Below are 144,179 nucleotides of genomic sequence, written 5' to 3'. Positions count from 1 at the left end.
TTCCTTAAAAGACAAATCAGGAGGCAGCTAGGTGGCACAGTGGACAGAGCTCTGGCTTCAGATTCAGGAGGATAGGAGTTTGAATGTGACCTCAGACGCTTGCCACGTGCTAAGTGTGTGACCTTGGACAAGTCATTTAACTCCATTACCTTGAAAAAAACAAGAAAAATTTAATAATAAATAAATAGAAGAGGAAGCAGGACCAACAACAACATAATTCAGGGGAAAAACATACTGGAAATATAAATCAAAGGAAATATAAATACATCTCTTATAATGTTAAATAGAAATGGATTAAACAATGTAATAAAATGAAATAAAATTTAGACTAACAAAACTTTACAATCTGCGGTTTATAAGATACACACTTACAAACAAAGTCATAAGAAGATTAAAAATAAGAGGCTGGAACAAAAAAGCACTATGTATCCAGTGAATCCAAAAAAATGGGAGTTTGATTCATGTTATCAGACAAACGATCATTAGCGATATAAACAGAGAAAAACAAGCAAACTTCATTATAAATAAAGGAGTCATAAACAACAAATCAATATCAACATAAAACTCATCTACCACAAATTTCATAAAGGAAAAATTAATTGGCATGCAAAAAGATATAAAATAGTAACACAATAATAGTAGGAGTTGTTAATGTTCATCTTTCAGAGTTGAATAAATATAACAAATATAAACAAGAAGGAAATATACAATTGAAGAATCTGCTGAGGAAATTAAACTGGAAAAGATTTTTCTATCTTCTAAATTGAACCACTAAAGAATATACATATATCTTCATTCCACATGGAACACACATAGACATCGACTATATGTAAAGATACAGAGATGTTGCAAATAAATGTTTAAAAGTCCTTTTTGGACATAGGTAATACAGGAATTTATTTGTCCAATTATACATATGAGTTACAAAGTCTTTTTTCTTTTTTTTCCCCCAATGGGGGAGGTGAGGTAGGATAGGATGACTAAGGATAGGGTAGTAAAAAATAATGAAAAGAAAAGAGAGTCATTGCTTTTAATTTAGAGAAGAGAACATAAAGGCCAAAAAAGAAACAGATAAGAAAGGCATCTTTGAAGGCTACCAATTGAATTTGTACTAGAAATGCTAACACCTAAAAAGAAGCAAGCTACACATAATGGAGATCTGAAATTTCATGTACAGTCCTCTTATGGTCCACTACACATATCGAAATACCCATTTGATTTGGCATTTGCTAAGAGTAAGAATGAAAATGAAAAAAGATCAAGGGAAGTAATGAAAAAGGTAGCAATGGAGGGGGATTAGCACATTCAAACCTCAAACTCTATTAAAAAGCTGCAATCATTGAAACCATTTTGTATTGGTTAAAAAATAGAAAAAGAGATCAGTGGAGCAGACTAGACAAGGGAGAATCAGAAATAATGGAACTCAATAACCCGGTATTCAATCAACTCCAAACCATAAATTAATTTGGAAAGAACTTCCTGTTTGATAAGAGCTGCTGGGAAAACTGGAAAGCATTCTGATACAAATTATGCTTAGCCCAACAGTTTATATCATATTCTACAATAAATTCTAAATGAATACATGCCCTGAATATTCAAGATAATACTATTAAAAAAAAGTAGAAGCAAACCTTTCCCACCTATAGGAAGAAGATGAATTTTTATCCAAACAAGGGATGAGGCAATTACAAAAGATAAAATAGATCATATTGATTATGTGAAACTGAAGGGCTTTTTACACAAATGAAAAAGCTGCATCTAAGATAAGAAGGGAAGCAATCAACTGGGCAAAAATATTTTTTTGTCAAATATCTCTGATAAGAATTTGGCATGCATGATATAAAAACAACGTACAGAAATACACAAGGCCCCAAATAATTCCCCAATAGATAAATAGTCAAAGAATTCTCAAAAGAAGAATTATAAACTACTAACAACTATATGAAAAAGTGTTCCAAATCACTGTTAAGGGAAATGCAAATCAGAATAACCCTGAGGCTTCACCTTACAGGCAGGAAATTGGCAAGGATGACAAAAGATGGAAATAGTTGATGTCAGAAGGGATGTGGAAAGACAGGCACATTAGTGCACTGTTGGGAGAGTTGTAAATTAGTTCCATTATTACCATTTGGGACATTGATTTGGAATTATGTATGCTGAGAAAGTGACTAAAATATCCACTCTCTTTGACCCAGAGATTTACCTAGTAGGCATATACCCAAAAAGGAAATTGATAAAAAGAAAGATTCCATATATGCCGAAATATTCATAACAATAAGTTTTGTGATAGCAAAGAGTTGGGAACAAACTAGATATTCATCAGTGGGGATAGCTAAAAAAGGATCTGTTATAGTATTGTAATAAAATATTGCTATGCCCTAAGAAACAGTGTACATAAAGAACACAAAGAGGTATGGGGATGCTTACATGAGCTGATGCTAAATGAAATGAGAAAATCCAGAAAAAAATTAATATATACAATGACTACAACAATACAAATATACAAAATGCTAACCATCATGGAAATGATTGTAAATAACAACCACAAAACAATCAAGAATGAATGTTGCAACAAGAATGGCCCCAGAGAAGAAATATGAAAATATACTTCTCTCTCTTTCTCTCTCTCTTTCTCTCTCTCTCTCTCTCTCTCTCTCTCTCTCTCTCTCCTCCATAAAGGGGGGAAGGGTGATTCATAGATGTGAATATTATTGTTTATGATAGCATATTTTTTCAATATTTTCTTAGTTTTCACTGATTTTTCTCACTTTAAAAAATTCTTTGACATAAGGGATGGATCTCTGGTAAGGAGATAGTATACAGAGGGAAATCTAGGCAATGTCAAAACAAAAAATATCAATAGAAATTTATTTTTTAAAAAACAAAGAGAGAGCCGGGGCAGCTAGGTGGCACAATGGACAGAGCACTGGCCCTGGAGTCAGGAGTACCTGAGTTCAAATCCAGCCTCAGACACGTAATAATTACCTAGCTGTGTGGCCTTGGGTAAGTCACTTAACCCTATTGCCTTGCAAAAAAAAAACCTAAGAGATTGAGAGAGAGAGAGAGAGAGAGAGAGAGAGAGAGAGAGAGAGAGAGAGATGTGCTGTCTATGGACTACCAAATGGACTTTCTGGAACATAAAGAGGAAAAAAATATACAATTATTTGATAAGGCCAAAGTCCCAACTCACAATCTGGATAGAAGTTGGAGAAGGAGGGGATGAATGGGGGCCATATAACAGATACTTTGCATTTGAACTGCAGGCATTCGGTTTTCCCTGACTGCTTCCTCACTCTATCAAGTCAGAAAGCATTTATTAAGCACCAGCCATGTACCAGATACTGGGCCAAATGCTAAGCATACAAAGGACAAAAAAACAGATTCTTTTCTCAAGGAATTCAAAATCTAAGGAAGGATATAATGCGAATCACTGGTATAAACACTGACATACACTGGATAAATTGGTGATAATCACAAAAGGAAAGCACTAGTGTTGAGTAAAATCAGGAAAAAGGTGAGGTTTTAGCTGAGACTTGAAGGAAACTAGGAGGGAGACATGAAGAGGCAGAGAATTCCAGGGGACAACTGGTGAAAATGTATAGTTTGAATACGTGGTTTCTTATGAGAGGTCAATCTGACTGCAAAGAAGTCTGTCATTACATCTAGAATGAGTGAACAGGAGCAAGCTGTAAGTAGTCTAGAAGGGTAGAAAGGGACCGGGTTAGGAATGGCATCAATAGAGGGTTTTCTATTTGATCCTGGAGGTAATGGGGAGCCCCTGGAGATTGTTGAAGAGATGAGTACAGTGGTAAGAACTGCCCTTAGTGGAAAGTTGCCAGGCGCAGGAAGTCACTTGAGTCAGGAAAGTCAATCAGAAAGTTATTGCAATAGTTCAAGTGTGAGGAAATGAGGCCTAAATCAGGGTGGTGGAAGTGACAAAAGACAGAAGCTGGTGTATAGGAGAGATATTATGAAGGTAGAATTGGCCAAGTAAAGGACTGGGTTTGAAGCCTCCCTCCAATATTTACCAATTGTGTGACCTTGAGCAAGTGATTTGAGGTTCTTTGGGCCTCAGTTTTTAATGAAATGATACCTTAGATGTGCCTTTCCATCTCCAACTGTATAACTTTATAGTCTTCTGCCTTACAAGGTCTATTTCACAGGATTGTTGGGGGGCTCAAATAAGAAAAGAAATGCCAGGCACTTTATAAAATTTAAACCCCTTTTAACAATGTCAGTCATTGTGATACTAGGGTCAAAGTGAAAAGTCAGCACAGTTAGAGAGTTAAAGACCATGCAAGATAAGGATGAGGCCCTGGGGAGATTGGGGTAATTGGTTTCATGGTGGAGTGAGGCTCTGATAGCTTTGAAGTTAAGACTAACTTGGAGCCTTGTGTGCCAAGGCTCCCTGACCCCCAAGCTGCTAGGCCTTGACTGTCTGCTTCCTCAGTCTTCCCACAAGGGAAACCTGCATTGCCTCCCTGGATTGTCTCTCATATGAATTAGGGGACTATAAACAACGAGCCCTGTCCCAAAGCAGAAAGACCTGTTTCTAGACTGACTCAGGTATAATTATTGGTTATTGTTGAGGTGGCCTTTGAAAGCCTTGCTGATCAGACAGCTAGATGGAACAGTAGATAGAGCACTAGTCCTGGAGTCAGGAGGACCTGAGTTCAAATATGACCTCAGACACTTAATAATTACCTAGCTGTGTGACCTTGGGCAAGTCACTTAACTTCATCTCCTTGCGAAAGAGCAAAATATAATATCCTTGCTGACCTTAGGATTCAGTGAAAAGTAGTCAGACTTGTCCAATAGGCCTATACCTCATATCAAGGCCTTCCCTTTACTGTTGGACCTCCCAGCTCCTGACAATTTGCTTTTGCAATCTGACTCTAGTCTCCTAGGCTCCATTCCAAACATCCTATTTCCCCATTCTATGTATTTGCACTGCCTATGCCTCATACTTGGCATCCACTCCTTACTTCCACCCTTTAGATCCCTTTAAGACTCAATTCAAGGGCCACCTTTTTCAAGAAGCCTTTCCTGATTTTTTTTAGGTTTTTTTGCAAGGCAAATGGGGTTAAGTGGCTTGCCCAAGGCCACACAGCCAGGTAATGTAAGTGTCTGACACTGGATTTGAACTCAGGTACTCCTGACTCCAGGGCTGGTGCTCTAGCCACTGTGCAACCTAGCCACCCCCTGATTTTTCTTAAGTGACCCATACCCACAATCTTATAACTCTGTATATATTAAATAGCCATTGCTCTGAAAACACGTTTCGTCATCTGAAAAATATTGGGGCTAGGAGAGAAAATGTCAATGAATTCTAAGGTCACTTCTAGTTTTACATCTGAGAATTCTATGAGTACATGTCTGTTTCTGGTCTCAGTTTCCCTATATGTAAAAAGTTAGAGTTGGATAAGATGCCCCCAATAAGCCAAAAAGTGCTGGGATCTGTCAAGGCAATAACTGGATTTGTCTTTGGTCCTCTCAGATCTATCCTTGAGTGTGTTCCATGGCTTTGTCAGCCCCTGATCTCAGTCCCCTTGGCCATGCAACTCACCCAGCTCTTTTGGCTTCACTTGCATGACCAGGGTTTGAAGCATCTTCCAAGCAAAGCCATCCTGACGTGGAAACAGATAAATTTCTCCAGCCTCTTCATGCTTTGGTATCTCTTTCTCACTGGGCCCACATAATCAAGGAGATCTGGGTTCAATTCCTATCACTGATACACAGGCTTTGTAACCATGGACAAGTCATTCATCTTTTCAGGTCCCCCAACTCTTCTCTGAAACCTCCAACCATGTCACCTCTGCTCCACAAACTTCAGTGGCTCCTTATTGCCTCTCAAAATACAAACTCCTTTATTAGACACATAAAGGCATTCCCCATCTGGTTCCCATTGATTTTCCTAAGATAATTATACATTACTTCCATTCACACATTCTATGTTTCTGCTAAACTGACATACTTGGTGTTTCCTATAATCAACATTTCCTTCCCCATCTCCATGACTTCGCACAGGCTGGCAAGTCCCCCATGCCCAAAATATTCGCTCTCACCTCCTCCCCTTGAGATTCTCAGGGCTTAGCTACTTCCTCCAAGAGAATTTTCCTCAGCTGTTAATGTTTCCCTCAAATTACTTTTTAATTGTATATTATTTATCTGTGTATATGCTTCCCCCCAAGTAGAAATTTGGCCTTTGTCTCATTGGGCACAGTGCCTAGCCCTAGGAGCTACTTAATTAAAGCCTATTGGGTCAAATTGAGTAAGTTACAGACAAGTTAGCAGTTTTTTTCTTTGGTGGAAGAAATTTGAATACTGAGAATTCCTTATAGTGACAGACTCAGAAGTTCTGGCCAAAAGGAAATCCCTCAAAGCTCAAAACCCTGCAATCCTGGAATCCTCCTTGGTCTTCAACCCTTATCTTTGAGCATCTAGCCAAGTAACCAAACAAAATTTCAAAACTCTCCAATGAACTCACCTGGGAAAGGAGACAACTTCCTAAATGTCCTCTTCGTAGGGACCAGGCCATTTCTACATCTGGTTCACAGGACCAGTCAGTTCATTAGCAGTGAACAGCTTTGATGAAGCACCTGTTCCCCAGTCTAATACACTTCCTTTGAATGGCTTTCTTTAGCCATCCATTCTAGGAGGGCCTATTCCCACCCCAAGGCAGGGAAAACAGCCCCAGTTTTGGTGTTCTCAGTAGGAGTGCCTCTCAAGGTATTAACTAGGAACAGGGACAGGAAAACTGTCTGGAATTATGCTTTTAGTTTTTGCAAGGCAATGGGGTTAAAATGGCTTGCCCAAGGCCACACAGCTAGGTCATTATTAAGTGTTTGAGGGTGGATCTGAACTCAGGTACAACTGACTCTAGGGCAGGTACTCTATCCACTGTGCCACCTAGGCCCCCCCCCTTTTAAGGTTTTTAGAATTGTATTTTTCCATTTCCTTCTAAAATGTTCTTTGTTCTGTAAATCTCTGTAACACATTTAGTCGTGGGTCACATTGTGCCAGACTATTGATGCTCTGGCTAAGAAAATCTTGGTAGTGGAGAATGAAATCTACATTATCAGACCCAGTATTACAAAAATCCTATTTTAGAGTGTCATTAGAAATTAAAACTAAATGACTCCCACCCTCCTTTAAACAAAATGGGGGAAGGGGAGAGGAGAAGAAAAATAAAAACATCATGTACAATTAAAATCATATTATTATGCCCTGTTGGGTATGGCAAGAACTCAGCTCATAGAGAGCACCAAAGTCAGTGCCATAATATTTTTCTAATTTGCTTTCTACTTTACAAGGTTTGTTGTGGAGCTTATAGGGAAGGAGGGTTGAAGTCATTACCAAGTCAGCTTTTTTTGTACTTCATTTTGGTTAAAGGAATTTAAAAATAATCTTTGCTATTGTTAACATCTCACTCTTTAAACTCATTCTATTTCCACTGAGTTGTGCAAAATGAGGGATGGGGTCAGAGAAACTTAGTTATTTTCAAAGCCTTATATCAGGAAGCAGGCTCTGTGGGGATCCTACTCTCCTCTTAGATAGAGTCCACAAGAGGAGGATAATTATTTATCTCCTAGAAAGTTGTTTTAGTAATTTTTTTTCTGATGTTTCACAAGTTGTTTCTATTCCTGTTTGGAATTTTATGATTCTTCATTCTTAAAAAGTTTAAAACCGAGGCCTTAACTCCATAATAACTTGCCCATTCCTCCAGAAAAAGTGCAATTTTGCTTTATATAAATCATATCTAAACCCAAAACAAAAACTGCCCATTTCAGGAAAAAGAATCATTGGGGAATCTCAGCAGTAAAGTAGTTTGCATTGGCAAATGAACAAAAAAAGGCAGACACCAAACACCTCCATTTTCCCAAGATTAAAATGATAATTTTAAAAAAGCGTACCATACTGTATAGAAATCAACATTCTCTCCCATAATTCTGTGCATCTGGGACTACAGAAATGTCACTGTCCCTGCCCCATATCTTCAAATTAACATCCTCAGATCACAACAGTAAGTCTTCCCAAAGGGGACCTTCCAAAAACACGCTATTTCTGCGGCTCATGTTTCCCTCTTTTTGTAGCATGCACCAACAGTCTAACCAGGAAGAATAAATTGGGGCATAAGGAGGGCATCCACCAGCAAGCCCACAGTTGTTGAGAGCCATCAGGTTGGAGATTAGTACAAAGGGATAGGTCAGCATACTGGCAAAGAATCCAGTGACAGCCTGGGAATAAACCCTTAATTTCATTCATAATGGAAACCCCACTCTCCACAGTGCATAGGTATTGACGAGATAGGCCAATGAATGACAGAGCCACAAGGAAATGATAGCCCCCAGGAGGAGGCAAGGAATAAGACCCGCAAAGAATCCTAGGAAGCCCTCCTCTCCATAAGTTGTTACTATGGAGTCACATAGTCCACAGTATTTGGTCTGTCTGCCAACGAATTGTACCATAGACCTCAGAGTGATCGCATGGGGAGTGATCCCATGGAAGGGATGCATGACAAGGGTAGCAGCAGAACGAGCCAACATTTCCCGAGTGGTCTCCTTGACAACTTTGTCAAAACTGGCCGGCCCATCCTTGTGTGAAGGTTCAAGTCCTTGTTTTAACTCCTCAGCCTTGTCATAATCCTGGTATGGCTGCAAAACTTGACTATGGACCACGGTTGCAATGGCTCCAGAACAGTCTGGGAGTTAAGCCCTTCAAAAGTCCGCTTTTTCCATCGCTAATCATAATAGTTGAGCATAACAAAAAAGGCCAGGGAGTTACCAGACTTGCCGTCCAAAACTATTTATTCCCATATTTGGAGGAAGAGGTTCATATCCCACCTGCACAAGCACCTTCATGTACATGAGCGGCTGCGAGAGGATGGTGAGGCCCGAGTCCGGCAGCACCTGACTGGCCGCCTCCGCCATGATGGCACCCACGGCAGGACGGGCGGGCGGCCTGAGCCACCGAACAACCGGGGCCCAGATCACGTGCCTGGGCCGGCTTCGCTGACCCGCGGAAGGCGCACGCACACCCTCCCCCGTCTTCGGTGAGCGGCAGCGGAGGCGCGCACGCAGGGCTCTGAGAAATGGCCGCGCCTCGCGGGCCTGGGGGAGGAGAGCAGGATTATGCTCTTATAAATGAAATAAGTGAGACTGCATGAAGGCCAGACCTTCCTCCGTCTGAAGAAATAAAGGGAGAGTCGTGACAGCTCTTGTTGCCTCGCTGCTCAGTAGAGAATTTGTGGCCAAGGCTGCCGCCAAGAAATGACGCCTGGCTGACCCCTGACTCTAATCCCTTGGAACCAAAGCCTGCTCCCTTGGGGGCCTCAGCCTCCCCTTTCTGACCCCACTCCCAGGCTCCAAGTCCCTTGACCTCGGGATGAAGCAGGTAGCACAGGGTGTGACTTTGAGATCTATGATTTCCCGCCAGCCAGGCCTTCTTCAGCAAGGATACATCAGACCAGACAAACCAGATTTCATTTGGGGACAACATTATGAGCAACGCAGATTAGGGGAACGGCTATCAAAACTCTTAAGTTTCTCATACGATTCTATCATGTTTCTTCTTTAAAAAAATAAAAGAAACATATCTCTGAAGCTCTTCACTGTTTCTTCCCAGATCCCCACCTCTCCTGGATCCCTCCTTTACAACAAAGTGCAGTCAAATAAAAACAAATCCAAACATTGACCAAGAGCAAAAACATATATCTCATTCCATATCCAGGGTCCCCCATCTGTCTGCCAAGAGGCAGAAGACATGAGTCCCCATCAAGTTCTCTGAATTCAGGATGGAGCAGAATTCCAATGTCTTTCAAAGTTTTCCTTGACATCACCTAGTCCAAGAAGATAAGAAGTAATAAGCTTAAATATGAAATGCCTTTCTTGGGTTCAAATACTCAATTTCACCAGTACTGGGTAAGGGAACATCCAGGGGTCACAAAGGTTCTCACTGGAAATCTTCCAGCAAAGGCTCAATGATCCTTGATCACGAATATAATTGGAGGTGCTCTACTTCAGCTATGGGCTAGCCCTTCAAACTATAACATTCTATGAGTTGAGACCTAGGTATCAAGGTCTTTGGCTTCCAATCCCAAATCTCCTACTATTTTATGGTCCTAATTCAGGACATAAACTAAGACCTTGGATGGCCCTGACTTGGTAGGGTCCCTGTGATTTTGGAGTAACCATCTGGAAAGAGCTCCAAAGAGAGGAGACAGGAATGGGGAGAAGGTAACTTACACTAGAATTAAGAATATTCTGAAGTATGGGGCAGGAGAGGTCTTGGAATGGCTGCCAGGTACTACTGCCTCCTTCCCTCTTCCTTACTTTAAAAAAAATTCAGTTTTTATTGATGCTTCTTGTTTCCATATCAAAGCTATTTCAGCCTGCACCACTCTACACACCCCTCCCACATACACCCCCATACCCGAGCCTTGCCTAGTCACAAAGAAAAAGTGTAACTAAAATCAAGCCAGAAAGGCTATACAACATGCTGTACTCATGCCCCACTAAGGACAGAGAGGAGAGATGTTTTCTTTATCTCTTCTCTGAGTCCAAGAGACAATGTCTAGTTTTGTTATTAGGGTCTTTTAGTATTCTTTTTTGTTGGTGTTTTTGCAGACTTGCCCAAGATCACACAGCTAGTAAATTATTAAGTGTCTGAGGCCAGATTTGAACTCAAGTCCTCCTAACTTCAAGGCCAGCTACCTAGCTGCCCCATCTTTTAATATTCTTTACATTGCTGCAGTCATTGCTTGTATGATTCTCCTAGTCCCACTTTCTTCACTAGACATCAATTTGTATAAGTCATCTCATGCCTAAACTATTGCAATAATTACTTGGGGGGGGGGAATGTCTGCCTGCCTCAAGTTTCTCCCCACTTCAGTCCATTCTCCATGCACTCACAAAAGTAATTTTTCTAAAGGCCTGGGCTGGTCATATCACCCTCCCCTCTACTCAGCAAACTCCAGAGCCTTCCTAATGTCCCAAGGAGCAAATACAAAATTCAAAACCTTTCATAACCCAGCTGCCCCATCTTTCCAATTTTCTTATTTCTTATTTCCTGACATGTACTTTTCTTTTTTTAATACATTTATTTATTTATTATTTCAACTACGTGCAAAGACAGTGTTCTATATTCATTTTTGTACAATTTTGAGTTCCACATTATCCCTCCCTCCTTTCCCTATCCTCTCCTCTTGTCAGCTAATAACCTGATCTAGGTTATATATTTATAATTATGTTAAACATATATCCATATTAATCATGTTCTGAAAGAAGAATCAGAACCAAAGGGGGAAATCATGAGAAGGTAAAGAAACATGAAACATAAAAGAAATTTTAAACATTGAAAATAGTGTGTTTTAGTCTACCTTCAAACTGTAATAGTTCCTTCTCTGGACATAGATGGCATTTTCCAGTACAAGTCTTTGATCATTTTACTTAGGAGAAGAGCTAAGTCCATCATAATTAATTATCATGCAATGTGTTCTGATTTTACTCACTTCACTCAATATCAGTTCATATAAGTCTTTCCAAGCTTTTCTAAAGTCTGCCAGATCATGATTTCTTATAGAACAATAGTACTCCATCACATTCATGTCCCACAATTTGTTCAGCCATTCCCCAGTGGATGGGCATCCCCTCAATTTCCAATTCTTTGCCATGACAAAAAGAGCTGCTATAAATACTTTTATACATTGTGGGTCTTTCCCCCTTCTTGTGGCCTCTTTGTGATACAGGCCTAGTAGTGGTCCTGCTAAATCAAGGAGGGAAGCATTTCTAAGTTCTCCCAGAAACCACCTGCCAGAAGTCATAGAGTGAGGACAGGTAAGGGAAGGGAGTGAGTAGAGTTCTCGGAAAGACTTGCTATCCTGCATCATCCAGTTGTACATGTGAGCAGCACTCAGATTCATGATAGTGGGGCATATGTTAAGCACACGTCTGCATCCTGACCATTAAACTTGTTGAGCCACCTGCTTACCTTACAATCAGCTGCAGACGTGGGTCCTGTACCACTTCCACAACCTTGACCCTGCACAACTTGAGCAAAGAGGGACCACAGTATACTAGTTATAGTTCAGACTGCAGCTACATCCTCCACAAGGCTGCCAAAGTGTTTTCCTTAAAGGCAAATTTGAATATTTGACTCTCCTACTCAATCAGCTGCAGTGACTCCCTATGGCCTCTAAGAGTAAATATTAACTTCTCTAGTTTTTAAAACCTATCCCACCTGGCTCCAACCTCTCTTCCTACCCTCAATGGACTTTTCTTTTTTGTCCACACTCTGCAATCCAGCCAAATAAGCCCTTACTCTCAACACTCCATGACCTAGAACTGTCTTCTAGGCCTGAAATGCACACTCTCCCTCCCTCCCTCAGCTTCATAGAGGCCCATCTTCTACAGAAAGCCTTGTATCTGATTTATTTAACTGTATTTAATCTAATTTCCAGCTAGGTGGCACAGTAGATAGAACACCAGCCCTGAATTTAGGCAGACCTGAGTTCAAATCCAACCTCAGACATTTGACAGTTACTACTAACCTTGGAAAAGTCATTAACCCTGATTGCCTGGTATCCAGGGTCATCTCCAGTCATCCTGATCCATATCTGGCCACTGGACCCAGATGGCTGTGGAGGAGAAAGTAAGATTGGTAACTTAGCACAGTCCCCCTCACTCAAATCCAATTCACGTGATTGTCATGGCATCACCTCTCTGGTATCATGGTCTTCTTTGAGAATGAAGGACAAACAACAGTGACTGACAAAATGTGTTGATTGGCTCTACAATCTATGGCTCAACTCTCCTCCCCTTCCACAGGGATCTGGAGTAGATACCAGGACTAAGATAGAACTTTATGAGCTATGTGGTCTTTTCTAGGAGGCCAAGAGAGCCAAAGGAAATGGTGTATGATTATACAAGTAGTTAGTGGGGATCAGAAGTCATTTTGATCTGTTTTGTTTTAAGTTCCTAGACTCCTCAATAACATCCCCCCAATAAGTATTATAATGCATTCCAGACCCAAGCATCCCTTAGGTGATTTTTTACCTTAGAAATAAGGTAGTCTTGGCTGGAAATTGAGAGTGCCCACAACAAAAATGAATTTGCATAGGGTTAACTCTGAGAGAGGCTGGCATTTGTCTCTACTGGGTCTGTTGGGGGGAACAGTCCAAGAAATCATTATCAGCTGCTGCTTTCATGGCCAAGATCCTCACTGAACACCTAATACGGCGGAAGTTTAGGAAGGCACCAGCCATATGGTGCTGCCTGCCACATTAGCCGACTATATTTACTGAGGGATAAACAGGGAGATGCTCTTGAGGGCCTGGCAGAGTCAATCCATAGCAACATGAGATGGTGACCAGTCTGGCAGCTCAGTATTGTCTCAAAAGCCCATCCTACGAACAGAAGGAAGCACTCTTGCCTTCTCTGTGACAAAGTGTGAATTAGGCTGGAGAAGGTTGGGCAGGTGCTAAAGGTGCTCATGGGAATGAGGCCTTCCTACCACACATGCTTCCTCCAGCAAGATGGCTCCTGGGAACCAAAGCTGGAGGGCTGTTTTGAGGGTGGTCAGGCTGGGTGAAGAGGTCTGACTGGGGATAGGGTAAATTGGAGAGCATGACCCTGCTAGCCTGCCCTCCAGATTAAGAAATCCACAAACCATCTACCAACCAACAAGCACCTACTAGAGACACAGGAACAAAGAATGCAGTCATGTGGACTTTCAAGGTGAGACGGTGACTACATGCATATACACATATATCATAAATACAAAGAGAACAAATACAAATGTAAGCAAAGAAATTGAATGCAATGTAGTTTGGAAGGGAGGAGGAAGAGGGGATCAGAAAAGGCTTCGTGCAGAAGATGAGGTCTAAGCTGTATCATAAGGGCCTCTACAATGGCTCAGTTAGGGAGGCTGTGCATTTCAGGCCTGGAGGACAGTCAGTTCTAAGTCAAGGAGACAGGAGGTAGAGTACTGAGAGTGAGGAACAGAGAAAAGGCCTATTTGACGGTATTGCAAAATGCATCAGGGAAGAAAAGCCCAATGAGGCTGAGAAGAGAAGATGGTACCAGGTGGAATAGGACTTTATAAACAAAACAAAACAAAACAAAACAAAAAAAACCCAACCCTTCAGAATCTGATGAACACTTTTATAAAAAATTATCTCTTATGTATCTCTTTCCCTTAATCCTAATTCTCATATATAAAATGTCTAATCCATAAACATGTTTATCAAAAATATGCATATACACTGCTAATCAAACTGTTCACCACTGAGGGGATTGGGGAGGGAAGGGGTGTGGGAAAGAGGGGCAGAAGGAAATTTTGTAACTTAAAAATATACATGTGCATATGGGTGAAAAAATAAAAATGAACAAGTCAATCAATAAATCAATCAATAAAAAACTAAACAGAAATATTGATATTTTCTCCTAGAGGCCATAAGGAGCTCCTGTAGTTGACTGTGTAGGACAGTCAGATTTTCATTTAAGGAAAAGCACTCTAGCAGCAGTGTGTGAGACTGAAGTGAGGAGAGACTTGAGAAAAAAAAGGTCAGTTAGGAGGATTTCTCAATAACTTAGATGGAAGGTAATGAGGAACTGAACTAAGGTGATAGCTCTGTGAATGGAGCAAAGCTGTTAGAAGCGAGAGATGTTATAAAGGATAAAGTGACCTATAATTGGAGGTACAAAGAATACAGGATAATTCTCAAGTTACAAACCTGAGATATTGGAAAGATGATGATGCCTTTGGGAGAAATAGGAAAGTTTAGAAGAGGGAGTGGTTTTAAGGGAAAAGATAATGAGTTCAGTTTTTGAAACCTTGAGTTTGAAATTTTTCTGGCACATCCAGTTTGAAAAATCCTAGAGGCAATTGGTAATGTGAGATTCCTTTGAGTCATCTGCATGGAGTTCATCATGGGAGTCCATGAAGATGCTAAGAGAGAGAGCAAGAAGTTTCAGAAAGCCCAGAGAGGACAGGGTTGGGCAACAGAGAGGTTGGAAAGGATGTGAATTGAGAAAAGGTCATTAGACCCTACTGTTAAGAGGGCACTGGTAACTTCAGAGAGAGTGGCTTCAGATGAGTGGAGGCAGAAGCCAAACTGAAAAGAGTTGCAGACCCAGGGAGAGAAATGGAAGTAGAGGCAGTAAATATAAGCAGTTTTTTCCCAAATTGGACTGGAAGAAAAAAGATTATGATGATGGTTTTAGGAAATGGTAGTCTAGTGAAAAACTTGCTGTTGTCATGGTCACTGATGTTGTTGTAGTTACTGTTTGAAGGATGCGGAGAAGGGCCATATTTGGAAGCAGTAAGGAAGGAACCAGTTGAGAAGAAGTTAGAGATTTGAGGGAAAGGGATGATTGAAGATGCAATGGTGCTGAGAAGACATTCAGCCCAACCCATAACTATAAAGAATTCCTCATTATAGCACACCTCATAAATGGGTGATTTTGCTTTAATATCTCTAATGATAGAAAACTCGTTACTTCTCCAAATAGCAATCCATTTCATTTTTGGAAGCCTGTAATTAGGAAAAAGTTTTGTTGCTATTTTTCCTAACATCAAGACTCAATTTCCCTCTCTAAAATTTCTGCCTATCCCTTGGTCCTTTCCTCTAGTGCCAAACAAACAAAGCTAATCCTCCACCTACATGACAGTCCTTCAAACAAGTTGTGTTCCCCCTTAGAGTTCTCTTCTCTAGGCTAAAGATTCCCATCTTCTTCAACCAATTCCCATATGATTTGGACTCAAAGTCATTCACCATCCTGGTTGTGATCCTCTGGACCCTTTGCAGTTTAGCAATGTCCTTCCTAAAATATGGGGCCCAGAACTTAACATAGTGCTCTAGATGGGGTTTGAAGGGATTTGAATGTAATTTCCCCCTCCCCTCCCTTTCAGAGGGAAAAGGTCCATTGGTCACCAGGGCTTTAATCAGCCATAAGGGAGTATCCTGACCCAACCTACTCATCTGCCTTTTGGGGTCTGTCCAGAGTTTGTTTCTAAACTCTCTTGAAGATGCTCAGTGACTGACCTAGCTTGAGTTTCCATATGATATAGAAAGCAATGCTCTATAAATCAATGACTCCCCCTTTTATATTTCTTCCCTTAAAAAGGCAGTGAAACTCATCTGGCTCCAAAATTTGGGAGATTTGCACTTCCAAATACTCCTTTCCAGATGAATCCCAGCACCCATCTCTCTAGTTGGAAGGGATCTTCAAGGTTACCTAATCCCAAACTCATCTCTCTCAGCAGGAAATAAAGGGCAACTTTGTCAGTGATTTGATTTTTAAATGGTTTTATTCTTGAAAGAAGTTTTCCTGCTTAAAAAGAAAAAGAAAAATCACACACATGACTTATGAACCAAAGAAATTCTCAGGCTGTCTGAGCATAAAAGGTATTTCTTGTCATATGAAGACATTGTTTATGCATGACTTCAACTTTGAGCCACATGCTAATTAATGTGTGTCATCCTGTCCGTTAGTTAAATAGTTCTATTGTTCCCTGACTCCATTGTTTCATTTATGTTCTCCAAAGGTGTTTCTGAACTCCTGAGCTTCATCTTGGTCTCATCCAGAAATCTCTTCTCTGCTGTCATTCATCCCATCTTATGGTTTTATTTTTTTGTTCATCTATTTTTTTTCTTTCACTCCTTTGGTCCTGTTATGATAAACTAATAATCTTATCTGGAGGAAATCCTACCTTTGTAGCTGATGCTTTTGTTAATGTTGATTCAATTGTGTTTTGTTAACTCCTTTAAGTCCAAATTATTTGTTTGATATGCTGAATTTCTTCTTTGCTACTACATTTGAAATTAAAAGACAAATGGTTCAGGAGCTGGAGCTGGTGCATCCGAATTACCTGGCACAGAGCAAGCCACTCAAACTTCCTAAGCTGCACTTTCTTTGTCTATAAATTGACAATAATAATCACCAGCTCAAAGAGAAGTTGCAAAGGCAGGGCACCATATTGATGGGAGCTGCTGCCAATCTGCCTCATTTTTGTGAATGACTTTGAGCTTGGCTCTGGAATATTTCTGGTAGTTTCATTTCTTTCTGGTATTGTTTTGATAGCTATTTTTTTTTTGAGATTTTTCAAGGCAATGGGGTTAAGTGGCTTGCCCAAGGCCACACAGCTAGGTGATTATTAAGTGTCGAGGTTGGATTTGAACCCAGGTACTCCTGACTCCAAGGCCGGTGCTCTATCCACTGCGTCACCTAGCCGCCCCTCGATAGCTATTTTTGAGGGGGGATTTGGAAGAATTTGACTTCTTGGTGACCTCTCCCTCTGCCATAGAAGAAGGAGCATGGCACAATGGAAAAAATGCTCCAGACCTGAAGTCGGACACCCTGAGATCATTTCCTGGCTCTGCTACTGACTAATTACCTGTGAGACCTTGGCCAAGACACTTCAATCAACCTAACAGAGTGAATTAAAATCCAAGCATGTTCAAGTCACTTGTGAATTCTTCCTTCATCTGCTCAACTTTGCTTTCTACACAATTGAGACCTAGAGAGACAAAATGGCCTAGCTGTGGCTGCACAAAGACAGAGCTAGAATGTGAACTCTGGGTCCCTCCCTGCTTCTGACTACCCTCAGCAGCAGAACCTTGGTACCTGACCAGGTCACTGCTCTTCGCCCAGTTAAAAGCCAAATGAGACTTTGCAAGACCTACTCCTAGAAGAGAAACCACAGTTCTACAAGGGGTAGAAGGGTGGGGGGTAGGAATAGAGGGAAGCATAGAGTTGGTGGTTGTTTCTCTAAGAGAATCTCATTTCTCCACCTCACCCCCACCTCCACCATGCTAATATTCTCCTATTAAGTCACGAATTTTCATCATTCTTTCATAGCAGAAGCAATGGTGAATCACAGATGATTACCATTCTTCTTGTTTTCTCTACTGGGGCTGATGCCCATGTCCAGCAGGGCTACCAAGTCCTATTTCTGCTATCACACCCTGCCCTAACCCACCCCACTAGACGGGGAGGAGTATAGGGAGGGCTTGGCCCAGCCACCACAACAACATGCTCTCAGAAGGGAGGGTGGGGGCCAGTAATAGAAGAGGGAGAAAAGTGGTGTGCCACTCGGAGAGAAAGATTGAATGAGCCCATATGCAAGAGGATGGAGGAAGGATTTATGAGTGCGGCTATAATGAAAGCCAGTTATCCGTGACCATCTTAAATCTTGTCAGCCCAGGGATAGGCAAGGCCATCTCTGATTTACAGATTGGAAGATTTAACGCCAGTGTTCCACAGTGTAATCCTGAAATGAGATTCCCCCGTGGAGGCTCCCACTGAAACCTTTCTCACAGAAGAATTAACTGCTCATTACACACAAACTGGGGCCTCCTCAGCTGATTGAGAGAGTCCAGTTCTTGCTCTACCCAGGAAGTCCCTATGGCAAGCCAAGAAAGTAGTCATCAGCCAAGAGCTTCATGTCACCTTCCATAATATCCCAGAACACCCCTTCCCCTGCCCCAAGATGGACAGTAGTTCAGAGAGCTCAGTTTGAGTTCACAAAGGGAAACTGAGGCCAACAGTTAGGGAGGAATTAAGGAGTTCATGGAGAGGTCAAACAGGACTCAAAAATTTGGATCCTCCCCCCCTTACATAATCCTACCCCATCCCCACCACCTCATACTCCTTCCCTGGAACTTTCCCAGAACACTATTTCAGGAAGCCAAAATAATTCATTACTCTTCTCCCATTTTTTACTTTACTCTTTCCCTACTTACAGCTCTAGAACCATGAACTATGATCAAACCAACTCTGCCATTGTTCTTGGAATGAGTAAGTTGGTTTATAACCCTATAATCAATCCCCACCGGCCACCCCTGTAACTTTCTAGATCATAGTGCTCCTCCTTGGCCACCACTTCTTTACAAGTCTGGTTTCCACTATGAGAATGTGAGCTCCTTGAGATACATGAAATGTCTTGGCTTTTGTGTTTGCATCCTTGGTAGTTAGTACTTAATACATTTTTCATTCATTCATTCATTCATTCATTCATTCATTGGCAGTGTCCAAGTACGTTTTGCCCATTTTTGTTCCTGAGAATACAGGTGCATAAGAATAAAGAGTTTATTAAGAGGTGCCACACAGACCCCTTCTCCTGGGGTAGGTAACACCACCTTCTCATATATATCCATGTCCAACATTAGGCAGCATTGAGTCATCAGACATTTATTGCAAAGTCCTAAGTTTGCTGCTATGAGAGATAAATTAGTTCAGAAGCACCTTAAGGCAATGACATTTCATTTCTGTCTCCAGGACTTCATTCAGGGTCATAAAGGGACATAAAAAAAATGCTTGTTAACTAAACTAAGATGGAGAAAGAATGACTCCTCCCTCAATAATGGGAGGGGAGCTGTTATAGTTTGATCACCATGGCCAAAAATGTTGCATCATACTCTCTGTATTTGCTTGGCTGACCCATGGACAGCAGAAAGAATCCATTTCTAGATTTGTACTCAAAACCTTTGCAGTTCGATAGAATTTTCCAGAGCTTTCACAGTGCTAAAATAGCCTTCAAGAATCCCAAGTGACCTCTACATTGCAATGAGGCATCAGACAAATACGTCAGTGGAGGGAAAAAAAAAACCTGTGGTGTCGTGGGAAAGGCAAGAAATTTGGAGGTCGAACAGCTGGCTTTGCAGCCTAATTCTGTCACTCACTGGCTACGTGACCTTGGCCAAGTCACTTTCCTTTTCTGTGTCCCAAGTTACTCACTCATTAAATGAACATTGGATGAGATGATTGCCAAAGTTACTTTTGAGTCTCAATTCCATGACTGCTACCTCACCTCCTATAGAAACCCAAATCAGAAGGGGAAATAGACAAGAAGCACTAGTATCCATCCGGTATGCTAGTGCATGAAGGCTTGCAAGGTCAGAGATTTAGTCTAATCCTCTCATTTTACAAATGAAGAAACTGAAGCCCAGAGAGGGAAAGGTACTTACCCAAGGTCACTTAAGGAGTAAATAGCAGAAGCAAGAGTCCCACTCAGGGCTTCTAATATCTTGCACATTGCACCTTGTTGCCTCTCAGGGACCTTGAAGTGAGTTTGCCAATGATGGGCAAGAGGTAGTAAGGTAGAGGGAAGAGGAGGGTATTCCAGGCTCTGGAGATACTTCCAGGAACCAAGAAATGGCTCTCATTTTATGAAGACACGATTACAGAAGCAATATGTTCAAGGTCTGGGTCATAGCGAGCAGCAAAAATTGCTATGACACAATGGAACCAGGTTGTCTTGGCCCCACAACTCCAAGAGCATATGACAAATCCCTTTCACTCCTGGAAGTTTCTTCCTGGAAACTCTAGTTGAACCATCGCTCTCATTTGGGGGCAGTGAAATTCAGGGGAACCCCCTACTGCCATTCACAACCCCCTGTCCAGACTGGCTACTCTTTGCCATTGGCCTTCAGAGGTGCCAGGCAAATGTCCAGTTGGGTGTGACAGAGGGAGATATCTGTGAAAGCTGCCCAGAAAAATGCCAGGGTCTCAGTTGCCCAGTCTTATCTCTATGAGCACATCACATTCATCTCAAAAGAACTCAAAGAAAGTTCCCCCATACACAATCTAGCCCAATTGAAAGGCGTATTTCCAGAGGCAGCAAACATACACCCCCACCCTGGCTGGCCTCCAGCTTCACCCAGACTGAAGGCTGATGCTGCACACTGTAAATATTGTCTTTCCTTCCCTCTAGCTGATGAGCCCATGGAACTCGGGCGTAACAATCAGAGTTCGTCATCTGTATACAACAGTGGAGAATTCCAGCTAATAATCCTCATAAAAATGAGCTATTTAAAGGGAAATATAATTACCAGTCCCACACGGCCTCAGGCGGCAATAACTGCGGGTGGCAATGGAGGAAGCTAGGGTACCCACCAGGCTCATCACAGAGAAATGAATTAGCTGTGGATGGTCTAGCAGAAAGGCAAGTAGCCCATGGGTGTCTAGCTGGAAGCCTCCAACTTTGTCAGGCCTTATAGGTGGGGAGAAAGTATCCAAGTTCCCTCTCCCCCATCTTGGGTGCTGGGAAGATGGCCAATGGCTCGAGCTGCATATGGGCATGGTGGCCTGGTCTGGGCAGGGGCAGTCTGCAGCTCAGGGAATGGAAACCTATAAGCCAGAAGTAAATTGGTTCCCAAGATACCAGGGGACCAGTGATAAAGCATGCTACCCATCTTCTGGCAGAAGGTGATGGATTCAGGGTGCAGATTGAGATATATTTTGGAATGTGTTCAGTATAGGAATTTATTTTGCTTAATTATGCATACTTGTTGAAACTGTTTTGGTTTGTTGTTTTTTTCAGTTTTTTACCAATGGTGAAGAAGATAAAATATTTTGTTAATTTAAAACAATTTTAAAAAAAAGAAGTTGGTTAGTTGTTTTGGCAATTTAATTCAACTAGGGACAGCTAGGTGAGTTCAATGAATAGAATACCCAGTCTGGAACTAGGAAGACTCATCTTCCTGAGGTCAAATCTGTTCTCAGACACTTACTAGTCGTGTGACTCTGCTTGCCTCAGTTTCCTCAATGCTTCACACTGCTTGCCTCAGTTTCCTCATGAGACAGAGAAGGAAATGGCAAAGTATTTCAGTATTTTTTCCAAGAAAACTCCAAATGAAGTACTAGACACAACTGAAAATGACTGAACAACAACAAAATTGTATAAAGGGCTCTTTGTCCAGGATTAAAGAGAGAAAGGGAAAAATCAGTGAAGCAGTCCCTCACCTAAAGAAGCTTCTAGTCTATGGGGGTGCAGGTGGGGCAACAACATTTATACAGATGCTCTCATTTTTGTAGCCAATAATACAGAGGAATAAAACTCGAGTTTTCCAGGAGGTGTTCTACCAGCAATGAGAATGGAAATCAAGAGTTCTGGTCAAGTTCTGATTCAGCAAGTCCATAATTTGAGGAGTGAAAAACACCGATGGCAGTGTTATTAGGGAAGCCTTTGTATTACTTGGACTGGAAGCACAGATTCTAGGAGGTGGGAATGAAGAAGGGAGGATATTTCATGAGTTGGGATAAAAGCCATGCAAAGGCCCAGAAGTAGGAGATAAAATGCCATGTTCAGGAACAATTCTTTGGCACATGGGATTAGAATGAAGAACATGAAAAAGGAATTACCATCAAATAAGGCTTGAAAAACCAAACTTGTACCTGGAGGTATTAGGAAGTAAGTGAATTCTTGTGCAATGGAATCACATGGGTAATTTGGAGTCAAAGGATATGAGTTCAAATCCTGCTGTCACCTATTACACATGACCTTTCTTCTTCTGCAAAATGGAGTTGGGTTTCATAAATTTTAAAGCTCTTTCAGGATTTAAATCTATCTTCCCTGATCAATGCTGATTTTATAAGATTATTTGGCAGTCAAGTGGAAGATGGATTGTAGTGGGGAGACACTAATTTAGAGGCAATTATAATGCTTGAGTAAAAGATGATGAAGGCTGATCTTTAATGGTGGCTTTGAATGCAAGATATAAGAGATAATATAGAGACAGAACCAACTAACTTAGCACCTGATTGGCTATGGTGGGGGTGAGAAAGAAGAAAGTGGTAACCACGACTCAGAGATTACTATAGATTTACAATCTGAGATAAATAGCAGGATCATGGGACAGAAAAGAGGGCGACAGAAAGTCAGTTTTCCTAACAAATAAGAGAGGCAAAAGGGGGGCCAGGTCTAGGAGCAGAGTCCAAAATCTAGAAGTACAAATTACCAATGAGAATAACACATAATCTATGGAGTGGGGAGGGAGTAATAATTCAAAACTCAAAGTGGTCAGGACAGGTATGAGTTTATCCATAGACTTGTGCATCCAATGTGACTCAAGTGGCCACACCCTGGTAAAACCTTTTTGTCAGGTAGGCTAAACAAGTCTGAGGGTAACTGACAGATCTCATACCTACAGTGAATTAAGTGGAGTGTCTATCCCAAGCATGTGGAGACTTCTGGCAGAATGGGCAGATGAGAACAATTTGATCCAATGATCATGAAGACAACTGAAGCAAGTACAGTAGCGTGCTTAGAGCCTGGGCAGACATCAAAGATGCCAAAGTCATCCACTGCATCCCAAGTATCCCAAGTCATCACCAGTCATCTTGATTTTTATCTTACCACTGGACTTTAATAACTCTGGAAGAGAGAGTGAGACTGATGACTTTGTGCAATTCTGCTTCACTTAAATCCAATTCCCAAGAGAGTCAAGACATCCCGCATGATGTCAATGGTCCTCTTCAAAACTGAAGTCCCACCATCACCGCCACCACTAAAAACACCAACCCTTGAAAGATATCAAGCTAATGAACTGGCACTTTTCTCCTCTTTCTCCTCACCTAATCACTGTGATTCAGTTACTGTCTACAACTGTAATGTTATGAGGTATCTTGGTCACAGTGGATAAGGTGCTGGATTTGAATTCAGGAAGACCCGAGTTCAAATTCTGAAGAAGACCTTTACTGTGGGACTCTGGGAAAGTCCCTTAAACTCTATTAAGATAGTATCTTCATCATCATCATCATCATCTCTGCCTCAGTTTCCTCATCATTTTAATGAGGATAATAATAGTATCTACCTTGTGAGCATCTAATGGAATAACATATGTTAAGCATTCTGCAGTTATTAATATAGATGCAAGCTGACATTAATATTAATTTCCTTGCCCTACTGAACTTCCCTCATCTTTCATCCCCATCTAGCACAGGTCTGCTCTCTCCTTCCATCAGAACCACTACCAGACCTCATTGTCTTATGCTCTTTACATTTTCTTGGACTCACAGAAACCAAATTCTCCACTTTCCTGAAGATTAGACATTCCCAAACATTCTCTCCAAATACATTTTCTCTCGCTTACCTTCTCAACACATTAGATCTTCATTATAGGAGAGCCAAAAATATTTATGCGTATTTTTATGATTTCCATTCAGTAGTCACAAAAATGTTTATCATATCTAGCTTTTCTAAAATTCTATTCAGATTCATAACTTCCTTATTTCTTCCAAGTCTGAAAGGGGCACAATGAAATCCCTAATTATGATCGTTTTGCTGTATGTACCTCCCTATAGTTCAATTAGCTTCTCCTTTAGATATTAAGATGCTGTGCCATTTGGCAATACAATTATTGATATTATCTCATTGTCAAAAATATAATTGTTTTCCTGATTATCTCTTTTTACCATGTCTGTTTTTACGGTTGCCTCTTCTGAGATCATGATTGCCAACTATGATGTTTTTAATTCATCTGAGGGGTATTAGAGTCTGCTATAGCCTTTCATCTTAACTCAATGTCGATCTTAAATTTCAAGTGTTTCTTGTAAACAACATATTGCTAGATTCTGTCACCCTCCTCCATTTTATGGGTGTATTTATCTCATTCACATTTCAATTAGGTTGCTAGTTATTGGGTTTTTCTTCATCATATTTTATTATAATGTTTCTTCATTTTGCTCCCACCCCTCCTCTTTCTTAGGAAAATGTGGTAAAAGGAAGGAACTGAGATAAAAACAAATTATCAATAAATGAAATGGACTACTCCTTTGGGCTTCCTAGTTTCACCCTGCACAGACCTAAATCGTGTGGTCTTAACTTCTCTTTTAATCCTTTTAAACCCTTCCCCCTCCATCCATCCTATTTAAGTTGAAACTTTGTTTATGACAGTTTCCTTTCTACCTCTATTCTTTCTCCTGAACCATCTCTTCAAAGATTTCATTTCCTTTATAGTAGATGTTAAGTCATGTGCGATCCTGACTTATTCCTCGATACTTGACCTTTTACTTCTTGGCTGTTTGCAACATTTTTTCTTTGCTCTGAAAACTCTGATTTGGGGTATGACATTAATGGGTGTATTCAACTTGGATTGATTTTTAAAATGTGACTGGTACGTTCTATTTGCACTTGTCCTGGGGCAACTTTATATCATATCTGACAATTGCTCATCTAGTCTATGATTGAAGACCTCCAACAAGGGGAACCCACTACTCTCCTGAGGAAGTCCATTCCTCAATTCAGTTGCTAGGTAACTTTTTCTTACATCAACCAAACATTATTTCTTCGTATCTTTTGACCAAGTCTGTTCATTCGTCCCCTTGAGATTGAGGGTAATAGGTCTCATTTATTCTCCACAAACACCAGAAGAGAAGTCTCCATTCTCTGAGTATTCCCGCCTTCTAGGCTAAACACATTCAATTCCTTCAGCAACCCGGTTGTCTTCTGGATTGTTCCCAGCTTCTCACACATACTCTCACAGGTTCAAATACAATGCCCTTGATATATTCTCACTTCATCTGGAAAATGAGGAGGTGAATTCAAGGGTTCCTTCCAGCTCTCCTATGATATTATGACTAAGATAGAGTACAGGATAGTCTATAGCAGTGATGAGAATCAAATAAACTAATATGTGCAAAACACTTTGCAAAACTTAAAGAATTCTCTGAATGCTCACCTTTGTTAGCATCATCCTATTCTTGGAAGCTCTACCTCTTAGAATGCAACCCCACATTGTATTAGTCTTTTTGGCTGTTGATTCACAGCGAGTTTCCATCTTCTGGTTAATGCACCAAAAACCCAGGTCATTTCCAGACAAATCTCTTGTGAAGTTGATTTTTTGAGCTCGAGGGTAAGATTTTACATTTAGCCTCGTATTGGATTTTAATAGATTCAAGCAAATACTCCAGCCTACCAAGATCTTTGGGGATAATGACTGTCACTCAAGGCATCAATCATTCTTCTGATGTTTATATCATCTGTGTAAACTTTTTTGCAAGTCACAGATGGAGATGCTAAATAGCCACAGGGCCAGACAGAGGCATGCCACTTAAGACTTCTGCCAAGCTCATGTTGAACCATTAACCATTACTCTGAGTCTATCTATTCAATCCATTTTAAATCTCTTCTCCTTCCCCCTAAGAGGTCATGGCACAGTGAAATGAGAGCTGGCTTCAGAGCCAGGAAGAACTGGGTTGAGTCCTACCTTTGACAGATGATGACTATATGACTCTAGGCAAGTCACTTAAACTCAGTGCTCTGGGAAACTCTCTAAGGCAAGGGCTTCTGGGCTGGATTTCATAAACTTGTTTTCAAAAATAGCGACAACTATTTTTCAACATAATTGGTTTTCCTCCTTAAAGATAATATTATTTCCTTCCTAAGTTGTCTGCATTTTATTTTATGCTTTTAACAACATGATGCTGAGAAGGCCTTCGCCAGACTGCCTAAGGAATACAGACACCCCCAAAAAGGGACAAGAACTCCTGGATTATGACAAGAAATTGCATGTGTAAAGGATATTCCTTCTGGGGTTTCCTTATAACAATGAAATAGCAGGTCCCATCTCCATTCTCATCTTTCCAACTTACTCGCCACAAGAATAACATGAGAGACCTGGTCAAATGCTTTGCTACAATCTGTTTAAATTTTATATGTACGTCATTCCCCTGATTTCCCACCCTTCTCAATCCTACAATTCCCTCAAGACAACATCTTACATCTTGTCTCCATTTCACAGCCAAACTCCTGGTTACCCACACTCAATGCCTCCACTTCCTAACTGCCCACTTTCTTCTCAATCCCTTGCAATAACTTCACTTAAACCTCAACCCCACTTGACTTAAACTGTTCTCTTCAAGGTTGCCAATGAGTTCAACTAGTAAATTCAATGCTCTTATTTCAGTTCTCCTCCTACTTGGCCTCTCTGAAGTTTTCAACATTGTCAGGTCTCCCAGGTCCCCCTAGGATACTTTCATCCTTCTGGTGTCATTGGTCCTCTTTAAGAATAAAGGATGAACAACAAAATTCTATCTACTATTTCACCTGGGAAGGGAGGGTAGGTACACAGGAGGCCTTCCAAGAAATATCTGTTGGTTTGACTTGAGGAGAATAATAAATAAAAAGGAGAAAAAGGAGTCAGAAACAGAAGAAGATGGAGGCAAAGAAGGACTCAATCCAATTCGTCAAATGTGTAACTAAGCTTTGACTTCATGTGAGGCTCTGGGCTGGACACTAGCAATTTAAAAGTGAGGAGTAGTCTCTGTCCTCAGGGAGCTTACAATCAAATGCAGGGAATGTATCTCACAGGACAGCTGACACATATGGAGGACTTGGAAGGTTCACAAAGAGTCTTATATCCATTATCCTCTTTAACATTTCCAGTAACCCTCTAGGGAAGGTACTGTAGAAGGAAACAGAGGAAGAAGCCTCTGAAGCTCAGAGATCAAGAAATGTGTTTAAGATTGCCCAGCTATTGAGTGCCAGAGGTGAGTCATGAATGCAAGTTGGCTCCAACTTCAATTCTAATACTCTTTTCACTATGCCACCTCTGACACACATACCAATAAGGGTGGCACAAGGTAGAATGGGAGAAATACAGGAGGAAGGCTACAGGCAAAAGGCCCCAGGGGAAAGAAGAGAGCTTGCTTTTAGGTGAAATGAAGCAAAGGGTATTCTGGAGCCAACTTGAATCTGCTGGCCAGTGCATTACTAGATTTTTCTGCCTCAGAAATTGCCAAACACTCCAATTCAGCATCAGATTCATTATTTTGTTGATTGTCTAGACTTAAGAAAAGTATTAATAATGTTGATTAAAGTTCAAAGTGTGTCCCACATACATTCCCCCTCCACCATGGTTGCTAAATAGTTACTCAGTATACCTTGAGTTGCCATAGGAAGACTTCATGAAATAGATGGTACCCTCAGCTGAGTCTTACAGAGAGAGAAGCAGAATGAGTGACTTTTAGGGGCAGAGAGGGGTTCACTTTAGTCTTTGTCTCCCTGGTGGCTAACACAGAGTTGGTGCTGAAGAAATGATCATTAAATTGAATAGAGAGGAAGCACATGGGGAAATCACTTACAAGAATGTCCTCATAATTATGGCTGCTTGAGATCAGGGACCACTGAGTGGTCTGTTTTTGGATGCAACGCACAGAGCAAGAGGATGACTCATGTAAAGGAAAAAAAGTTAAGGTAGGTTGGCACCAAAGAGCAGAATGGCAGGATGAGAAGTCTGTTCTTGTCTAGAGGCAACAAGGAGACAGTGAAGATTATCAAGTAGGGGGCTTGATCACCACAAACGGTCACCCTTGCACTTTTGCAAGATGTCATTGGCTGACCAGCAAAAGATGGATTAGAGAAGGGAGACAGAGAAACATCCAGGAGGTAATTACAGTCATTCAGACAAGGGGAAACAAGGGCAGCAGACCTGGAGAGAAGGGGATGGATGCAAGCAATAGAGATGAAGCAGAATCAATAAAACAGAGCAATTGATTGGAAGGGAGAGATGGAGAGGGAAGAGCATGCTAACTCTAAGGGGATGGAGCCAGTGTAACAGGAGTGATGGGGGGACCTTCAACAGAAAAAGGTCACTAGGGATAATAAGGGAAGGGGGGGGGGAATAAGTATATACAAAGAGTACTTTACAAATATTATCTCATTTGATCTTCACACAAACCCTGTGGTACTATTATTAATGCCATTTTACAATTGAGAAAAATGAGACAAAGTTTAAGAGACTTGCCCAAGGTTACACAATTAATATGAGTTCAGATTTGAATTCAGGTTTTGTTGATTCCAGGTCCAGTGTTTTCTCCACTGTACCATCATGCTCAGGAATAGCTTAAAAGGAAAGTAGAGAAGCTCATTTTGGAACATGTTCAGTTTGAGATGCCAGGAGGCCATCAAGGTGGAGATGTCCAGAATGTAGTTGTTGATGTGAGACTGGAACTCATGGGGAAAATGGGGGGCTAGGTAAACAGACATGGAAGCCATCTGCTTAGAGGGGTTTCATCTGAACCGAGAAGACATAGATGATGATCCAGCACTCTGGGAGCCCAGGGAGAGAAAGTCTGTAGGAGAAGAGGATAGTCAACAGAGTTTAAAGTTGTAGGAAAATCATAGAGGATGAAGATGGCTAAGAGGCCCTTAGATTTAGTAAGTAAGAAATTATGAGTATAAGTGGAAAGATTAGCTAGATTAGTTTAGGAGTAAGTGGGAAGTAAGGCAGAAGGCATCTCTTCCAGGAGGTTTAGCACAGAAAGTCGGGGAAAGACACTGGGCAGTAATAGCTTGAGGGAGTAGGAGGAGGATGAGAAGACTCTTTAAGGTCTGAAGGCAAGGGATAAAAAATGAGGGTCATAAAATTGGAACTGACAAAGGCAGAGCTTATAGGACAGTGAGGAAAGATTAAAGGGATTGTTAATAGCCTCCACCCACAGTCATTGGCCAGTAATGAGGTCAAGTTCAAATGTCTATTCTCCAGCAGAAATTAGGCTCTTCCATGTCCTAATAATGATAATAATAATGTTTGCCCTTCATTTTCGAAGAGGACCACAACATCAGGGAGGTGATGCCATGACAAGCACGTGAATTGGATTTGAATGGGGGGGGGGGCTGAGCTGTTACCAGTCTCACTTTCTCCTCCAGAGTCATCTGGGTCCAGTGACCAGGTATGAATCAGAACAACTGAAGATGGCCCTGGATGCAGGGCAATCAGGGTTAAGTGACTTGCCCAAGGTCACACAGCTAGTGAGTGTCAGAGGTTGGATTCGATTTCTTGTCCTCCTTATTCCAAGGCCAGTGCTCTATCCACTGTACCACCTAGCTGCCCACACTGTCCCATCCATAACTGAAGCCTCTACTCTGCAAATTCATCTGTTTTCCTTGCTAGGCAATGGCTGGGAGCTGTCCATAGCTGAAGCTGTGGCAGAAAATGTTACCATAAGAAACGAGTGAGAAAAAAAAAAAAAACACCTTTTTCTTAGATCAAAAGACCTTTAAGGTTTGAAGCTGGAAGGGCTCTTGATCAAGTTTGCAGGAGTTGAAAAATCAAGTAACTGCTATAGAAGTTAAAATCTTGTTTGGATTCTTGTCTGCTCTTAGGTCAAATCTAACTATTTCACCCTCAACATCAGGGGTTCTTAATGAGGGATACATGAGCCTGATTTTAAAAAAATATTTTTCCAATTACATGTAAAACAATAGAAAAAGAATTTTTAACCTTTGTCTTTTACAATTTTGAATTTCAAATTCTTTCCTTTCCTCCCACACTTCCCCATCATTGAGAAGGCAAGTAATTTGATAAAGTTTATACATATATAGTCAAGCAAAACATATTTCCATATTAGTCATGTTGCAAAAGAAAACATAGACTAAAAATAAAAAAAAAACACAAAACATAAAGTGAAAATAGTATTCTTCAATCTGCTTTCAGACTCCATCCGTTCTTTCTCTAGAGATGAATAGCATTTTTCATGAAGTCTTTCAGAATTGTCTTAGGTCACTGTATTGCTGAGAATAGCTAAGTCATTGCCACTTGATCATCCTACAACATTATTGTTTCCATGTACCGTCCCCTGACTGCTCACTTCACTTTGTATCAGTTCCCGCAAGTCTTCCCAGGGTTTTCTAAGAGGATCCATTTCTTATGGTATAATCATATCCCAATACAATAAGACACCACAACTTGCTCAGTCATACTCCAATTGATGGGTATGCCCTCAACTTCCAATTATTTGTCAACCTGAAACCAACTGTTATAAATATTCTAGTACATAGATGTGGGAAAGAAATCAATTGTTTTGCTTTCACAAGGGTGAGAAAGGGTATTGCCAGAATCTCACAGATGTCTGTGAGGATAATACATTACAAAAGCCAGGATGTCTGGTCTTTGTGGAAACTCAAGAGATGCCAACCTGTTTACAGGAAGGAGAGAGTTAAGACAAAAGGAAAAGGTGAAATAACTTTGCAGAGGTTGAATGGGAATCTGTGCTATTGCCCTTTGCACCTGGAGAAGGAAGTAGCTGTTGTTGCTCATTAGTATAACGAGCAGGGAGGGAAAGTGTATGGGGGGGGGCGTTCAGGAATATATCCATTGGATTTGTGACCCCAGCCCATGATTGGCTCAAAGGGGCAGGAATAAAGCCTTTGAAAATGCATATAGTATCTAGCATTTTGAGGTTTCAGGGGCCCCCCTCCCTTTGAGAGAGGTGTGCCCTTTTGTTAAGATGTCTTAATAAAAAAACCATTTTAATCACTCTGGACTAAGTATTCATGAGACATTTATAACAACATAAAGGTCCTTTTCATTTTCGTTGATGTCTTTGTACAGACCTGGTATTGCTGAGTCAAAGAGTATGCACAGTTTTATAACCATTTGGGGATAGTTCCAAATTACTCTCCAGAAAGGTTGTATCAGTTCACAACTCCACCAACAATGCTCCAGGGTCCCAGTTATCCCAATCCCCTCCGACATTTTCATGAACTTGATTTTTTAAAAATACTTTGATAACTATATTTCAGCAATAACTACATACAAGTGACTTCCTTTATAGCCAATATATTTTCATTTATGCATTTATGCATTTAAGAAGATGATTCTGAGAAGAGATCCTTAGGAATCACCAGACTGCCAAAGGGTCCAGGATACACTAAGGGGTGACACTTCAGCAGTGGCATCATGGAAAGAACACAAAATTGGGGCAGATAGGTGGCATAGTGGATAGATCACTGGCTCTGAAGTCAGGAGGATCTGAGTTCAAATCTGAACTGAGACACTTACTACCTCAAATGATCCTGGGCAGATCATTTAACCCTAATTGTACCAAATAAAAAAATAACTGACTTTAGTCAGAAGACTCAGATTCAAATCCCAATTCTGCCACTTACTACCTGCTTGATCTTGGGGAAGTCACTTAACTTCTCTGGGCCCTCACTGGATCTTAAACTTAGAAATAAAAGGAAATTTAAAGGCCATATAGCTCAACCTCCTTATATAACAGTTGAGAAAAAAGATGTTCTTCCCTGCCAACCCTCAGTTTCCTCATCCATAAAATGAGTGAGGTTGAACTCAATGGTCTCTGCAAGCTCCAAAATCTATCAACTGTGCTTGAAAATTATGTACAGACCACTTGCTTCCAACCTCTCACCCTTGGAAGCATCATCAAGGAATGTAATCCTACCCAGATTGGGCTATGCAGCCAGATCCTTGCCCACTAACCACAGGGTAGACAAAGCCCATCTCAATCCTGGTCCAACCTGACCTCTCCATGACTCTGACCAGGGCCAGGGGCCACAAAACACCTGCCCTTCCCTAGTTCTTAGCAAAATATGGGTGAGTATCATGAAAAGCACACCAAATTGTAGTTAGATCCTATAGAGAGGAATAAAACATTCTAAAGCCCACCAGGACCTATTCTCAGACTACTGACTCTTTTCTTCAAATCATATTACTTCCAGATCTAGAATCCTCCTGTGCTTCTCCCATGAGCCTGTTCCACCCACCTAAGGAAAGTTCTCCTAGTCTCTGCTGTCCAGACAAGGCTGCCACGGGATCTGCATTTAGATGAGGGAGCAGCCAGGAGGAAGCAGGGAGGGAGGGAGAGAGGGAGGGAGGGAGGGAAATAGATCTCCCATCTTCTTCTTTTTAATATAAGCTACAAATAAAGCCAGACTGTCTGAGACAGCCTCTCCCCATAATCAAAAGAGAAGCTTCACAAATCTGTACCTCCAAAAGGAGTGAAAGGAGGGAGGAGGGCAGCAGAAAAGCACCTGTTTTTGAGGAATTCAAGATACTATGTCAGAACCCTCCAAAGCTTTGGGGGTTCAGGGCAAGAGAGTCTTCCCATTACAATCACTCCCATTACTACATGTTTTGAGACTCAAAAACATCCATCACATGGGCAGGGAAGGAATTATTATCATCCCCATTTTGCAGTCTCAAGGGATGATCAACCCAGGACTAAAAGAGACTTCAGAGGGACAACCCACTCATTTTACAAGAAAGGAAACTGAGGCCAAGGCAGGTGAAGTAACTTGCCTGTGGCCACACACAGAATCACAGACATAAGACATAGAGCCAGAAGGAATTGCAGAGGCCATCTACTCCAGTATCCTTATTTTACAGGAAAGGAAACTGATGTCAAGGTGGTGAAGTAACACACTCCAAGGTCACACACAGAATCACAGACATAGAGCTACAACCATCTGCAGAGGTCATCTACTTCTGTACCCTCATTTTACAGGAGTGGAAACCGAGACTGAGACAAGTGAAATGATTTGCCCAAGACCATAGAGACAATAAGTGGAAGAATGGAAAAGTTAGGATTCAAACTCAGGTGTCTCCTGACTATAAATCTATTGCTGCTTCTATTAAATCATGTCTCCTGAGGGAGACAAGGGAAGTTAAATCCCCTCCTCTAAGGGACAGTGGATTTTCTTCTGAAATGAAGGTGACAGATGGCATTTCCTGCACCAGGACCTGGAAGCAGCTACTTCTTAAATTGACAACCTAAGAATCTTGTTGATGTGAGTTAACAAGTGTTAACTATGCAAAAGACACTATTCTGAGCACATGGACCTTTTTTCATTCAGCAAATATAGTAGCGCAGTAGTTAGAGCACTGGATCTCTAACCGGAAGACCTGGTTTCAAATTCCAGCTTTGCCATTTACTGCCCATGTGATCCTGGGCAAGTCACTTCCCTTCTATAGACCTATTTCCTCATCTCTAAAATGAGAGGAGTTGAATTAAATGACCTCTGAGGTACCTTCCAGCTCTGCATTTATGTAGGATCCTGTTGTGTGTCCTTGGGGACTTTACCTGCCTGATCCTCGGTTTCCTCATCTGTAAAATGATGGCTCTATATCTCTGATTCTATTAAGTGTCTCCTGTGTACCAGGTGTTGGGGATACAATGACAAAAGTGAAGCAATATCTCTTTCTCTCCTGAAGCATAATTTTGAAGGCACACTGCCAGCACATGGCTGCAGGAACAGCTGCAGCTCAACCCTATCCTCCTCTCCCCATGGTAGGAGCGAATGTTAATAAAATGACAGGAGAGTCACAGCAGTAGATGAACCTTCTGGAGAAACTTCTACTTAACCATTTGAGAAACCTAGCTAGGTTCCCACGTGCTTCTGAGACCCAGATTTACCACAATGACTAGAGTGAGGGTTTGAAGTAAGGCAGATCTCAATTTGAAATCTGCTTCTCACACTTACTAGCTATGTGGCCATCAGCAATTCACTTAACTATTCTGGACTTTGGTTTCTTCATTTGTAAAATGGTTACAATTATACCAGTTTTCCATAGGATCTTAGCTATAGAGCCAGAAGGCACCTCAAAAGCTACATAATCCACGCCCTTCATTTGCCAGAAGAAGAAACCAAGGCACAGGTAAAGGAAATACTTGCCCAAGGTCACCTAACTCATTAGCAGCAGAACCAAAATTTGAATCTTCAGCCTCTGATTTCCCAGGTTTCTCCATTAGTGACTTATTTGTTAGTAAGAGCACAAACCTTTCTTTGTCCTAAACCACATTGTACTATCCAAAAGTTTGTCCTTCATTTTTGAAGAAGACCATGAAATCAGGGAGATGATGCCATGACAAACTTTGAATTGGATTTGAGTGAGGGGGATGCTGGGCTAAGTCACCAACCTCACTTTCTCCTCCAGAACCATCTGGGTCCAGTGGCCAGATAGGAATCCAGATGACTGGAGATTGTCCTGGATGGAAGGCAATCAGGGTTAAGGGACTTGCCCAAGGTCACACATAAGTAGCAAGTGTCTCAGGCTGGATTCAAATTCCTGTCCTCCTGATACTAAGACCAGGGCTCTATCCACAGTACCCTCTAGCTGCCCTTATCAGATCGAGCATGAGCATATCTGGATTGCATGGAGGTTTGTTAATCAGCCATTCAGGCATGTGCTATTCTTCATAACCCATACTGTCTATGGAATTTTCTTGGCAAGGATTCTGAAATGGTTTGCCATTTCCTCTTCTGGGTGGCACAGTAGATAGGGCACAGGTGGCATAGTGGATAGTGACCTTGGGCAAGTCACTTAGCTCTGCCTCGCATCCAGGGTCATCTCCAGTCATTCTGATTCCTATCTGGCCACTGGACCCAGATGGCTCTGGAGAAGAACGTGAAGGCTGGTGACTTAGCACAGTCCCCCTCACTCCAATCCAATTCATGTGCTTGTTATGGCATCATCTCCCTGATGTCATGGTCTTCTTTGGGAATGAAGGAGAAAGATTATAGACTTGCCCAGGATTTCACAGCAAGTGAATATGTGATAGCTGATTTGAACACTAGTCTTCCTGATTCTAAGCCCACAGTTCTATTCACTGATCCATCTAACTGCCCCAAAATTTATTTTGTTGTTGTTATTATGATTCATTAGGTTTGATGCTTTGTGATCCCATGGAGCACAGCACGCCAATACTGTCCATGGGTTTTCTTGACAAAGATACTAGAGTGATTTGCCATTTCCTACTTCAATAGATCAAGGTAGACAGAAAAAAAAGTGACTAGGCCAGGGTCACAAAGCTAGTATTCTGGATTTGAACCCAGTTCTTCCTGACTCCAGGCCCAGTATTCTATCACTAAGATACATAGCTCTGCCTCTGTGTAGGTTTACATACATTGAAAGGGCAAAATGATTCAGTGTTTTATTGAAGAGCTTTGCATGTGGTCCCCCATTAGGCTTTTTATAGGACTCTGAGAGTCATTGTGATACTATAGAAAGACCCTTATATTTGGAATCAGAGTCTCTCATTTAGAAAGGCTACCTGCGTGATCTTGGACAAGTCTCGTAATTTCTCTGGGCCTTGCTTTTCTGATCTGTAAGATGAAGGAATTGCTAGAGATAACTACAAAATCTTTTCTGGCTCTAAATCTATGATTTGATGACTTTCTAAATAAGTTTTCCCTTTACAGTTATAAATTAAATCCAATTGAAAAGCAGGAAATGAGAAATAAGCACCATGTTGCTGTCAAAAGATTATCAAACAGGGAGTAGTCAAAAGTTTAAGCTTGGGGCAGCTAGGTGGTGCAGTGGATAAAGCATCAGTCCTGAAGTCAGGAGGACCTGAGTTCAAATCCGACCTTAAACACTTAATAATTTTTTTTAGGTTTTTGCAAGGCAAACAGGGTTAAGTGGCTTTCCCAAGGCCACACAGCTAGGTCATTATTAAGTGTCTGAGACCGGATTTGAACCCAGGTACTCCTGACTCCAAGGCGGGTGCTTTATCCACTACGCCACCTAGCCACCCCTTAGACACTTAATAATGACCTAGCTGTGTGACTTTGGGCAAGTCACTCAACCCCACTGCCTTGCAAAAACTAAAACAAAACTAGCAAAAAAAAAGTTTTAGCTCTAGTTCTGATTCTACCACCAGCTTAATGATGACGGACAAGTGGCTCCTCATCTGTGTCCTTATCTTTAAAATGAGAACATTGGACTAGAATACAACTTGTTATTCCATACAGAATATTTCATATTTTTTAGGCTTTTTTTTTGCAAGGCAAACAGGGTTAAGTGGCTTGCCCAAAGGCCACACAGCTAGGTCATTATTAAGTGTCTGAGACCGGATTTGAACCCAGGTACTCCTGATTCCAGGGCCGGTGCTTTATCCACTACGCCACCTAGCTGCCCCTATTTCATGTTCTTTTAATAAAAATTATAACTCCTTAAAAATTAAGCACAAACATTTCACTTTCACTGTGTTAAAAAAAAAAGAGCACATAAAGCCAGGTTTAAAGAAATATAAACATCTAGTTACAATTTAATGCCTTATTACTTACCAGTCTTTAACTGTGGTTAATCATGAATTAGTTTAATGCTGGTTCTATCTCCAGATGTGAGTAAAACACCTTTTTGTAAAACTCAGCTTAAAATTCTTAAATTAGAAACAGGACCTCTCAAGGCTTGACTTGGCTCCAATCTTTTTTTTTGACTTCAGGGCAGTTTTTCATCAAAAGTCCTTGTAGGAGGGGTCTGTCTAACCTTTGATCTGTTTTTACCAGGAAATCCCCTTAAGTAACTCTTAGATAATTAAGGGCATCACCCTTATTCTACGTTTCTAGCATTCCTTATTAACTAGCTAGTCTCCCACATATCTTTGTTTTCCTCAAATTCTTTCTGCAAAGCAGAACAAAAGGGAAAAAAAATTACTCAGTGCAACAGAGTAAAAAAAAATGGATTTTATTTTTCCAATCAGCCTCCTAGCTACCAAGTCTTAAGCTACCTTTTCTATTTAAGAAGTCCTCATCACTTCCCTATCAACCTTCAACACCATTCCCACTCTGTCCTTTCTGATCGGTGCTTTCACATACTTCATCTAGTTAGTTCTCTTGGATCCTTTCAGATCCCCTGTGGTTTTTTATGACCTGACTTCTGACAGGGTCTACTTTTTCTTGAATAGGCCTAGAATTCTGAAAATCCAAATCTACACCCACACAGAATTTTTTAAAATGCATTTTAATAGAAACAATGTTTTTAAACAAAAACAGAAGGTATAATCTTCACGGGGGAATACGAAAGGACCTAAGGATTTAGCCCCTGTCTTTGAGAGACCAAGGCAGGAAACAAGAGCCTTTAACACCAATGTCTTTGCTGAAAGATTGCAATCATTGTAGTGCAAAAAGAGATGGGCTCCTAGTCAGGAAGATATGGGTTCTTTCAATCCCAAATCAACCACCTATTAGCTGTGTGACTTTGGGTAAGTCTTGACCTTCTTAGGTCTCAATTTTTTCCTCTGTAAAATGGGACTAATTCGGGGCGGCTAGGTGGCGTAGTGGATAAAGCACCGGCCCTGGAGTCAGGAGTACCTGAGTTCAAATCCGTTCTCAGACACTTAATAATGACCTAGCTGTGTGGCCTTGGGCAAGCCACTTAACCCCGTTTGCCTTGCAAAAACCTAAAAAGCAATGGGACTAATTCTCCTCCCCAGAGTTGTTGCAAAGAACCCATCAGATAATGGATGAGAAGTGTTTTGTGACATAAACTAGACGATTATTTGGATTATCAGTTATTGGAAGGACAAGGCATTGTTTTGATTATTACAAGAATTGAACCTTCCTTGCATTGACAGTTCTCAGTTCCAGTCCAAACAAGTCATTTTCCTTCCATGCCGTTCAGAACGTTGCAGAACTACTGTGAAACACCAGATTTTCCTGGTGATAATAAATGCGCCTCTGTTATCACCCTCCTGAATTATTTATCCAGCCATAATGAAGGCAGCACCATTAATGTGGGCTGCAAATCTCTCCACTTTCCTGTCTACAGTTTCACAGAAAGAATCATGCTTGCAGCCTCGGACTTCAAATTCAACACAGATCATCTCTGATGAATAACCAGTAGGGTCAGATTGGGGAGTGTCCTTAAAGCAGCAAAGCAATTGAGCTACAGCAGTCCCCAGACTGTGGCAAGGGCTGCTGTGCTAGTTTGTAAAGTATCATTGACCTTAGCAATGAAGTAAATGCCCCTGAAGGGTCCATTCAGAACCCTCTAGAAGTAACCAACCAATCTGTAGATTGAGGCTGGAAGAAATCCCAGGTCAGTCACCCTGGGGGGGGGGGGGAGAGACCATAAGGAGAGTCAAATGGAATCTCTGTGATCATTAGGTCCACTATTTTGCAAATAAGGAAACAGCAGCCCAGAGAAATGAACTATAATTTGAACCCAGATCCTCTAACTCCAAATTCAGCTCTTCCTCTGTATCATAACGAGAATGAGAATGCTCTGGATATCTTGAAAGATCTTTTATAGTAGAATGGTCATGATGATGATAATAATAATAGTAATAATAATAATTTACATTTATTTAATACTTTAAGGTTTGTAAAATGCTTTGCAAACATTTGTTTTTCTCACAAGCAACCCTGGAAGGTAGGTGCTATAATTACTCCTATTTTACAACTGAAGAAACTGAGGCAGACAGAAGTTCAGTGATGTGTTCAGTTTCACACAGCTACTAAGTATCTGAAGTCAAATCTGAACTCAGGTCTTGACTGCAGCCTCAGAGCTCTAACCACTGCCCCCAGATTCATGAGCAGTCCTCTATGGTTTGTTTACAGAGTCCTTTAATATACATTATCTCATTTGAGCCTCACAACAAGCTTGAGAAGTAGGTGTTAATATAATCACCATTTTACAGTTGAGGAAACCAAAGCAAAACAGCTAGGAGGTATTTGAGACCAGATTTGAACTCAAGCAGGTGAGACTTCTTGACTTCAGATCTGGTACTCTGTTCTCTATGGCCCCACCAATGTTGAATCCGTGGTCTCAATTAAGCTAATTTTATACTTTTATTTCAGAAAGTGAGACATGGTTCAGTTACCTTGACCTACCATGCCTTGAGTCTCATTAACATGCCTTTTAGACCAAGTCTTCCCAATGCAATTTATTATTTGAACCTGAATAGAGCATTTTTCTTTTCTTCCCATTCAATTCTATGAGCAATCTCTAAGGCTTCTTCTAGTTCACAATTTAGCCTTTTTGTTTGGAGCCCCAAAGTGGCTCCAATCATTGAAGGCAGAGGACAGTTCTAAATTCTAGTGCTATCACCCACCAGATTCCCTTCCCACTCCCCTCTCTCCCTCTGCAAATAACTTTCCTTACTACATTTACCTTCAAGTCATTGGAGACCAACTCTAGACCAAGGACAAGAACAGGTTCACTACTACAGCTTGGCATCAGTCCAATGCCTTTGGATAGTCACTCAGCAAGTCTGTGTTTCATCAAACATCATATCCATAGGGGCATCAATGGAAGATTTGGCTGGGTGACAGTCTATCAGGGACACATTGGAATCATGTGACCATGAAGCCTTAGGACTGGAAATGACCTCAAAGATTATCTATCCCAAGCCACTCATTTCATAGAGGTGGAAACTGAGGGGTCAAGAGAGGAAATGACTTCTTATGGTCATATAAAGAGTCAGTACCAAAGCCAGGATTTGAATTCAGGCCTGATTCTCTGATCAGTGTTATTTCTACTTCACTGGCTACATTAAGTAAAGAGATTTCACAAAAGTGACGTTAGGTAGACAAGCCATGCTCCCACAGAGGTACCCACAAAATATTAAAGACTCCATAGGGCTGTTGAATAAACCTTTTTTGGAACATTTACAGAAGAATATGGTACACCCATGATGTAAGTACTCTGTTAAGAGATTCTTTCACTCTCTGCATTTGGACCCCCAGTGTCTAGCATAGTCACAGAGTAGGTGCTCAATAAATGCTCATTGGTTGGTTTACCAATTGGTTATACAAGTTTGTCAAGCTCATGAAATTAGTCCATAGAGATTTTCATCTTCCTTTCAGTCTTGGAAGCAAATCCAACAATACACCCCACAGTCATTTTTTCCAACCCAGGTAGAAAAATACCCCAAAAGATGAACAAGCCAATATCCTTTTCCTTAGGTATTCATTGTTCAGCATCCAAAGTTACTTGAAATTACTTGGAATAACTCTGTACCTATCTTGTATTTATAAAATGATACTTTCCATAATTGTGTATACATGATAGCACCCCACAAAACGTAAGCTCTTTGAAGGCAGGAACTGTTTCCTTTTTTCCTTTTTCTAGCATGTGACAGGAACTTGATTGTTATATTTCACCTTGCCAGGTTATCAGAAGCCCCAGGAAGCCCCATAGCTTCCCTTCTCTGCTGCTCAGTGATCTCTCCAGAACAAAGTCTTTGACTTTGAAAAGAAACTGATTGGAGAGAGTCTAAGGGACAATCAGGAGAGAAAGGTCCCAACCAGTGATTGGAGGTCCAGTAGCCAAGGTGGGCCTTGGAGCTGCCAAGAAGCTATTCACTCCACCTCTCAGCATCTCCCAGAAAGTAGAACATTAGGTGCCTTTGCCCACATATATCCCAGATTGGTCCTTGAAGAGAGAAAAAAAAAGGAATTGATAAAAGAACTTTGTCGGCAACTTCCTTACTGTATGACAGGCTCATTTTTCACACCGCTTTCCCTGAGTATTGTGTTTGGGTCTTTTCTCACTTTTCTGGAGTGTCATTTCTCTGGCTTCCAAACACTGAGCGCATCGCTCCTGTGCTACAGGCCGGGAGAAGTCATTAATCAGGAGGAGAGATCCATTTCTCTCTCTCTCTCTCTCTCTCTCTCTCTCTCTCTCTCTCTCAAGCAGCTTTGCCTATTCTGGACTTGAACTCCACCTTCCCTCCTCCCAGTTCTGTAGCTTTCCATCCCTCTGCCCTCCAGCTGGGCCAAGACACAGAAAGGAAGCATCCCAACCCACAGGCATCAGCTTCAACCTACCTCCAAAGCTCTCTCTTACAATAGTGACCAGTGATTACAACAGTACTTTGGCGATAAATATAGCTTAGCCATTTTCAGTGAAATGATAATGCTGAAGTATCAGTCAAAGGAGTTGGGTTAGAATCTCAGCTCTGCCACTTTACTATCTGTGTGACCTTGGACAAGTTGCTTTAGCTCTCTGGGTCTCAGTTTCCTCTTCTATAAGATGAGAAGGTTAGACTCCATGACCTCTAAACTCTAAATGACTGCCAGTTCTGACTCTATGATCCTGTTGTGTGACATATGAAGTTTTCAAGGCATGGTAGCTCAAGGTAACTGAACCATGTCTCACTCTCTGAAATAAAAGTATAAAATTAAAACAGAATTTAAAGCCTTACTCAGTTATGATATGTTGCTTTACCCCTTGTCCTCTACCAAGGCACAACACTTTCCTTAACTGGAGGCTCTTCCATCCCTGGGGGGCATGGAGTAGGTGTGATGGATGCTCACAATCTGGTAATTTGCCCTTCAAGGCCCCAAGGAATTCTCCCAGCTAAGATGAACAGGCTCTTCCTATCTATCCAAATATCTTCTCAAGTAGCCTATGGACACTCAAGTGTGCAAAGATGACCAAGGGGGAAGTCTCATCTCCTCTACAAGTATTTTCAATGCCTGTCAAGGTACTTGTGTCTCTGGAAAGGGAAATGGAGTATGTCAAGACAGGGGCCAGGGCATGATAATTGGAAGAGTCTCAACAAAAAGAGAAGAGAAAGACTGCCACATTCCCCAGTATGCCCCAACTCTAAAAAAAGATCATGAGTGGAAATGAGTGAAAGGGGATAAGCGAACCAGCACCAAAGGAATGAGCCCTTTAACTAAGATAGAAGGCTCTGTCCAGAGCAGGACTCCAGCTGCTCTAGGATGGCCCAGGATGGCCCAGGCCAAAGATGGGCTTCCAAGCAGACCTGTCTGTGCATCTGAACATAGAAACTTCCCATGATCCCACCAAGGTTCAGAAAGAGTCATTCCAAGAACTCTGCCCTGCCCCAACCCTGCAAAATTCTGTGAGTCTGTCATTCCCCTTGGTTTGGAGCCTAGAGCAACCAGATACAATGAAAGAGAAAATAACTTTCAGAGAGAATGTAACAAGGTTTAAGACCTTCTTTCTGAAATCTGGATTGGGGTTTCCTGCTTTAAGACCTAGTTTACCTCAAAGGGAAGCCACTATCCATTTAGATACTGGTTTTTGGAGTTACCCCATTTACATGGTTTATATCTCATCCTAACTTAAGTGTTTCCATGTCTTCCTGATTCAGATGCAGACTTCTCAAGGGCAGGAACACTATTTTCAACTCTTTGCATTCCCAGCTCTTTAACAACTCTGACACACAGTATAAATGCTTGTCAATCTACTGACTGACCTATGATGGAAAGCTAAAAGATACACTGACACAAGGCTTCAGTGGAACGTGATTTTGTCACAAGGAACAACAAACATGATGATAATGAAAATAAAATGAACAATAGTATGAAAACTGAGTGTTTTGTCATTGTCTTGGTCAATCCTAGACCCAGAGATCATAGACTTTTAGAGTTGAAAGAGACCTAGGAAGACATCAAATCCAATCTCCCTCAATTTACAGATGAGGAAACTAGAACCCAGAGAAGAGAAGGGGTTTGCCCAGGGTCACACAAGTAGCAAATGTCTGAGGAAGCATTAAAACCCAGATCTTTCTGACGCCAAAGCCAGCATCCCACACACTATGCTAACAGCAAAGAAAAGAAAAGCACATACCTCTTTTCATGGGGTGAGGGAGGGTCCAAGAGTGGAATCCCATATGCCCTGTTCATGGTACTTGGTGGTTTGTTTAAATTGTTTTCTTTGTCACAAAAAAAGAATCACTGATTGGTGGGGGTCAGGGGGAGGTTACTATCTAGAAATGACAGATTTTTTTAAAAAATATCATTAAAATTTCAAAATGAAGAAGAGAAAAGAAGCCTGAAGAGTGACGGGCCCTTCCCCCACTATTGGCCTAGTCCAAGGAGACTTAGCCCTAGACCCTGATAAAGAGCAATCCTTCCCCACAGGAACTCAGCAGCTCTCCATACTGTCTCCAGCCAGAACTTATATGCACACGATTCTTAATACACGATAGTATCTCTCAGTCTCCCGACACCATTTCTCCACCTCGCTCTCCCTGAGGCACTGTGCTGAGTAGTCGGGCTTTTAAAATCTTTCCATCTCACTGCAATATCTGTCTTCCTGTACTATTCCTCTCTGTGTTGCCAACATTCATCCATCCCTCTGCACACCCGCCATCCCTGCTGTCGGTGTCTTGGTATTAGGGCTGTTTGTCTCACTCTGCAGACTCCCTCTTCCTATTTACATTGGATGATTTTTATTGACAAAACTTGGGGATCCATGGCATTGGGCTAGCTCTGGAAATCCTTCCTGGTCTCCCTAGTCACCTCTCTGGTCTACGTGAAGTCATATTTCTCTCTGGGAAGAGGAGTTTACTTCCATCATTTCCAAGAAGGACCTGTTTAAATTCATATTGAAGAAATTACTCATCTGCATGCCCCAGCACCTTGGCATCAGTTGACTTTTCCACATGAAGGGTAAGAAATAACTCTGAAACTGCAGACTGAAAAACTGGGAAAATGAATCCAAGTCTCAGCCCCTCTCCTCCCAAACATAATTTTACTTCAACCTGTATTTTTAGACTTCAAGGGAAAGAGCCTGAATTTGATGTCAGAGGATCTGGGTTCAAATTAAATCTCTGCCACTTAACTACTTATGTGACCTTAGGAAAATCACTTAACTTCTCTTGACTCTAAGCTTCTTCAACCATATATTCAGAGTCCAGATGACCTTGGAGGTCTTTCCAAACCTCCTATGATCAACTACACAAATCTTCCAACTGAACCAAAATAGACAAATCTCCATTTCCCTTCTCTTTTTTATTATGTTTTTGCAAGGCAAATGGGGTTAAGTGGCTTGCCCAAGGCCACACAGCTAGGTCATTATTAAGTGTGTGGGACCGGATTTGAACCCAGGTACTCCTGACTCCAGGGCCGGTGCTTTATCTACTGTGCCACCTAGCCGCCCCTATTTCCCTTCTCTTGAATTCATTTTTTTCTTTTTAAAGTTAATTTATTTTTAATTCATTTTTAAATTTCCTCCCACCTACCTTCTCCCCACTTAGAAAATAAGAAAAACAAAACCACTTTTAAAACATAAAGCAAACCAAATTCCCACATCAGTCATGTCCAAAAATTTATCTCAATATTTACTCTGAGTCTATCACTTTACTGTCTTGCATATAGCATGCCTCATCAGGAGTCCCCTGGAACTGGGGTTGGTCAAAGATGATTACTTTTCAAGTCTTTCCAATTTCTGTCTTTATAATATTATTATCATTATATAAAATGTTCTCCTGGTTTTGTTCATTTCACTCTACATCAGTTCATGTCAGTCTTGCCAGGTTCAGAAAGCATCCTCTTCATCATTTGTTATAGTTCAATAGTATTCTATCACATGTGTACATGTTATGACTTGTTCAGCCATTCCCCAATTGATGAGTATTCTCTCATTTAGAGATGAGAAAACTGGGTCCCAGAGAAGTTAAGTGACTTGACCAAGGTCACAGTTAGTATCTGAGAAGGCAATAGAAGCCAGTTCATCCTTACTTCAAAATCGCCCTAAGGAAAAGAAATGTACTTTCTTTTTCATGGAGAAGGGGAGAACTATTATTTTGGAATGTTGTTTACAGTTGGAGGTAATTTGGTGGTTTTGTTTGAGTCCTTTCCCTTGGTTGTAGGAAAGATTCATTGGTTGGACTTGGGAGGTGATTCTAATTCTTTACCATCACAAAAAGCTACCAGAGATATGTAGGGGTGTGTGTGTGTGTTTTACTCTGTCCTTGATTTCTTTGAGGCATACATTTAATAGCAGGATGATTGAGTCAAAGGGTATGCAGTTTAATAGTTTTTGGGGCATAATTCCAAATTGATTTCCAGAATGATGAGACCATTTCACAGTTCCAATAATGTACCTGTTTTCCCAGTACCTCCAGCATTTGTCATTTTCCACTTTTGTCAACTTTTGCCATCTTATAAATATGAGGAGGTTTTTTTCAGCTTTGTTGAGTGCATTCTCTATAAAATTCATCCTAGGGAGATAGGCACTGAGAAAGGAAGGCTTTTTAAGACTGTAGATTCTCCCAATGTGGGGAGATCTTTTTTTTATCCTTTAATCTATTTGGAAAAGTCCTTTGAATTCATAGTCTCCAAAAAAAAGATGAGCAGGACAAATAGCATTTGGATAGAAATCTATTGCTTTAGGAAGTGGTGGCCAAAAGACCTACCTAGCTCAGGGGAATGTCTGGGAGAGGATCTGGGCACTAAATTGACTGCTATGGAAAAAGAGAATAAGTAAGGTTTAAATAGGATAGAAAATAGGCCTGGAAGAGACACGTTGTTTTATGCCAATGTTGCAATACAAATACAAAATAATTTATTTTCTTGGTTTAGTTTCATCTGGTTTTACTTCTATCTAAACTTTGTTATAGAAAAAGAAACTTTACTATGACCTCAGTGTGATTACAGTGATTGGCCAAATATGAGCAGAAAGGGTGTTTCTCTGTGATGTGGGAGACACTATGAAAAAACTGGTGAAGTCTTCGTGGGTGGATGGGAAGGGGTGACTCTCACCATTAAAATCACTCCAGAGAAAGAGCATATCTGGGACCTCAGCAGGTGGGATTGGTACCTTGATGTAGTTGAGGAGTTGAGATACTTTACTGGCACTTAACATAGAATTAATGGCAGACCACTAAGTTGGCAGGATTGGTTTTATTGGGTACAAATGATCAGAGTGTAGCATTCCAGTTTGCCAGATAGAGAGCCCTTATGTGGACCACTACTGCAGATGGAGGTTGGAGGCAGAGACTGTATCTGTAGCAGGAGAATGTACCTCTTTCCTAGAGATAGCATCCTCTGAGTCATCATAGGTTGAATTATCTAATCACCTTGTGGCTCAGGGGAAAGTCCTTACCTTCATTTCCTTTCCTTACTGTTTTCATAAGTGAACTTACTCTTCCCTCTCTACAACTGAGGCGGGGGGAAGTGAGGTTTCAGTATTGTCAGAGCAGATGAAGTAGACTCATAGATGAAGTATGAGAGCAAGAGATAAGTGACATGAAGTTAGGAGGACAGAATGAGGATCCAGAAAGAAATGGAATAATGAATCAAACTGAATAAAGTGAAATTGAATGGTAACAAATGTAAAGTCTCCCAGGTTGAAAAGCCAACTGTACAAGGTTAGGGTTGGGAAGGTACAGCTACAGAGCAGCTCACATGAAAAAGATCTAGAGATTTGGGTTTATTTGACTCAATTAAAGTCATCCATGTGATCCTAGCCAAGAACACTCTGCCCTCATCAAGCTATATCTAGAAAATTGTGTTCAGTTCTCAGTAACCCATTTTGGACAAGACTTTGATCAGCTGGAAGGCATTGAATGCAATCCAGTATGGTTACCCTATCAAAGAACTTTGAGCTTATGCCATGTGAGGACAGGAGCAGGGCATCTTCTGCAAGATATGTTCAATCACTACTAAATCCCAAAGAGATCATTAAAAAGGGGAAAGACCCACATGTACAAAAAAATATTTATAGCATCTCTTATTGTACTGACAGAGTTGAAAATTGAAGGCACGCCCATCCATTGGGGAATGACTGAACAAGTTGTGGTACATGAATATGATAGAATACTATTGTACTAGAAGAAATGATAAGCAGGCAGATTTCAGAAAAACCTGGAAAGATTTACATGAACTGATACTGAGCAAAGTGAGTAGAACCAAGATAACACTGTTTATAGTAACAGCAACAATGTGATCAGCTATGATTTACTTAACTCTTCTCAACAATATAGTGATCAAAGACAATTCTAAAATACTTGTGATGGAAAATGCCATTCACCTCCAGAGAAAGAACTGTAGAATCTGATTGCAGACCAAAGCTTACTAATCCCACTTGTTTGTTCCTTGTTTTTTCTTTCTCATGGTTTTTCCTTTTATTCTGATTCTTCTTTCACAATATGATTAATATGGAAATATGTTTGACATGATTGTATATGTGTAACCTATATCAGATTGCTTGCTGTTTTAGGGAGGAAGGGGGAAGGAAGGAGAAAAATATACAAAAATGAATACTGAAAACTCTCTACATGTAATTCAAAAAAACACTATTTAAAAAGTCATATTCGATTATTTGAAGGGTAATCATGTCAGAGGTATATTAAACCCATTCTGCTTATCTCCAGAATATAACACTAAAAAATGGGTAGAAGTCAAAAAAACCAAACTTTAGCTCAATATATTAAAAAAAAAGCTTCTTAATCTTCTGAGCTGTCTCAAATTGGAAAGGGTTATGGCAGAAGGTAATGAGTTCCCCCATCACTGGAAGTCTTGAAGTTGATACTGGATGTCCAATTGTTAAATGTGATGTGGAAGGGGCTCCTATTCAGATGTGACCCATTAACTATGACATTCTGGGACCCACTCACTACAAGTGAACCCCGGTCTTGGTTGGATCAATTCCCTTTGTGTTGCAACTCAGAAATGTGGCAGCTAGGAGGAAGAAATCCAGAAAGTGGTTCTAGTACTCTAGTACTTGGAGGGACATGCCCAGGCACCTCCCAAGCTTCTACAGAGAATGCTTCAAGTTCCAAATCCCTTTAGCTGGCTGGGCTGTTGGCATCATGCCCAAGTGCCAAACCCTAAACTAGAAGATTTTTCATATATTTTAGAGACCACTCACATAAAGGAACCTACCTCACCTATGCTCAGGTCTCTTTCACAAAATCAAGGAGACTGGAGTCCAAGTAAGATAATTCTAATGGAAGAGAGAGAAGAGAAAGAAGGGCTGAGATTTTCATTGTGATTTAAAGTTAACAAACCTCTGTCAGATATGATCTCATTTGATCCTCATAACCATCCTCCGATGAAACCTTAGAGGTAAGATGGCCCAGAGTCACACGAATAAGTGTTTGAATTCAAACTCAGGCCTTCCTGACTCCAAGTTCAGCATCCAGCCATAGTATGGTAAGTAATAAGGAGCCATCAAAGACTTGTGTGCAGAGGAGAGAGATCCCAAGATCTAGTCATAAGAAATGCTAGTCTGACATGATAGGAGGAAGAAGAAGAGGAGGTACAAAGATATATTAGGAGATTTTGCTATAATCTAGGTTGGTGATGATGAGAATCTATAACAGAGTAATGACAGAGTCACAAAATCCATTCTCAAGCTTTAACTAAATAGGAATTCCCTTCCCAGAAGGCCTCTGTAAGAGTGATGGAAGTTAGAAAGGCAGTTTGGAAGCAGATTATAGAAAGCTTTGATTGTCAGATTCGGAAACATTCCTAGCATCATAGGCTGGGGACTGAAAGGAACTTCCTACACGCTTGGGCAAGTCCTTTCCCTTCTCTGGGCCTCAGTTTCCTCCTCTCACCAATGACAGGATTGGATCAGATTATTATCAATGATTTTATGAAGAATTAAACAAGGCAGCTTTGGCTACTCTCATTGAAAGGGTACTGATTGGTACCAATCTGAGGCCTCCTGGAAGGTAGCTGGAAAGGCAAGCTCTTGGTACCTTGATATGATACTTTACCAGCTTCCCATTTAAAAAGTTACCCATTCCCACCCAGAGTAGCAGCAACTGGAGCAGTATCTCCTAGAATTTTAAGTTTTGTTTCATTCACTTCCTTTTCTCTGCCATACTTCTGGGCTAACTTGGAAGCCACAATAAGGACAGGTGAACAAGTGAGATCCATTTGCTCTCCACATAAGACTGAGCCTGGTCAGGCAATCAGGACCCCTGGGGATTGGGGGATTTTGTCTCTATGAAGGACAAGGATTCTCTCTGTCCTTGGAATGTGACAAAGGGTTTTGGGTTTTTTTCCCCTTTCAGACTCAGGGCTGGTAATTGGTCTGCACCAGTGTCTTTTTGCCCTTCAGGCCTTGCCTCGCCCTGCCTCCCTCTTTAGGGAATGGCTGCCAGGACAATGTTTCAAGGACCTTTGCCTCACTGTCCCCCAATCTGGATTCTTGGGCCCCAGCAATGTGTTTTGTTCTCTTGACAGAAATGGGATGGGGGGTATTCAGGTTGGTGGGAAGAGGGGAAGACCTTGCCTCATACCAAAGAAGGCTTGAATGTAAGAGAAGAAACAAACAGCTGGGAATCATGAGGCTAAAGGGTGACTGTACTCAGGAGAAGGAGGAATAGGAGGGAGGAGGTCTGGGGATATGGATGATAAGACTGCTAGGGACTAAAGGAGAAGAGGGTGATAATGGTGTCTAAGGAGATGATAATCAAAGAGCAGGAGGAAGGTACAAGAGAATAATGAGGCCAGGAAAGAGAAGAAGGCGGGGTGCTAATGGAGCTGGCTCAAATAAAGAGGACAAATGGGATGGGGAGTGTGCTAATAAAGCCAAAGGAGAGTGATAATGAACAGGATGAAGATTAATGGGCATTTCAGCTGGTGAGACCAGCTCCCCTGCTCTTTTGAACAAAGGATCCAGTTGGGGACTCGGGGTTCCACCAGCCAAGATCCTCTCTAATTGACAGTGGTGACCAGGGTGGGGGAACAGTCTTTAATTATGACACTGACACTTCCAAGGATTTGGAACAGGCTTAAGACTCAGAGGGTTGGGCTGGGCTGCTGTACCCAAGGCAGCCAATTGGCATGCTGAGAGCAGGAAGAAAGGCAGATGGAAACACTGTATCAATCAGGGGCCACATAAGGCCCATGAAATCATTTGGTTTGGTGCTGTCACAGCACCCACAGGCAGCACTTGAAATTCAAAATATCTAGGAATTTTTTAGGGGTGAACTAATTCAATGTTTGATCAAATATAGATTTGATCATTTGGTAATTTTGTATGACCTGCAAATGGTGCTACAAATATCCAAATGGCCCATGCAGAAAAAAGGTTCACCACCACCTCTGGTATAAATCAATGGGAAGAAGTAATCCAATTGCTCCTGTCAGTGACAGATCTGGTGGGGTTGGAGAAGAGAGGAAGTCAAATCCCCTTTTCCTTTCATTTTCTTTTCATTAGTTTTCCACAATACAGTTTAGAACAGGCTCAGTTTTTGAGGAGTTGGGGTCTCCTCTGCACCATGATAGGAAATCATGGAAGAATGGTAGTGGCAAGAATAGGAGTCTGTGGTTTTATTGGGTGGGATGCAGCTGTCAATAGGGAACCATTATAGATTCTTGAGCAAGCTTACTCAGGCTGAAATTAGGATTCAAGGAGTCTGAGTCTGGTAACAGATGAATTCAAGAAGGAAAGAGATGGAATCTCTAAGGTCCCTTTTAGCTTTAAATCTCCTGGTTCTAAGCACACCCACATATACTTCCTACTTTCCCCTCTTTGATGTATGTCAGAAACCATCAATACCACCTCTTTCTCTAGTCCTCATCCCCTGACCTTCTCCAGACACACAACTCTTTTTTCATTGATTTTTTATCCTCCTCCTCTCTCTTCCACACCTACTGAACACTTCACTGATGCCAACCAGGTTCTTTCCTCCACCACAGACCTAAAGGATCTTTATAGGAAGAAGACAGTGACTCCCCTTCAGGAGAGTCTCTACTGACCACTAATGCCTCAAGTCCTCAAGGTTCCATTGACCATGGGCCAGCCAGGAAGATAGACCTCAGTTTCCAGAAGTTCCTTATACAAGCAATTGGTGTACTTAAGTGCCCCTTTGTTGCAGTAGAATTCTCTTATTTCAACACTAGACCTGGGGTTAGAAGACTTGAGGTCAAATTCTGGTTCTGCCACTTTACTAGCTAAGTGCCCTTGGAAAATCCACATAACTTCTCTGGGTCCCAGTTTTTTGCTGTGGTGGTAGCGGTTTTATTATTCAATCATGTGTGTGTGACTCTTCATTACCCCATGTACACCAGGCCCTTTGATCCACTATCTCCTGGTCTGTCTAAGCTCATGCTTGTTGTTTCCATGACACTATCTATTCATTTCATCCTCTGCCATCCTCTTTTCTTTTTGCCTTCAATATTTCCCAACATCAGGGTCTTCTCATTATATGGTCAAAGTACTTAAGCTTCTGGGCAACTTGGTGGTGCAGTGGATAGAACACTGGCCTTGGAGTCAGGAGGACCCGAGTTCAGATCCGATTTCAGATGCTTAATAATTACCTAGCCGTGTGGCCTTGGGCAAGCCACTTAACCCCATTGCCTTGAAAAATCTAAAAAAAAGTATTTAAGCTTCATCTTTAGTGTTTGACCTGTCAATGAATAGCCTTAATTAATTCCTTTAAGCGTTGACTGATTTGATCTCCTCTCTATCTAAGGGACTCTCAAAAGTTTTTTGCAGCACCATAATTCAAAAGTGTTGTTTCTTAGATGTTCAGTTTTCTTTATGGTTCAACTCTCAAAGCCATGTACTGATACTGGAAAAACCAAAGCTTTCAGTAGATGGGCCATTGATGGCAAAGTGATAGCTCTGATTTTTAGTATGCTATAAAGATTTGCCATAATTTTCCTTCCAAGGAGCAGGCATCTTTTAATTTCATAGTTGCATTTGCCATCTACAGTAATCTTTGAGTCCAAGAATATAAAATCTGATACTGTTTCTATTTCTTCTCCAACTATTTGTCAGGAAGTGATGGGGTCAGTTGCAAAGATCTTAATTTTTTCTGAAGTTAAGCTTCAAGATAGCTTTTACACTCTTCTCTTTCATCCTCATCAAGAGGCTTCTTAATTTCTCATCACTTTCTGTCATCAGAGTAGCAATGTCTATGTATTTAACAATGCTAATATTACTCCAGTTTTTGATTCATCCAGTCTGGCATTTCCCATGAGATACTCTGCATATAAGTTAACAACATACAGCTTTAGGGCAGCTAGGTGGCGCAGTGGATAGAGCACTGGCTCTGGAGTCAGGAGGACCTGAGTTCAAATATGATCTCAGACACATAGTTTCCTAGCTGTGTGGCCTTGGGCAAGTCACTTAGCCCCACTTCCTTGTAAAAACTAAAAAAAAACCAAAAAACAATATACAGCTTTCTTATACTACTTTTTCCGATGTTAAAACAATCAGCTGTTCCATGATGAGTTCTAACTATTGCTTCTTGGTCAGCTTATTGGAGATCAATAAGATCTTCTCATACCCTATCTTTTTGAGGGATTTACATATTTTGTTGCAACTCACTCAAAGACTTTAGTGTAGTCAACAAAGTAAAACTAGATGTTCTTCTGGAACTCCCTTAATTTCTCCATAATCTAGCCAATTATGGCAATTTGGTCTCTAGTTCCTCTGCCTCTTTGAAGAGCAGCCTGCTCTTCTTGTAAATCTCAGTCCACATACTGCTGAAACCTAGCTTGCAGAATTTAAGGATAACTTTGCTGGTATGTAAAATGAGTTAAATTGTTGGTCAATATGAATATTCCTTACTATGCCCAAAGGGTAACAAAAATGTGCATACCCTTGCATACCCAATAAACTGTGGTATATGCATGCCATGGAATACTATTGTTCTATTAGAAACCAGGAGGGATGGGAATTCAGGGAAGTCTGCAGGGATTTGCAGGAAATGATGCTAAGTGAGATGAGCAGAAACAGAAAAACATTGTACACCCTAACAGCAACATGGTGTTGATGATCAACCTTGATGGACTCACTCATTCCATCAGTACAACAATCAGGGACAATTTGGGGATATCTACAATGGAGAATACCATCTGTATCCAGAGAAAGAACTGTGGAGTTTGAACAAAGACCAAGGATTATCACCTTTAATTTAGAAAAAAATTATCTTATTGTCTGATCTTGCTATCTCTTATACTTTATGTTTCTTCCTTAAGGATATGATTTCTCTCTCATCGCACTCAATTTGGATCAATGTATACCATGGAAACAATGTAAAGACTGAAAAATTGCCTTCTGTGGGGGTGGGAGGGAGAGAAGTAAGATCAGGGGAAAAATTGTAAAACTCAAAATAAATAAAATCTTTTAAAAAGTGATTATTCCTTGAGATGTTAGGACATAAACTGATATTTTCCAATCAAGTGTCCACTGTTGAGTTTTCCAAATTTGCTGGTATAATCGAGTGTAGTACTTTAGCAGCAGCATCTTTTAGGGCTTTAAATAGCTCAGTTGGAATTCCATCACCTCCATTAGTCTTATTACTAGCAATGCTTTCTAAGGCCCACTTGACTTCATTCTCCAGGATGTCTGGTTCTAGATCAGTAACTACACCATCATTTATTAATACAGTCTGATTATTGATGATGTTCTTTTGTGTATTCTTGCCACTTTTTAATCTCTTGTGCTTCTGTTAAGTCTCTACCATTTTGGGCTTTTTATCATGCCCACTTTTGCAAGAAACTTTCCCTGGATATCGCTAACTTTCTTGAAGAGATCTCTTGTCTTTCTCATTCTATTGCTTTTTTCTATTTCTTTGTATCACTCATTTAAGAAAATCTTAACTCTCCTTGTTATTCCTTAAAAATTCTACATTCAAGTGGGTATAATTTTCCCTTTCTCTTTTATGTTTCCCTAGTCTTCTTTCCTACGCTTTTGTAAAATCTCATCAGGCAGCCATTTTGTTTTTTTACTCAACTTTTTCTTTGGAATGTTTTTTTTTTTTTTTTTGCTGCTGTCTCCTATACAATACTACAAATCTCTATCCAGAGTTCTTCAAGCATTCTATGTACTATATCTAATACTCTAAATCTATTCATCACCTCCACTTTATATTTATAAGGGATGGTATTTGAGTCATACCCATAAGATATAATATGATCATTTTTCCTACTTTCTTCCAGTCTGAATTTTGCAATAAGAAGCTCGTGATCTTAAACCATACTGAACTCAGGTCTTGTTGTAACTGCCTACATGGAGTTTCTCTACCTTTGGCTGTAAAGTATACAATCAATCTGATTTCATTATTGACTATCTGGTGATATCCATGTGTAGAGTCACCTTTTTGGGTCATTTGAAGAATGTTTGTCATGATAACGTGACAAAACTCTAAGTCTCTGCCCTATTTCTTTTTGTTCTCTGAGGCTAAACTTGCCTGTTATTGCTGTTATTTTGATTTCCCATTTTAGTATTTCAATCCTCTACAATGAATGTGCTGAGGTTTGGGGTGTTTTTCTAGAAGATGCTCAACTTTGACCTCTTTGGCATCAGAAGTTGGAATATTGTTCTTCTCTCCTGCATATTATGTTCCGGTTTACAAAGGGGCAATCCTAACCACAAATCTAGAGTTACATCTAGAGCTGGATCTGGAGCTAAAGTATATTCTAATGCACCCCCCATTTTATTGATGAGGAAAATAAAGACAAGAGTCATGGATCAAGGGTCACGGAAGTTGCAAGCACTGGAGCCAGAATTTGAACATAGACTTAAAGCTAGAAGGCTCCTCAAATCCCTCATTTTACAGATGGGTAAATTGAGTCTCAGGGAAATTAATTGCTCAATAATACACAAGGAGAAAGTGTCAAGTTTGCTATTTAAACAACAGGTCCTAAGACTTCAGGGTAAACACTCTTCTGACACATTACAAACTTGATTGAGAATACCAACTTACCAACTTGTGAGGTCCAAATGATATGATATATTCAAAGTGCTTTGAAAATTAAAAAATGCTAAATAAATTTCAGTCATTCTAATTGTCATCATCAATAATTCACATGTATATAGTGAGTACAAATTTGCAAATTACTTTATAGACATCTTAATTGAACCTTATTCAAACACCTCTGTGGCTGGGGTGCTATTTTTGAGTGCAACTATTTTAATAGTTGGATAAACTGAGGCTCAGAAAGGTTAAGTGCCCCAGTGACTCTTAGTCTAACACTAGCCAACAATGCTACTTTTTCCGTCCTGGATTGAAACTTACTCCATCATTCACTGCCCTTAGAGCTCTAGTCTTTCTCTCCTGCATACAATACACAACTTACCCAGTGATAAATTATACTCATCTGACCACCCCTTGGTTCTAGCCATATCTTGCTGCCACCCTCTTATCTGGCTTCTGTCTATCAGTCTCAGACTTCCAGGCCTTGGAGGTATCTATTTTTACTTGGAGTCTCTCTGGGTTGTCTCTAGAACCCCCTAGCTCCTGGGGGCATTCTCCAGTTTGAAAATCAACCTGAGCAAGGAAAGAAACTTGCCTTTTTCCCCAATGCCCTCAGCTAAGGCCTTGTAAAAAGTTTCTAGCATCCAAACTCCTAAAGCCAAGCAGAGTCTGGAGTCTCTCTCAAATTTAACCCAAAATGTCTCACCTCTACCACTGATGCATGATGACCAAGTGTCTGCTGATTGGCACCCTGGGGGTGTACCCAATTACCTGACTGCCCTCTGACTCCAGACACATAGGGACAACATTAGGATGGACTCTTGAATCTGGCACCTACCCAGGTTATGAAACAGAGTTGGCATTTAAATGACCTAACAAGAAATTATTCAATTTAATTTGCTTACTCAATCCAATATAGAAGCAACAAGAAAAAAACATCTAATTAAAAACATTGATCCATAGAACAAGTGACTCTGAGGACCTGGCATAGAAGTTAGCTCCTCAGCAAACTTGAGCTTCCCATGGAAATCACCCCAGTGTGACTAGAGGAAAGAACAAGCAGATAGCTACCCCAAGCAGCACATCCATTGTATATCTTTGGATGCTGGAGCTAGGAAAGCTTTCAAGGTCATCCAGGCCAACTGAGAACCAGAGAGCCTCTGACTTGTCTAAGAGGACCCCAGAAATACACCAAGATCTATGTCCAGAACCCTCTGGCCTCTATGGTAAATGTAACACTCTTCCCACTCTCCCTAATCCCCTATATTCCAATCTCTGCCCACTGAAGCCCAAAGAGACGAAGGGACTTGTCCATGGTCTGCAGTTATTTTCTATCAGATTCCAGAGAGGGTACAGAGCAATGGGCACTGGTGTCTCTGAGAGGAGGGAAAGCAAATCCTTAACTGGGGAGGAGAGTGGTGTTTTAGACTGCTTGGATCATAGAATACTGATCTTGAATTACCTAAACATTAACAGATAGGGTCTATATAGCTGATGTCTCTATTATACATTAAGGATCCTTACAACATCTCTTTGAAGCAGATTGCTATAGTTATTGCTATCCTCCATTTTACAGATGAGGAAACTGAGGCACATGAACATATTTTTGTCAATTACACAAATAGCAAGCATAGGAGGTCAGGTCTGAATTCTGGCCTGGTTTTCTTTCCCTGATACTATATTGTCCCTGTAATCTCTGTTTTCTAAGCTAAGCTTCTCCAGCCCTGATCTGCTCTGGGGAGAAATGGCTTTTTTTTACATTTTCCCTAGACATTTTCAGTTCAGAAAGATGGTAGTTGGCAAAACTCTTCCTCCTAAACTCTCCTGCCTTCTTCCCCACCATTCTCCCATCTCCAACTTCTCCTGGGACTCTTCTCTTTCCCAGGAAGCTAAGAGGTTCCCAGGAACCTCCAAAGGTTCTAAAAGATCAATACAGCCATGCCTTTATATCATGTCCTTCCTAGAATAATAAAACCCCTTTCCTGTGCAGAACATTTAGAGGGTTAAAAATACAATCACAGATTTAGAACTGGAAGGGACATTAAAGATTAGCTAACCCACATTTCACAAATGAGAAGACCAAGACTCAGAGAGGTCTAGACACTCACAGAGAGTAAGTGGTAGAGGTGGGTTTTGAGCCCAGAACCTCTAATTGCAAATCCATTATAGCACGCTTCCTTGCACTCATCACAAGTATCATATATCTATAACTCTTGGTGAAGGTGGGAATTGTTCTAACCATCTTAGATAAACTGTTCAAACCCATTGACCTAGAGACCCCAGGGCTGGGCATATACTCCAAGGAGATCAAAGGAAGGCCCCATATATACCCACAAAGCAGCATTTCTGTGACCACAAAGAAGAAAATGAATGCCAAAAGACTATATAAAATGGCTAAGCAATTTGTGGTACCCAAATGTCTTGGAATTATTACTTTAGAGTCAAGAAATGATAAATAGGAGGAATTCAAAGAAAGCTCAGAAGACTTCTCTGAATTGATGGAGAGTAAAGTGAGTAGAAGCAGAAAATAATGTACACAATGACTACAGCAACAATAAAATACCCAAAATGAGTAATAAGACAAAATTGAATGTTATATAATGATAATAGCTAATCTTATCCCCAGCAAAGAAAAAGAGGAAATGAAACTCCTTCCTTTCCTCAGAAAGTAAGAGGACCATGTGAGTGACATGTTACATGTCCGATTAGAAAAAGTTGATGTTTTGGTAGACTTTGCTTAACTATTGGGAATTTTTTCTCATAATAAGGCAGAAATATATTTGGAAATGACTGTGATGAGTTGATATAAAAACAAAAGATACTCAAAAAATTTTAATTTATAGTTCAATCATTTCCCAAAGTATATCAAAACAATCATTCCTTTCCACACATACACACACAGAGGAGAGTGGCTGGACACACATCAGAAGCAGATTGTGGTGCACCACCTGTCTGGATTCAAGGATAGCATCTAAGATACACAGCCAAATTTGGCTTGGGCTCTTTCCATTTTCAATTTTTGCCTTATTAGATCTCTTCCAGCCACACAAGCGAGAATCAAATCCCTGGAGTGCAAGTCAAAAATCAGCCATCCCTGAGATACAGCTCAGGAAAGAAAGATTAGAAAAGCCTCAAAATGTTGCTGGCTCCTTTGCTTATGCTTCTTCCCAGCTCTCATTATTTCCCTCATCCTCAGTACCCCCCCCCCCCATCTTCCCCAGAGGCTCCCTTCATTCTCCCACCTTGAACAGGGGAAGTAGGCAAAAGCCTCCACTCATAGAGGATATCTTTATGATGGCTTGCCAAAAAACATTAAATTTCTATCAAGGGGAGACTCCAAGAAATTGGAGCAATGAGCATCAAGACAGAAGGCCCCAGAGATTCTATCGGGTGCTATAGTACCCACTTGGAGGTGCCTGAGTCACAAAACACTTATCCATGACCGAAAGTAGAATAAAAGGCTGACTTCTATTCCACCATTATCTGAACCCCAACAAGGAAATATCCTTTGATATGGAGGTACATTCCTTAGCCTACAGATTGTAATCCTTCCATTTGAAAGGTCATTGTAATTATTGCCTAAAGCCTCAGAACACTGCACAGTCTCTTAAAGAAGCCTCAAAGACACTCAGAAGAGTTAAACTCAGTATCCACTCAAGAAAAACCAAGTGGAAAAAGAATCTGTCATCCATATTATAAAACACAATTGGATAGGCAACCTACAGAGCTCATCTATCAGTGAATATGGGTTTTTTAAATATAGATATACATGTGTGTACGTATTGTATATGGATGTGTATTTCCATATATACATGTATGCAAAGATGTAAACATAGCAGTCAGAAACTGAAAATGGCTTGGTTCCAGACTGGAACAGGAGAAGGCAAAGGGAGTATCTTTAAGAAACTGCCAAGTTCTCCTAATGGCCCTGAGTTTCTCCCTTAAACAAAGTCCTCTCTTTTTAACATCAACATTATCTGCCATTGTTTCATGGCTTTGAGTCACAGAAGCTGACAATCTCTAAAGAACTGAAATTGAAGCTCACCCAGAGGGTAATAGAGAGGTCCGTGGTGGGCGTGAGCTGGGTGTAACATATGACAAACAAAGGAATTACAAAGGACAAGTGTTAGGGGAAAAAATCTCATCACAGAACTGTATGAGCAAGGATAAAAATGGGCTGCTCACATGACCAAAGCAAGGGATTATTGATACACAGCTCCAGTGGTGAAGATGGGACCAGTACAGCAGACCTGGTAGGTTGTGACCCTCAGCATTAGAGAGACCCTGGGTAGATTATATACTCATTGGACTACTAGAACACTCCTTAGTCTGCCATTCAAGGCCCTTTATAGTCTGCTTCTGACCTACCTCTCCAACCTACTCCAGATCCCTACTCTACCCCATAATCCAACTGAATTTGGCCATTTCTGACTCCACCCCTTTCATGAAAATATTCATGACATTCTACCTTTCTCTCCTTTCTTCATCTACAAAAAGTTTATCTATTCCTCAGACCATAGGACTTAGGCATGAAAGAGAATTTTGCCATCATTTGGTCTAAGTCTCCCATTTTTTAAGATGAAGAATCTAAGGTCCAAGGATGGGAGCATAGGACCATAGTTCTATAACTGGATCTAGCCCAACCTTCTCATTTAATACATGAGGCAACTGAGATCCCAAAAGGTTAAGCACACACCCATGGTGACAAAGCAAAGAACTGGCAGAATCAGGATTTGAAGCCAGATATTTTTAATCCAATTCAAGGTTCTGTCTCTTGATCCATCAAGATCACTAATGCTAGATTACAAATCTCAGACTCCCAATCTTTGCTCCCATCCCACCTCTTCCATGAAGGCTTCCTTGGTCCTTACAGTTAAGGAAGGAAGGAAGGAAGGAAGGAAGGAAGGAAGGAAGGAAGGAAGGAAGGAAGGAAGGAAGGAAAGGAGGGAGGGAAGGAATGAAGGAGGGAGGAAAGGAAAAGAAAGAGAAAGGGAGGAAGGAAGGGGGAAGAACAAGAGGAAGAGGGGAAGAAAGCTGAGGAGATGGGTTCTGAGACAGTTGCATCTCTGCCACTTACCACCCATATGTAAAATGTGAGAATTACACTAGGTGACTTGTAAGGTTCCTCCTAGCTTTGTCAAAGACCCAAGGAAGAAGGAGGAAAAGAGAGAAGTTTAGCTATAGTCTTCAGACCTGTGGTTGGCACAATCTCTGGACACCAGGTCCAATGCTCTTTCTACTACATGACCCCAATTGATCTGCTTTCAAAACCCAAAAATGCCTTGGTGGTTTCCCCCATGTGGCCCTGTAGTCCTTAAAGCAAAGAGTGAAGCACCTAGATGATCCAGTAAAGAAAGCACCGGACCTAGAGAAAGGAAAACCCAAGTTCAGATTCAGTCTAAAACACTTACTCACTATGTGATCCTGGGTAAATCACCAAACCTGTTTGCCTCAGTTTTCTTATCTGTAAAATGGGTATAATAAAAGCACCTGTCTCCCAGAATTCTTATAAGGATTGATTGAGATAATATTTGGAAAGTGCTTAGCACATAGTAGGTGATTTATGAATGTGAATGACGATTGAACTCGTAGATCATACTCCACAAAGTGCCTGAAGAGGGTTTGCCCATTTTCTGAGACAGAAGCCCTTTCCATAGTCTTCCAGTCAGCTCAGTCTTGCTCTAGCTTTGCAGAGTTTTAGGCCCCAAATCAGAGCTGAATTTTCCTTCCAAAATAACACTCCCTCTCTCCATAGGAGCTAAGTCATTAAGCCTGGAGGCCTGTTAGGAGGTGAACTGGACCTGTAGTTACCACAAGTCACTTTGATCTGTGCTCCTGCCATTGGGACTTAGGCAATCCCTCACCACCAAAGAAGATAACTTGAGGCTTCCCTGTCCCTTCCCTGCTTTCCCCCAGGCCATCTTGCCTCCTGGTGTTTTACCATATTCAAGCCGGCAGGAGGGATTTCTTGCCATTTCCCTTGAACAGAAATGGAACTGGGAAGCCCTGTGGCTCCAGAAGAGACAAAGCAGAAGTGCCTTTCAGAGCTCATCAGCCACACTTAAGAGATGGGCTGGAAGGCCTCATTATTCAGTACCTTGAGAATCTACTCCCTTGGGCTGCTCTCAGAGGCCAGGGAAACATTTGCAATCAGTGATAGTCACGCTACAGATTAACCCTCCTGGGCTCCCAGACAAAGCTGAAGGAAGGATGGAAGGAACGGGGAGCCGCAAACACTGGCCATTTGGAGAACAGAGTCCACTAAGCTAGCCTCTTTGGCTCAGCCCTCCCTTTCTTCTCTCCTTCTGGGCCTCACTCATCCAGAAGAGGGTAGGAAGGAAGGAGGGATGTTTTCTCCACCTGCCCCAGATCCCCCACTAAATTCCTTTCCACTCTCTCCTCTGCACCCCCCCTCCAGCCTGTTGCCACGACAACCCTAGCTTTGATCAGTTCTGGGATGGAGTGACTTGTATTTATTCAAATGAACACCAAGTACCCCAGCCTTTTTAGAAGTCAAAAGGAGAAAGAGAGGGATGACAAAAAAGAAGATGACTCCCCCCGCCCAATCAGGGCTTCTAGAGGAAAGAAGGAGATGGAGAGTGGCTCCCCCTGATTAGAAAACTCCAGAAAATGAGCCTATCAGTTCAGCTTCTCCCTGTGTTTCCTAGGGGTCCATAGAAAAGCAATAGGATACTGTGGCTAGACTTGGGGTACACCCAGAGACAGTGGGGTGATAGTAAAGACAATGGCTAGAGCTCTGCTAATCACTAGCTACAGCCTCTGGGCTAGCTGCTTTGTCTTTGGGTCTCATGTCCTTTCTGCGCAAAGGAGTATAGTGGGCATGACAACAATGGCATTCTATCATTGGGTTTCCAGACCAAATATTCTTTTTTTGAACTGCCACCCCACACCTACCCCCAACACTCCAAAGGATGACTTGAATGTAACGTGAGAGCTTAATGAATGTGGGTTGAAAATGAATTTCATTGACTTGAATATCAACCCAGGATGCACGGGGTTTTGATGAAATGACCAGGCTGGTGACCTCTGGCACCATCATTCCAGCCCTTTGGCAGAAATCCATTCCCCAGTGCCAGTGCCAGTCCACCTTACAGATTCCACATCACTCCTCATCAGTTCCAAGTTCCAGTCAAGCCAATTTCCCAACCTCCTGATGTTCTATCAAGTCACTCTATGTTGTTGGACAGGTAGGAGTGAATTCCCTCCAGTCTCTACCTCTTAGAATCTCTAGTTTCCTTCAAAGTTCCACTCAAATGAGACCTCCCACAGGTGTTAATGCCCTCCACAAATTATTTTGCATTCTTTTTGTGCTTTATAGTAAATTAGATGCCCCCAATAAAATGTAAACTCCTGCCCAATAGAGATAGTCTATAAAGTCTGGTTTGGTCTGCATTTAACTTGGACCCTGGCTTAATGCATTTTTTTGAATGGATTATTGAAGAGGGTTGAGAGTCAGCTCTCTTTTCCCCAGGAATTATTCTCTCAGCTCTTTAGGTCTGAAATTTGAAAGATCCATTCAGGCAGGGGGACAGCAGTTTGGGAAAAGGGGGGCACCCCCAAAGTCTGCTTAGAGTCAAAGGTCAGTCTCTGAATTTAAGTAAGCATGAAATGGGGAAAGAAGGTAAGAGGGGAGTCTAAGAAAAGAAGAGAAGGGGGCAAGAAACACACAAGGTGCCTTTTCTAAGGCCACATACTTGAGAAAAGAGGCAGTATTCTAATCCCAGGGTCTGGGAACCTGTAGGGCCTTGGGCAAACCACTTCTCACTCTGGACCTCAGTTTCCTACTCTTTAGAACAATGGGGTCTCACTGGATAATTCCAAGGTTCCTATCCAGTTCTAACAACAGCAGACTCCAAAAGTAAAACTGACAGGAAGAAATGAAGGAATCTCCTTGGTAGAACGATCCCAAGGCTGCAACAGAAGCAAGAAAGATAACTTTGGGGCAGGGCTTCTTCACCCAAAGTCTGTGAACTTCAAAGCAAATTTTGATAAATGTATTTCAATATAATTGGTTTCCTTTGTCACCCTATATATTTTATTTTCTGTATTTAGAAGCATGATTCTGAGAAGGCTTTATCCGATTGCTAAAGGGATCCCTAACACAAACAAGGGGAAGGCTCTTGTTTTAGGGCAAGGGAAGGAAGTTTGCACACCAGGACTTCCCCATGGATGAAATCTTAGGTCCAGGCAAAACAAGCTGCCATACCTGCTAACATATTAAACTACAGACCTCTCCTGTGGATCTGTGGCTCCGAGTCCTTCTCCAGCCAAACTGGAAACCGGCCCGACTTCTCTCCAAACACCTTTACAGTTCTCCTAAGAACAGTTGACCAATTAAATGGCAGCAGATTGCTTTGCCTAAAGAGCAAGCTAGGAAGTACTAATCGTCCTTGTTAACACCCAGCCTTTTCTAATTATTTGGAAGCCAGGTAAATGTAGCTCACAGTCCTCTCCTTCCCACCAGGAGAAAAAGGTTCCCAGGCTTACCCGGCCAACCCAGAGGAACTCCTCCATGAGTGGCACATGGGCAAAGGTACCACATGACCAATCCAATGTGAAGGGTTCCCTGGGTTCCGCTGGGCACATCCCATCACATGACCATTCCTAAACCCTTTGTAAGTCTTCATTTTGGCAGCTGCTCTATTGCTGACAGCTTTCTGACCAAGGACTGACCACCCTATACCCAAGATTCAACCTTCAGGGACTGTGCTCCTGGCAAGGAGTTATATTGGGTGAACAGAGATTTATACTTCTTGCCCAGCTTTTCCAACTTCTTCCCTTGATACCCAGCTATCTTAGGTAAAACTGTGCAGTACCTAAGACAGCTTCGTTATTGATTCATTGCAAGATCTTGGGCAGGTTGCTTAACCTCTCTAAGCTTCAGTTTTCCCTATCTGCAAAATGGGGATAATGCTTCCTGGATTGAGAGACTCCAAAAAAATAATGAATGTGCAGGTATTTTACAAACTGCAAAACACTTTATGCAGATCAAGGAAGGGAATGGTATCCATAATAATTTCCCCATTTCACCCCAAAGGCATTGGGATTAAAAGGGGGGTTGCTCAATAAAGTATGTTGCTATCACAGAGCAGGAAGGGGGGAAGGCTTACCTCAGCCTTCCTATAGCCATCTCTCTCGCCACCCCCCAACATCTACCTTCATATAACAGATCTGGGACAATATAAACAGGAATAAGTGTCACTAATACTATGCTTCCAGGGATAGGGGACAAGCAAAGAGAATGGGGGCTACCTGCTCCTCATTTCAGTGAAACCCCAGGAACCAGCCTTTCTACAAGGAGGCTGATTAATTCCCCTGTGTAGACCACTGAGTCATGACTGCCTCACAGATCTTCAGGCTCTGGTAATTCTGCCCAGAAACTTGAGCCCAGGGCCCACAAAATTGGGTGCCAACCCCCTCATTTTAGAAAGGAGGAAACCGGGGTAGCAAAGGGATGTTGGGTAAATTCCGCCAAATCAGGTAGTTAGTAGACAGCATTTTAACTCATATTCTGACTCCCAATTCCTGGGTTCTGTGAGCCAATTAGGACTTAAAATTAGCTGGAAGTTGGAAAAGAATCGTCATATATTTTAGTAATCTATCCCAAGGTACTTCTACTGTATGGGTTAGAGGTCACTGTTCTGGCTGAGAATATTTTTGGTGGTCTGAGAGATTTCTTTGAATTTGCTATTAATATTATTTTTAAAAAGGCAATATCTTGAATTCATGATAATCATACTCGACATTCATATAGGGTTTTAAGGTTTACAAAGCATTTTATATGAGTTAACTCTGATCCTCACAACAACCCTGGGAGGTAGGTGTTTGTATTATCTCCATTTTACAGATGTAAACAGATCAACTGAGTCACAGAGAGGGGTAGTGTCTTCCCCAGTCACACAGCTAGTGACAACAGATGGTAGAAATCCAGCTGGCCTCTTCCTGACTTGAAATGCAGCACTCTTTTCTATTTTCTGCCCCTTGAAGACACATAACTATATACAATGAAAGAGGAAATGCTGGGTCCACTTCAACATCTTCAGATGCTTTTTTTTTATTATTGTGTAATCCCAGGATGGCCTTGAGATCTATTTAACATCTACCACACTTGTCCAGTGGGTTCTCCACTTGAGCTTAGGGAAGTTTCCAGTCTCTCCTGGGTAACCTCCAAATCATCTTTGGCTCTTATCCCTTTCCTGTCCCTTACATCTAATCCTTTATGGAGTCTTTCCTCAAAGTACTTCCTCTATCCACACCTTCCTCTTTTCCCACAACCACTCTGATGGTCCAAACTCTAACTATGTTACCACTAGATTATTGCAGAAATGGCAGACAACCTCCATGTTCCAGGCTTCCCTCTCTTCTGATCCAACCACCACCCAGTGGCCAAGATCTCCATAAATGGTAAAATGGTATTCTATACCTGTAACGCCTAGTTGTGTGTGTGTTGGGGGGGGGGATTCCTCAGCTTCCTAGTGAGCCTCTATAAGATTCTGAAGCATGAATTTCTAGGCCTTCCATCAATGATCTATCACTACCCCCTTCCAAAAATTCAAAATCAACACCCTCATCCCAAATCAGGCTCTCTCCTCCAACCCAGCAAAAAGACTTTTGGGTCCCTACTCCCTCCCATCTCTAAGACCTTTGACAGACAATTGGCCTTCTCTTCAGAGGCCCCACTAAGTCATAGACTTCCCCTGTTTTATAGCTGTGCCCCAAAGCTCAGTGTCCCCAAGAAAGCTTCTGAGATTCACCCCCACTGGCTGCCATCACTCTATGTGGAACTTTGGTAGTTCCTGGGATAACTATTTTATGGGGCTTTGTCATTTTTGTTTTGACACATTTGTTAAAGCTGTCTATTCTAATAGAGACATGAACTTGTACAGTCATTGTTTCCATTGTACCTCCCCAAAGATTTTGATAGAATATTCTGCTTGAGAAATTCCCTAGTTCACCTCACTTTGTCTGGAAACCACTCCTGTTGTAATGCCTTGATAAGGTATCTGACCAGGGGATTTCTAAGAGAAGGTCTCTTCACAGCCTCTTCTCTCTCCAAAATTGGAGGCAAGATTAGAGATGTGTATGGATATATATGGATGTGTGTTTGTATGTGTGTGGTAGGGTACTGTCTAAGCCTGGCTTTTTTTAGGGGCAATGGGATGGAGGGGTAAAGAAAGAAGTAAGGAAGGGGAATTGGGGGGTTGCTGTTGTTGCAGTCTAACTGTTGTTGGGTGCTCCTTGGAACATCTTGTTCCCTGACTTCAATCCCCATTTTAGAGTCAGTAAAAAAGTGGAGCCTTCTCTTTTCTCTCTTCCAATGGCTTGAATAGACTTGACATTCTGAGCATACAAACAGAGAAAGCTCCAGTCTCCAAAAAGTAAAGAAAGTCCCAGAACCAGATACTGTGGAGGTAGGGCCCAGGGAGCTTTGGCCATTTGGGAAACCACTAAAATGAAGATTACAAAAAGAAAGGGAAAGTATGATACAGAAGAACCCTCAGCTGGAAGTTAGGAGATCCAGGCCCCAGTACCATATCCAGCCCTAATTAACTTTGAGGCAGTGCCTTGAATCTAGGTCTCAGTTTCCTCTTTTGTAAAAAGACAGTTAGACTCTAAGCTCCCTTCCAACTCTACCATTCATCAAATCTATAAAATAATAACTGCAATTTCTCTAGTGCTTTAAGGTTTTAAAATGTGTTTTCCTTAGGCAACCCTATGAGGTGGGTAGTACTAATTGTTATCAGCCCCATTTTACAGTTGAGGAAATGAGAGGCTCAGAGAAATTAATTTTGCCTGGGATTGCACAGCAAAAAAAAGCATTTGAGAAAGAATTCAAATCCAGGTCTCTCTGGTGACTCCACACCCAGAACTCCTTCAACTAATACTATGCTGCATCTTCAGGTTCAAAGTGGCTCTTCTAGTGCCTGGGGTTGAGGCCTTAATGCAAGGTCAGATGAGCAGTCTGGTCCCTTCTCAAAGGGCAGAGGACATTAACCTATTGTCAAAATGGGCCCATGACTAGAGCATCAAATGTCCCAGAGCTCAAGGCTTCTCAGCAGCTGTCTCCTCCTTGGACTCTTTCCCAGGTTCAGGGGTATCCAGACCATCAGACAAGTAGTCATCATCCCCATGGGTCTGCTTCATTTTGTTTTCAAGGACTGTGATTCGCTGTTTCAGCTTCTGCTGAGCACCGGTATATTCACCAAGAAGGCGGCCAAACCGGGTGTACAGGGTCTCCATGTTGGTCTCCAGCTGTTCTAATTTCTCCTGGACATCCACCTCCATGCTGGCAGCCACCTCGTTCTCATCCAGGAGCCCTTCCTTCATGAGGATTTCCCGCCCTCGCTCCTCCAGGACCTTCTTGGCATCCGGGTACTCTGTCACAGCCTCCATGAGGTCATCCTTGGACAAACAGAAGAGGTCTGAGTAGCCCAGACTGCGGATGTTGGCTGTGCGCCTGTTGCCCATTTTGCTTCCCTTGATATTGAGGATGCTGATTTCTCCAAAGCAACTCCCTGCCGAGAGCAGGGCATACTGGGTGACACCATCATCTGCAACTACAGCCAGCTTCCCTTCCTTAATGATGTACATTTCCTTGCCAATGTCTCCTTTCCGGCAGATGTAATCTCCAGGGCTGAAGACCTGAGGGCGAAGTTTCAGCACCAATTCCACCAGTAGCCCAGCCTCACAGTCCTGGAAGATCCGCACTTTTTTTAGGGTTGACAGGTGGACATTGATGGCAATCTCGGCTCTAAGTTTGGCTGGTAAGTTCTTTAGGACTTCCCGCTCATCCACAGTCTTCTTATTGGTCCACAGGTAGTCAAACCATCTAATGACCTTGGCTTCCATCTCCTTACTGACCTTGCGAAACTGCATATAGTGCTTGATGGCATCAATCTTGGCCTGGAATTCAGCTCGGGTGGCGTTCATATTTGAAATCATGGAGCCCACGTTTCCCACAATCGTGGCAAAGATGAGGACACCGATCAGGAAATCAAAGATGACAAAGAGATACTCCTCATCTTTCACTGGGGGAGGTGTCTCTCCAATAGTAGTCAGGGTAAGTGTGGACCAGTAGAGGCAATAGATGTACTCTCTAGCCAGGTAGCCATACTCTGGATCTGTGATATTGGGGTATACCCATGTGTCCACCCCAAATCCGATGGATTTGGAGATGGCATAGTAAATGCAAGCATTCCAGTGGATAATGACCAGAATATACAGCACAAGATTACTGATTCTGAAGATGTTAGGGTAGCTCGTCCTGGTCTCTGTACGATCAAAGAATTCAAACATACGAGCAAAGTGAAGGAGGCGGTTGAAGCGCAGCTCAGGAGTGTGAATCCCTACTGCAAAGTACACCACATCAGTGGGGATGATGGAAGCCACATCCAGCTTAAACTGCAGAGTGTGAATGTAGTTGTCCCGGAGTTTTTTAGGGTCCTTGACAAGCAGCCCTTGTTCTAGGAAACCTAATGGAGATGTAAACAAAGAGATTATCTCTGTCCCTCTTCCCCTGGGTCTGAAAACAAGTTGGACAATAATGAACTCCATCTCATCCCATTCGAATCCCGTAATTTGAAAATTCTAAAGCATAGGGAAGTCAAAACCTCCTTCTTAATGCTTGGCCAGTGAATGCAATGACCCAAATATCCTGCAAGTGGGAGTTTAGACCCCCAGGTCCCACTCAATGGCAGTGTTGGATGGCATCCACATCTCTCTCCTGTGGGTTCTGAACACATTGCCTTCTGCTTTGCAGACTATTTGGGACCTATTTAAACTCCTTCCCCCCTACACACACACACACACACACACACACACACACACACACACACACCCATATACCCCTAAGTCTTAATATGCCACAGGCCAAGCTAATTTAGGTGTTTTCAAGGAATGTCATCCAAAGGAGAGGCAAGAACTCCAATGCTGAATCTCCTAATGGGAAGTTTCTTTCTGGGAGATTCTAATTACAGTCACCTCTCAGATTTCAATGAAAATGGTCAGGAACGGAGTTATGAAGAAAGTAAAATAGCCAATGAATCAAATAAAATCATCTCTATTTGGCTTTGAAATGCATTCTGAGTTTTTTAAATAGCATCAGTAGATTCATCTTCCCTCTTGTGTCTCACTTAGGTCAATATTAAAATTGGGTTGTTTCCTCCCCTGAAGTCTCCCTGTGATGCCTCACCTTGGTGGGGAGGTGACCTTCAGCTCTCAAAGGCTATACCAATGAAACACAATCTCTGGCAGGCCTTACCTAGCTGGAAAGCATTCAAGTATCAACCCAATGAGAGATTAGAAATCTGTGTCCAAGGATCAGCCTAAGTACCAAGAGACTCGTCCCCACAGGATCTTAGAATGTCAGAGGTGGAAAGGACCTGGAGGCTATCACTGAACAGAGGAGGAAACTGAGACCCAAAGCAGAGAAGGGATTTGTCCATGGTCACACATATAGTAAGTGACAAAGGCAAAATCTGAGCACAGACCCCAGAGGCTTGACCATGAGTGAGCATTTAACTTTGATTTATTTTTACCACAGAAACTCATTAAGATGGAGGGATGGTCACCTGCCTCACTGGTCCCACCTCTGTGAAATTGCCTGAAGCACCCCCTGCTGTCCTGTTCTGCCTACCCTAAACCCACCCGTGTTTCAAGTCACCTGTTCGAAGCCTAATGAAAAGGTCAGCAATGTAGACAACATCAGAGACATAGTCAAGCACCAGCCACACCAGATAGTATCCTCTCTGTAGGTCTCCGAAGCAGGCCCTGTGAAGGAAGCTATCAGTCAGGAAATCCAATCACCCTGAACAAAGTCCGCAGAGGCATTAGTTTAGGAAAGCAGCCTAGGCTCTTTGGACCAAACCAGCTTCCCACTTCTGGGGCTAGGTCCTGCCCCCACCGGGGTACCCCACCCCAAGCCCAGTCCACTATGGATATGGTTATTTCTATACTAAGTGACTAGTGGGTTCTTTTACTATGTGATAGTGGCCAGTGAAGGTAGGGACAAAGCAAGGAAGATACTATTCTGGGAGGGAAGGAGGTAGAAAGAAGAGGGATTAGCCAGAAGTCAAACTCACCTCGCCACCAGCAGGCACCAGTTATAGAGAACAGGCATGGCAATAACAAAGAGCCAGCGGTAATACCAGTCTCCAGCGGGGTCAAGCACAAAGAGTTCAAATTTTTTCCTTGAAGAGAGAAGCATGGAAGACTGGGATCTGGAAGGGCTCATTCAAGTGTGGAAATGAGCCCCAGAGGTAACCTGCTCTCTTGCCCCCAGTGGTCTTAGAAATAGTAGAGCTGACCTCTCTCATTACTACCTCCTGAACTCTCGGTTTCTATACCTATAACATATAGGGGTGGGGATTGCCAAGAGAAGAAATACAGGAACCTTGCCCAAGGAGGTTCTAGGCCCTGAGGCTTCTTTGTGCTACTTGTGAAGACTCATGTTCCCAGAAAACATTGAGAAAGTACCTCTGATATGCTAGGCTCTGGGTTCTGGGGCAGCCCTAGAGCTCAGCCTCCAGCTCCCAAGAACAGGGCCCCAGATGACCTCTGGGTTGCTTCAAGTGTCTGCCCACGGAGCCCCCTCCAGCTTTCTTCTTCTCATCAAACAATCACTTGGAGCCCAGTTCTCTGCTTGGCGCTCTGATTACTATGTGTAGTGTAATACAGAACTTCAGAAAAGTCAATTAGTTTGAATGCCTTTATAATTGTTCTCCTCTCCCCTTCCAAGAGCTCCAAATGAAAGTTGTTCCTCAAGACAGAGATGTTCCAAGTGGTAGATCCCCTGCTTGGCAAGGTGAAGGTCACAGGGAAGTACCATGCAAAGGCTCCGAAGACCTGACTCCCAATAACTTAGCTCTCTGAGCCTCACTTGTTGGGTTTTTTTTTTTAAAATAAGAATAATACAGTTTGCACTAAGAGGCGGTAAAGAGACCTGTTCAAGTCCTGCTTTTGGGATTGGATGTAGGACTCTAAACAAATCATTTCATTTCTTAGAACCCTAGAGCACACCCTAAAATATAAATTATAGAGCAAATACCAGTCTGCTCTGGCAAAGGGCATTTCTCCCCTGGAAGTTCCCGACACCCAAGAAGTCTCGAATCCAGGACAAAACTGCTCACATCACCTTCATCTTAGGGCTGACTGAATGAAAGTACTAGGTAAACCCTGAAGGGCTCCAGGAATGTACAGCATATTGGATTGAGCTGAATTTGGAGTCAGGGAACTGCTGTGTGACCTAGAACAAGTCCCTTTGCGCCTCTGGGGCTCACCTCACTCCCCAACCCTGCCGAATCTGGAACTCCAAGTCTCCATTACAAACCTGAATCCACCACCTCATGGAAGAAAATCAAGAAGCCCTCTGCCCTCTCCATAACCTTGGAATGCCCAGATCTGAGTCTCTCCTGATCCCCTTAGCTGTTAAGCCTCTAACCAACATACAACATGGGACCTTACTTTTTGCCTTTGCCATCGCCATCTTTGTCACCTTTGCCATCACCCTGCTGAGTGGTCACAGTCTGGAGCTCAGGCCCTCTGAACCTCTCAAGAAATGAGTCAGGTCTTGCCTCTTCCTCTCGGAAATTCTTATTGGCCCAATCTCTCAGGACTCTGATCAGTCGGACAACCCTAGAGGAGGAAAAGAGAACTGATGACCAAAAGTAGGCAGGAGATCCTGGGATGCCAGTGAAGGCCTCTATGGAAAAAGCAACCAACATACCTTTGTGCCTCATATCCTGAGTCTGCTATCAACTTACCTATGAGACCCTAAACAAACTGGGCTCTGGGCTAAGATGATGCTTAGGCAGGAGAGGGATTCTCTAGGCACCTTTGTTTCCTTGGGAAATGAGGAATGGGGGAGTGGATGGGATTCACACATATATCTTGTTCCTAAACAGCCCCAGTAAAAGTTTCATGGCAACCAAAATAAGATTTGGGGGCACCTGGTCTCATTACTGTGGGGAGGTATGTGCAGTCCATGTAGTCACAAACCCAAGGAGATGGTGGCTGAACTTTGAGCTCACACAGGCCTGCATTTCCATTTAGGAAAGAGGAAGGGCCTGGGACCTATGAAATAATTAGGCTTTGATCACAGGGAAAGTAGTCTCTGCCACAGCCTAATAGAACCAAGAAAACTGGGGAAAATCCATCTTTTCAATAGAAACCACAAATACATGAGTATACATATCTCTTGCCATAGGTTTGGGGAAAGGCAGATCCAACAGTGCAGCAGAAAATCAAGGGCTCTTAATCTTCCAAAGGGAAGACATGGAACTGTGGCTTGATGAACAGTAAGCTTTTGATCTGACTGCCTCTCCTTCCCCACAATGTTTTGAGCCACTGAATCAACTAAAAGTTGATTCAACTCCAGTGTCTTTATTTCCTCTCAAACCCATGGCATTGCATGGTTACAACTTGTCCAGATGCTTCTGACAGGTGGAAGAAGAGGCAAGAACTTTCATAAAAGGGGAGGTTGAAGACAAAAAGGGAAGGATGGACAGGAAAACACTGACCCTCCAGCAGTTCACCCAGCTCTGTCCTCCCTTAGCCACTTGAGGTTTTAGCAGGTGCACACCTATAAGCTAACCCATTCCCTTTCTCAAGAGATAAAAATGACTGGATGAGTTAAATGTCTTCTAGTTTTATTGGAGGGAAGCCCTAGACCTCTCTCTTTATAGTAAGTTGAGACCTGAGTTGCCCATACCTTCGGAAACCCCCTCGACCCTGTTGGGGGTTGTCCAGCGCCGCCAGCCTCTGCAGCTCCGAGGAGGTATCATCATCAGCTGCTGATTGTGGCCTGCAGAAGGAAAATGGGGCTCAACTTGGCATCAGGGTTCTTGAATCCCACTCAATTGCTGGCATCATCAGAAGCGACAGCCACTTCTGAGGCCTTTATTCAAACTACCGGCTACCAAGGCAGGACTATTTTCATCAGGAGGAAAGCCTCCCAGGGACACAGATATTTCTGGGCAAGAAGAGGAGAAAGGATTCCTGTTTTCCATGCTTCCCTCTGAAGTCATTCCTCTCCACCTCCCTCCTACCATCCCAATCTCACCATTTGACAAACTGGGATGAAGAGAGGATTCATGTTGCATATCCTTATGCCCTCTCTCAACATGAGGCAGAGTAGGAGGGAGACATTGCTTCACGTTCCTTTCCTTTGTCTCAGAAGTAGCAGCGTCTAAACTATAGTCTCTTCCTGGACACCTCCCAATATGATGGGGGGATAACCTCGCCTAATCCCTGGGGCAGAGTGCATAGGAGTTCCCTTTCCTGATCCCATTTATCCCAGAATTTTCTCCATCTGACCTCACCAAATGTTTGAGCCAAAAGTAGACAGGACTTGCCAGGGTCAGCCTGCTTCCTCATAAAGCCAGTTAGAGGAAAGATAACAAACTTCCACAAAACAAGGTCTCTCTGGGCTTGGCTCCTGGATAACCTATGGTCCCTGTTCATCTAATGGATTTTAAAATACTCTCTACCCAGAATTCCTAAGGAACTGACCAGAATGAGCTTTCCTTCTCCATGGAATCTTTCTAGGTATCTCACTCTGCCCACTTAGGTCTCATAGCTACTAGTCAGACACTCCCCTCACTGTGACCATGCAGGCTCATCCAGATGCTGACCTGCTGGTCCTACGTTCAGGTTCATCCTTGCCATTGGCTTTGACCGATGGGGGTGGGTGGTGGTTGTGATTATTGGCTGGAGAGCTCTTCACACCATTTGTTTTTTCCGACATCCTCCATGTAAGGAGCCCAAGGGCAAAGATCCTGCTCCTAGTAGAAGCAACAGAGATCAAAACCCCCATCATCAACAGGTTATCATAAGCATCAACCAAAAGGAGAAGAATTGGGGACTGGAGGTGCCCTGGAAGGTGACTAGTCAGGACTGGGCAGCTGTCCAGTCACTGCCTAGAGCTCTTTACCATTCCTCCTAGCACTTCCACCCTTCCATGGGCTGCTGGGCAATAAAAATCATAGACATGCCCCAGGAGCTGGGGAGGCAGAAGGGAAGAAATGAAGACTTGCCCCTTCCATAGGCTCCCTCTGCCCTCCTACACTCCTTGCTCTCCCCACCCCTGGCCCTTTTCTGGCACAGAGAGAGTGGCAGTTCTTCCCCAGCTAACTGTGGTTGCTGAAGCTGTTACCATGGTGACCACAGGCTCCCCAAGCCCTGCAGAAGCCACAAGCTCCAAGGTAGCTACTACTCGTTGCTCTCAATGGGGCTGTGACACCTGGATCGTAATAAGGGACCCCAGGGGAACAGAGTAACTTGTCCCCAAACCCTGTCCCTCTCAAGGCTCCCAGAGGGGTGAGGGCTTGACTTCTTGTCATGGAAACCAGGCAATGAAAACAAACGTAAACTCAAGTATTCCTGATCCCTCCAGGCCAGGCAATTTCATTGGCCTGAGCCTGATTGAGTTGCCTAGTCTTCCTCATCCCCTCCTAAACCCTCACACACACTTTTCAACCATTTTAATATCACTTAAACCATTTACGCAGTAGACCTAGCTTGAGATGGCCATACTCGTTATGCCCTCAACAGGACCCTTCTCTTGGGGACAGATCCCTCCCTAGAGTCATCTATACTCTTCCCCCAGAGACCAAACCATTCTCCTCCCTCTCCCTGCCCTGACCATATACAAGCTAGGATTTCAGGGAAGAGATCCTTGAGACACAGTATGACAAAGTGCATAGAATTCTGGATAGGGATCCAGGAACACCTAGGTCCAAATGCCACTTCAGAGATTTAATAACCATGTGACCCTGGGCAAGTCTCTTTGTCTTTCTGGGCCTCAATTTCCCCTTCTGTAAAATGAGGGAGTTGGAATCTATCTGTGAAGTCTCATCAAGCTCTAAAATCTATGATCCCATGAAGTGGAGGAAAGTTACACATCCTCTGAGCAGTAGGAATTTTATCCTCCATTTCTCCATTTATTCTCCTCCCTTCTTTTCAGCCATAGCTACCCTTCAGATTTCAGTCTTAGAAGCACAGACCTGGGTCACTGGGGAGACATACCAAGCTTGGCATCCATGTTAGCATTTCCTTAAATGTTTCCCTCATGCTAACTCATCTCTCCCCTTTGTCAGCTAGATGGCACGGTGGATAGAGCACTGCCCTTGGAATCAGGAGGACACAAGTTTGAATCTGACATGAGACATTTGACACTTACTAGTTCTGTGACCTTGGGCAAGTCACTTAACCCAGACTGCATCACTTCCAAAGACATCTCCAGTTGTCTGGTCTATATCTGGTCACTGGATCCAGATGATTCTGGTTGGAGAAAAGCTGGTCACTTAGCCTAGCCGTGCCCCCTCACTAAAATTCAATTCACGTGCTGGTCATAGCACCACCTCCCTGATGTTATGGTGTTCTTCAAGGATGAAGAACAGGCATCTCTCTCCTCTGTAACTTCTCTATACCCTGCCTTGATATCTAGCTTCATTCATTCATGCGTTGCTTTGCCAAGATTTGAATCACAGAAATGTAGAGCTGGGAGGAACCTTAGAGATAATGGAGTCTAGGAAAGGGAAATTTCTTTGTTTCTAATTGAATGAACATCACTGACACACAGAAAATGCACCCTCTAACTGGTATTTTCTTAATTTAAAAAAAGGAAAATGGAGGGAGGGGAAGCTTCTCCCTTCACTTCAAGTCCAACCTTCTCTCATTATACAGAGAAGAAAACTGAGACCCTAGAGAGGGAGTCACTTGCCTGAGGTCATATATCAAGCTCGAGCCAGACTAGACCTCAAAGCTGTCTCTCCAAACTCCCAAAGCAATGTTTTTTTCCTCCAGACCACATGGTCATCTCATGCATGGGCGACCTGAAGAAAGAGGCATGGGAGTTTAGGAATTAGTACTGCCAAATGTGGAAGACTTCAAAGCCCAAGCAAGAGACAAGAATAGATCAAGGAAGTGGCATGTTTACCTATGATATATATAGAGATCACTTCTGTGAGACTTACAATGGGAATATTAAGCTGGGGAGATGAAGGAGAAGGGAGAGAAGGAATCGATCACAGTCTATTGAATCATAAAAAGCAACTCAAAATTATCACAGTCTTGGTCATATACTCTAGCAGTAGGAAAATGTACAGGCATTCCCTGAGACTAGAAAGGCGATTTTAGATCAAATAAAAAGAAGTCCTATTTTTACACTACAAGGAGTCAACCTTGGCTCTCATTGCCCCTGAGAAATGGCAAAGGTTGACCTGAGGAGGTTTCAGGGTTAAGCCATGACTAATGACTTACACCATGACTAAATATTCTTCAGAAGAATTGGGAATGCTTGGGACATGCTCCTAACTTCCATGACTGGCATCAAGGAAGATGAACCTGCTAGCCCATGCCATACAGCTTGCTCTACCCAGGCTGGCCATTATATGTGGTCTGTGAGGAGGCCACTTTGAAGGTAAGTCTCTGTTGAACATTGATATCAGACTTTCTGTGGTGAACTGCAGCATATATAGAAATCAGAAGGGCCAAATATTAATTAGCCTTTAAGGATGAAGAAGAAATCCTACAAGGAAAGGGCTATTGGTTCACTGCGGTCACAATATGGTGGGAGGTGGGGAAGGAGTGGGAAAAACTTCCCTTCCAAAAGCAAGATAGGTCACTGGGAAGAGGGTGGGGGTGAGCAGAGGACAGGTAAGTACAGGAAGACAGAATCCAAAACTAATCAGGGAAAATGTTGCCTGGAACACTGACATTTCCAACTGAAGCTCTATACACCTTTTACCTTTATATAAGAAGCAAGGCTAAAGGTAGCAGTAGAATGGGGTGGAGATGTGGGTGGGATCCTGGTCCTCTCAAGTATAGCATTTGAGCATTAATAAGGAAAGCTCAATCTGGGGAGAGACCAAGCTCATGCATTCAGTTGATGGGATGGTTTTCCTTGCTACTTCTGGGAATGTGATTCTTTCTGGTACCAAGGGCCATTTCTGATGTCCTTTACTCTGGAAGCCCAAGGTGCTACCAGTCCCTTTAGACTAGGGGCATCCCTACATTACCAATCTTGCAGTCTAGTCAGTTCAAGAACCTTGCCACCATAGGTGGGGAGGGCCCTCGGGAAGGTGGCTTTCCAGCTATTTACCCTCCATTTGATGGGAGGCCTTTAACAAAAGCCTCCGTCTCCTCCTGATTCCAGTATTGGCACAGTGAGAGGAGAATAGAAAGCTGGGGGAGGGAGGATTAGGAGCAAGGATTAAGAAATTCAAGAGAAAAAAAATCAGGGAACAGCAAAAGAAAAGGAAACCAAATATCCCTAATGGTTATGTACCAGAAATGTGCTGAGCCAAAGATGACAGTGCCCTGGGGGAAGAGATATCCATCTCCAGATTTGCTATACTTCCTGGACTGAGAAGGCTGAATTAGCTCTGCACATTTCACTCACAGAGATGCAAATCTACACTGGAGAGATCAAAACACTACAGGAATGTTACAACTCACTCACAAAATTGCTGCCTCAAGCTGGGCCTTCTTTTCCCTGACCTGCCCTTAACTTGATGTGTGGCCTTGGCTGAGTCTTTTTCCCCTCCCTAGGTCTCACTTTCTCTATTGGTGAGATGAAGAAGTTAAACTAAAACAAGAGGTCTTGACATTTACTTTTTGTGGCCCCGGACCCCCTTTGCCAATCTCAGAATCGTGTTTTTAAATGCATAAAATCAAATCTGTAAGATTATAAAGAAAGTCAATTACATTAAAATTTTAGACATTTTAATTTTAATTAAAATATTAAAAATTTTAAAAATTTAAACAAGATCATGAACTTCAAGTGAAGACCCTTCAGACCAGATGGCATCAAGGGCCCCAGGTCTGGCTGCGACATGGCTCAGCTCCTTCACTTCTGGTCTTCTAAGCAGAAGAACCAAACCCTGACCCAAGCTAGACTCACATGTAATTGGGAGATGTTTGACAAAATAAGAATACAAGAGCACATAGATAATGTTAATAGATGATTTCTAAGTCGATGGGTGGCCCACAGGGACACTTAATGGATAATTTCGTGGCCCCACCACTGATCTAAGGTACCTGAGTTTAAATGGTTTGAATAATATGTCTTTTATTCCCTGAGGAACTAGGGGAAACCATAGAATTCCAAAGAGTTAAGGAAGTTTTGTTATTATCAAATTGAGCTCTCCCACACACAAACAATTTTTTTTAGGTTTTTGCAAGGCAAATGGGGTTAAGTGGCTTGCCCAAGGCCACACAGCTAGGTAATTATTAAGTGTCTGAGACCAGATTTGAACCCAGGTACTCCTGACTCCAGGGCGGGTGCTTTATCCACTGCGCCACCTAGCCGCCCCAACACACACACAATTTTACAAAAATAGGGCTGACTCCCCCCCCCCCCCGGAGGTCAATGAGGTCACCCCATTCAGAACTGGCACTGTTAAACACAGGTCTCTCAAGACCACCACCTTTTGTCCCCCGTTTTAACTACGCCATGTGGATTCATTGCCATTTGTGTGGTGAGAGGTCGTCTGTGAATGAGCCTAGAAGGGGTGGGGAGGTCTATTTGGTAGGAGAAATCCTACACCAAATCCAGAGTGGAGGAGATTCAGTTACACTCTGGCAAATTTTATATTCAGTTGAACTAATCACACTAATTGACTAATCATGTCCCAAGCACCAGAATGGAAATGTCTCTGAAATACTTTAATCGGGGAACCCATCAGAAGGCAGTGCCCAGTGCTAAAACTATTCTCTAAGCACAACAAACAAGAAATGGCAGCTTGGATAGTAAGCTATGGAAGGAATTATGGGGGAAAGCAGAGAGGACAGAAAATGATGACTAGACTGTCAAAACTAAACCATGGAAGCTTTGGGGAAGCTTACAGTTATGACCAAGATATAGCAGAGCCAAATAGGAAGGAGGTGCTAACAGAAGGCTTGTCTCTCCGTTCCTTTCTACGTATCTGTTTTTCTCTGTCTGTCTGTCTCTTACACACACACACACACACACACACACACACACACACACATACACACACACAAATGACTTGATTTTGCAGAGTTTTGGCCCAGGATCATAGGATTAAGAAGTGAAAGAGACTTCAGAGATCTGTTACCAGGAGTTCTTAGATTTTATTGTGTCCTAGATCCCTTGGTATGGTCATTAGGTCGGTGCTGCGGCAGATAGAGTGCTGGTCCTGGAATCAGGAAGACCTGAGTTCAAATCCAAAGCCAAATACTTACTAGTTATATGACCCTTGGCAAGTCACTTCACTTTGTTTACCTCAGTTCCCTCATCTGTTAAAATGAGCTGGAAAAGGAAATGGCAAAGGACTCCAGTGTCTCTTAGACATAATTGAAAGTGACTAACAACCAGTGTCTGGTGAAGTCTATGGATCTCTTCTCAGAATTGTAGCTTAAAATTCATAAATATAAGATTATAAAGGAAAAAAATTATACAAAAATATTTATGAAAATATTGAAAAATAAAGTCATAGACCCCATGTTAAGAACCCATAGAGTAATCCAACACTCCCTCCTTCATTTGAAAGATAATAAAAATGAGAAAGGACTAGCCCAGAGTCACACAGTAAGGAGCAGAGTCAATTCAAATTCAGGCACTATGACTTCAATTTGGTATTCTTTCCTTGCCACCATACTGTCTCTCATTGAATGGGAATACTGTCCTCAGTGGGTACAGATGGAGAATTCATGGAACCCTGAGAGTGGGCACATGAAGTCATAATCAACCACATTCAGAGTGTTTCCCCAGTACTTCGTTCTATGTCCATTTGCTTCAAGGAGCACTTGGAGCTGGCAAATTGAACCAAGAAAATTTTGAATTGGTGTGGTGTCCCAGGACCTGGGATATCAGAAGCAGCTTGTAGAAAGAGGCAGCAGGGAAAAAAGCTCCTCTTCCACCCCCCCCCAACCAAGCACAGTTCATTTTCCCAGGGGATGACACTGTTGATTTCTTACCACTTGGGGGAATGCCTCTGAAAAGCTCCCCATCCTGGAAATGACTTGTTCTATGCTAAGACTTGGAAGTTCTGATTTCAACTTAAGATCATTGCTCTTAAGTTAAGGTTACCCTTGAACCTAGAGTTCCCCGGCTACACAGAGTTGATACAAGGTAGGCTATGGGGAGAGATGGTAGATACTAGAAAAGGGCAGGTATTCTTAAATATACACATTGTAATTCCATCAGAATCCTTCCAGAGACACTGCTTTCATAGAGCAAACCCTCTCTCTGAAGGAAGATTGATCATCACAACACAGACGCATAAACACTTGAGGACAAGATAGATCTGACCACACTGTAGAGGCCTTTTCAATATTGAAGCCCCCCAACTTTAACTGTTTCCTTTGCATGAAAATGTTTCCCCCTGACCACACCCCCTGCCTATTTCTGGTCAATAAACCAATGTTATCTTGACACTATGTTCAATCCCCTTGAGCAAATTAATAGGTCCATCCCGAAGCATCTTGGGCTCTTGGGGACAGCTTTCTGGTTCCGTTGCCCCTAGCTAATGAAGGCTCTCCCAGGCACTGTCATCAGGACACCAGGTTCCTTTCATCTTGTGCCTTCTGCCCAAGGCACAACATCCCCAAATGAAAAAAGAAGGCACTGGACTAGAAAACTAGTGAAGTCCCTTCTAGAGATGACATTCTATGGTTCTGTGACCTCTCAGACCTTTTCTACTAGCTCTAACATATTATGACCCTTGAATTTCCATGGAAAAGGTCTTAAATCCCCAAGCTCCCCGAGATGCTTACCTCTTCCTTAGTGGTCAAGTGACCTTGGGAATGCAATATTTTGCAGCCCTGATCAATATTTAGGTAGCCCAAGACTCAAGGGAAGGTCTTCGTTCTGAGGCACAGCAATAAGAAGGTCCTTGATGTAAAACCTCGCTGCAGGCACCCTGGCCTGAACTTTGCCAGGACACCCACTTCACTTTATCAGCAATTCTCCTGGGCTTTCCTGATGCCCATCAGAATGGTAATGTTGGGGAATAGCCTGGAGAAACTCATCATGAGAATGATTCAGGAGCTCACCCGGAAGATTTGGGTCTGCACACTGCTGAGTGAAGCCCCCAGGGAGTGGGCACACAGCCCGAGTCCTCCCCCACCCCCACGAAGAAAGTTTTCAGGTGCTGGAGTGGCACAGGACCCCAGGTGAGCTTCCTGACCCACCCAAAGTCAGGAGGGCAAACTGGCAGATGAGTGCCTTTCTGCTCTCTGCTGGCTGGCTGCGTATGAGGCCCCTCCCGCCCTCCTGGGAGCTCTCAGTAGGTATACTTCACAAGAGCTAATCATGCTTAGCTTTTTGTCTGGGGAATCAAAGGCAGGGGAGGTATACTAGCCTACACAAAGGGGCCTGCTCACCCTGAGGAACTAGGAGCCCTGCCTTGGCTTTGCCTCCTACTGCTTACAGATCCAGGAAGAAGGTGTGGGTGGGAGGGATTGAGCACATACACTTGGTTCTTCTTGGTGAAGATGGGCAGAAAAGTTCAAAGCAGGGAGAAGAGACTGAAAATGTATGAGTGTCCTGCGCCCCAGAGCACCACCCCTGCCAGGGGACTAGAAAAATGGTGGGCCTACTAGATATATCTGCTTTTCTCTAGAGCTAAGGGGAGCTATAGAAGTAATGGCTAGGGAAAAAAAGAAGTAATGGCTAGCTCCTGACTTCATTTATCCTACGTAACTTTATTTCAGCAACATTCCTAGTCTTTGTTTCTGGGTCAATCTGTGAGAGTTGGCGGCAAGAGAGGAAAGATTTTTTTTATAAGAAATTTTTGAGAGGTGGCAATTATTTCCAAGGACTTTAGAGTAAGGTTTGCTATACTGAAGAAACTAAGTCACTGCACCGAGAGGGGAAGGAACCTTGTAAGGTCAGCCCCTAGAGAAAAGTGGTAAGAGTTGGGATGAAAAACAACAGACTGGGAGTTTCTCCATTTCCTTCCTGTGGCACTGAAGTCCCAGCCTCTTGGGAAGTAGGCAAGAACTCAGTTCTTTTACTGTCCTAGAGTGTATGGGACTGGTTGGTCCACACTCAATACCAGACAACATTTTTGAGGAGCTAGTTTCCGTCTGTCTATCTGTCTGACCCAGAAGGAACAATTGTGGCTGAAATCCACTGAGGCAATCCACTGATTTGGGAGGGAGGGAAGAAGGTAGCCTATAGAATTTCATGTTTTCTCTCATATACATCTTCTAGATGACTCTCCCTGGTCTCCTTGGGGTGAGCTCTGGGGCTGGGAAACCGCTGACATGGCCCAGGACATTGGGTCCCTTAAAGCCTATGGAAGAGGCTCTGGACAAGCCCAGTCAGTCTGGCAGCCTGGATCCTAGACCAAGTCTCTACCTGTAGCTGACCCAAGTCACAGGAGGACTTTCTCTAGGGCCATGAGGCACCTGTTTGTTTGCCTGTGTTTGGTTCTCAGCTAAATTGTTCCCCAAGGTGCACTGATGTTTCACAACATATTTTCAACTAGACTTTTCCTGCAAACACACACACACACACACACACACACACACACTCAGATAGATGCACATGCGCATACATACCTCAGGATGATTTCTCAGGAGAAGAGGAAAGAAGGGTCAGGTTTAGGGACAGATGTGTAAGTAGTAGCAACCCAAATCCCAATGGAAGGGAAGGAAGTCTGAACCAATGGAGAAGCCTGCTTCTCCAAGGCTGATATCAGGTCAATTGACTGCTTGGTTCAAGGTGACTATTGGGATGGTTCAATAGGAGGTAGACCAGTTCCTTCAGGTCCAGCAGCCCAAAACTGTGATGACACCCAAGGGCTCTCTTGCCCTTTCCTATTGCACTGGTCCCCCCCAGAAGGGGATGGTAAGCCAAATTCCTACTCCTGAAAACTTAGTCAAAAGAGCAGCGGGGGACCTGCTGCCACAATGTGTTGAGAGGAGATAATTGCTCCTTTCCCTTTGTTGTCCCAGAGATTGGTGTGTTCTTCCCCTACTCCTCACCCCAGTAGGACAGGATGCCATCTCCCCTTTGATCCCTCAAATGCCATCACTACCCACAAAAAGACCAGTACAACTTGTTTCATGAAATTATTTTAAAGGAAGTCTTTTCCCATGGAATCAAAAGAAGGCCAAAGGATCAATCATGTTTGCTAATACAGTTTACAAGAACACTTTCCCAACAAACCTCCACCCCCAGCCTTCTAGGCTTTCAAAGAGAATAACTGTATTAACGTCTCATCCAGAGCCATATGTTAATAACACAAGCGGAGATCAGGGCTGAATAGAGAATGAACTCCTTCTGGCGCCAACCGGTACGCTGCGCTTCCAGTGTCTGCAGTCTCCCAGAGATCTTATGAAGCTGGAGAGAGAGAGAGAGAGAGAGAGAGAGAGACCCAAACAGGGGGGTCAGTCAGGCCTGAGCCTGGGGCTGTCAAGGGGGAAGGTGAAGACCTGGGGAAGAGGGGCAAGGGGTCAATAGGGCTCCCCACAAGCTAATAGAATGGGGCTCTGAAGAGAACCCAAGTTCTCCAAAGCTGGAGGTTGAAAAATCAGTAACCAGATGACTGTGGTACAGGGGAAGCTGAAAGGAGACACCTGGACATCCAAAAGGAAAAGGGCACATTAGATTTCATCAGATGCCAATTGAAACCCACCTCCCCATTTTTTGTCCTCTGGGAGGGGAAGGGTGAAGCTTCCCAAAGTCTTCCCAGGAGCTCCCACTTCTTCAAGACCCAACAATAGAGTTTCCAGTCATGCAAAGAGACTACCAGAAACTCAAGGAAACTGAGTCAACTTCTCTAAGCCAGCCAGGAAGATCAATGCTGAGGTCTGCTTTCACACCACCCCCACTTTGTTCCATTCCTAGTAGGCTCCCTAAATTTCTATCAACAGGAATTTTGGAGCTGGAAGGGTCCTTAGAGATCATTTAGTCCAGAGGCATCACTTTGAGAGCAGCTGAACCAGATTCAAATGTCCCTGGGAAATATTGAACAAAATCAGTCAAAATACAACAAAACTGAGATAACATCACGTCTTCAAATAAAGTCAGTGTGCGGGCCACAGGGGTCCTTATGGAGGGGTTAGTTTCCTTATGTAGGTGCCAGTTTCTATTTGAGTTGGACACTACTAATCTAGTCCAATCCCTCACTTGATTATTGGGGAACTAAACCCAGGGAGGTGAAATCACTTGTCCATGGTCATCTAGGTTCCCAGAGTCCATACCTAGTCCTCTTTCTACTCTATCACATCAAGTCTCGGGAATAAAAAGTCAGGCTTGTGTCCTGCTGGATGGTCTCAACTTCCCTTCTCTGGGAGCTGTGGGAAGTAAATTACAGTTAATATAAGGAAGACCTTCCTAAAAATGAGAATGTCCAACAAATAGACCAGGCTGCTTCTTGAAATAATGAGTTCCCCAACTTTGGAAATCTTCAAGTGGAAAGGCCTGATGAGTCTGAAGGAGAGTTCTACACCATATGGAAGGGTAACCTAGGTAACCCTGAGGTCCCTGAGCTTTCAGAGCCTGTAGTGCTCTGTCTGTCTCATGAAGGGCTGCAGATTCCACCTCCTGAGGTCATGGGCCAACATGAAGCAACAGGTCCAACCTGGGGCCCTGGTACTTCCATTTCTCCCAGTATCTCACCTGATTTTTTATAGTAGTGATCTCCAACTCATCCACAGCTTCCAGGTTGCTCCCAGTACCCAATCCTCCTTCATGGAAGCTGAGGAAATGACAAAAAGACAAGATGGTGTAACTGCTTTCTAGGACTCAAAGTAGCACTATGTAGGTATTGGCCAAGTCTAGTTGCACTGAGTTAGGTGGCAGCCCAGCAACAATTCACCAAACCAGGACAGGCTGGCTACCTCAACCCCTATAGGCTCATGAACACATAAAAGCTATTTGTTTCTGTGCTTAGAGTCCAACCTGCCCTCACTTTTATTGCTGTGGGAAATCTACCCTTTACTGAGATCACACCCAGAACATGCAAACAATGGTCCCAGGAGAGCTGTGGGGATTGAAAGGATAATTTAGCACCTAGGATAGAGGTCCTCAGGCATGGAGAGTAATTCTTTTTTTTCTTAGGTTTTTGCAAGGCAAATGGAGTTAAGTGACTTGCCCAAGGCCACACAGCTAGGTCATTATTAAGTGTCTGAGGTCGGATTTGAACCCAGGTACTCCTGACTCCAGGGCCAGTGTTTTGTCCACAGCGCCACCTAGCCACCCTGAGAGTAATTCTTTTAAGTCAAGAGGTCAATCAATGCAGATACAGGACCTGGAATGATCACTGGAGATCTCACTCCTCCCCTGAGCAACTCACCTCAGTCAGGGAGGAATGGGAAATTAGGTAGACTTTGGTCCACTCATATACTTTTGTTGCTCTCCCCCCTGTCCCTTGTAGAACATTTGCAACTAACTGGGTGGCTCTTGTTAGAATCCTAATTAGTAACTTCTACCTATCTCCACAATCTCTGCAAATGTCAAAGCCAATCCAACACCCTGAAGCTTCTGCAGTGATAACTGGAGAGGACCTGTTGGGTCTTTCATTGCTGGCAGTCTAAAAGAAAACCCATCATTGCAAGAAGGCATGTCAAGTCTTCCTGAACTAGAGGGCCCAGAACTTTCAGTCTTGCTCAGTAGTCCCTTTGGCAAAGATGCTTCCTCTGAAAACCTACCAATCAAGACCCCATTGGCACCGTAACTGTGACCACTCTAGGGAGGAAGAGCTTGCTTGGTACACAGGTGTGACCTAGAGGGACTCAGGGAAATTAAAAACCTTGAACCCTCTGCATTGGGTAACAGAGGAAGAGCAAAGGAGTTGGGAAACCTTGGACAAGCTTTCCTAGAGTGACAACAACCAAGGTGAGAGTTTGCTAAAAAGCAAAATGCAAAAGCTTCTGGTGGGTGGAAGTCTGAGCTGGTCTCCAGTCTCTATCATACAGAGTCATTGGAAATATACATAATAATTAACATAACATAAATACACATAATACAAAATACACAAAATAATATAAATACACAATAATATACATGGTGTTCCAAAAGTCTTAGTGAACTCTTAATCTTTAATACTATGTATAATATATATTTATTCTATTAATTCTTATATTGTTAATGTATTAAAGTATCACATTATCTCAATATAGAATGAATAAATGTTTATTTTATATTAAGAGAATGTTTATTATCTCAATACACATTTATTCTGCATTGATACAATAAATATTTATTCTCTTAATATAGAACACATCTATTTCTTATATTATATATTATAAAATGCATATTACACATAATATATATTAATAATTATTACATATAATAGTTATTAAAGTTTAAGACTTAACTAAAACTTTTGGAACATCCCATGTGGATATATCTAGGGGTGTACCAATATTACTCTCCCTAGGGTGTGAGAAAGAAGCAAATGACTGAATGAAGGAGTGGGAAGATATCTGGAAAAGTATAACATACTCGGCTTACTATTTTCATCTTCATTAAATGGTTTACCTTAAAAATTCATGTTCCTTTAAACAAAACATATGAACTTTTCCATGGAAATGAATAGTGCCTCCTCAAGAGGTTACACAGTGATTCTAATGATGATCCAATTACGTCTGGACTCCTCCTTGGGAACTGTCACCTTCGAAGCCCAAAATCTCTCCCACTGTTTCTGGTCCAGCATTTGGGACCCAAAACCACATGTTCCAAAATGTTCGGCTCACCTGAGTTACCACACTTGCATCTAAACAGACAGATTTTGATTGGGACTAAGATTTCCCGTCTCCACCCCCACTGAGGGGGACAATCAGTTCCCAAAAAGCTGTCAATACCTTCAGGGGTGGGGGAGGGAGAGGGGGATGCAATGGGAGCTTCTTTGGAGCCAAGGAAGCAGTACTGAGAAGATACCAGTCTGCATTCCATTATATAGGATCTGATCAACCTCTTTACCTGAGGCTCAGGTTTCTGTTTGATCAAGGGTTTCTAAGATGAGTAGTTCCCAAGTAGGTCCAGTTGCCCCGAAGGTGGGAAGAAGGATTTACTGGTGGAAGCAGTGGAGCCTTGACCATTTGACGATTCTTGTACTGTTGTAAGACCCCTCCCCTGCCAAAGGAACACTAAAATGCAACTCCTGTCAAGAAAGTTGGGGCCCTATATCCCAGCAGGGGTTGTCAGGTTCCCCCAACTACTTCACAGGATACTGGGTGGTTAGGTAAGGGAACAGTCCAGCACTATCAGAGATAACAAGGAGCACAGAAAATGGGTCCATGGACCTCTTTTCATCCAGTCAAAATTAGGTGAGTTAAACAGTCTCAAAGGGGATTTCTCTGTCCCCTTTAATTCTGTAGTCATCAGTGTAGACAAGAAAACCATCCCAATCAGATATGGCTGACTCCGTGGAGCTGGGTTCAAGAGTCAGGAAAGTTAGTGACCAGAAATTCTGTTAGTGACATTATAAGGGACCCTAAACTGGCACGGTTCTGTAAGCCTACTTGGGACTTAGAGGGGGAAACATTCTTCTGTTTCTCCTCTCCATTTCCCTCAATTCCCAAGACTGAGGAATGATCCTAGTTAGTCAAGAGGCAATGGGAAGGTGGCAGAGGATGCTAAAGTTAAAAATCCCCAGGTCCAAGATCCCTGCTGGGTTGGAAAGGTCATGGTCACATGGCCTAGCTCAAATAGAATTGGCAGACACAGGCACCAATCATGTGCATACACACAAATACACATATATACATGTCAAGTGTTAACTAGAAATAAACAAGGGCCCAGGTCACCTTGGTGGCCCAAGGGGCTAGAAGGTCTTCTGTAGAAGGTGAGAGACCAAGAGTTCCAGGAACCCCCATGCTGACTATAGAAGACATTGTGCAAGGAATAGATCCTGTCTCCCTGAATGTGGGCAGGGAAGGACTCCCTCTTGACTCTGGCCTGTAGAATGCACACACATATACATAAACATACAAATACACAAACTTGAAGTTATTTTTTCAGGGGGTACAAGCTAAGGTTGGGCCACTTGAGGTGTGGGCAGCAGAGTTCTTTCTATTGGTCCCAATCCTACCACCCTCAGTGTTGATGTACTAGGTTTCTCACAGGCAGGAGCAGGTCTAGTGGGAGCCAACTTCCAGGACTGGTGGGTTTGGCAGAGTTAACCTTTGTGGCAGGGAAAGCAAAGCGCACAGATAACAAAATAGCTCATCAAAGCTTAGGGAGAAGACTTGGAGAATGGCTATAAGAAGGAAAACCTTCTACTGTGGATACCAGAACAGGAATGGAGCTTAAGGGGAAGGAGGAGGAGAATCCTAAGACCTTCTATTGGATGTTGTGCTTCCAATCTTCAAAAGCACCTTCCCATAGATTCTCTCATTTGAGAAACAAAGTCTGCATTAGCTCCTTCAAAATATTTGGAAAGCATTTGATACTGTGTCTGACATAGTAGGAGCTAGAGAAACACTGGTTCTTCCCCTCCTCCCTCCATTTTACAAGTGAAGAAACTGACCGAGAGAATATGGCTACCCTTGGACCCTGATCACCTAACTTGTATCCCCCTAGTCTGTCCACCAACACATCATCAATAATTCCTACCAAGTGGAAGATACATGTCAAAGATCAGAAGATAAACTCCATTAGTCCTTGGGTGCACAAGTCTAAATTTCACATATGCTTCAGATCACCAGGGGAACAAGGACAAAGGGGGAACCCCCTATCCTACCCCGGGGTGGATAAGGGAAGTCTTTCTCATTCTCAACCTCAGGGAACCCAGAACAGCTAAAACATATAACTCACTGCCCTCAGAGAATCTTGTAACAAGGATCCACCGCCTTCTTCGGAATGGGCCTCAGCTGAAGAGTCACACAAGGGAACAACAATCTGGCTTCAGGTAGCTGAAACACTTTCAAGCAGTCCTGTCCAGAGATGGGATGAGGACTACATAGATTCCCAAGGCTCCCCCAACCTGGCTCTTAAATACCAAGAATTAGATATCAATGCACAGAGAAAAAACAGAAGATCCATGTTACTGTCTTTCTAGGTTAATTCTGATTAGAAGAGTAATTGTGTAACAAAAGATGGGGAGGGATCCTATGATGACACAGATCAGAAGTTCCTACCTCACCAGGTCCACTAGAATAGAACCCTGATCTCAATCTATGGCCAGCCATGACAGCTGAAGAGCCATAGAATGAACTCTCTCAGTACCACTGACACACAACCATGGCTCAAAGCCCATATTTGGCTAGCCTAGGAAAAAGGGTGTAAGCCCCAGTATCCTGCCCAAACACCAGTGGGAGATGGAACAGGGAGGCTTTTGTATGGGGCTGGGGTAGGGAGGAAGGAGGGGCCTGGGAAAAAAAGAGGTCCCTTCTCCACCAACAGGAACTAGAATGATACATCCCCCCTGTAAGCATTAATACACACACACACACACACACACACACACACACACACACACACACACACATACACACTGCACTAGTGAATCTAAAGCCAGTGGCCACAAGCACAATTTATTTCCTGCTTCATTTTCTCAGGAGTATCGAATCTGGGACTAAGAGATGACCATCCTGAAATGCAATATATACACAGCCCGAAGGTTAAGGATAATTGTTTGCTGTGGTGTTATATAAAATTCACAAGTATTACATTATTTTTGTCCCCTTTCAGACCTTGGGGTAGAGAAGTTGCTCAAACTTGTTGTTCAAGCCCCCCTCTCCCCCACCTTTCTCTAGCCTTATCTCATGCTACTCTGCATCCATATAGTCTATACTCCAAGCTCCTGGCCATCCACCTTGCTCTCTTAGACATCTCCCCTCCATAATCCTCCTCAGAGGAACTCATTCTCTTCAGGTCCTCAAAATTACACTTTTGAGAGTATTTGCTCCTGCCAAGGCTGACTTCCCCTATAGAATTTTAAGCCAGGAAACCCACCTATTCTTTTTGCCCTTGTGAAAGCTATGATGCAGGACAACCTCAAACCCACTTCCTTCTCTTTCTCTATCAAGAAATCTATCATGAAGTAGTCCCTTCCCTCAAAGGTTCTCACTCTTTCCACACCAACAGGCACTTCTTCCTTAGTCTTCTTCAAAGACAATGCCACTCTGTCTTCTCCTGTATATGTATTTTGCAGACTGTAATGTCACTCTAGCATATGAATAGATATTCTATTTATGGATATGAATATATATGTGCTTATTACGTATTTGCACATATCTCGATAAGCAATTCCACTGTCATATGTCTGTGTATACACACAGACGTCCACAATACCATTCTATTCCCATACATCTGTGAATATATATATATATATATATATATATATATATATATATATATATATATATATTGTATTTATACAATGGAATTCTATCTACCCCACATAAAAACATGCATGGATAGGAAAAGTCACAAACATGTTATATACATATGATTATGCATCTATATACAGTCACCCAATCAAATTCATATGTGTGTGATTGCAGATAGATCCATTCTTACATACAATGCTATTCTATTGTCTCTAGTTCTATATATGGTTGTCTGCATACACACACATATATAAAGACATGTCATAGAATGTCACAATGACATTCTATCTCTTCCAGAGATATACTGCCATGCCACTTTTCCCTATATGTGTATATACAGACATGCTACCCTTCTATCTCCCATATGTACATACACGTATATAAGACATATCATCCCCTCTCTATGTAGGTATGTGCCTGTGTCTACACACACACACACACACACACACAATGACACTCTCTCACCCAATGTATGTGTATGTTTTGGCATGTGTGTATATGCATGGTTACATTTATTTGCATAATTCCACTCTATCTTCATCATATATGTGTGTAAATAAAATGACTGTCTATTCTTCCATATATAGAAACACATATACAATGCCACTCTGTCTACCTTATATAGGGATCATGAATGTATATATACATACAATGTCACTCTAACCCCTGTATGCACATAGCAGGATGCATTATAGAATGCCATGCTATCTTCCCTGTGTGTATATATCTACACAATGACAGTCTTAACTCCCCCATATAGATGCATAACTGTATGTATACAAAGACACTTTATTTCCCTCTTCTATGTGTGCATAATGCCTCTCTCTTTCCCATGTGTGTATACATATGTATTTATATACAATGGTTTATTTTCCTCATATATGTATGCCTTATTTACATATATATCTATAATGTCACTCTATCTTCTTAATATCTTTCTCTGTATAAAGCTGTGTGTGTGTGTGTATACACAATGACAGACCATCTCTCCCAAATATGTTTTTGTTTATGTGCATATAATGACCTTAATATTCCCATAGCAGATATATGTGGGGGTCTACATATAACCACAATGCCATTCTCTCTCCTCAAATATGTGTATACGTGTGTGTCTGTGTGTGTGTGCGCATACACAATGCCACTCTATTTCCCCCATATCTATTTCAGGTATGTGTGCATATATACACAATATCAGTCTATCTTCCTCATGGATATATCCCCCAATATATGTGTGTGTGTATAGATAATATAGATATAGATACAGAAACAGATATAGATATAGTTATAGATGCAGTTACAGATACAGAAACCGATACGGATATGGCTAGAGATAGAAATAGGGATAGGGATAGGGATAGGGATAGGGATAGGGATAGGGATAGAGATAGAGATAGAGATAGAGATAGAGATAGAGATAGAGATAGAGATAGAGATAGAGATAGAGATAGAGATAGATGATATAGAGATAGATAGAGCTAGAGCTAGATACAGATACAGTTATAGATACAGAAACAGACACGATATAGCTATAGATACAGATAGAGATAGAGATAGATGATATAGATATAGAGATAGAGATAAAGATAGAGACAGAGACAGAGACAGAGATAGACATGTGTGTATACATATATCAGGTCATTCTATCTTCCCCATGTGTGCCCATGCATGTATTTCGCACATAGATACACAGATATAAACAATGACAGTCTAAGTCCCATAGAGATGCACGCATATAAATGCCCCTCTATCTCCTCCAAATCTAAGACATAAGATAGCCACACATGGAGATGTGGATGTGGACCTGCATGGACACAATACCACTATTATCTCCTTCAGAAATATTTGATGTATATATTATATTCATATTTGGATAGACAGATAGATAGATATATTTATGAATAAGTCCATACATAGGCACACCAATACAAGACAACTCTATCATCTTCATGGGTGAACCTTGATGAAAATGGGTTAAGTTTGCACATAGAAAATGACAGGCCATCTTCCCCATTATCAATTTTCTGTAAATGTGTATATACATTGTACTCTATCTCTTCCATTCCTATTTTCATGTAGATATATGTGTGCATATAGAGATGATAGATAGACACAATGACAACCCCTCTCCCTATCTCTTTTATGTCTGCATATATCTGTATGTGGCACAGCTAGGTGGAGCAGTAGGTCAAGTGTTTAGAGTCAGAAAAACTCATCTTTTGGGGTTCAAATCGGGTCTGATATTTTCCAGCTGTGTGACTCTTGGGTGAGTCACTTCATGCTGCTTGCTTCAGTTTCCTCATATGTAAAATGAGTTATAGAAAGAACCAACAAACCACCCCAGTATCTTTGCCAAGAAAATATCAAATGGAGTCACAAAGAGCTGAATGCAACTGAAATGATTAACAATAGCAATACAGACAATGCCACTCTTTCTCTTTCATATCTATTTTATATATGTATATGTATTATATGTATGTGTGTGTTGTGTATGCAGACAATGGGTCTATCTCCATATATATGTCTGTTTGTATGCATGCATGTGTGTATACATACAATGCCACTAGGGTTCCTCCATGCCCTTGCATGTAGGTGTCAATATAGATCTACAATACCACTCTATCTCTGCATATATGTAGATTTAAACACATTATACATTATAGTGAAGAATACACATACACACATCCATCCATACACACATACATATAGTGATTTCCATAGATATCCCTTCAGATGGAAATGCAGATACAAATAGACCTTTCTTTCTAAAGGAGATCTCCCCTGCAGAGATGATGGAGATGTCATGACCCATATGAGGCTTCAGTTCTGTTGAGGCTTTGAGCACTTGAGACCACTTGTTTTATTGATTTGCCATTTTTTCCTTTGTTCATGCTATTTCCTTTCCCACCCACTTTTATCATTCTCTGACTGTTCAATCCCTACCCAAATCCAGTCTTCTCCAGCTGGTAGTGACCTCCACCTTCTCAAACTTCACATCAGACTCTTCTTACATCTCAGGCCTGATAATAATTGCAACCGCTTAGCCTGCTTAGGGTAAGCACTTAATAAATGTTCATTTAGCTACTTTTCCAAATGTTTTTCCTCCATTATCTCACCAGTCTCACAACAGCTCATCAAGGCAGGTACAATTTAAACTCTTATTCACATCTGAGGCTCAGAGAGGTGGTCACTTTCCCATGATCACACAGCAGGTAATTATCCAAGGCAATCTGTGAACTCAAGGCTTCCTTACTTCCAATCCAGAGCTCTATCTACCCAGCACACTATCTCCAAATATTATTTTGTACTATCATTCTCTTTTTTAATTCATCATCAATCAATCAACATTTATTAATCCCCTACTAGGTGCCAGGTACTGTGAGGCAAAAGACAGAACCTGACCTCAAGGCGCTTACAATTTAATGGGAGAGACAACAAGTAAGTATGTATAAACTATGTACAAGATAAATTAGAGTATAATGAACAGAGGAAAGGCCCTGGAGTTAAGACGTCTTGGTAAGACTTCCTGTAGGAGATGGGATTTTAATTGTATCTTAAAAGAGTCCAGAGAAAGCATTCCAGGCATGGCAGACAGCCAGATGGAATCTCTTATTCATGGAATAGCCAGGAGGCCAGTGGCACTGGGATGGAAGTCTTCCTCTTCAATCCAGTGGTCAGGACCAAGGTATGAGAAAACTGGAAAGGTAGGAGGCTAGATCATGTTTCCACAGCCAACTGAAAGTTCATTAAAGACATGTCCTATATCACCTTGAATTTGTACTTAGTATTATCCAAAATAAGGCTCATTAAATGTTGTGGAATAAAAAACACTCCTTGACATTCAGTTTGGAGTCACTATGAGACAAGCTCGGCAGTTCAACCTCCAAACTCCTACTAAGTGAGCCAGTAAGCCAAAGAATCTTATATTTCAGGTGGGCAGCAGGAATATATCAAGTATTGCCTTCATGGACCAAAACAGAAACAATAGTAGGAAAAAAGAACAGCCAAAAAATGGATTTGTGGAGATGGAGTGTTCATCAAAGAACACTACCAGAAACCTTCCGAGAAGTAACATCTCTCATTCCAAGCAATTCAGGATGGAGGGGATCAACTCTGGATATGTTGAGAAACGAACTCTTGAAGAAAAAAGAAGGATTTTGTCTAAGGTTACACCCCAAAAGAATCTGTTGAATGGGTTCATAGGCCTTTCTTATAAGCATACAGGTACCTGAGCCGTCTCTCCCACTCATGTGTAAACTCCTTGAGGGTAAGAACTATGATTAGTTTCTGCCCAGCAACCCAGTAAAGCTGATGCACTATTCTCAAAAGAACACTCGATACAGTCAAGGTGGTCAAGATCAAGGGGCTTGAGCCCCTCTCCTGGCAACCCCAGGGTTGAGAAGTGAACGTTCATCTGTGTGAGTTGTGAGTGTTGAGCCCAGAAACAAGGAATTAATTCCACTTACTGTTCTTCAGGATGCCCTATGTTTTCACCTTCCATTGGGGAATCATCACAGGTTTGATCCTTGGTCTTGCTTGCTTCAGTGAGCTGGAGGAGCTGCCAGAGAAATTTCATGAATGTACAAGAGGCTATGTTTTAGTGATCCCTGCCTACCCTTCTTCCCAGAACAAGAGCATGATGGGAAAATAGCCTTTTCTACCCACCTCCACCCCACAATGCTAGACAATTGTTCTGACATTGCCTCCCTCTTTATCATGAATATATCAAGTATAGATATCATTGTTTGCATGTTGTCTTCCCCAGTGGAATGTTTACTCCTCAAGGGAAGGGATCCTATTTTTGCCTTATTTTTGCTTAGCAAAGATTAACAAATGCTTATTGGGCTGACTAACTACTGTTGCTTCCATTGTCTGAATCAATATATTAGGGAATTGTTGAGTCTTTTCATGAGGGTTATACTACACACACATGTGCGCACACACATTTAATTGTCCAATCTCAACTATGTGAGAGAACAGTTTGTGAAATCAGGTTCCAAAAAGCAGCCAGACTATGGAGGGTCTTGCAAGATAGGCTAAGAAGTTTAGTTTGGTCCTAGAGGACAAAGAGAGCTGCCCGAAGATTTCTGAACAGAATGCTATGTGTCTTGGGCAGATTGGGGATGACTTGAAGAGGCAAAGAGACCCATCAGGAGACTCCAACAATAGTCCAGGGTCTCAGTTAAGGGAGCAGCTGCATATAAATGTTTCTTGCTACTGCTACTGGAGAAAAGGGAGGGAACTTAGCTGAGTGGTTGTGAAGTTACAAAAGGCAAGACCTGGCAAGCAAGTGAGGAGCAAGGAAGAATGGAAGAGCCAAGGACTCTATGAGGGAGGCTGCCAGTGGAAGGCTCCTGAATGGGAGATCCTCCTGCATCTTTGCTCTATTGCTTCCCCTTTTACTTTGTTTGAGGAGTAATAAGAACAGCTAAAGTTTGATAGAAGCACAGGTATTTCAACAACCCTGGGAGGTTGGTGATCCCCATTTTACAGATGGGGAAATTGAAGCAGAGAGGTGCCAAAGCTAGTAAGTGTCCAAGGTCAGTTTTGAACTCAAGTTTTCCTGACTCAGACCCAACACCCTATCCATTGCACCACTCTTTGCATAGCAAGTTCTTTCACACTTTCCAGTCTCCTTCAGCCTCACTCTACTATTTTTCCCACTTTACTATCTTCTCCCAACTAGCTTCTGAAGCAGATCGGTCTACACTGGCTCCCAAGTAATCTGCACAAGCTGTTAGAGTTCATGAGGGTGGGCGTTATCTCTGAGTCATCTTTTTACTTCCCTAGTACCCAGCAGAGGGTCCCAACACATCATAAAGCACTGAATAAACTTTTTCTTGAACATATGAAAAAAACAATGGTAGACCACTAGTGAACAAATGAGCATACTCCATAGAGTGAATATGGGTACAGACTCAGGCAAAACTGCCTACTCTCCAGCAATCACAAATTATTGTGCGAGGGACCAACCCCAAAGTGGTTCCCTTCCTCCCCAATCCCTTCTACCTCATATCTACATCTCTGCTTAACAATATACTTGGTGGGAACATCCACTTGGCAGAGGATTCCAAGGGGATATGAGTCAAAGAACACATTAGATGGTACATAACATAGGGCGGAATTCATTCATAACCCAGACTTTCTTAGCTTGACTTTGTCTCAAAAACACCCGGAAGGAGGAGACATGCTGGTGTCAGTAGGCTGGTGCCAATAGGTACAGGTTCACAGTTGGGCCCTGACAAGAGCATGATCTGAAATAATGATGCTACACAGTTGTTCAGGACTTGATCTGTTCCAGTTACCATGGGGACATTTTTTTTTCTAGAGCACCCTTCCCTTGAATTTTCTCTGATACTTCCCCTAGTTTCTAAATTGCCATTTACTTTAATGCTGGGAACTTTTAATATGGGTCACCGAACCAAAATGGTAACATTTCAGAAATGACAGGTCATAAGGTTGACTTCCTTACCATGGGAGCCTTGTACCCAAACACTCCTTTCTAGAACAAACTCCCTTTGAGTTCTAAATCAATGAGCCTATGAACCACAGACTGGTGCACTGAGTTCAGCGCCAAGGCTTTGTTTTCACTGGGCTATCAGAGGTATATCTAGTCTGTGTTCATGGCCAATGAGGTACTGATAAGCTCAATGAGTTTTCCTTATAGAAATCCAGAGGTTTTCCAGCACCACAGAAAGAAAGAATTCCACCTAATCCTACAGGTGTCTAGTCCCAGATGTTAGAAATAACCATGGTATTATTGTATTTGAAGCTTCTATGGTTTCCAGGACCCAGAAAATAGCTAAGGGTTCAGTAGAGTGGCCCTTGCTCTGTATGTGATACTGGACATAAAAGAAATGTTTGTAGAACAAAAACATTACCATCCTTCCTGGTCTCATGTTACCCAAGATAAATGAGTAAGAGTTGTTAGCGTTGGGCAGGTGGAAAGCAGGAATCAGGATACTGGACATGTAGTTCCGACGCAGATGGTAATTCCAAAGGGGTCTTGCTACCTCCTTATGTTCTAGGAAGAAGAGAGGTTTCATTCAACTATGTAGCTGTTTAGGTCCTGGTCTCACTAAAGCTTCAAGAGATCCCAACTGAAACCCCAAGAGCAGCAGTATTCCTATGACTTCCCAGGGAAATCACAAGGTCTTGCCAGCATCTGGTACAAAACCAATCTGTTGGTGCCTGTTCATGCCTAGGTTAATCTCCCTCTTGCAACAGAACTCTGTAATCCTCATTGTATGCTCTCCCACCAGCTCTAGGAACTATTTACTAGTCTTTGCAATCAATCCTTGCCCTGACGAGGGCCACTAAGAACACATCTGGATCTATAGCTTAGATGAGATGAGTTACCACCCTGTTACTGTGAGTAAAGTGGAACATTGTCAGAGTTTACCATCCTCCCTTTATTCCCTACAAATCCTTATGGTCATCTGACCTGTCAACTTTACCTAAGGACCCCTGTTGGGGTCATACCATGAGCTCTACCACAGAACCCTCAAGCCTTTCTTTGTTTCCTCCATTTTCTATGCTGTCTTCCCAAGTTAGAACATGAGCTCTTGAGAACAGGGGCTATCTGGTTCTAGTTGGCTCCCAAGCCACAGTGCTTGGTCCCTAGTATATACTTAAAAATGCTTTTTATGCATTCATACATTCAGTGTCTTGGTTTGACACCTCACCCTGCACTAGCTAAGTTGGAATGTTATGAGAGCTCGGGATCAAAGACTAACCCAGTCTAACAAACAAACTAAGGTCTCAGACAAATTAGATTGAGATGGAAAGCTTTATTTAGATAGGAAGAGGTTGAGAGAAATGTGACACTCTGACATCCAAATCTCTGACATCCCAACATGAAAGGGCAGGTGACAGTGTCTGGGGCAACTTGATTTTGATCCAGAAGTCTTGGACTTCAGTCAAAGCTCTGGCACTTACTAGCCCAGGGACCCCAGACAAATCAACTTAGCTCTCTCAGACTCAGTTGCTGTCTTTGTTTTGTTATTTCTTTGCAAAATTAGGATCAAATTATATTCAGAACTTACCTGTAGAGATGTGAAAATGGAATGGTTGAAAAGAGGGGAGGCCTTGGAGCACGGAAGAAGTGGATTAGAAATACTGCTCCTGGTATATACGGGTTGGCCCAGCTAAATCAGGGCTCTTAACATTTTGAGCTAAGGGACCAAGGGGGAGTCATTTAACCACTATGGTTCTCAGGCAATTTTCTCAGATTAAGTGAAAGGCAACTACTATTCTGCATTAGGGAATGGAGTTTGACATTCCAGGAGTTCCCAGCACCTATAAAAATCAGTTTCTTAAAAAGAAAGAAAAAAAGTCTATCGACTAATCTGCTAGGATTATCACAAGACCAAGGGAGATAAATGGGAAAGGGTTCTATAAACACAAAGCACTATCTGGATATCTGTCAGCTATTGTTCCTGCTTCCTATTATTAGGCTCTCTGAACCTGAAGGCCGGGAGAGCCGACAGCTGCCAAGCACCACAAAATGGCCGCCCAGGAAAGCTTGGCAACACTAGCCCCACCCATCCCTAACCAGCCCAAAGCCAAGGCCCAGGCCCAGATCTCTTGCCTCTATCAAGTCTTTTTTGATTTCCCCCAGTCAGAAGTGATTCACACAAGTGAGGTTTTTAATGGACTAGGCCATTTGAGCCCTGGAGAGAGGCCATAACACCCTGGTAATGCTGGCCACCCCAGTCACAGTCACTTTGTTGGCTCAGGCCAATTGCCCAGCAGATGCTGCAGCCTGCTTTTCCTGAGCCAGATGCTCAGTGATTACAGCTAGAGCCCCCCTGAATCCCTAGGACTTGATGCTGTGGGATGAGATAGCAGGACCAGGACCTTCCTCAACCTCAACTCTCCCCCTCTACCCCGGGGGGCCCCCAGTGTCTATCTAGCTCCAAGGCCGGGGGGGGGGGTGGAAGGGAAAGAGAGGCACGACTCTGGCCTCTGGGGATCTCATTAGAGCTCAGGGAGCCATTGGGAAAGGCACTGAAAGCCAACACTGCCACCTAGGGGCCAGATGGCGCATTTCGGGAGAACATTGCTCAAAGGGCCACAGCTGCCTCAGGCTCCCTCTGGTGGGCTCCCTCTGCCCTTGGGCTCCTGACAGAGAGAGGAGATGTTGGGTCCTGGAATCTTGGTGGTTTACAACTGGCAGGACAACAGAGGCCTGCTCCTTTACCTTCCCAGCCTCTGGGTTCACAGCCTGGCCTGAGCCACCATTCTCCCCAAGACTCATGGCTCCCCCTTCCTAGGTTGCTGGCCTCCCCCAGGGAATTTCAGGTACACACACATACACACACCGAGCATACATACATATATGCACATACATCACACACATGTGCACACACATCACACACATACATGCACAGAGGATCTGAGGGCATTTTTACACTCTTACCTCCAAACAGGACGTTATCAGAAACATTCATGTACAGAGACAGAGGCAGGTTGTCAGACCCACCCTCCTCAGTACCCATCTTCCCAGCCACCTTCGGATGGTCACGGATTTGCAAGTTCTGACTGATGCCTTCTGTGCAATTCATATTTTCTGGGAGCTGGGTTGAACTATAGATCAGACAGAAGTCAATGGTGTTTCCTGAAAAGAGGGAAGATATAAGGAAATATTTCCCATCACCTTCCTCCATAATGCTCTGGTTGGGGCAAGGGAGAAAGAGCCAGGAAACCATTTTGAGCTCAGACAATCCACTCAGCTGGAATGGGATGGGAGCACCCCTTAGACCCCCCCAGTCATCCAGGGAGGAGGAGCTGTGTCCAGTTTATGTTCTGGAACATCAGAACTTAGCTGCTGAGGAACAAAGAAGAAACAGGTGGAGATTTTTGGTTCTAAGGGGTTCTTACTGGACAAAGAAAGAAGAGAAATGAGACAGCCTTCCTAGCCATAACCATCCATTGTATCTCTTTAGGGTCTGCTTCTTTCCCTACCACCCCCCACTTCTTCTCAAGTCCCTAGCTACAGGGGGAGAATTCTGGAGCAACAAATAAGGCCAGAGTCAACCCTCTCACATAGTTTAGACTGGATTGGATAGAGTTCAGCCTAGAACAGGAGCCTGCTTTAACCAAGGTGTTCCCTTGTCTAAAGACATGTTCAGAAAGAGAAGTTTTCTTTCCTAATCAAGATACAGCCCCCTCCCCCAAACTGAGAATCCAACAACATGTCTGAGGTTAGACTAGTCTCCCTTGCCCCACCCCTAGCTTCTGCTCCAGAATGGGAAATAAATACTTTTCTAAAAACTGTGTCTCTCATACCTATCTCCTCTCCCAAAGTAAGGAGCAAAAAAGATCACCAAGGTTTGGAGGTGGCGGGGCTCCCTGGAGAGACTAGAGCAAGATCTTTTCCTGCCACCCCATTGACTCTGAGTTTCTTGTCATCTGTTATGAATTGGAGGACAAACAAACTTCAATGAGAAAACTACACTGAGACCCCATTTTCCCATTCTTCCCTGTGGAAGGCAGGAGCTCCTTCCAGCTATCTTTTTTGGAGGAGACCAGGATTTTCTTTTCCTCCCTCATAGTATGAACGCACGTCCCCAATCCTTTGTTTCCCTATTTCCTGTCTCCACATCTAAAAGAAGAGCAAATCTCCCCTCTTCTGAGAGGACTGGAGACATTCTCATCATTTCCTCTGGTTTCCTGTCCCAACATGGAAAATAAATGCACTCTGCGGCCTTTTTGGAGAAGAGAAGACAGCCTCAGAATAGAGAACAGATTTCAGTCTTCTCTGAGAAAACTACCTGAGGTCCTTTTCTGCCCTAAATTCTGTATTCTGCCCTTGGTTGGGGAACAAGCGCCCCCCCTCCAACTGCCTTTGCTAAAAGTGACTGAACAAGAGATCCCTTTTCTCCTTGGCAGCTGGTGCCCCAGGGGATAGTTCCCTCTGCATGCAGTCAAGACTTGAGTTCCAGTGTAGCCTCAGACACTTCCTAGCACCCTCTCACTCTGGACAAGTCACTTTACCTCTAGTCAGCCTCAGTTTTCTCATCTGTAAAATGGAGATAATAATCAAAGCTACCTCCTAGGGTTGAGGGGAAGCTCAAAGGAAACAAAATATGCAAAGTACTAACACATAGTAAGCAATTAAACTTCCTGTTTCTCCTCACTTCTCGCTGTCCCCTGGCTCCAGGACAGCAAATGCTCCCAATGGCATTTTCTGAAGAATCCCAAGTAGGGTCCTTTCTCCTCCTTCCCACCCCCTGTGTCATCCCCCTCTTCCTCTTTCCTTCCTCCTTCAAAAAGCAAAGCAAATATTTACTCCGTCATTTCTGGGGAGATTGGGGTAAGACCTTTTTTCTCCCTGCTTGCCCCCAATATTTTCTGAGGAAACTGAACTGGGGATCTTCTCCCCCCCTTTCTGAATCCTGCCCTAGGTTAAAGAACAACTCCTTCCCCACTCCACCCCCCCATCCCTGGCCCCATACCCATAACCTTTTCTAAGAAGACTAGAACCCTTTCTCTGCTGGGCCCCCTCCACAGTTCTTGTCTCGGAGATCAGAAGCATGTTTCCCTCCACAACCTTCTTGGAGGAGACTGGACAGAGACTCTTTTCCCCAAAATCTTCCTACCACCCCTACCCCACCCCTCCACCTCCCCAAAGCTTTGCTGTCTGGTCGTTTCTGAGGACAATGAACTGCAACCATTTTCTCCCCTCCTCACTGTTTCTTGTCCCCTCTCTCTAGGAGGGAAATTCCTACCTAACAGTATTTAATGAAAAGCAGTTGAACCAGGATCCTTCTCCCCACTGATGCCCTATAGATATTTTTATGTTCTACCTCAGAATGGAGAATAAATGTTCCTCAGTGGTCTTTTCTAAAAAGATTAGGCCAAGTGTCTTCTTTTTGCCCTCTTTCTTCTGCTTTCTAATGATATTAGCCCTCCCCCCATCCCCAAAAGAAAAGTAAATGTCACCAGCAGTCTTTGCTGAGCATATAGGAATAGACTAGAACTATAGCATCACTCCCCAACCTCTCCACTATCTCTTTTACCTCAAAATGTCAAGCCAATGTTCCAGGCTTTTCTGAGGTGACTGGGCTAAAAACCCTCTTTTTCTTCCCCATCTTCCCTGGCTCCTGCACTTTGATTAGGGAGCTATGCCCCCCCCCCCAACAGTCGTGTGAAAAAAAAACCCTTCCTTCTATCATCTGCCTTAGGATGGAGAGCCAAAGCCCTCCTAAGACTTTCCTGAGAAGAGTGGCCTGGGACCCTTTTTGCTTCTGACAGCTTGTGGTCCTGTTTTGTGGGAGAGCAGATGATACCAGGCTTTTCTGAGGAGACTAAACTAGGATTTCCCCTCAGCTTCCTTTCTCCTTCTTCAAAACAGAGAGTAAATACCAGGATTTTCTGAGGAGGCTGAGTTCAAAGTCCTCTTAGACCCCCCCCCTCCCTTCCCCTCCTCAGGTCTTGCCTCCTGTCCCAAGATGGAAAGCAAGTAACCCAAAAGCCTTTGCTGAGATCAGACTGAGACATGTTCTTTCCTTCCTTCACTGTTTTGCAGCTTACGTGTCTACGTTGTCATCAGTATTTTCTGAGATTAGACACAGATCCTTGTTGCTCCCCTCCACGAGATTTTTTTCCTGCTTTTCCTACTAACATACATTTTCTTGCCTTGGAACAGAGAGCAAACCTACCCATCCCCCCCCTTCCAACAGTCTTTTTCTGAGAAAATGAGGACCTCCCACCCATACCTGAATAGTATTTTCCGGGGAGAGTGAATTGTAATTTTCACAAGTTCTCTGCTTGTCTCTTGCCCCAATAAGAGAAGGAAAGGTCCCAAACAGCCTTTTTATAAGGAGACAATACTTGGGCTCCTCTTGCACCCCACCCCAGGCATACTGATTCTTAACTGTTTAAAAATAGAGCCAGAATGTGCCCCCAATTGGTCAGAGAACTTACCCCCTCGACTCTTCTCTGTGAGAAGACTTCCACTTCTTTCTTACCTTCTATCTTCTTCCTAAAAAAAGAGAGGGCAAATGTTTCACAAGTCTTTTCTGAGAAGAATAGCCTCTCCTCCCTGTATCTTCTGCCTCTAGGACTTGCTCTCCACACCCCCTTTAACATTTTCTGAGATTGGCTTATGACCCTCACTTCCTCCCACTTTCTCATTTACTTGTCCCTAAGTCTTTTCTGAAGAGACAAAACTAATGATCTTTCCCTTTCTTCCTATCTTCTGTCTCAAGAAGGAGGGCAAATTTGCCTCAACAGTCTTTCTGAGGAGTTTAAACTGAGACTCCTTTTTTCTTCTTTTTTCCTGCCCTAAAGGCTGAGCAATAAATCCCCCCCAACACACATACACCCCTAAACAGTCTTATTTTTTGAGGAATCAAGGACTTTCTCTCTTCCAGTCCTATTTTCTGAGGAGTCTGAAGGATCTTCCCCACCATCTTGCTTCCCTTCCTCCTTCAGGCTTTTCTGAGGAGACTAGATTTCCTTCCCACCTTTTCCTTCCAGATTCTTGTCTTCTGGCCTTAAATGGAAGACAAACGTTTCAACGGCATTTTTGAGGGGATTGTATTAAGGCTCTTTTCCCCTCATCACTGGGCCCCCTAAAATCCTTTCTGAGGAATCCCAAGTTCAGTCCTTTTATTTCTTCCCTTTAAGTTGTCTGTTTCTGCCATACAATGGAGAATAAGGGTCTCTGACAGGCTTTTCTGAAGAGACTAGACTGGAAACCCCTTTCTCCCTTTCTTTCCTATCTCCTGCCCCAGAGAGGGAAACCAATCTCCCTCAAAAGACTTTTTCTAAGGAAACCTCAGGAGTGAGGAGGTCACTCCTTACTCCAGAGAGAAGGAGTTTGCCCCTTTTTCCTTTCAGAATTAGTCTAGCCTTGGAGCCTGGAACTACCCCCCCCCCCCCCAGAAATCAACCCCTTGAGGAGGTCTTCATCTGGACCTCCAGAAATGTAACTTGGAGTGAAAGAACACCTCCAAGACAGGAACTCCTACCCAGCTGACTGTCTCCTTCCCTCAGCAAAGGCAACTGCCAAAGGCCGGACAGGCCACAGCTCTTTGTAGCTCTCTATCTCCCCCTAGTGAGACAGGACTGGTATTACAGGTCTCGAGCCTCACCCACCCAGCTGCCAGCCTAAGGGGAAGGGCCCAGCCATTCCAGCCACTTCAACCAGCTAGGCTACCTCCTACAATCTACCTCAGACCTTGACCTCTAGAGAGGAAAACCTGGGCTTCTGGGATTGGGGGGGAGAGGGGGGCAAGGGGACCAACCCCAAGTTTAACAGATTTGAATCCCCTCACTTACCAAGAAACCAAGGAAAGGAAAAGAAACTCCCAAAGGATGAGCAGGAAAAGAAAAAAAGGCCTAGTTACTGGAGTGGGGGGGCACGGAGGCAGGAAGGAAGGGATGAAATCCTAAGGGGAAAAAACTCAGACCAGGAGGCCTCCGTAAATTCCCAGGAGGCCTCAGGAAATTCCCATTCAGTGAGTCTCTTTCTATCCCTACTAGCAAGCTCTAATCCTCTTGGACATTAAATACTGATTTATTTGAAAAATTTTGTTTAAAAAAAAGAAACATTCCTAAAGGTGCCTACTGTGTACAGAAACCATGTTGGCTGCTGGAAAAACAAAAACAGGCCCCCAAATCATCCCCTAGTCTTCTGTTTCGGCCCTACAATGGGGAACAAGTGTGTGGTCTGGGACAGGGTTTTTGGAGGAGACTAGACTGGAGGAGATAGGGCAACTTCCCTGAAGCTGTGGGCAATGCAAGCCAAGTTAGCTCCTGGGTGGTAGGGCTATCCTTTCCAGCAATCAACTCAATGCTACTCCAAATGCCTTTAGAGAGGTCCAAACTGAACTGGATGATAAGGACTTAGACACTCTGCTGGTAAAAACACAACATTAGGACATTTTGAGTTCACTAGGAAGCCAGTGTAAGCAGAGAGTCTTTCTCAGCTTTTGGGAAGAAACCACTGAAGCTCTCCTTCCTGGGACATAATTCTATTCAGTGCAATTTCAGAAAGCATTTAATTAGTGTTTATTATATATAATGAACACAGCTAAGGGTGGGGGTGAGAAGAGATAAGAAAAAAAGAACAAAACAGTGGGGGGGTTAAAAAACACCCCACTGCTTAGGCCCTTTTTAGTGAGCTAGAAAGCTGCAGAAGAACACAGTTCTGGGAGGGGTAGATTAGCTGAGGGGGAGGAGAGTTGCTACAGGGGCTCTCTTTGCCATCATTCAAATGGATTCAACTCAATACTCAATCAATAATTGCCTACTGCGTGCAATGCACTAAGCCCGAGGCCAGAGAGGGAAAAAATAAGTACAAAAAATAGAAAGAAAAACCACCCAGCACTGAGAACATTTTAACCAAGTTAGAAATCTACTGCAGAGAGAGACAGACTCAGTACAAGTGAAGTTCTCCTTGGCATGATTTAATTGAAAATACACACACGCACATCCCTATTATGTACCCTGACAGATAAGAGAGCCAGGACATACATAAAAACCTCACCCCTTGAACTACTTTTTTCTGGGCTCAAAGAGACTGAGCTGGCTGGGGAGAGCAGGAGCTGTTCCTCCTTTCTGAGATTCAATCTAATTCCATTCAGAACATATTCAGAAGATGCCTACTATGTGCATAGCGAAATCCTAGATGCTGGAGCTACCAAAATGAGAAGAAAGATAACAAAAGGAAAAATGCACCCCCTCCAATCTTTGAGCTCCCATTGCCAAGGCAAGAGTGCCAAGACAAGTAGGCAAACAGCACTTCCATTTTCACACCAGGAGGACACCTGGTAAGCTCTTAGTTCCATAGAAGGTCTCATTTTCCATGATTTACCTTGATTTAATAAATATATACTATCTTTGAGAGGATGCCAGCTGCTGGAAAGATTTTATCAAATACTGTAAATGTAGTTTTTTAAAAAAAAAAAAAGAAAAACCAACAAGAACAAATTATCATTTAAAACACTTTTTTACCCACTATGGCTCAAGGCTCTCACCTCATCCCAGGGACAGATGATCTCATAGCACTGGAGCACTCTCCTTTTGTTTCAATAGGATTCAAAACAATTCCAGAAATGATGTCTGCCATTTACATGGCACTGACAGATGTCACAGCAAGGGTACATACATCATTTCACTTTTTCTTTACAATGCAAGTGACAATAATAGTTCGATTTTATAGAATAGGGAATGGAGTATGAAAAAGGAAGTAACTTATACAAGTCATTCAGTTAGTCACCATGTGGGGCAGGAGGCAACTCCAGATCTCTCTGTCACCTGTCCCAGCACTCTGTCTTCTCTCCTTTGTCTAGGGTTAAGGTTGACTTCTGGAAGAGGGTGTCAGGAGGGTGGGGAGAGAAAAAGAAACATGAAACTCCCATTTCTTAGACCAACTTTCCTCACTTTGCAAAATGACCTTGGTTTTGCTCTGGGAGGACTATTGAGCTTCTCCTTGCTGTAATTTAGCTTGGGTCAAAAAAACATTTCATCATCATTTGCTATGCACAAGACCAGGTGTTGGGTATTGGAAAGATTGTTTTTAATCTCTAATGCAATTTTCAAAGACAATTACTCCATCTCTTAGGACATTTTCCCCCAAGTTAAGAGTTACTGGGGGCAGAGTTCCTGTACCAATGAAGGAGAATAGATGATCTCAGAGAATTCTTGTGGGGAGAGCATCTCCTTTCTGTGATTTGATTCTATCTGATGCCATTGTAAAACATTTCTGAAGGCCTATTATGGCCAAAGCACTGTGACAGATGATGGGGAGACAAAAGGTTATTGAAAAGACCATCTTTTGGCACACCTTGACCATGATACAAGGTGACCTCCATGCTGGGAGTGAGCTGGTTGACCTCGGGTTCTCTTTACTATAATTCAATTAAATTCAAGAAACATATAATAAGCATCTGCTGAGTGCAATGGCAGAGGAATACAAGCCTGAGATGCCCAAACAAAAGAAGGGAAAATGTCTCAATGTAGGGCTCTTTTGTCAAGGTTAAAGGTACTCTGGATAGCAATCATAACTCCAACCCAGGAGGAATGTGGAGGAATCCAAAGTTCACCTGCCTCCCTCTTTACAAGGATTCCATAATTACACGATTCAATGTCTTTAAAAAAAACCCTTAGATTAAGAAGCTACTAAGTTCCAAAGCAACTAGCTGCTAAAGGCCAGGGAGGGGGAGAAAAGAGAAAGAGAGAGATTGTCATCACCATGGAGCTTTTTTCCAAGGTAAAAAGCCACTGAGCATCAAGATTCTGCCTCTGCCTTGGGAGGAGACTTCAGAATTTCATATTGCTTTGCCATGATTGAATTCCATTCCAAAGCCACTTAATAAACACTTTATATGTGGTTCTGTCTCAGCTAAGGGAGGGGGCCAGATGAGCAGTCTGGGCTGCTGCTGAGGCTCTCCTCACCATCATTCAAATGGATTCAATTCACAGAGCAGTCAATAACTGCCTACTATGTGCAATGCACTGAATCAGAGAGAAAAAAAAAACAAGCACAGAAATAGAGAAAACAACAGAAAAACCATCTAACACTGAAGCCATTTTAACCAAGCTAAAATCTATTATTGAGAGATTTTGCCTTTGCCCTGGTTGCTCTGCTGGAGCCAGTCTGAGGTCCCATTCAGAAAGTAGGTACCAACTGTGTATGAACCACTGGACTAGATGTTAGGATTCAGAAAGGAAAACAAAAGCAATGAAATCTCCCCCACCCCCACCCTGCTGGGATATGTGTATCCAGACAGAAAAATCACTGCAGAGTGATGTTACCTCAGTCCTGGGAGGGGAGGAGACAGACTCAGGAGAAGTGAGCCTTTTCATGCCAGGTTTCCATTTTTGAAAAACTAAATGGTTAAAAATTAAACAATTTTCAAAATTAAATTCGATTATTCAATAAATTAAATACTGATCTTAACCTAATAGGGGTCCCTGGACATGAAAAGAAAATACAAACAAATTAAGGGACAAACCTCCTTTCTCTGGCTCATCTCTTTGGGCATCTATACCAGGGCAAAAAGCCACTATGGATGTGTTCTTGAATTAGCATAAACTCAAAGTTCTTACTTCTTTCATCTCCATCATATTTAATCCCAATTAAATTTTTTAGGTTTTTGCAAGGCAATGGGGTTAAGTGGCTTGCCCAAGGCCACACAGCTAGGTAATTATTAAGTGTCTGAGGCTACATTTGAACTCAGGTCCTCCTGACTCCAGGGCCGGTGCTCTATCCACTGCGCCACCTAGCCACCCCCAATTAATTTTTTAAAAAAGATATTTAGTAAGTAAGGTCATAGACCAGTTATTCAGCATTACTTAAGACCCTTTATTCCCAAAGAAAGCAACATAGGCAAGACTCCCAGGGATGCCCTCAAGGGACCTAGGCAATTTTATTGTGATAGGGAGACCAAGATGAACCAAAAAGCAGTGAAAACAACATCACTTTGGATATTTGAACCAAGGGAGAAAAGCACTGTGGATACTGACCCTGTCTCCAGTGCAGTCAAGCTCATTGAGGCTCCCCAGAAAGTGAAAGTCTCAATGTATGTCAAAGGCGGGGGATGCACAAAGCAAGAACAAAAATAAGTGAAAAATACCATCAATGGATTCATTTTCCCAAGGTCCACGGGCGTGGTTATGCATTCCCAACTTGGCCATGAAATTGGTTTAAATGAGCTCATTGCTCTATTGGACCGCTCCTTTTCACAATGTTATTCAGTTCTTTTATGAAAATCCGAACCACCTATTCAAGATGCTAGGAATACAAAAATGGGAAAAAAAGGAAAACACCAGTCCATTATGGATACTGGGCCTTTTGAGGCCCAGGACATGACCTGGGGGAGCTCATAACTCTGTTGAAACTCTCCCATGATTCAATTCATTTCACATCTAAATTAATGGATTCAACATTGTCCAAGATTGGAGCAGCTAGGTAGCACAGTGGACAGAGCATCAGTACTGGAGTCAGGAAGATCTGAGTTCAAATGTGACCTCAGACGCTTAATAATTACCTAGCTGTGTGTCCTTGGGCAAGTCACTTAACCCTGTTGCCTTGCAAAAATTCCCCCCAAAGAATACTTTGGCCAAGATCAATACTCTAAACTGGATCCTGGGGGTACCCAAACCAAAATCCACCAACAGAGATGGAACATGCACAGAGACATGGAAATTGAAAGTAATTTGGAGCAGAGAGAGCCTTAATGCATGGAAGAGATCTAGAAAGGTTCCAGGAGAGAAGTAGCACATGAATTAAGCCTTAAATGAAGAGGATTTTGGCAAGGTGACAGGAGGATAGAGTGCATGCCAGGCAAGAAAGACAAATAGGACAAAAGCACGGAGGTAGGAGAAGGCATAGCAAGCTTGGAGAAGAGCCACTGGTTCCATTTGACTGGAATATGGAAAGGGGCTGATGTCATTTAAACAGTGCTGTTCAGCACCTTCTCTGCAACTTGTCATCTTAAGAGAGTTACTGGGGACACTGAGAGATGAAATGATTTGCCCAAGGTCTGATTTGCCCAGGGTCTCCTAGCCAGTATGTATCAGAAGAAGGACTTAAAACCAGGTTGGCTTCCTAGACTGGCTTTCTGGCCACAGTGCCATTCTGATTTTGGAGTATAGCATTGGTTAAAAGACAGAAAAGGGAAATAAATTAAGAGACGTGGATTGGAGGCAGATTATAGAGGACCTTAAATGCCAGACTAAGAAGTCTGTAGATCACTTAACCCTATTGCCTTGGAAAAACCTAAAAAAAGTCTGTAGATTATCCTAGAGGTAATAGGGAGTCATTGAAGATTTTTGAGCAAGGGGTTGGTGTGGTCAGACCTATGTCTTAGAAAAATTATTTGCCAGGGACATCTAGATGGCACAGTGAATAGAGCACCGGCCCTGGAGTCAGGAAGACCTGAGTTCAAATCTGATTTCAGACAATAATTGCCTAGCTGTGTGACCTTGGGCAAGTCACTTAAACCCCCATTGCCTTGCAAAAAAAAAGAAAAATTATTTGCCAACTGTGTGGAATTAGAGATGGAAGGGATTAGAAATGAGATAATTAATTACAAGATGATTGCAAAAGTCTAAGTAAGAAGGGCAGAAGCTAGATCAAAATAGTGGCTATACGAATAGAGAGGAAGTGGATTTAAAGATTGTTGTGGAGATGATATCTGTCCTTCATTCTCAAAGAAGACCATGACATCAGGGAAGGTGATTCCAAGACAAGCAAGTGAGTTGGATTTTATGCAAAGGGGTTGCTGTGCTAACTCACCAGCCTTGCTTTCTCCTCCAGAACCATCAGGGGTCCAGTGCATGGATATGAATCAGAGTGACTGGAGATGGCCCTGGATGGGAGGCAATCAGGGTTAAGTGACTTGGTCAAGGTCACACAGCTAGTAAGTGGCAAGTGTCTTCATGACCAGTGCTCTATCCCCTGCACCACCTAACTGCCCTATGGGGAGGTAGACCTGATAAGATTCGACAATTGACTGGTTATGACAATGTGAAGGAGAGGAAATATACTTAGGTATCTGAGAGAATGGTTGTACCATTAGCATAAATAAGTCATTTTTATCTGGAGGTAATAGGATGTGATCAAGGGTAAAGATAATCAGCTGCATTTTGGACACCCTACATGAGGCTCCTCTTCAGCCTACCAGGCTAATGGCAGCAACTCCCCTGCCTCCAATTGTTTGGGAGTCTAAACAGATCCACAGAGGCCATTAGCATGCACCCAGCAAAGCATTCTCTCCTACCTTCATTTTCCTGGGAAACTCTGCAGAAGGATGACAGTCCAGGCAAAAGAGTTCCAGTTTGGGGGGTTTTTTAAGGTTTTTGGAAGGCAAACAGGGTTAAGTGGCTTGCCCAAGGCCATACAGCTAGGCAATTATTAAGTGTCTGAGACCGGATTTTTAACCCAGGTACTCCTGACTCCAGGGCCAGTGCTTTATCCACTGCGCCACCTAGCCGCCCCTAGAGTTCCAGTTTTAACAAAGGATCCAGAGTACACACAAACACCCACACATACATTCCCATACACAAAATTGAAGACCTGAGGAGGAAAGGAGGCAGTAGTGCCTCCCATTTTCTGGCAACATAGCATCCAGGAATGGGGGAAGGAGCAAAGACATTTCCTTAGAATGGCTTCTTTCAAAAAAATTAATAAAACAGCTAAGTAGCACAGTGGATAGAGTTCCCCTGGAGTCAGCAGGACCTGGGTTCAAATTTGACCTCAGACATATGCTAGCTGTATGACCCTGGGCAAATCACTTCATTCCCAGTGCCTCCAAAAAAATAAAATGAAACTAAAAATGAAAAAAAAAAGGTACTAGGGACCAAAAGCACAGGTTCTGAGTCTAACCAAACTACTTATCCCACCCATGATCAATGGGAACTTTCCAAAGTTAATCAAATGAAAGTTCCCTCTGGTTTCTACTCAACAGATTTATGCTCAGATGGAGTCACAGAATCTCCAAATTAGAGGAGACCCTTAAGGTATGGAAGCCAACCTCCCCGAAACAAGGAACCTCCCTCTGACTTCTCTGCCAAGGACTAGGTCAGCTCTCATTGATGTCCTTACATTCGCCTCTCTGCCCCTTTTCCCTTCACTCCCACTACTCCTTGCTCTAAGGCCAAGCAAGCTGAATCTAATCTCTCTGCTATGCAATAATCCTTTAAATAATTAGAAACTATCCCAATTTCTTAAGTCAGTCCTCTTATTTCAGGATCTCTAGTGTTCTTATTTCTAATTGCCTTCCTCTGGAAATGTTCTAGCCCATTAGCACCCTTTCTTACAATATGGAATCCAGAACACAAAGCCCATGCAATATTACAAAACAAAAAAACAAATACTCCTGAATATTGGAGGCAGCAAAGGTGACAGCTAAGAAAAAAACAAAGACAGAGAAAGAAGATACAGAGAGCTATATCCACAAACACAGAGACACAGAGACAGAAGAGAGACAAAGACAGAGATAGAGACCCCAGCCCCTCCCAATACAGAAGTCAGATAATGAGAAAAATCCAACTCTCCACAATGCTACCACATTTCATCTGTTTAGGGTTTCCAGGTGTATATACATATATATTCAACCCTCCATTGAGTTGGGGGACCACCATATCACACAGTTGACTCAGATGGAACCTGCAGTCCACTCCCCCTTCATCTTTTTCACATAAACTTCAGTCAAACCTTTCTGGAGGTGAATCAGTCTGTCCTTTGTCTGATCTCTGGGAGTAAAAAAATTTGCTTTATAAGAACTGTCATTTGCAAATGAAGCTTCAATCATACTAATTCAAGTGGCCTGAACATAAAATGACTTTTCTGTTTCAAAGTCATTTAAAAAAACCTACACACAGCTTCCAAGAATATATACTTGGAATAATAGACTCTCTAAGTTGGAAAGGAGCTTGGAGGGGACACTGGCCAAGGCAGGGCTCCATTGGCTGCACCACTCAAAGAGCACTCAATGGATGCTGTTTTACTAACAGTGTTAAGGCTATTGCTCATCTCCCCAACTCAACTATAAATTCTTTGGGCCCAGGAATTGTATTACATTTCACTTGTGACCTGTGGAGTAAGCATTTATTTATTTTAACAATAGAGACATGATAACTTTTACCTGATTAGATCCTGGTGGTCACAATAAACAGTAGATGGTAGAAGGAGAAGACGGAGAGAATGACTATGATCTGCAAGGAAAAAATCTTGTGGCTGAGCTATGATAAGAGGGATCACCTCCTCCTGGATATGGCAGGCAGCAGGGGTGACAGCTAATAAGAAAAGAGAGATACAGAGACACAAAGAAGACATACACAAACACACACACACACACACACACACACACACACACAGTCTAAGCAAGAAAGCCAGAAACTAGGCCGGAGACAGAGACAAAGACCCCAAACCCTCCAATATCCATGAGAAAAATTCAACTGCCTACAATGCTACCACATTTCACCTGTGTAGGGTTTCAAAGTGAAATATCACACATATACCAGCCTTGGAGTCAGGAGTACCTGGGTTCAAATCTGGTCTCAGACACTTAATAATTACCTAGCTGTGTGGCCTTGGGCAAGCCACTTAACCCCGTTTGCCTTGCAAAAATCTAAAAAAAAAAACAACAAAAAACAACAAAAAAGAAATATCACACATATTAGTTATGATGCCTTATCTGCCTAATGGTTCTTCAAAATCATGTGACAAAAAAAGTCCTAGAAAGGAGGCAAGGTTCAAATCCCAGGTCCCACAAGGTCCTATTATGTCATCTCTCCAGGTGTCCATTTCCACAACTGTAAAATGTAGACAATATTTAAGTTGTTATGTTTAAAGAGCTTAGTTAAAAATTCAAGTGCTCTAGGCTTAGGAAGAGTTGTTTTCACCTGAAGGAAGAACAGATATTGTACCCATTTTACAGATGAAACTGAAACCTGTTACAAGATCACTGAGCTAGTTAGTGAGAGAGGCATAGTAGAAAGAGTAGTAGATTTGTAGGCTGGGGATCTGGGTGTGAATACCAACTCACTAGTTTTCTGTTTTGGGGCCTCTTCTGTAAAATGAGAGAGTTTGCCTAGCTATTTCCACCATATATTGCTGCTTGAAATATATGATCCTCATTAAGCAATGAGGCATTTGGCATTGGGGAATAAACTAGGCCCCCACCTTCTGCCTTCCTCTACAAGAGTGTGCATTTTCACCAGCTCCCCAAATCCACAAAGGCTCTATCCACTTTTAGTCACCAAGGGCTTTCCCTTGGAGTCACTACTGTTGCTTGGAGCCTCAGTCTACCTGTAGTAAGCTCCATCATTTCATCCCTGACAAGGCCCCTACAGAAAATTCCTGGGGAAAGGGAGCAGAAGTGTAATCAAAGGAAGAAGGATAATTTATGTTTGTCTCCAGTCCTCTAGATTCTCTTATCAGCTTGCAGTCTCTGGGCATATTTGCATAATAATTGTAGTAATTGTGCAGTTGGGGGAAAAAACCCAGACAAATCAGAAGTATGAGCTGGTGAGTCCTCCCTTCTTCCCACCCACCTAGGAAAGAGACCACTTTCTCATCAGCCACTGCCCCTCAAGACTCAAGGAACAGAACCCCAAAGGAACTGAAATTTCAACTGTCAAACAGCAGGAGAGTAAATGTATTTAAACAGTTTAGTTTCCCCTAGAACTTTTCACAGATGGAGAACATCTGGATCCCCGCAGCCAAAAGGATGGGGTGGCTGTTTCTCCTTTGAGAAAAAGCCATGAAACTAACTCTACCAATCCCCAACAAAATCTTCTACACCTTCCCCTAACAACCACCCCAACATGCACACTAGCAGAGTTAAAGAAAAGCAGAGCCAGGCCCAGGTTGGTTGCCAGAGGCAGATAGGAATTGAGTCAAAATGATTGTATCAGGTGGTAGGAGTACTGGACAGAGAATTTGAATCCTTCCCCAACTACTTTGTGTTTTGCAATTCCCTTATTCTACTTTTATTTACCTGCAAAAATCCTTCAGGAGACCATTCCATCTCCTCAAGCTATCATCCTCAATTTTTCTTCCCATTCACAGCCAAACCTCTAGGGGAAAAAAAAAACTATTCTCCTTGCCTCTACTTTCTCTTTTCTCACTCATTCCTCAAGTCTTTTCAGTCTACCTTCCCAGCTCACCATTCAACTGAAACCAGTCCCTTTTAGCAATCTAGTAAAGTCTATAGAGCTCTTGTCAAAATACGGTGGTTTCCTAAAAAATTCATAACTGAAGGAAATTCTAAGTTTCACTCTGTGATTGTGGTTTTTTTCAGTCATATCAGACTCTTGGTGACCCTATTTGGGGGTTTCTTGGCAAAGTGGATTTGAACACAACTCTTTCTGACTCCAGGGCCTGTGCTTTATCCACTAACAATTTATTATCTGAGAAAGGAATCTTACAAAGAGGAGAGTACTCTCACCTCTATTGTCTCATTTGTTCTTTATTGAAGGAAGCCAAGGAGGTAGCTAGGGTCCTATATGGCCTCTATTTTAATGGAGAGAACAGGACCTGCAACAGAAAGGAGACACTTGGCTAAAGAACTGCCCCAGGCCAATGTTTCTAGGCCATCTAGTTTCAAATGCTCTGATTAGGCCCTATAAGGATGCTGAGATAAGTCCCTTCAATCAGGAAGGGACTCCAAAACTTTCATGGTGAGGAAAATTGTTTGCAGGGTATTTTACAGAGAATATCTCATCACAACACTGGGAGGGAAGTACTGCCATTATCCCCATTTTACAGATGAGGAAAATGAGAGTCTGAAAGGTTCAGTGATTTACCTAGGGTCACTCTCAGCTCTAGAGACAAGATTTCTCCAAACTGGAGGGGGGGGGAAGAGTTGGTTGGTTTGGTTTTTGTTTGTTTGTTTTTAACATAACTCCCAAGGGAAAGATAATGGAAAAAAGGAAAATAGCTCCCCCCAACACAAACACACACACACTCACACACAGGCACGTGCACACACACACACACACACACACACACACACACACACACACACACACGCCGCCGCCACCACCACCATTCTGGCTGCAAGTACCTCCCTCTTCAACTGATCTCCAAGCCTCCCTAAACTCCTAAGCCATCTCCTCATCCCCAACCCTTTTTCCTCTTTCCAAGTTGTTTCTGTACAGAAAGGCCCATAATAGCCAGAGGCAGCTTAGGATTTTCAGTGAATTGCAAAATAATCATACTTCCCTTTGTTCAAAAAAAGACTCATCACTATCACTTATGAGACCTTTGTTGTTCCCTCAGGGATCTAAAGGAATCTTGTGAAGGGGTAGAGAAGCTGGGGAGGAAGAAAACAGTAATTGAAGGGAACATTGCCTTCTATTTCTCTCTTAAAACCATCGGAAAAATTCTTTAGATAAGGAGTTCTTAACCTTTGTTGGGTTATAGGCCCCTTTGGCAGTCTGGTCAAGTCTACAGACTCCTCAGAATGTTTTTAATAAAAAAAAATTAAATTAGATATAAAAAATAAAATAAAACATATAAGATTACAAAGGAATTCAATTATATTAAAATACAGTTATCAAATTAAAAATAGTTCGTGGCCCCCAGGTTAGGAACCCTTACCTCACACCACCTCCAACAACCTGGATGCTGGATGCTATTTCAGGGATTAAGAGTGTGTAGCAGGGGCAGCTAAGCAGCACAGTGGATAGAGCACAGGTCCTGGAGTCAGGAGGATATGAATTCAAATCTGATCTCAGACACTTAATAATTGCCTAGTTATGTGACCTTGGTCAAGTTCTTAAGGCCCATTGCCTTAAATAATTTTTTTTTTAAAAAAAGAATGTATAGCAGATAGTCTAGGTAGTACAGTGGATAGAATGCTAGGTGGAAAGTCAGGAAGATCTGAGTTCAAATACCTCAGACCCTTATTAACTATGTGACCCTGAGCAAGTTACTTTACCCTGTGAGGCCTCAGTTTCCTCATCTGTAAAATGAGCTGGAGAAGGGAATAGCAAACCAGTTCAGTATCATTGCCAAATATGGTCACAGAGAGTTAGACACAATTTAAAATGACGAAACAACAAGCAGAGTCTGAGGCTTCGTGTCTTCCATATTGAGCCAGAGAGGAACAAAATCCCTATCAGAAAAGCAATCAGACTTATCCCTGGGACCCCCAGAAGGATAGAGAAGTGGTGAGAGAGGACACGACTTAAGAGATGCAGAGAGAGTGGGCCTGATAAATAGGCAAAGAACACAAAATGGGGAGGAAGAACTGGCAGATACATGGAATGACACTCAGAAGTCCAAAGATCTCAGCAGGCCAGAGCATTGGATCAGATTCAGTAAGATGAAATACAGCTGAATGTCTTAGAGGCACCATGGCCTACTGGAAGGTGAAAGGATTTCTGACCCCAAACCTCCTGGGTTTCAAGTCCCACCATTGACACATCCTGGCTCTGGGTCCCTGGGCAGAAAACTTCACAGTGCTTGTGACAACTCTCAAAGAATATAATTGGCAGAGAAGGTGTTGATTTGCTTGGTTAAAGGGAGTGTCCCCCATTAACTAAGGTCAGGTCCCCATCCATGTCCAAAATACCTCAGTTTGTTTTTCAATGGGCTCACTACAGAGAGGATGGAGGAGGCATAGCTAATCAACATTAAGAAAAAGTTAGTTATGTTTTAAAAAGTTTCGAAGGACAAGCAGAGGAGAGCTAAAGACCAATATAATTAATGAATATCGATTCAAAAATGTTTAATAAAATCCTGTCAAACAGACTACAGCAATTTATCCAAGAAATCATTCATTATGACAAAGTTGGATTCATACCAGGGATGCAAGGATGGTTCAACATTAGGAAAACAATCAACATAATTAATCATATTGAAAACAAAAACATCCAAAACCACCTAATTATCTCAACTGATGCAGAAAAAAACTTTAACAAAATAAAATACTCATTTATGCTAAAAATCCTATAAAATAAGGGCAAAGAGAGACTTTTAAATTAAATTCCATAAAATGTAACTAAAACCAAAGCCAGCATCACACACAATGGAGCTACAGAAAGTAGGGGATCCTTAACCTTTCCTATGTCAGGGACCTCTTTGGCAATCTGGTGAAGTCCACTGTATACCTCAGAAAGATGTTTTTAAATGCATATCAAAATATACAAGAGGGGTCAGCTAGGTGGCACAGTGGACAGAGCATCAACCCTGGAGTTAGAAGGACCTAAGTTCAAATTCGGCCTTAGACACTTAGTAATTGCCTAGCTGTGTGACCTTGGGCGTGTCACTTAACCCCTTAAGTAAATAAAAATTTTTTAAAAAATACACAAGATTGACAAGAAAATCAGATATATTAAAGTACAGAGATCAAAATATTAAAAGTTGCTATTTCATAGACCATACCAATAGTGACAGAAATTCTGAAAATCAAAGAAAAGAATAACAAAACTGAAAGCAAAAACAACATCGAATTGATAAATAAAACTGGAGCTGTTTGGAGGAGGGTCAGGGAAACTCATAAAATAGATAAGCAGTTAGCTAATATGATTTTTAAAGGGGAAAGGGTACCAAATTTTTCTTATCAAAAATGGAAAAAGAAAATTTAGAATCATTGAAAAGGAAATAAAAGTAACTGTTTTGCTTAATAAGATGCCAACAAAACTGATCTCTTAGAGGACATGAATGGGTATTTTCAAAAAGCATAAAATAACCAGATTAAGAATGGAAGAAATAGTGGATTCCTAACCAAGTTGGGGGATGGGCAGCTACATGCTGAATAATGGGCATAGAATGGGACTCTAGAAGGTAGGAAGAAAGTGGTGGATACACCCCTCTGTGGTGGCACAAGAGCTTTGGAGAGCAGAGATGTCACTGATTCCTGCTTTCAGAGAACACTCTTGTGGTTCTAAAGTCTCTTGGGGACTGACTCAAGACACATGGAGAGACACAGACCTTGGAAGTGGGCCTGATAAATGGGCATAAAACACAAAATTGGGAGGAAGAACTGGCAGACACATGGAATGATACTCGGGAACCCAAAGATCTCAGCAGATGAGAACATGGATCAAATCCAGTAAGATGAAATGTAATGTGGACAAATGTCTTAGGAGAGACACGTGGGCAAAGCCAGGTTCCCCAACATGTCCCTGTTTTCCAGCTTGCCTCTCTAGAGACTGTGAAATTTCTCTGGGACCCTTCTCTCTTGATTGGATTGATATTCATCTCCTTCCCATCTAAAGAGTTCAGTCACTCATGTATTTCCTGCCATGTTCTAATCCAGAGGTGTCACAGTTGGCTATGAGAGATATATTCCCAAGTATAGCCCAATCAGATTACAATGTAATTGGAAAATATTTTAACAAAAAAAAATAATTACATAAAACATAGACAACGTTAGATTTTTTAAACTAGTCAGGATGTCCTTCAGGGATCCTTCTGTAGGCATCAGTGACTCCCTATCTGAGTTTAAAACCAGTGATCTAATCTATAGAACTTCTTTGGTGTCAGGTGGTTTTATGCATAGATAAATGGGTTTGTTCACAATTTGCTATTAGCAATGGTCTTTACACTAAATAGCATTTGGTAGTGTAATGGGGCTCAAGCATGTGTGTGGAGTACAACCAGGATGAAGATGTAATAATGTGGAATGTATACACCTTTGAGAAATTAGGGTGCATATATAGATATTCCATCATATCTGTTTCTGGTTGGCATTGTGGGTAAGAGCAGGCTCTTTGATTGACTATGAAAGCACTCAGAAAGGGTTGTCAGCCTCAATCTAGGCCCTTTTGGCTATATACTCATTTCAACTAAACTCTGGCTGTATCACTTCTTCACCCACAATATCTGACAATAGACAATGCAGGAAATGGATAGGTTTTGAGGACTTCTTTCCTCTAGGGTCCTGTGGAATGAGCCTGAGTGTTTGCTCTTTTCAATTCTGGGTAAAAGGAACAGAGCCTCATATCTTGGGACTTTGAAACGTTCTAGAGAGGATCTTGACATCCCATCATTCCAGAGTCTAGATTTATAAATAACATGAAATAAGGAACAGCCGTCAAGGCCAGGTCAATAGAGGACTGATCCAAAGTCTTTAGCACTCATGTCCCAGCTAGATATGAATTTGATAGAAACAATGCTATATAGGAAAAGAGCTTAGTTTTGTAAGCCCATTCCTCTCAAAGACTGAGGTGGTAGAAGGGAAAATATTCTGCCCCCTGTCAATAGTATTAGGGAAAATGTTTGTATTTTGTCCTTACTTTACCTTCAAAGGAATATACTTTTGTAGCGAATGTTAATTAAATGGAATTGGGGTTTTATCGGCTAGCACCTAACAATAAGGTTAACACAGTCAGTAGGGACTTAAACAGATGACAACAGAAAATAGAGAACCCCACTTCCCAAATCCTAGAGATAGCTATGAGGAGCAGATGTAACCTTCCTGGCTCATGGAAACTGAGACAAATTATGCTCACAAAGTACTGGGGAGGGCTTAAACTGTGGGATATAAGTTTGGGGTACTCTCTCCCTAGATGTTTAACCTGATCATGCCCTTTCATCAACAAATAATTGGGGAGGTGAGACAGATATCATGCTAATCAAGTACCCCTCTCTTTTGGTGAACAGAACAGCAGAACAGGCAAAATTTCCAAGGTATCTATCCATGCCTCTTCTTAAACCCCACAAGTCTCCCATCTATAGATTTAGACATCAAGGGTAGATATTCACATCTTACATGGATAGAATATACTTTAGATGTGGCAGCTCTCCACAGGAATACTGTAATAATTCCAGGGTCCTTATTCCCATAAGAAATTACTTTTTTTATTGTTTTTAAAGCCTTGGAAATATTTGTTTTTAGTCTTATTTATGAGGTTGTGTGGTATTTAGCCTCCGAGTCAGTCTTTTGTTCTCAGAATGGCAATACTTCTGTAGGTTTTCAACCTGAATAGTTCCAGGCAAATCAGTATTGAGTGACCCCAAAGTCCCAGACTTCAATTCTAAGAGGCCTCAATTTCTATGTATACACACACACAGAGACAAATATATATGCATCTTTATGTAGGTAGCTATTTTTATGTTGTCTCCTCCATTAGAATAAAGTTAGAAATAATCAAAGAAGATATAAAGACAGGGTTTAAGGACAGGGTCAACGTTTTTGCATTTCTTGGATTTTTGGGGATATAGCACAGTTACTGGTGTTCAGTAAGGGCTTAACAAATGCTTATGGATGATTATGATGATGCTGAGGTTTTTGCTTGCCCTTCTATTGGCTTTGAGTGAGTTTAAAATAGATGCCTTTTTTCTTCTAAAAACAGTTCAAACACCTTTGAATTTTGTATATTCTGCTTTTTTTTTTTAGATTTTTCAAGGCAACGGGGTTAAGTGGATTGCCCAAGGCCACATGGCTAGGTAATTATTAAGTGTCTGAGGCCGGATTTGAACTCAGGTACTCCTGACTCCAAGGCTCTATCCACTGCGCCACCTAGCTGCCCCCATATTCTGCTTTTCTAAGAGCAACTTTGAGAAAAAAGATCCTTGTTAGACTTTTTTTTGGTAGACTGGTGAATCCTTTTAGCCTCTCCTTTGCTTATTGTTCCTTATGTAGTGGCAGGGATGTTTTTAATTTTAAGTGATTTTGAAGGAAAATTTCAGATATTTTTCTGTGGCTCATTTTGTCTCAGAAGGGGATTTTATTTTGTCATGTTGGAAAACACATTTTATTTACATTTTTCTTTTCTTTTCATGGTAAGTGGATTTTATTTTAAGGCATAGATAATTTGATTTCTTCCTGATTATATACTGAGATTGAGCTTTTTTGGGGGGTACTAAAAATATTTGTGTTCTCTGAAGGTGTAATGAGCTTATCCAAATTAGCCTGGCTTTATTCCTACTTGGTGTTAGTATGCAAATATTGTTATGTGATTGCTGAATGTATCGAGATGCTGTGTCTCTTAAAAATTTTGAATGCAACTGTATGAATAATTAATTACTAATGTTAATACATGAATAAGTGATTGGTGCTGCTTTCCCTTTTTGAATTCTTGCCTGTTGCTAGGACATTATATTGTATTAAGCACAAGATGCTAACCTTATAGAATGCTGTTGTTATAATGCTGCATATTGCTTGTTCACAGTAATACTTATATATTAATATGGGCCTGTGTGGAGCAATCTCTATAAAAGTTGGGCAGTTGAGTTGTGTTGTCTTGTATCTGAAATTTGACAACGTAGTGATCTTAAAATATTAGGAGTTGGCCCAGATGTTAACAATGAAGACATTTTAAGCATACTGGGGCCCCACCATCCTCCCTGGTTGACTACCCAAACTAGCATCGTGTCATTCTCCACTCCTCACTATCACTCTCCCAACCCATCCAATCTGTTACCAAGGTCATCACTTTTGCAACATCTCTCTGAAGCCTCCACTTCTCTCCTTTGCCACTGCTGCCACCTTGATTCAGGCCCTCATCATCTCACTCCTGGAACAATGCAATAGCTTTCTAATTGGTCTTCAATTGTTCGGTCATTTTTCAGTTGTGTCTGACTCTTGGTGACCCCATGTGGGGTTTTCTTGGCAAAGATACTGGAAGTGGTTTGCCATTTCCTTCTCCAGCTCATGTGACAGAGGAACAAACTGAGGTAAACAGAATTAAGTGACTTGCACAGGGTCACAAAGCTTGAACTCAGGTATTCCTGATTACAGGTCCTGCACTCTATCCACTGCAGTACCACCTAAGCTCCCAGATCTGACCATGAGACCCCCTTTTTCTAAGAACTCCAGTGGCTCTGTATGGCCTTCAGGATCACATATAAAATCTTCTGTGTCATGTTAAAGTTTTTCATTATCTGACTACCTTCCTAGTCTATTCACACTTTATTCCTCTCCATGTATTTTCTAATCCAGTCACACCAGTCTCCTTGCTATTCCTCAAACAAGGTACTTCACATTCCAAATCAGGGGTAGCATATACATTATATGTGGGAACTTATCCACAGAATTCCATTTAACTACTACTACAGGGTCATTCCCCATGCTTGCTACTCGTTCCCTTCTCATGCCTACCTCCTGACCTCCCTAGTTTCCTTCAAGTCTAAGCTAAAGTACCTTTCTTCTGTAAGAAACCTTTCCCAGTTCTCCTTACTCTTAGATTCTTAACTCTAAAACCAACTCCAATTTGTCCTATGTCTTCTGTATTTCCAATCTGTCCTGTCTATATCTTCTTTGATTCTTTCCAATTCCTCCCATCCCCATCTTCTGTATTTTCAATGTCTCCTGTATACATAGCTTGTTTGTCAATACTCATTTGCAGCTTATGTCACTGATTAGAATGAGAACACCTTAAGAGCAGGGACTATCTTTTGCCTTTCTTTGTATCCCCAAAATTTGGCCCAGAGGAGGTACTTAAGTAACACTGGTTGACTGACTGACTGTTGATCTGAACAAGAAAGTGATGGAGTCAACATGAGTTGTTTTTAGTACCTGCATGCCAAATTCCAGCAAGAATGATGCTATGGGTGGATAAAATGAAGTCAGCAGAACTGGGGTAACAATGACAACAACATTGTAAAGGCAAGTTTAAGGGACTTGAGAACTCTGATCAATGCAATAAGAAGCCACAATTCTAGAAGGCCTGAAATGAAACCTGCTGCCTACCTCTTGCCAGAAAGGTGACAGACTTGAAATACACAACAAGATCATGCTTTTTGGGTCATGTCAAGAAGCCAATGTACTTTATTTGATGTATTTATTTGTTATAAGAATTTTCTTTCTTTCCTTTTTGCTGATAGTTTGGGGAGAAGGAAGAGTGGGAGGAAGAGAAAGAAAAATGCTTACTTATTGGAAACATAATAAAATTAAATGTAAAAATAAAGTAAGCAGAGCCACAAAATCATGTACAGAATGACTACAATGATGTATAAAAGACTAATCGCTGGTAAACAATTGAAAAGGAATGTTGCAAAATTTCAAAGACAAGCCTGGTGCCACAGAGGAGATGGGAGAAGACACCTCCTCCTACTCCTTTGCACAGGATGGGAAACAAGGCACATGTTGTCAGATTTCCCCCCCCCCACCATATTGATTAGTTTTGCTGCTTTTTTTTCTTATTTTTCTTAATTTTTTTTTTGTTTAAAAAGGATGGCTGGGGAGAGAAGTAGAGGGATAGAGGAGAAAATACAAGCAATATAAAAAGAAAAAAATATCAATGACTTTTTAAAAAAGAAATAAAAAAAGAATTTTTGGTGGTTGTCTCTATTTTTTCACCCCCTCCCCACCATTCCTCCATCCATTGTCATACAGCTTCCAATCCCACCATTGAATCAGATTTCAAACTACCAACACTTTCTTAATTGCCAAATCCAATTATCCTTTCTCATTCTATACCCTTCTTACCTTTTCTGTAGTTCTTAACACTATAGAACACCCCCCCCTTTGCCAGGATATTCTCACCTAGTCTTCTTTCTAGTAGTTTGTTTTATCTCGGTCTCCTCTGGTCTATCATCTATGACCTATTTATTAATTTTGGGTTTCACCCCTTTCAATAGCCCAAGGTATTATCCTGTTCTTCTCCCTATCCTGGTGGTCTGATCAACTCCAATGGGTTCAATGATCATCTGCACATAGATGACTCCCCCCAATATACAGATAACAATGAGATGAAGAAATAAATAAGGATCTAAGGTCTGCCTAGAGCTTTGCATATATTATCTCAGTTGATCCTCACAACAATCTTGCAAAGTAAGTGCTATTATCTTCATTTTATAAATGAGGAAACTGAGGCAGAGAGATGTCAAATGATTTGCCCAGACTCACAAAGCAAATAAGTGTCTGGGGTAAGATTTGATAGCGGAACTCTTAGACTCTAAATCCAGCCCTCTATCTGCCATGCTACCTAGCTATAAGCTCTAATCATTCTTCTGAGCTCCAGTCTCATATCACTAACTGCCAGTTAAGACATTTCGGTCTGATATCCCATAAGTATAGCCAATGTAGCAAGTTCAGTACAGAACTCCATTATCTTTTCCCTTAAACTTGATCCTCCTCCAAACTTCCCTGTTTTGATTAAGGGTACCACCACCTAGCCTGTCACCCAGGTTTGCAAGCTTGGCGTCATCCTTAACTCTTCCCTCTCCCTCATGCCTCCATATTCAAATCCATGGCTAGGTCTTGTCAATTCTGCCACCACACCATCACTCAACAGCATCCCATTCCCTCTACTCTCTTGCCACCAATCCTAGGTCAAGCTCTTAGTCATCTCTCCTTTGGACAATTGCAAAGACCTCTTCATTGACCTTACTATTTCTAGTGCCTCCTCTTTCCAATCCATCTTCTACACAGCTGAGGAAGTAACAGATCTGACAAAAGTCATTCCCATCAAATACATGAAAATGCTCAGTGGTTTCCTATTAGATCATCGGACCATCAGCAGACATCTGCTGGAAGAGACCTGAGAATTGTTTTGATGATAAAATGCAAATGTCTCAACTTATTCGTGAGATACCTTCACAGTATAGCTATCCCCCCCTCCTTTGCATACTTATTTTATATCATTCTTCTTCACAATGTCTGTGCCAGCCAAACTGGTTTCAATGGGTTTTTCAAATCAGCATTCCATCTCCAGCTTTCAAGGCTCCACAGAGGTTATGCCATGCTTGTAATGCATTTCTCTCCTCTTGCCTCTGAGAATCCAGAGTTTCCTTCAAGTCTCAAGGTGGCACTCAGATGTCACCTCCTATGTGATGCCTCTTAGGATCCCTCTAGTTGTTTCAAAATTATATTTTACCTACTTCTCTGTTTAAAGATTGTTTCCCAAGCCCCAGAAAGTTCCTTGAGAACTGAGACCATTTTTCATCTTCACTTTGTATCTTTGGTCCCTAACACAGTAACTCATATGAAGTGCGGGAGTGACATGGGATTTCATCCATGTAGGGAATTCCCAGTGGATATTCCTTCCACCAAGGCAGACTGTCAACACACCTGCAATTAATAGTCTTAGAGATTTGCCTAAAATACCGAAAAAGACTTGTCTGTGGTCATACAGTAAAGTGAACTCTTCAAAGGTCTGCCCTTTGTCTATTATACCACAGTGTTTATTTTTACACGCTAGGCCCTTCCTAAATGCAGTTGACCTGAACTGAATAGAATTTATGTGGAAAAGACTTCAGGTAATTTGGGTTTGGGTTTTTACTGGATTACATGCTGAATACAAGTCCACAATACAATTTATATTATAAAGGAATGTGATCTGAAACTGTATTAATAGGGGTATAGTTTCCAGAATAAGATGACATCATAGTCCCCATGTCCTCTGAAACTGGTCAGTCTATGTCTGGAGTATTATATTCATTTCCGAGCACCCTCTTCTGAGAAGGACATTGACAAGCTAGAGCATGCCCAAAGGAACACCATCAAAAGAGTGTCGTTTAAGGATTAAAGGAGAAGGGAACATTTACCGGGGACAGAAGCAGTTTATGGGTGGGGAGGGAGATATGACGTGATGTGTCTGTCTTCAAGTATTTGAAGGACTCACTGTGAAAGCAAGGTCTAGCTTTTCAATACTAACCTTTGACTGTTGTTACTATCTGGCAGCAAGCTGGAAAACACGACCGCTTGGAAAGAATTAAGGCTGAGTATCCCACTTAGGTCGATAGAGGAATTCCAGAGAAGAAAAGGAGGATAGGATGTCACCAGAGAATTGTAGGACAGTATGTCAGCCAAGGAATGTCTATTCAATGCCAGCTATGTGCCAGATAGTGGACTAAGCATTGGCAATACCAAAGGAAGCAGAAGATAGGCGCTGCCCTCAAGGAGTGTGCGATACAATGGAGACCACAAGCAAAGAATTATGTACAACAAAGCTATAGAAGGGATGAATAAGAATTAAGACAAAGAAGGAAATGGGATTAAGTGGGGTTGGGAAAGGTTTCCAGTAGAGTATGAGATTTTAGTTGGACTTAAAGGAAGCTAGGGAGACCACTAGCTACAGATGAAGAAGGAGAACATTTCAGGCATGGGAGTCAGAAAGAGATCAGCCCATCAAGATTAAGAGACAAGGGGTAGCTAATCAGGAGGACCTGAGTTCAATTCCAGCCTCAGACACTTAATATTTACTTAGCTGTGTGACCTTGGGCAAGTCACTTAACCCATTGCCTTGCAAAAAAGGTAAAAATGTTAACAAGATTAAGAGAGGAGAGGTTAAGAAGTCAACCAAAGTGCTCTACTAGCACTTTGTGACTTCTGGAGAAAGTGAGCAAAGCTTCTGCCATATTGGGTAGATTCTTTCTAGGAAATGGATAGGATAGTGCAGGCCAAAGTGCTGCAGGATGGGAAGGCAGGAATGGACTGTTGGCAGGAGTTCTTGAGTTGACCCGTGAGTCATGTGGAAGAGAGAGCAGATTTATTCTATTTGGTTCTAGAGCACAGAACTCAGATCAGTCAGTGGACATTGAAAAGGATGATTTCAGCTTGATAAAAGGAAAAACTTCCTAACAACTTTTTTTTTGTTCAATCATTTTTTTTAGTCATGTTCAACTCTTTGTGAACCATTTGGAGTTTTCTTGGCGAAGATACTGGAGTGGTTTGTCTTCTCTATCTCATTTACAGATGAGGAAACTGAGGTAAACAGAATTGAGTGACTTTCCTAGGATCACATAGGTAGTAAGTATATTACAATCAATAAGTGTCCTAACAATTGGAACCATCAAAAAGTGGGATGAAGACTTCTGGACAAGATGGATGCCTGAACAGAGGTTCCACATACATACTCCAGCAAAAACCTGAAAATTCTCAATAGACTGAGCATGAAAGAAATCCAATGAAAAACTATAAGAAGTGACTTCTTTCACCCCAGAACTGCACAGTGACAAAATTCCATGGGCAATAGGACAGAGGGTCACTAGCAAAAGTGCACAAAGTTCAGGCAAATACATCTGGAGCCATCCAGGAGACCAGCAACATGCCAGAGACAACTGGAGTATGTTGACAGGCAAGAATTGAGGGCTCATGAAGGAAGACCAAGCTTGGGCAGAAAGACTCGGGGAAGTCATAAATCCCTAAGATGGGGACATTAGAAGATCAAGACTAGTATGATCTTTTAGTGGCAGTGCTGAGACCAGGATGTTTGGGTATCAGCCAGGGCTTCTGAAATCACTAAAACTCCATCATGAAAGTCTATGGTGGTTCCTCAAGAATTCAGTCAGTCAATCATCATTTATTAAGCAACAGCATGTGATAGATCTAATGCTAATATTCTCATAGGAGGAAAGGAAACAAGTGCCTCTTCAGAAATGGAGTGTCTTCAAAGGGTACTGAGAGGGAGTTAAATAAAAAAAAAAGCACCTGGGGTAGATTGGTTCTATTCTGAATGTTTCAAGAGAGGAAAAAAGAGAAGAGCATGTAAAAGGCTAACACTAGTGCAGAAAGAAGGGGAATAAAAGTGGGTAAACTTGCTCCATCTCATAATTTCAGTTCATGAGAGGAAGACACAGATATGGAGGAAGTTGCCAACAGTCCATTCCTGCCTTCCCATCCTGCAGCACTTTGGTCTATCCTGCATCACTTTGGCCTGCACTATCCTATCCATTTCCTAGAAAGAGTCTACCCAATATGCCAGAAGCTTTGCTCACTTTCTCCAGAAGTCATAAGGTGCCAGTAGAGCACTTTGGTTGACTTCTTAACCTCTCCTCTCTTAATCTTGTTAACTTTTTTATTTTTTTTTGCAAGGCAATGGGTTAAATTGGAGTGCAGAAAGAAAGGGGAAAAAAGTGGGTAAACTTGCTTCATAATTTCAGTTCATGAGAGGAATACACAGATATGGAGGAAGTTGGAGTCAAATGGACTTATACAGACAATGGAGGGTTGAATATACATATTCACACGCAGGGTTTGGTATAAAATTACATGAAACTTTTTCAGGCATTTCTGATTCCTTCTGATCCTATTTGGACTTTTCTTGGCAAACACACCAGGATGGTTTGCGATTTTATCCTCCAGTTGATTTTGCAGATGAGGAACTGAGAAAAACAGGGTGAAATGACTTGCCCAAGGTCATAAAACTAGTAAGTGGATAGAGCACCCACCCTGGAGTCCAAAAGACTCCTTTTCCTGAATTCAAATCTGATATTTTTTTGTTTCTCTCAAGATTTATGATAACCAGAAGGCACAGTTACCACTCTCCCACCCCCCAGCCCCCTGCAATTCTTCACCTGCACTTGCTTCCATCTTTCAGAACCTATTCCATCCTGGTCATAGAGCATGGGAGCCATCAACAATGATTTACAGTTGAAGATGTCGCAGATCTTCCTTATGGGCAAATGAAGGGAGGGAGAGTACCCTAACATCACTAGAGCAATTCCACTGGATTTAATTCAGTAGAAATTCTTTCATTTCAGCTAAGGTGCTGGAAATAAAACTGAAAACCAATCCAGTCTCTGCCCTGCGCACATAGAGCTTACAGTTTCATTGGAATAATGAGTATAAGCAGAATCCATGTGGTCTAAGATTGGGAGGGGGTTCCTCTACTTAGTTCTGAAAGAGTTTCATGAAGGGGATAGCAGCTAAATCGTCTTCAGAATGGAAAAGAGATAAAGAGACATCTGGGCTGGGCATGGGGGCAGGTAGGGAGTAGGAAGCTAGAAAGACACATTGAGGCCAAACTGTGGAAGACCTTGAGAAACCAAGAAGATGTATTCCCTGTCAACTATCTTTTTCCACCCCAAAATAATGTTATTCTAGATGGTCAGGTTATATCTGGTACACTGATAGCTACCATTCCTTCAGGGTCATTCTGTATTTACTCATAGGAGATGGCCCAGAAGCCTAGTGTAGCCTAGCAGAATCTGTCTTAGATTAGAAAGCATTGCCTAGATTCTAAACTAACTTTTGCAACATAATATGTACAAATTACAGCCTGCGTGCATAATGTTTATTTCTTATCACATTAAACAGACAGTATCCCTTTGTGGGAAGACAGGAGGTAAAGATTAGGACTCCTCCTATTGTTTGCCCTTCATTCTCTGAGAGGCCCATGACATCCGGGAGGTGATGCCATGACATGCACGTGAATTGGACTCCAGAGCCATCTATTTTTGTATATGAAGAAACCAACTGCCAAAGATATCTGGAGACAATAAACAAATTTGGTTGAGCTGAGTCCAGTGGAACCCAGACTCTCCTGTGGTCTGCTCCTGGAGGTTAGCCACCATCCCATCCCCTCGAACATGGAGCCCCATTCATTATGCAGTTGTTTCATTATGACCCTGTGCTTTTGATTTTCATTGCTAACTCGTAGATTGCCTTCATTATTGTTGTTAGCAGCCCTCTACCCAGGATCTTTTCATAGCGATCAAGTGCTCAGAGAAAGATGAAGTTCTTTTGGGCTAAGCCCACTGTGGGAGGCCATTTTATTCTGATTATTGTTATTACTGCCTCCTTTCTGAGACTGGAGGCACTGATGTAAACAGTTTTATTGGTTTCACCACACAGTGTACAACAGCTGTCCGGGCCCATACATACACCCCACCCACTTCAGAGATATGAGGCACAGGCTAAAAGAGGCAGAACTTGCCCATGGCTCTCAGCAAACTTGATTTCTGTGTGTGGAACATTGAGTTGCTATGATGCCCACATGCTCAGTGAGGAATTCAACATGCACATATGCCAGACCCCTAAGCAGTTATATCAAAAGACATAAGGTGATAAGCAAGAATCAAATGCTAGGAAATGATCTGACCAGGACTTCTCTACCTTGGTTGTGCCAAGGCCTTCAGGGAAAATTTAATGAAATCCATGGACCCTTCAGAATTATGCTTTTAAGTGCATCAAATAAAAGGATTACAAATGAATTCTATTGAAATAAGATTGCCAAAACATTAAGAAAATTCCTGGACCCTAGGTTAAAAACACCTTAGGAGAGTGCAGTGGTTAGAGTGCTGGACCTGGAGTAAAGAAGACCTGAGTTCAAATTTGACCTTAGACAGTTACTAGCTGTATGACTCTGGGCAAGTCATTTAACTTGCCTGCCTCAGTTTCCTCATCTGAAAAATGGAGATAATAATAGCATCCCCCTCCCCTGGGTTATTGTGGGGACTGAATGAGATAATACTTGGAGAGCATTTAGCACTTAGCATTTAGCTTGATATGTAGTAAGGAGCTTAATAAATGCTTGGTACCTTTCCCCCTGTTACCACAGGGTAAAGGAAAGACCATCTTTCATTTCTCTGGAGATGAACTCTTGACCCAGAATGCCTTTTTCCTGCTCTGTGCTGCCAGCACCTCAGAAGAAGACCATTGGTATCCAAGATGTAAAAGTTCACAAGGAACTGGTTTCCCTTCTGTCCAATGAGGAAGGACACTAGGTATTTGATTGGCAGTGCTGCTGTTGTTTTAAATTTTTTGTACAGAAACATATTAAATTTGACAGCATATAAACTGCTGAACTCATTACTTGCCAAGAGAGAGGGAGAGAAAACATTCCGTCTTGTTGCTCCAGGCTCCAATGAAATCCTATCACTAGGTGTACAGAAGAAACCAAGATGACTGGAGTTTAAAATGATGTAAGATCAAGTCTACTTGCAGTAACAATTTCTCTATCTGCAGTTTCACACTATTTGGTAATTCACTGCAACAAAGAGGGTAGGACCAGGTGTGCTTGGGTCTGGAAATACAAGCTATGTAATGAGGGGGTGATTGAGGGGTTTTCCCCTGGGTTTTTCCAGGGTATCTGTGTTCAGGGGGTCATTCAAAATGATGACTCCAAAGACATACAGAAATACAAAGAGGAATGACTAATAATTGAGTCATTAGTTGGGGGCGGGGGGGGGTGAGGGAGGCTATTTTTGAGACTCTATCTTGACCTGAGTTCTAGTATTGCCTGCCATTCCCACCGCCATAGGGACCCTGGGCAAATTGATTTAACTTAGGTGCTGTACACGAGTCTCGTAAGATATGAGGTGCAGAGAAGGTGCTTGCTTGGTAGTTCTCTCGTCTAAGACATCTCTATAGCAATGAAATCACAAATAAAGTCCCTTTCTTTTCTTCCTAAGCCAGAGACTGATCACCCACGAGCAAGGCAAACAAAAAACCTCACTCATCTGGAATAATAGGGATTTTGTAGAGTGGGGTGAGGGATGAGGAGAGGCAGGTCAGACAGTGAAAAATCTAAATCAGAGAAGATGCTAAAAGAAGTATATGTAGCTGTATTCTTGTCAAATGGTATAATTGATGAATAATCATAAAGGCAATCAATAAAATTAGTAGAGCTCATAAAAGAATGACATTTCACCAAAGGAAAAAACCGAGCACCCAAGAATTAGTGGGAGCAGAGGTTGAAGGAATCTGTAAAGCAAAAATTTTGAGCTCTTCATTTGGAAATGTTAATAATTTTAGACTGGATTTTTCTCATTCTTGAGCATGATCCTTAAAAAAATCCCAGATGAAAAAAATGTACATTTCAGACTCTAGATTCCCTAATAATCATGAATGCTATGAATTATCACATGTTCCAAGTAAGTGTGATCCAAATTAATGAGATTTTACTGTAGTTACATGCAATCTGATTGCATGACTTGAAAATTAGCTAATTATACTGATCAGTAGAGTTCAGTGAAGAGGGTTTGCTTGTTTTTTTTAATAGGCATAATCCTGAAAAGGAGTATTATTACTTATCAGGCTGAAAAATAATGAAGACCAACTCCTTTCCTAGCCAATCCTTTTACTTCAATCCTGAATACTGATTTGCAGCTAGCCTAATATGTCAATCACATACACACACACACACACACACACACACACACACAACATATCTAGGATTTCCATATGAAAGACAGAGACTAGGTGTGGAAGAGATTTCTTTCTAGACATGAGAACATCCAAAGGTGACCTTTATTTTCAGCCATCATGTGCTTAGAAACAACCTTTGCTTATAGTGTTGAGAGAGCCTCCATCCAGGGAAATAACCTGGTTGCAATGCCAGGAAACAGAATACTGATCCTATAAGCTGTCAGCCCTGCATTACTGATGATACCTGACTTCCCACAGGCACCATGGGGAGGAATGAATCAGAATCTTATTTCCTAAGCACCCCATGCAACTCCCACTAACCACAATGGAATCCATGCAGAAAAGAAAGAAGATGTGCCCCTCCATGGCCCCCCAAGCTTGTTTAATACTGCATTTCCATTAGTGTGGGCAATGATGGTAGGCTGTGGTGCTGAAAGGACCTGCTCTGTGCCAGAGCTTGCATCTCTCCTGCTTCCATTACAAAAACTCTGGGGGACTGCTAGTCATTTTCCCTTTGGTTTTTAAAAGATTTCAGGTTTAAAAACAAGTTCCAACTATATGCCTAGGAAGTTTTTTTAAGTTTGTAAAAAAAAAAAAAGAAACATCTCAACTACTACCTCAATTCACACAGTTGACTAACCCTGGTAGGGTGGGGATTGCCCCAAAAGAGCATCAAGCAATCCTCACATTTCGGCCTACTCTTGCTGCCCACGGGATGGGATCCAAAGAGAAGAAAGCCAAGGGCCAAGAGAAGAGTACAAAGAAATGGACCAGCCAGTCCAGAGGGCTGGGAAGCTTTGGTCTAGCCAAGACAAAGCTTTTGTGAAGAGGGTGGAGGGGCTTTGGCTACAATACATCTTTCAGTGCAATGTCTTTGGCTACTTTCAATTTCAGCATCCCCCCCAAAAAACAGGGGCACTGGGTTGGAAGGTCTTCAAAGCCCTGGTGAGTGATACTGTTCCCTTTCCTGGGCTTTTCCTTTAAATTTCCTCACACCAAACACAAACACAACTACCAGTTGAAGGATTCAAGGGGACTGGTCATATGGGGCATAAGAGGACATCATGATGAAAACCCCCAAAGCATATACCTCCTTGGAAGTGATCCTAGATATTCACCCTAAAAAAACTATTGTATCTGATTGACACCCATATTATCACAATTTTTTTAAATGTCTTTTAAATACAATCAGTTTATATATAAATTCATTGATTTGTCTATTTGGATGACATTATTTTTAAAAAAATCGAATTCCTTGAAAGCAGAGGCTGGTTCTTCATGTCTTCGCAGTACTAGAGCCAAGCATCATGTCTGGAACACAGTAGTCATTTAATACTGATTGTTGTTTGCCTCAGTTTCCTCATCCTGTCAAATGAGTTGAAGAAGGAAAGTATCTTCCTCAAGAAAATCCCAAACATGATTTCAAAGAGTCAGGTATGACTAAAAGACTAAACATCAACTATCATTCCTTAGGAAGCAATGGCAAACCTACAAATGCTGCTTGCTCACCTCTTTCCCAACTTCTATACATTAATGGGAGAGGAAAAATCCTCCAGAAGGTCAAAAGTTGTTCTGCCAATTGGATGACAGGCACTAGTCACATGCCCCCAAAGCTATAGGGCCCAAAAATCAGCAACTCAGAATGGAAAAAAGGAGGGACTCTGCCCAGCTCTATATACTAGCCTTGTTTTTCTTTATGTAATGAAATGTTTGTTAGTTGGTGATTGCTAAGGTAATAATTTAGAAACAGAAAAGGACTTTTTTTTTTCTTTTAAAGAGCCTGTGAATAAGCATTTTCAACTGAGTAGAGATCCAGAAGTCAGAGCTGGTCACCCAAAAAGAATCACAGAATCTTGGAGCTGGAAAGGAGCATAAGAATGAACTACTCCAAGGCTTTCATTCTCTACATAAGTGAGCCAGAGAAGTTCAGTAACTAGCCAGGGGTCACACAGGCAATAAATGGCAGATCCTCAGGCTGAAAGTTCAGTCCTCATTCTACTTGGCCACACTGTCTCTCTTATTAGTAGTTAGATGGATAAGGCAGGGAAGAAGCATTAAGACACAGTCTACTATGTAATTTTACAAATATTTCATTGATTCCTCAGTTAGCTAGCCAGTTATCTCTGCCTTCCTCCTGTACAGAAGGCTATTGGGGGAGTGGTAGAGTCTGAGTAACCCACTCTGAGTTTGAAAAGTTAGCCAAGTGAATCAGACAGGGAGTGGGTTTCACGGTCAGTCATGCCCTCTTCATTGAAGTCTATATGCTATATAAGCAGCAGTTGAGTGAACAGGGTCTATCCCAGCTAGAGAAGAGACTGGAGTGGGGGAGAATGACAGTCTTCAAATATTTCCACAGTAGTTCTGTAGAAAATTATTTATGTTTTGCTTAATCCTAGCAGAAAGGGAACATGGCTGACAGTGCCTAATTTTGAAACAGGAAAAGTCTGATCCCTACCACTGTGTGGCTCTGGGAAAATGACTTCCCCTCTCTGAGTCCTAGGCAATTCAGACTGTAAGTAGCAGAGGTGCTGAAATGCATCTGAGGAGGGAGTCCTCTGCAAACAATGGAATTGCAGGTCTCTATCCTTAACCCTGGAGAGCCCATCTCAAAACCAGGGGCAAGAATTTCTGAGGGGAATTGCAGTTTAAAGGGAGGACAAACTTAAGAGTCTGTACAGTCCCTGTTGGCACTGGTCCCCAGGGATTATCCAACTGGCCCCAAAGCCTTGTAGGGGAGAGTTGGTGAATGCTCCCCAAAAGATTCCTGCTTAGGCAGTGGTTGGAACAGAATTTGTGTGTTTGTTTTTGAGGGGTTGCCTGTAGTGAAATTTGGAATCACAGAACCCTAAAAGTTTTCAAATGCGGGGCTCTGGATGTCAAGTTCATGGGGTCAGCTTCCTTACTTCCCAATAAGTTTCCTCTATAGCTCAGGAAGCCCCCCCTCCATTCTAAGGATTGTGCTGATGGTAGCAAGGAGCACCAGTTGAGAATGTGAGTGGTTCAGGGCAAATCCAACCCTAGCCACAGGAATGAGAATCCTCAAGCCCAGGTCTCCTAATGAGACCATTAGCAACATTACCTTCCTATAAGGACAGTCCTGTGTCAGTTCAGAGGTGGGTGTTAGTGTTCAATTTACCACATTGCAGGCTCCATCTTTGCCAGGAGAATGGATTTCTAACACCTCCATTCCAGATGTGTGATATACAATTGCTGAGGAATGGGTTGGGCTAATGGTTGTGTCAGTATCTGGCCCCAATCAGAGGGCTGAGGGAAGCAGGCAGAGCCTGCTGGGGAGCTGTTGCTAGGGCAAATAGGTGCTGAACTTTGGGGGGGGGGTCCTTGGATTACTGTGGGGGTTGGGGTGTGATTATGGAAAACAGTGGAGAATTATGGGAAGATGGTAGCATGTTAGGAGCCACAGGAGTCCAGAATCCTAACAAACCCTCTAGGAAATGTCTAAAAATACACCAGAAGGAATAAGGAGAAAGACAACCAGAGGATCAGCTAAAACTCATGAATTCAAAGTAAAACTGTGCAAAAAGCCTGATCAGAGAGGAGACAAGCCAGGCAGACAAAGAGGAGGAAATGGGAATTGACCCTCCCCAGCCCTTCAGGTTGAATCTGGTCCTCTAGTGAGTTCCCCTCTTACAGATAAACTTATTGGTCACAAAAACTGAAAGGATGTGGCTTACCTCAAGGGAAGTGATTTGCCAGGGGCCTGGAGGGAAGAAGGTGAGGTAATGAGTTTCTCTCATCTCTACACATAACTTCAGGTTTTCCTACTTGCTAGATTCTAAGGCCCACTCTCCCTATTTCCCAGGATTTCCCCTGCTTGCAAGGCCCACCCAGGAAATGAGACATGCTGTGGATTCTTTACCCTGAGGTCTTTCTTGAACTTCAAGTGGGTCTTCTAGGATGTCACTGGCACAAGAGGAGATAGAAAATGCTTAGAAGTTAGTTTTCTTGGTCCAGAGAAATCGTGAAAGAAAAGAGGAACAATGAAGTTGGAGACCAAAGAATGGCTTGAAGACTTTGCAAACAACCACCAGTGCACCAGGAAAGTTTGGAGGCCAAAGGAGCAGCTGCAGACCAGGCCTAGACAGGCTTTGTCAGTTCCTTCTTCACTTGGCAAAAATAAAAGGAGGAATTATGACTTCAAATAAGGGACCAGTACTGCCCCCTACCAGAAGCAGAGAGGGACTCACTTTGAGGAACAGCAGCAGACATTCAATAAAAAGGCATTTAAAATCTTAATCATCAGTAAAGAAAAATGGAGTAACCTCTGGGGCATCTCCCATTGAAAACAAAGGTTCTGAACCAAGAATCCATGAACTCAGTTTGGAAAAATATTTTGCTAGTTGTATTTCAATATACTTCCTTTCCTTTGTAATCCTGTAAGTATTATTCTCTGCATTTAAAATGATGATTCTTGGGGCGGCTAGGTGGCGTAGTGGATAAAGCACCAGCCCGGCAGTCAGGAGTACCTGGGTTCAAATCCGGTCTCAGACACTTAATAATTACCTAGCTGTGTGGCCTTGGGCAAGCCACTTAACTCCATTTGCCTTGCAAAAAAAAAAAAAAAACTAGAAACAAAACAAAACAAAAATAAAATGATGATTCTGTGAAGTGTTAACTTCATTAGAATGCCAAAGGACCCATGATACAAAAAAGAAAGGCTAAGAACCCCTGCATTAGCAGAAGCTTGGGGCAGGTCATCCCTTTGGGTGCTTCTGGTATAGGGTGATCCTTTAAAGGCATAAACCATTCCATGAACTGTTTCCAGTGATATTTGATAACTGGGTTATATTCCTCACATCATTAAGTGAATAATAACAAAGGAAGGTTCACAGGAGGGAATGGATGGTATGGCCATGCTATGTATATGATTTATCTTCATGAGTGACAGGGACTAGACTGGTGTGGGACTCTCTGAAAGGCTACAAAGAGGTGCTGAATAGTAGCTGCCTTCTTCCTGTCACCTTTATACCCCCTGCCCCAAAGGTTACCTTGTTCTGACCCTTTGGGGTAGGGACAGGGGAAGTTAGCTGAAGCCTGGAAAGGGGAAGGGAAGTGAGAAAGAATAGGGGGAGAAGTCACTCTCTTTTACTTAGTGGTAAAACTTTTCATATCTACCACTCCTAGGTCAAGTCTGATTATTCAGCCCCTGCCTGGGTCCATGATCTTTCGGTTTGTCTTGGGTCACTTTTCCAGTCTTTGTCTAGCTCAGTGTTAAACCTGATTGCATTATAGGCCTGCCAATGTTCCAGAACTTTAGAGAATGAGGAAAAGATGCTTTAAAAATAGCCTTAGGGGTGGCTAGGTGGCACAGTGGATATAGCACCGGCCTTGGAGTCAGGAGCACCTGAGTTCAAATCCAGCTACAGACACTTAATAATTACCTAGCTGTGTGGCCTTGGGCAAGTCACTTAACCCCATTGCCTTGTTAAAAAAAAAAACCCTTAAAAATAGCCTTGGTCTCCTCCCCGCCTCCCTCCCCCAAGCATCCCTTGAAATGCTGAATCCTGCTCCAGGCCCTGATCCCTGAAATACTTACTTGCCATACTCCCTCTTCACTTAACTGACATAGGGGAAAAGAAGCAGATTTATAATGACCATTTGTATCCAGAGACCAGATCCTTGTCCCTTCTAAGGTCCCTTCTCCATATCCTCACCTTTAGAAGCCTGCTCAGAGGTGAAAAGTACTATTTTTCAACCACTATCGATGTTCAATTTTCCTTTCTCCTCTTCATTTGGGCAGAATATACCAGAAGGAATGTCCCAAAAGGCAGCTAGTCAGCCCCCTAGATTTGAACGGCAGAAACGGCAGAAAGCCAGTCTACAGGTGGCAAGGAATAAGGAGAGCAGAGGAGAAAACCCAGAAAATATTGTTCCCCTTTTTCTGTTTCCCCTAGGATTGCTTTCCTTCCTTTAGAGGGAAATGAATGATTTCTTTGACTGAAACTCTGTTTTTTCAAAGACTTAAGAACAGAAAGGTGGCCTCAAAGCCTCTAGTCCAAAGTTGACTAAGAGAGGTCACCTTACATGAGATAGTTTTCCTCCTTGCGCTTCTCTGGACAACTCAGTGCCTCTCCAATACAATCCAAAAGCCCTGCTGTCAGAGGATGACTGTGATGCTGACTTGAGAGCCTGGTGGAGGAACCAAATCAACCACTATGTGCCCAGGTCCCATCTGCTTAGGAGGGTTCTGCATTCCTATTTCCTTTGGGATCCAAAAGGATATGAAACATAAAGATGACCAGGAAATTTAAAATAACAAAACTGAGAGTCTAACTGTAATAAGAAAGTCATCCTGGATGGGAGCAGGAAAGCAGAAAGAACTAGATTTGAGAGTTAAGAGAGTCCTGGGGGATGCAGGGATCCAATCCAGCCTCTGACATTGCTCATGGGCAAACACTTAAGCCACCATTTTTGTCACTGCAGAATGGGGATCATAATAAACTGTATACTAAGGTTACTGTGGAGATCAAATGAAATTTGTGTGTATAATAATATCTAATGTACTAATATATAATAAATGCATCTCTTTTCATATAAATTAAATATATTTCTTTATATAAATCATATATATGTGTGTATATACACACATACACACACACATACACACATTTAAAATGCTTTTGTCAGAGAAAAGAAAGCAGGGCCAGAAGAATAATCAAAAGACCTAAAAGAATATAAATCAAACCAACATTGAGAGGCAACAAAAGTGCTCAATGTTATGAATGTAGCATTAAAATTAAAGGACATATCCCTCCCTTTAGATTCACAATGAGAAGCTGTTTGGGGAGAATATATTTAATAGAAGGGGGTTGTTTTAGTGTTTATTGGGAACTGTGTGCTGTTCCATAGCAAAATGTATTGATCAATTTAAAAACCAAAAGCCAAAAAAACCCCTTGCAAACCCTAAAACTCTATAAATGTCAGCTATTATTATATTATTACTATTCCACGGCCCTGCTGGGGAGCTAACCAGCCTTCGACTATAAATACATCATCAATAGGGGGTTACCATAGCAACGAGGAGGCAGTTGAAGGTTCTTATAGGTCAGAGAACGCTGCTGAAGTCACACTTAGGTCATGGAATACAATGAGCTGGAACTAGGAAAATGCCTAGGGAGCATTTAGACAGACCCTCATTTTACACATGGGGAAACTGAGACCAAGAGAGATTAGGAATCTGTGTAATCAGAATGCAGAACCTAAATTTAAAGGATCTGTTGTCTGAAATCCAATATGTGGGGTTTGGTGAAAAGCACAACCTTCGTGGACTTCAGTTTTCACATCCTAAAAATGAGGAGGTTGATTTAAATGATCTTTCCAACTTTCACTGAGTAAATTTGTGCTTGCCAATAGGGAAATGGGTCTCCATTTTTGGAATCTGTTCTTAAATTGATTTGCCTAAGCTCCCAGGACAAGCTAATGGGCTCAACTACCAAGGCGGGATTCCTGCTGCCATTCTGCCATTGTTGGTTAAAGAAATTTCTAACCCATGGGTCCAGAGGTAAAGGCTATCCTCACTTTACAGATGAGGAAACTGAGGACTACATAGGTTAAGTGATCTCCTAGGCCTTGAATTAGCAGTCCTTTAAGCCCCACTCCACCTCGTTCCATGGAAAGGCCACATTTACTGCCATTCCTTCAAATTCCGTCTTGACCAGGTTGTAGAAACCAGTCCAGGCCCCCAGGGGGGCGGGGAGGGGGAAGTGGGAAAGGAGGGAAAGATGGGGGCACGCCGGGGGGTCAAGGATGTCGGGGATGGGGGTGTGGCCATGGGGGGCAGTGGCGGGGGGGGGGCAAGGTTTTAAGTCTGGTAAAGTGTGGATTTTAAGGGATGGCAGTAATAATGGGGCCTCCTTTCCTGGGAAGCGGGGGGTGGGCTTCAAGGTTTGCTGCTACTCAAGACAAATGCGAGCACCCCGCCCCCACCAGGCTCTGCCCTCTTTACCTTTGTTTCCCCCTTGGAAACCGGGGTGGCTAGGCCTCTCCAGGAGAATTGTCCATCGCCATCGCTCGGCCTCCACAGCCTCACTGAACGACTCTTCCTGAGTTTCCAGTAGAACGGAATTTATTCAAGGAAATCCTCAGTCATTGGCTGTCCCATCCCACCTCCAGCCAATCAGAAAGCGAAACGGCATGGCAACAGGGGTGGCGCGTGCAGGGAAAGGGCCTCGAACTTTGTGTCCGCGGGAGCCTCCATCGAGATTCTAAAATGTTAATATAGTAAAATAAATATTTATATATAGCAATGAATGCAAAAATAAATGTTTATATATCAAATATCAAAATAGAACAATAAATAGAAATAATAAACATCCCACTGTGGTACCGTAGGTGTCGTGGGGGCAGCAGCAGCAGCTCCCCCGACTCCCACCATTAAACTGGAAGTTCCTTGAAGGCAGGGACCACAGCTGCTTCTTGCCTGCTACCAAAACTGCAGATCTCCCCTACCCCTCATGGAGCTCCTCATGGCCCCTCTGCAGCTCCACATGCCCCACTCCCACCTCCCAAAGCCCAAGATACTCTAGTGCCTGGGACCCCTCACAACTGGAACAGTCTCAGTACCTGGAGCAGAGGATCTTGGATTAGGGTTACTGCTGCTGCCGTAGCACCTTCAGCTCTGGTGGGTGGGGGTCCTCTTCTCAAAGCAGAGGAGTCAGTATTTGTGTCATGAGGAAACAAGCTGAGTGAGCTACCCAGGGCTGCATACTAGTGACTGTCTGAGGAAGGATTTAAACTCAGATCTTCCTGTCCAGGCCTACAGAAACTCCAAGATCTGAACCTGATTTCCTTTTTAGCTTTGTAACCTCAATCTGTGGTTTGAGGAGTAAAGCCACTAAAGTGCCAATGGGATTATCACCAGGCCAAGGCATGAGAATGGGGATTTTTTTTTGAGCTTCAGCCACACTGTGTGACTAAGAGCAAGTCCTTTCCCCCTCTGGACCTCAGTTTCCCTAACTGTAAAATTGAGACAATATTCCTGGCTTCATTCTGGCTCATGGATACAATTTTATCATATGTCATGGAATCATAAATTTGAAGTTTGAAAGGACCATAGAAACCAGCTAGTCCAATCCTCTCATTTTACAGAAGAAATTGAGGCACAGAAAGGTGAATGGCCATATAGCCATCCCCCCCCCCAAAAAAAGTATACTAAGTAGTAATACCAATTTCCTTTTATAAAAATATTTCTTTTTTTTAAAGCAAGCATAAAGCATTTTAATGCGATTAAACTTGAAACTCATATGTGGTGGAAGGAGAGTGGGTGGTGACAGTTACTCTTACCAAATCACAACACAGTCAGCAAAAGCAGGGGTGGGACTGGGAGAGAAAGAAGGTGAGGGTAGAGGGAAAAGGATCAGCAGTAGGAGAGCTGAACATCAAAAACAGGAAATGCTGAAGCTATGATGACCAGCATCAGTTTTGTTTTTCTGTAGAAAACATACAATTTCTTGTGACAATGACTGGGCTTTCATTGTGTTGACAATATCTACAAACAACACCTTCAATTTAACAATCAAATACTCAGAATTTAGATAATTGTGGAGCTTTGTTGGCTACTAGAAATTTTAAAAAAATTCACCAAGTTCATTAGAAAACCACATGATGCAAAAGAAAGTCAGGCATCAACAAAGTAGATTTATAATGACCAAAGTTGTCCCGTAGATAAGACACCAAGTGACAAGACACACCATTGAAGAATAGACCAGAATGGGGCAATGTGGTGGTTTCTTGGACCTTGGCAGTGTTTTGGGTGAAGGTGGCCCTATCTAGGACATCTTCCAAGTATCCAACACTACATCAAGAATATCTGCTTTCAAAAGGCAGAGGTTAAGAGATGGAAGGGGAAGGATTGTTGGGTGGTTAAAGCATTTTCTCCCTCCCCACCTTCACTGGACAGGGTGACTGATATGCTCCAATGAAATTATTCAACATAGAGAATATGTCAGCCCTCAATAGCTCCTCAATCTGCTAGGCCTTTACAGAAGGAAGCAGGAAAAAAATTTTTTAATGCATTATAAATTTATCTTAAAAAAATCCATCCAAAAAAAGAGACACAAATTTTCTCTGTCCAAATAATTCCTCTTCTCAGGTTAACCCATCTGTATGTTGTTAATGCTTAATCATAATACTTAATCTTGAATCAATACCCAAAAGTTTGTAATTTAAGTCGAGACCACAAAAACCAAAAGATGAATGACTTGCCAAGTTGGGGGTTACGATATATAGTTTAGAGACAGCATATGTACAAGGAGGAAGAGTTGGAAGCAAAGGCAAATGATGACACATTCAATTGGGGTATATGTCTCTACAAGGAATATAGTGGAATATCAAGGAAAAGCTTCTGTGCATTCTGCTTCTTGAAGCTTAAGCCTCTGGATTCCTCCATGTGTCCAATTCAAGAAACAGGGATCTAGGGGAAGAAACCATTCTGGTCCAATGTTATAAGTTCCACATCAAAGATGAGAGTAGCATTTGGTGCAATGATGACTGAGTGACCAACCATATGCTTAGTCTCATTTCTGGCCCCTTGGCCTTGAGCTTTTGCTCTCTGGCCCACACTCATCTGGGCAACTCCTTTATAGCCTCAAATCACCTCCTGCTTGCCCATTACCAACTTGGAGGGCTTACTTCTGTCACAGGAGGAATCAAACGTTTTCCTATCTTTCAGTGTCCCCATGTAGTGCACCACTCAGATATGACTACACTTGGGGAAGGTGCGTCTGTCTTCAGGGGAGATGGTATCCACCTGCACTCCCATCCAGGCTGGCAACGAGCAAGTCAGGGGTACCTGCTCCGTGGGGCATAGGCACAAGGGAAGGTGGGGAAAGAGCCAGGCTGATCTAACTACTCCCAGTGGACAGAGGGACATATTGGCTCATGTCATGAAAAATTTTTTTCCTTCATGTTTTCTTTTATTTTACATGTCTGTTTGTCCTTTGAATACAAGATGTTTTTTAATATACATTTACTCATACATTTTAAAATAATGCAAACTGGCATATTAATCTGTGTAACATATTTTATGAAAAATATCTGAATTTCATGAAAAATATTTCTTAAGAGAGCAAGAGAACTCCTAGACAAGAATTTAGAATTTTGCTAATATAAACTGTGGTCACTTTTAAAATAATCATAAAAGTTGACATTTATAAACATTTCAAAGTACACAAAATTCTATGCATCTATTGTTTCTATCTGAAAGACAAGTCCTACCCATATCGTTCCCACATTACAAATGAAGAAACTGTGACCCAGAGAGGTATAGTAACTTGCCTAGATCACACAGCTAGAAAGTAATAGAAGTAGATTTCAACACTGAACTTCCCGGAGAGGGTTCTGGGACAGTACTCCAGAGCTCCACTAGGTGGCAAGACGACACCATTGAAGAAGAAACCAGAATGGGGCAGTGTGGTGGTTTTTCTGGACTTTGGCAGGTCTTTGGGTGAGGGTGGTCCTATCTGGCACCTTCCTCTGGGAAATAGTGGAAGAATAAATTTACTAGAAGATGTCCTGCTCAAGGGAATTGACAGGGGCTTTTATGAGGGGATTAGCTTGGGTTGTGTCCTCCGGTGGGGCTCTCATTTCTGGCCTCTTGGCCTTGAGCTTAAATATCAGGTCATATTTTTGGTGGGCCAATAGATGGCACAGTGAATAGGGGACATGAGTTTGAATCCTCTCCCAGAAACAGTGTAGAAGGTGCTATCTGGATCTTTCCATTCTAGTTTCATACTACCTGTGGATGAAGGCCCTCTGCTGATGCCACTAACAGTTCATTCAGCTAATTTCTTAGATCTATAGAAGAAAAAACTGAGACTGAGAGAGGTTTGATGATTTTGCCCATAGTCAGCCGGCTATACAAAATGGGGATAACAGTATGCCTAGCCCACAGGGTTATTGTGAAGATGAGATAAACTAAAACACAAAAAGTGCTTTGTGCATCTTAAAGTGCTATATAAAGGCTGGTATCAACCTCATCCTTCACCCAAAACCC

The 144,179-nt window shown here is 42.2% G+C and overlaps 2 protein-coding genes and 2 pseudogenes across 4 annotated transcripts; all 4 read right to left on the bottom strand.

Annotated features, from left to right (window-relative positions):
• Positions 1–7,996: 7,996 nt before the first annotated feature.
• LOC141502588 (mitochondrial carrier homolog 2-like) lies at positions 7,997–8,930 on the bottom strand (annotated as a pseudogene).
• A 57,804-nt stretch (positions 8,931–66,734) lies between these two features.
• CNGA2 (cyclic nucleotide gated channel subunit alpha 2) lies at positions 66,735–73,434 on the bottom strand. Its single transcript, XM_074201830.1, has 6 exons — positions 73,322–73,434; positions 72,400–72,492; positions 71,154–71,324; positions 69,773–69,880; positions 69,355–69,461; positions 66,735–68,164 (listed from the first exon to the last, which is right to left on the bottom strand). Exons 1-6 carry the CDS (start codon positions 73,432–73,434, stop codon positions 66,735–66,737), a joined length of 2,022 nt encoding a protein of 673 aa, XP_074057931.1.
• Positions 73,435–82,720: 9,286 nt separating this feature from the next.
• Positions 82,721–140,215, bottom strand: FATE1 (fetal and adult testis expressed 1). 3 transcript variants are annotated; one of them, XM_074201102.1, is made up of 7 exons: positions 140,133–140,215; positions 102,870–102,927; positions 99,361–99,558; positions 96,821–96,963; positions 94,406–94,497; positions 84,286–84,364; positions 82,721–83,004 (listed from the first exon to the last, which is right to left on the bottom strand). In XM_074201102.1, the coding sequence occupies exons 3-7, from the start codon at positions 99,503–99,505 to the stop codon at positions 82,873–82,875; spliced, it is 591 nt and encodes a 196-aa protein (XP_074057203.1). In that variant the 5' UTR covers positions 99,506–99,558; positions 102,870–102,927; positions 140,133–140,215; the 3' UTR covers positions 82,721–82,872. The 3 variants fall into 3 exon arrangements, with proteins under 3 accessions (XP_074057203.1, XP_074057202.1, XP_074057204.1); XM_074201101.1 differs by lacking the exon at positions 140,133–140,215 and adding an exon at positions 103,919–103,975; XM_074201103.1 differs by lacking the exon at positions 140,133–140,215 and adding an exon at positions 103,412–103,747.
• Positions 140,216–142,598: 2,383 nt separating this feature from the next.
• Positions 142,599–142,946, bottom strand: LOC141498653 (peptidyl-prolyl cis-trans isomerase FKBP1A pseudogene; annotated as a pseudogene).
• Positions 142,947–144,179: the final 1,233 nt, after the last annotated feature.

Source organism: Macrotis lagotis, chromosome X (assembly GCF_037893015.1).
Source record: "Macrotis lagotis isolate mMagLag1 chromosome X, bilby.v1.9.chrom.fasta, whole genome shotgun sequence".
NCBI classification, from domain to species: Eukaryota; Metazoa; Chordata; class Mammalia; order Peramelemorphia; family Peramelidae; genus Macrotis; species Macrotis lagotis.
This window is presented reverse-complemented; position numbering and strand designations above follow the sequence as displayed.

Bases quoted from the DNA above. Each gene is read 5' to 3' on its own strand.
- CNGA2 (XM_074201830.1), bottom strand. From the start codon at position 73,434: ATGTCGGAAAAAACAAATGGTGTGAAGAGCTCTCCAGCCAATAATCAC. The intron at 72,493-73,321 runs GTCAGCATCTGG...TTCCTTCTGCAG, and splicing joins CCTGAACGTAGGACCAGCAG to GCCACAATCAGCAGCTGATG. The intron at 69,462-69,772 runs GTGAGTTTGACT...CTTCCTTCACAG, and splicing joins TGGTGCCTGCTGGTGGCGAG to GGCCTGCTTCGGAGACCTAC.
- FATE1 (XM_074201102.1), bottom strand. From the start codon at position 99,505: ATGAATTGCACAGAAGGCATCAGTCAGAACTTGCAAATCCGTGACCAT. The intron at 96,964-99,360 runs GTAAGAGTGTAA...TCTTCTTCCTAG, and splicing joins TGATAACGTCCTGTTTGGAG to AACATAAGGAGGTAGCAAGA. The intron at 84,365-94,405 runs GTAAGTGGAATT...TCATTTCCTCAG, and splicing joins ATAGGGCATCCTGAAGAACA to CTTCCATGAAGGAGGATTGG.